Below are 140,795 nucleotides of genomic sequence, written 5' to 3' on the forward strand. Positions count from 1 at the left end.
GAGAGAACAGAATCCAACTATTCTCATGATTCACATATCTTCAATTTACAAAAATAAACTGGTTAGCCAAATGAAGTGAACAGAGCTTTCAATGAATTCAGTACTGATTAGTTTTCTCATGATTCAGGCTTACTTAACTTAGTGGCCAAGGTTAATTTGCTAATTTTGGGGAACCCCATCCTTGATTTTGGTTTTGGCACCATGAGCTAAAATGGGCAGCCAGACAACACCACAACACTACAGCGGCGTAGCCGCCTTGGCCTCTAGTTTGTCAATCAATATGTGGATGGATGTGACTCTTGCCAACGGGTTAAATCCTCAACACAATGTTCTTTTGGGACACTGGAGCCGCTCCCAATTCCAGCGGGGCCGTGGACAGACATGAGCTATGATTTAATCACAGACCTCCCTGAATCCCGCTCCTGCAATAGCACACTGACCTTTATTGACCGCCTGACAAAAATGGCACACTTTATTCCCTGCAGAAGTCCATGAATGTGGAGCAACTAGCAGACCTGATGGCGGAGCATGTTTGGAAACTAAATGGCACTCCAAAGACTATTGTCTCTGACCAAGGAAGTTTTTTTATTTCCCAAATCACCCACGAGTTAAACAACCGACTTGACATCCGCCTCCACCAGTTGGACTGGGCCAAGTGCCTAGACAAGCTTGATCTTACATAAGTGACATCTCTAATGGATTCAGGTACTATGTTCCTAACTAATTATCTATCTAGACACTTAAATAATTGACCATCTATGTCAAATCCCTTTTTAAGAAGTATATGAAACTTTCCAATATTTGTTGAACTGCATATCCCTCTATCTATTGGACATTACAAGATTCTTGTGGTTGTGCACACTTTTTCTCTTTGTTTGAATCAGGAATTCATGGCTTCACTTGTAGTGCAAAACATAACAGTTTGGCAACAGATAGTTTTGAGCTGCCCCTCACTGTCCAACATGCTTCACAGAGGAACTTGACCAGGTAAATTTTCAATACAGATTTAATCCATCATTGAAATGTCTGCCAGTTCAGACTTATTTTAGCTTTGAGTGTAGAATGATAGAATTTAGATTCAAAAATAGAAATATCCTAGCTGCAATATGTTGGAAGATGTAATAGAGTCAAGTGGGGTAAAAGAATGAATGAGTACAAATTGAAGAAGGGATAATAGCTGAGATGAGAGATAAGAAAAATAATGGCTAATAGGTCATGCAATGAACTGAGGCTGACTTGAGGGAGAATGGAGCTGTGTTTGTCTAGATTAATTATGGGGATCAAAGTTGATTTATGCATGCATAAATCATGAAATTATAAACACTTTTTTAGGAGATCTTGTGAGTATGATTATATAATCTTACTGTAAAGGTTTTATGAATTTATGATTTATGTGTGCATAAATGAACTTTGAACACCATAAATGGCTAGGCATATCCATGAGTGAGTATGGGAATTGTTTTCATGGCCCATGATCAGTTAAACCCTATGGGTCTTTCCCCCTTGATTCCTGAGTGTGTTTGAGCAGCAGGTCAAGAAGTGTATTGGGATTGTGTTCCTCTTTGATTTTACCTTGAAGAAAAATTATGAATGTATCACATTCATACAATGTTGAGGTGAAAATATCTTCTAAGATTTTAGAATTGTTAGACTTTTTCTTCTGCTCAATAAGATCAGCCCATGATCTATATCCATTGGATACAATCTCATTCTTGAGGTTTATTTCTTTGGGAATTTTATTGGTGACTCCGTTTGAAAAACGTGTGCAATAACCCATAGCAAAATACCGTTTGAAGCGTCCCATTGCCTCAATAAGAGGAGAGAATGGGCCAAGAATTGTAGTTTTTGGATCTTTTCCATGTCTGAATCCTTCAAATAATAAATCCATCAATGCCGCTGTAAAAATGCCCCTGTCTAAAATTATGGATGCAAAAATAGGGTTTCAGAATTGGATCAAACAAATCATAGGTTTCTGTGCAGTTGACTCAATCTGATGCCACACATACATGGTGGGATTTCTGCTTCCTGAACTTTTATCTGCCAAAAATTTTCTAAATGTTTTTCTGGAAATACAAAGAAGAAGAAATAATCAGGAAGTTTCTAATTTTCATTTTGTACTGGCTGTATTCTAAGACTTACCAAGCTCATCTGCCCCAGCATCCATTTCGTCTTTTCCATGATTTGGATGATGAGATTGGACTTTTTCAGGGTTGGGGTTATCAGTCTCAGGTTGGCCATTTTCAGGGCCAGTGTCAGTTTCAGTTTCAGTTTTAGGATTCGTAGTGTCAGGCTTGACCTTTCTGGGGTTAGGGTTTCTGGCGTCAGGTTGGACTTCAGGGTTAGGGGTAGTTGCCTCAGGTTGGGATTTTGAAGAATCATCTTGGGCTTGGGTGGGACCACCCAAAAGACTCTGAGCGTCCAAATCTTCTGGATTGTGACCTGTTTTATCTGGATCTTTTCAAGTTATAAATAAAATTTTAATATATCCATGATCTAATGATCCTAAGAATGTTTGGTACGACAACTCCTATTTAAAATTGATTCAAAGAAGATCACAAAAGTATTTACCTGATGTTGCCTCTTTGAGCAGTGGTTCAGTCTTGGGTGCTAACTCTTTGGTTCCTCCTTGTTTCTGAGTAGACTTGGGAAAGAAACTGCGGAACCAATTCCAAATACGTTTAAGACCATTCCAGATGACGATGAATACTTGCTTTGCTGGTTTGTTTGTTTCATTATCTGGTCTTGTGTTTTCGAGTTCAGCCTCTGGTTTGCGAAAACTTCCATAAATTGATTCCTTGTCTCTTTCTTTTGCTTTGTCTTTATCTTTTTCATTTTCATTTTCAATTTCAGCTTCTGATTTTCGGAAACTATTATCAGCAATTGTTTCCTCTTCTCTTTCTAGGCTTTCGTGTTTAGCGTTGGAATCTAAGGAATTTGGTTCTTTCAGGATATTGCAGCCATCGGGTGATAATGTTTCTGGTTGTTTTTTGTTTACAGCTGATATCCCGTCAAATAGTTCTTGAGGCTCTTTTGCCTCGTTGAGCTTTGGCCACAGGCAACAGGAAAGTATCACAACATGAAGAAAAATAAAACATTTGGACAAATGCGGTATTTTCATAGACGCTGTGATCCAACGAAGCAATGCTATGATTAAATAGATATTATCCGGGTAGATGGAATGCCAAAATTGTCCTAAATGAGCCTTTCTATCTGCCGAATCCAAGGCAGTGATTGAGCTTGGTGGTCTATGAAATATATTCGAGTTTGACAAGTAAGGGTTCACAGGAGTGCGTGTAAAGTAAAAGAGTGTGTTCGAGGGGTGGTGGAATTCACTCAAGCAAGGAGCAGCAATCAACTAGTCCAATATAGGGCTTGGATGCAAAATTTGGAGAAGCGTTCAAGTTCAACGCTCCGAAACTCAAAGCTAATACAGGTTTGAATGCTTTGCCGTCCCGAGTCGTTCCTCGAGTTGAAGCTTTGCTGTACCGAGGCTCAAGTTTTGGCCTCTCGGGTTTGTCTTGTCTCAGTAGATTTCCTCGTCATGACGGCTGGCCCAGTGGGAACGGGGCGGCCGGAGTAGTGCAACTCGCAAAAGCTCAAGTTTGATCAGGGCCAGCACGTTTCCAGTAGAGGCTGCTTGAATCATGTCCCATTGAAGGCCTTTTTTCATCGCAATGACGGCATCACTGGTCATAGCTGCGCGAAGATTGTAACCAAGACATTGTAAAAATACATTTCTCCTTTCTTAGATGTAATATTACAATGCATTGAGAAAAAAGTTCCCAATGGCCTGACAAAGAAGGCAGATCAGCATACATCACAAGGGAGAGATAATGGTGCAAAACAAACAGGAAAAGGGGAAAGACGGTCTAAGCAAGAAAACAACAAGAGAAAAAGGGCCAGGAAGGTCATCCTGTTTCTTCATCCGGATCACAGATTCTATCCCACCCATCTTCACCTCTCCTACCAATCCTGTTCTTTGTCGTTGCCTTGAACAACAAGGATGGTGAGTGGGAAAGGAATAAAAATGGTGGACAATCCAGCCGGCCCAAGGCTGCCCTCCTTGGCCAGCGTGCAAACCTTGATCTTATAGAGCACATATTCCTGCCCACTCAGCCCGCCGGAGCTTTTCTTTTTCTCCGGGTCATCGCGAGCGGTTCATCCTTGGGAGATGGCTGAGGATGACGGTCTCCAAGGGCAGTGTTGATGATCAAAAGCTTCATCGTCAAAAAGGCCTTGCCGTTGCGAGGGCTTGGAGACCGGCGAGCTTGGGAAGGTTGAGCTTCTGGCGTCAGTCCCGAGTATCGAGGGACCATTATAAGTTGCTACCACCCTCTTCGCCCAGAAGGCTTGGCAACAAGGAGTGATGCCTAGCCAAGTGATGTGGTTTATTGTCACACTTGATGATCGCCAGTGCCATCGCCGCCTTGTTTCTGCTGAGGTCCACCTGCACCTGCATTGTTTTCTACACAAATGCACACAAAGATTCCCAATTAGCGTTTTACTCTCTTGCTCCAAGATTGAAGAGCCCATGAATGGACTAACCTCAACGGGATCGCTGATCCGGATATATGACGCCCATCGAGTGGCCTCCCCCTGGTCCTCGGGACTGTGATGTGACGTCAAGACTCTTTGTTGTAAATCTTTGACTTTATTTTCAACCAGTAGTAATAGAAAATGAATAGAGATAATATCCTAGACAAGACAACTGAACACGATGACGACAACAATGATAAGAACTCAAACTAAAGAACAATTAAGCGTTTTACTCCTAATGTGTTTACTTGAAGTTACTCCTCCTAAACCGACTTGATGTTTCCTTGACTTGAGCGAGCTGTATCGCTGATTCTCGAATCACTAGGGCTTTCGGAGTCTTGATCTTCTTGTACTTGATTCCAATCGACTCGAGTGGTTGTAAGCGAGAAAGCCGAGAGAAAAAGAAACTTCCAAGTTTGCGAGTTCAGGAACACCCAGCCTCCACGATTGCATTTACATAATGCATATCCAAAATGCATAAGTGCTCGAATTACCCTCAACAGGGACGCCAACTGCCACCGGGTCCAACACGGGGCATTTTTTACAACGGAGAGGAAGGCGGGGAGGCGGAAGGGTGGGGGCGGTGTTTGCGGGTATCTGGTAGGACCGGCTTGGTGCCAGTGAGCGTAGGCTGAAGGGCGAGGAGGGGGAAAGTGTTGAGGTGGAAGAGGGCGCTGGTGTGGGGCATGTCTCTGACCGAGGTGGTGATGCAGTTGGGCGGGGCACAGATAAGGTAGGGGGAAAGGGAGCGTTCAGAGAAAAGGCATCAGTCTTGGAGAGGACCTGTCGGCGCCCGCCTTGCTTGATGGTCTTCAATTAGACGAGGGAAGCGGGCAAACTGGAACCAGACGAAGTGGCGCTGGATGACGGCGAGCTGGCGGGAAACAATGCGGATGAGCAGACGGGCGAGCGAGGGCGAGCGTCGCGGGAAGCTGCTGCTCGTTGTACGGGAAGCTGCGCACCAGAATGCATCATCGCTCGATGCCGGCGTTGGTCCATCGTGCTCCGACGCGGGCGCAGAAGTTGCCGATCAAGCAATCAGGTCAATTTGGCCGACTATGCCTTGTAGTTGTACCAAAAACCTCCATCAAATCTCAGCTACTACAAATTACAGGATCATCCTCAGCAAAATGACACCTCTGAGAAAGATGCGACAAGGGAGTTGGACTGGCGAGTGTGCGCTGAAAGAGAGAAAGACGAGCTGAGCATTGACCGATTCAAAGACAGGAAGCGGGGCGGCATACTTGAGGCCCCAGGAATCGGCCTATGTGATCACTCAAAACTTGACTTTCTCGGGAGCGACTTCCTTCGCCAGCTGATTGGGAACCTGAAGGGCATCCCAACAACAAATAAAAAGAATTGTTTTTTTTTTTTTTTGGGGGGGGGGGGGGGGGGCAAGGAGAGAGTGGGGCAGCCAGAGGGAGGCACTTTGATCGAGCCATCAAGGATGTTCTGGCGCGAGATGACGAGCTTGGAGTTGACTTGATTCCGGAGGAGGAAGGATTTTGGGCGCAGACTGGGCTTCAAGTCTAACTTAACACAAGTCCCCCACTTCGGAGGGCGCTGGTACAGCCTGGGCTGGCGCGAAGCGCGACCTCCGAAGGAAGGACTTAGCGAACTTAGCTAAGTCCCTCGATCGGAGGCGCGCGAGCGCTGTCGCGAAGCGACCCTCCAAGGAGGGACTTACGCCCTACCTCGCAAAACAGTAGGCAGCAGAAATCCCATTTGGCTGGGGAAAATTTTCGAAATCTTCAACTCTTGATATATCGACTCAAGTAAAAGCCATTGAAAATCTGAGCAGACAGATTTGTCCGCCTACATCTGCCCTTTCACTTTCCACCTTCCTGAGGTCGGATCCCTTCAAAAACACTCTTGAATCCCAAATGAAACAAAAAGGAGTTCATGGGTTTTGGGAGGGCATTGTTCAAACAGGCCTCGGTCAAAGCCATACTTTTGACACCTGTCAAAACCTGGCAGCTCTTATTTATTTTTTTAAAAATCAAGCTCATGTGTTACAGGTAAAAGAAAGATACCAGCAGAGAGCCATGCTTCTTGGCTATCTCTTGAAGCAGCTGACTTGGCCCCAGCTGTCCTTGCATAGCCTCAACAGAGGGACAAGCAAAAAAGGCTGAAAACAGACATCTGCTGCCTACTCTTTTGCGAGGTAGGGCATAAGTCCCTCCTTCGGAGGGTCGCTTTGCAACAGCGCTTGCGTGCCTCCGATCAAGGGACTTAGCTAAGTTCAAGGACTTAGGACTAATGTCCACATTTTGGCCTGAGAGATTCTTATCTTCCAAATGTTTTTGCAGGCAATTTTGTGCCTTTCAATTTTTGACCCTGTTCCCAAAGGGCCCCAGGCATGCCCTTTGGATCATCAAACTCGTCTCCCTCTTCCCTATCTTTTGCCGCTACACATGTTCCTGGAAGTCCAACCATTGTTGCTCCATGACTCTTCAAAGTTATGTATTTTCAAGGTTCCTTGAGCTGTATGCTGTGCAGATTGAACTGACCACGGAAAACAGTATGGTTTCTCAATTCAATTACACAGGAACCAGGCTCTCCATGCTCTGGTCAAGAGGCCTTGGCCACTGCAGCCCCTGCATCCAATCCTCATCATGAGGACAGGGACACAAAGCCAATTAGATGTTCAGCTATCTTGACCCTTCAGGGCTCCAGCAGAGGCTGCCTAGTCTTTTCTGTGTGAAGGGAGAAAGGAAAAAATGGCATCAAAAGGCACAAAAGCCCCAATCTCTCAGGCAAGAAGTGTGACATCATAAGTCCCTCCTTTGGAGGTCGCTTCGCTCCCCCAAGGAGGGACTTAGTTAAGTTAGGATTCAAGTACCATTTTCCCCAAGCTTAACTAGGCCTCTGGGCGGGAGAGAACTTAACACAAGTCCCTCCCATGCTTGTGGCAACACTGGGTTGATACGATTCAATACAATATTCTGGGTTTTTTCATATTGTAACTTCGCTGTGTTACCTTTTTTGCCGTTACTGTTAACGGTAACGATTTTGTTCACGCCTTGCGCATATTGAAACAATTCAATGTTTGTAAGATCATTACCGGTATGGTAACGCAAGTAACGCAATAACGGTGTTTTTCCAGCCAAAAAAGGCTAAAAAAGCCAAAAAAAACCACGATACCACCGCAATATTGACATTATATCAGCAGCAATATTGTAACGGCGGCAAATAGAATTAATAATCTAAATCTACTATTGGTAACGCACTGCTGTTACTGGTAACGGTACCGGTAACGCGCCAAAAATCGATACAATATTGTTACGTTACCATTATTGGTATCATATCGACCCAGTGTTGCTTGCGGGGTACGAGCACCCTCCCACCAGGGAGGGACTTGCACGCAATGTCTGTTGTTCCAAAATATGGGTTTATTTTCTATTTCTATATTTTCTCATGATCTTACACATTTGTTCTCACACTATTTACATATACATAGTCTATTATGGTTTTATTATCTCATTCACCAAAGTATGTAATTACAATTACTATATATAATCTCTCTTCATGAAATACATGTCCCTTGGGGGAGTTTTCTTTGTCTTACTCAGATATTAGGATTCATAGCTCTACAATGTCGAGGTTCTTGCGTGAGCAATACCAGCCAAATGGCTGGAAAGACCATAAAACCCCCCAGATGAAACCCAACCTCTCCAAAATTTGAGAAGCCGATGGCACTTCTGAAATCCTGGTGGCTTTCTACATGCCGTCCAATGTTGAAAACCCAACAAAACCTCACCAGTTTCAAGAAACCCCAATGTAAATTGGGCCAGATACCCACAAACTGTTATCACAGAACCCAGGATCAGTCCGCGGATATATCTGGTCTCATGCCTCTTTGGCAGCTATGCACTTACCTTTTCAAGCGTGTTTCACACCAAAAAAATCAAAGTCCTCTGATTCACACTTCCCCATGCCAGCTATCACCACAGCCACCACTATGGAAGACTTTGATGAGCTCATAGATGAAGATATTGATTGCTGCAACTCCAACTCAGAAGAAAATCTTTGTCAACACACCGGAAACCTCAAAGGATCAAGCAAAGCAGAAAAAGTCATTTACATCTGCAAGCTGCTCGAACTTCTAAACCTAACACCAAAGAAATTTCTTAAAGCCTTTCTTGCAGCAACAGATTCAAAAATTGCCTTTCAAAGCCGCTACTGGATTAGTTGGACTGGATGGCCTTCAACTGTGGATGTACTTAGCACACTCAAACAATGGATGTTGCACACAAAGCCAGGGAAATCTCTCTGGATCAATTGGATTCAAGACAAAGTATGTTTCCATCTTTTTATGGTATATAATTGTTTCTGAAATAATCATATGTTCAAATTCTCTTCTTATAATTAGGCAATAGAAATCCTCAATGACCAGTTACCACCAAAGGGAAATTATCCCAATGTCTCCTTCTACAGCAGCAATTCAGTTGAGCCCTCCTTCTTCCTCCATGAATCTGCCACATCTTGTGAGTGTTCAATTGGTCCGGATCACATGCCATTTCTCTACACAATCTTGATCCAGACATTGGATAAAACCACACAAAATGTTGGTGATGACAAGGACAACACGCAAATCAATCCAATAGACACAGAAGAGCGTGAAATCCTAGGGCCAGAAGGTATTACTTATGAAGATTGTTCCCCAACAACTACCCGTTCAGAAAAGGTGCGCAACTAAATAATATTACACTACTTCTGTTCACATCTGAAAAATATCCTTTTCAAGGTTGCATCCACCATCTGTTCCACCGTTGCTTTTTCCAGGAAACGGCAAATAAACGGCCTCTAACTCTTCAATAGTGTTTGATTGATGGGTGGTGGAGTATCAGATTGAATAAATGATTATTTACACATACTTGGATTGACATCATCTCGACAAACGGCCCTATTGGCACTCCGTAAATTGTCCAATCACGCCGCAAGGGACTTAAGAGCTGCCATTAAAATCAAGGAGTCAATTCCGGTTGGACCATTGCTGTGCATTGACAATCTAGATATGGAAGAGCGTGTCCATAACCAGTCAGTGGGATATTGCTCAATGATGTTTCATGGGACTTGGGGCTATGTTCATCACCCCAATCCCAAACTGCTTGAAACACTTGATCCAAACTAATTTTCCTTAGAATCATATTACAAGGCACAGTGCTGGGGAAAGTGCTGTCAACTCAAATTGATCTCAGTATGCTACTTCCAACCGTCAAAGAAGAAGACCATTTTGAGGCTGTACTGAAGAGTCAAATTTCTTGTGTCATGGTTTGCTATGTTGCCAACTTGCCAAGCCCTCCAATAAAATTCACTCAATCCCATCTGACCCTCCTCCAGTCAAACTCATTGATCCCTCACCCCCAAAAATTCAGATGCTCAAGCTTATAGAAGCTTTGGACAACTCCACCAAGGGTGCCGGACAGGTCATAGAATCAATTATCAGACAGATTGGCCTAACACTGGAGGATTTCTGCTCCCGATTACAGATAATGCATGGGGATCTTGCAACTTGTCAGAACTTCAATTCACTCGGATCCCTTTGCAAACCCAGCCAATCTCCTGGACATCACCTTCACAACATCTGTTTTCTCCTTAGAGTGTCTCATAAAATGTGGAACATCTTGCACAACATTCTCAATAGCCATTTTGGTGATCCAAAAAATACACATGACCTCGGTGCTTGGCATTTCTTGCATGTGCTTGGTTTTCCATCAGAAAAGGTTGTTCCTAAGAAAGACTATACAAGCATGATGAATAATATTGAAAATGAGCAAAAAGCCACCATTTTATACTGTCTCATGTGGGTTACTTTGTATCTGCACTTTCCTAAACGTTTCATTGTTTAAGTACTGAAGTTTAGCATTTCTAGGCTTCTTTTGCATACTGAAAACAACCCCGTACCCAAACTGGACAATCTTCCAACTCTCCCCACCACGAAGTGCAACCAAGTAGTGGAGGAATGCTACACTAAATTCTTTTCACCCAATGCCCGCCGGAATGTTTCCAAAAAGAAATCACCTAAGCTGTAAAGTATCTTGATACGGCTGCATGACTTTGCAACAATTTTTGAGGCTAATTGGGCCACAAAGGAAGGCAACATTGGGAGGTTGATGAGTATGTGGAAGGTCTGGTCTTTAATGTCACAGGCTTTAACAGGTCTTGTGAATTATTGAACATATCTTCCTCAAATGGTTTTACTACTTGAGCAATTTCTTCCCCCACCATTGAGCAAGCTCATGTGACACGACATGCTTGTTTTACCAAGTGGCAGGAAAAATCATTTTGTTCCAAAGGATTGCTACTTGGAAACTCAGAATCACTGGCTTAAATTCTTGTACAATTGGTGTGGTATAGGGATACGAGTGGAGAGGCTTCAACAGATGCTTTCAATGAAAATGAACCTAGTATGTCAATATGTTTTCAATTTTCCATCTTTTCTGTGTTCTCATAAGCGGTCAGGTTTTTCTGAATTGAACTATGTAGCTGCGTTCCATGTTTCAAAGTCTACAGATGGAAAAAAACCGGCAGCTGATCCACCAGTTGCACAAAAACATTATCAATTCAGGCTTGTTAGCTTTATTTATTCAGATGGCAACCAAGTATTATATATTAGAACAGTTGACAGAAACAAAAAAAAAGTCATATACAATTCCAGATGTTCAAGACACTCTACACGCCGGGCTGACAAATCTGCAAGAGGAAATCATGGAAACTGATCCACATCTATCTCAATTCAAGTGCCACTTGTTTTTTGATCCCACTCACAACAAAATCAATACCAGCATGGTTCAAGAGGATCCTAATCAAATTGAAAACAATCAAAACAACACCCTCAATGAACCACAATCCCCACCTGAATTGTAAACTCACAAGTTCTGTCATTCATGCAGTAATCCTGCGCCGCTTGGCTTCTTGGCAGTTTTCAGCAGCCTTTGCTTTTTTTTCTTCCTTTTTCCGTGCATCCTCATTCTCATGTATTCTTTTCTGATTCTCCACGTGTTCTTTGTACAATTCATTGGCAGTAAAATTCTTGATGAAATTGAATAGACATTCAATCTGGCCGTCTATTACCTGGGTGCCTATAATCCTCTCAAGATTTTGATAGTTATCTATCTCTTCTAATTGCTTTGTAATGGCTGCCGCATGTTTGGTGATAAATAGATCAGCAGCTGAGAACCTTCCAGATTTTGGCCGTTTGGATTGATACAAATTGTTGAATGCGTCTATCAAATGTGATTCTAACGATTTCAATATTGTTTTATCTTCATTGTTCCTCACAGGGGATGGCACTCTGCGAGTGTATTTTTGCTTAAGTTTGTTTTGTAGTAAAGGAAAATTGAGTTGATCATTGACAGCATCATCCAAGTTGTTTTTGTTTGGTTTTTTGAGGTTGGAGATAAGCTTCTACCCATTTTCAATCAATCATTTTGAGTATCAACACTGAGAAAATTTGGTCTGGCGTTTGACTTCAGCATTATAAATTGGGTCGTTGATTGAGAGTGGGATCTATACCCCGCCCTACAAAACAGTATCAATCAACATCTAGAAAGGAATGTAACAGTTTAAGTGGATTGACTTACAGGTTTTCCACAGCAAAAGCTACCCAAAGGCAGCACAGGGTGACAGCCAGAGCATCCATACGATTGTTGTCTGTTTGTTCATAAGGAATAGTGAAAGCCAACACTTTATTCTTCCCATCTCTACAATTTCCTTTGACAAAAATGATTGCCAGGCCATCCTTCCTGTCCCTACCACATCTGTCCAGTGTGTATCAGATTTAAACCATCAGCCCCCCAAAAAGAAAAACAAATAGCAATAAGGCAGCAAAACATTACCTTCCAATAATTTGCGCTACGTTGGCTGGATCCCCTCTCCCCATATGAATCACGCATTGCACCTGCTTTCAATTTTTTCCTAAGCCAAGAGCCATTGTGGAAGAGATTAAGGGAAAGTCCTTGTTTGTAAAATCTTGCACAATAGCTAGCTTGTCCTTTTTGCCAATACAGGCGTGATAGCGCCTTGCAAATTTATTTTGAGGGTCCAAGCTATATTCCCAATTCCCACTAGCCATGTCCAACACCTCCAATACCGTGAGTGTCCTTGATAGCGTACCACTGTAGATCAGTGTAGGAACAATATCCTCATCGGCAGTCTCTTCTTTTGAATTGTACACATTAAGAAGGTCTAAGTTAGAAGCCAACGAGAAAGTCATTTTTATTCAGATGATCTGAATTTCTGGACGGCTCAACTCTCCTCGAAAGAAGTCGATTGTGTTTTCTGTAAGTTTCAAACATTTCAACACACCTTCTATTGCCACAGGCCGGCACGCAAGTATGTTTTGAAACTCCAAGCTGAATTACACTGCGTCCCATAGCTTATTGTTCATAAAGATTTCAGGACTGAGGTACACAAAGTTGTACTTTCCCTCCTTGATCTCTTCCGCAACAGTCTTGTGAAAGGTGAGCTTGGCAAGATTGATTGCAGAGAATCTTCCACTTTTCTCCTTGACTTGATTATTGCCCAACGCATCAAAAGGATTGAGCACCAATACGACACCGTTTCTCTTTTTTGGTAAAAGCTTACAATAGATTTCTGGTATCCTCAACTTGCCAAAACCGGTTCTGGCCAATAGAAAAGTATCACATCCTCTCGCAAGATTAGCCACTGCGTCAATCTGGAGCGGCTTGGCCTCTACACCATCATAGAATTCTTTTGCCAGGTTGGCTATCTTGCTTTTCAATTTTGAATTGTTCATCTGAAGAAATTTCTTGCACACCGTCATTTCAGTTCTGGCTTTGCATTTTTTTTCTTAGGTTTGCATTTGCTGCTCTTCTGTCTTACGTTTCCTTTCACCTTAGCATTTGAGTTTGGTGGTTGGGGAGTCGGCTTTGTGCTTGAGGCTGCTTTTGTTTGTTTCTTCACCATTTTCTAAAACTGTCCTTTGTAAGGAAGAATACTGAGGGACTCAATCATTGGCAAGGACTTGGCGCAATTTAATTCAAACTTGGATATCTGGAGAAAAATAAGTACATACTGTGGATCCGTGCATGCAGGTCCAATCCACTGATCTGAAGGCTATTTCAAAACAGAGATTTAACTCAATTTTGCCATTTTGGACTTGTTGGGACAAGGCTCCCTTGAAAAACACGTAGAGGGTGTGATAAAGGCACTACAATTTTTTTTCTTCTTGTACATGATAGGCAAGAGGCTAGGCTCCATTTCCACCTATTTTATTGCTGGTTAAGATGCTCAGGTGTAGGTGCTACAGGACGTTGAAGGCAAGAAACCACAAAATGTTGCGAAAATCCTGTTCTTGTCAGGCCACGACCCCGACTTGAGACGTAAGCCTCTCCTGCGGAGACGCTTCGCGCCTCCTCGGAGGGGCTTAGTTAAGCTTGAGAATCCAGATGGCAGGAGTTTACAATCACCCCAAATGATATGCGTCTGAGGTTTCCGGGGGCCGCGCAAATTTTTGGGGGGGGGGCGCGCGAGTTCTGCTGGAAAACCGCTGGGTGTGGCTGCGGAGAAAACCACACCTGCTTGCGGGTGGTGTTATGCTAAATTCATCATTCAAACAAAGAATTTTTTGAAAAATATTGAACAAAGATTTTCACCCCAAAAAAGTTATGTTATCCAAAACCCCCCCAAACTCAAAAATAAAAAAATTACTTTACATCACGTTACTCAAAAAAAATGTTATTTTACCCAAATGGCTAATTTGGATAACTAAAAAAAGTTATGGTATCCAATTAGCCCTCTGTAAGGTACTGTAACGTAACAGCCCACCCTTGATAGGAGGATCCATTCTTCAAACAAAAGATAGGTTTAGATTAACACCAGGAAAAATAAATTGTCACCAGAAATCAGGTGACATCAAGCAACAATGACTGTCACTTTGTTGCTGCTCTGGTGCTACCACAACTAGGCTACAATGGCCCATTTGTTTCCTATAGGGCGCTGTGCAACTGGTGGGTAGCTCATTGGACTTAGGCTGATGTCACCTGTAGTCTAGTGACATTTTGTTTTGCCTGGTGATTGTTGTTTTGGATTGGGGGAGGCTGAGAAGCAATGTGAGGCTTTAGCTGGGAATATAGAGGAAAGCAGCAGGTAAAAAGCCACTCAAGAGTGCTTGCCCCCAGTGAAGAAGAAGGCCCAAGAAGATTCCAAACATGGAAATGAATTGAGAGATCTATCCAACCTTTAAAGACAGAAGTGTTGAGTGTGATTTCCCAAAATGGTAATCAGTATCAACACTGGGTCGCTACGCTACGCTACGCTATTTCAGCGCTACGCGTTAGCGTAGCGGCAAAAAGCGCCCGGCTATTTTGCATAGCGTTAGCGCGCTGTTAGCGCCGCTACGCTACGCTAATTTTCAGCGGCGCTAACAGCGCGCCAATTATTTGTTAGCGTTAGCGCGCCGCTACAGTCGCTACGCTACGCTGCGCTGCGCTGCGCTACAGCGCTTTTAGCGGAAAAAAAGCCCTTTTTTCCCGCTAAAGGCGCTGTAGCGCAGCGTAGCGCGCGCTCTTTTGCGCCCTGCATGTTTAGCGTTAGCGCAATTGCGCGCATCTGCGCTAACGCTACGCTATCAGCTAAAATAGCTGCGCACCGCGTGCGCGTAGCGTTAGCGCATATGCGTGCAATTGCGCTAACACTACGCTAAAAAATAGCGCATTTGCGCTGCGCTACGCTACGCTAACCGCTATGGTTAGCGTAGCGACCCAGTGTTGTCAGTATCAGTATTTGATGTAGGTGAAATAAATTTTTGGGACCCTTTCAATCCCAGATAGTAGGCCATGAATGTCATATCCCCTTTAAAATTGTCTGATTTGTATGAGAAGGAGAAGTTGTGCACCTGGTAAGCTCATGTGGAAGAGAACATACTCCTAGACCTTAGAATCACCTTTGGCATATCTCATCCATGACACCTCCTTCAACCAAACTTGTGGGAACTTCTGTGTTCCTCATGTGAATTTTACCCAAATACCCAAATCAGTTCACATCACTATTAGGCACACCTATCTAGTTTTTTTTGCCTTCTCCACTGAGCGCCTCCTGCTGGATACCACAACAGCACATGCTGGAAAGCTGTAGCGTAGCCGGTCCATCCGGATGCTCTCAGTGACCCGGAGACCCCGGGTATAAAGCCCCTCAATAGGGGGCTCCGGGGCTGTGATAGATGTGAATGCAGAGGTGTCACAAGGACTGCATCCGATGACAGGGTGATCTTACACAGCAGTGTCCCGACCCCAATGACCCAACATGTACAGCTTGACGGACAAATATCATCATTACCCAAGTTAAACATCAATATCTACGCCTTTAAACAAGCACGCGTCATCAAACCATCCGATCTAGCCCGACGAGGAGAGCCAACCGGACGAGATGCAGCAGCCTCAAATACTCGGGCCCTGTCGACAGACGAGACAGTTTCCCCCCCATCAGCGAACAACCCCAGAAGAATTATCCTATAGGCAACCTCCAAAATTTAATTCTGAGACTTATCGACTGATTCAGTACAGCTATCGTTATACCCCTGAAGCTTCCGCTTGAGTGATTATACTTCTTCCGCCGCTTCTCCTCGTCCTCGTCCTTCCTCGCTTGAGAACCTAGTTGTGAATAAGAACTGAAGCAACGACTCTCGGTTTCACAGATTCGATCATCGCCCGTTTGTGTTTATCGTTGCAAGTCCGAGCGGTTTTCTTTTCAGCAACGTGAGTACCCACATCGTGAATGTTTGCAAGTCTCGACATCATATAGATCGGCTCCTGCCTTCCATCATCCAACCGCTATCTTTATCCATCGAGCTCCTCGTAAACAAAAATATACTCAATGCTCGTCGAGGATGATCAATATAAATGAATTAATAATGAAACGTTTATCTATACGTGTGGTCGTAAGATTCCAGAAAACCAATCACAGCCCTGAGCACATCTAGCTCGGCCGTCTGTTTATCCAAACAGTGGGACCGAGAAGTGATCTAGGCTGGTTAACTGTCGCAGGTCAATTCAGCGTTAAGTTTACTCCAATCGTTTGATTACCCGCCATATTTCTTGCTACCAACATGGTAATGATCATAGCCAAGGCCCGGTGCGGCTGAGCCGACTGTTTATCTTATAACCGGCAGACCAATCAGCTATCTGGATCGGCTGATCGTAGCAGCTGCCCAAAGCTGCACTAAGATTGCTCGACTCGTTTGATTTTCCCTGTTCCTCCTGCGACCAGCATGACATTGACCATCAACTGAGATACCGACCGCAGTACACATTCGGCTCAGCCGTCTGTTTATCGAGACCGATGGGCCGGCTCCCGGTATCTGCTCAAAACAGCATTAAGATGACGTCAATCGTCTGATTTTTCACCATATCTCTCGCAACGAGCATGGCCTTGATCGTCAGCCAAAGTTATGAAAATGCTGGGGTGAAGAATGATGACAATCAGCCTCGATCAGCCTGGCTCTGCTCCGTGCCAATGCCGTGATTCTTGAATGAGCATGGATGAGGTGAGAATGCGATGGTGGTGTGTGCTGTGATCGGTGTATTCAATTTGCCGTTGGCTGGTATTCAATATGTTCCTATCCCACCCTTGCTTGGCCCCCGAGCTTCCGCTGACCCCCTCTGCCGCCCAGTTGACCACCGCAGGAGCTGAAGCGACTGCCTGGTGCTGCACATCCTAGGAGCAACGATACCAAGTGAGTACTTTTATCCTGTCCTGTCGGCATGTTTCCATCGATGGCTGATACACTCTTCGACTCCAGAAAAGCCATCCCGGCCCGGGATCTCCTCGGTCGATTACTTCGGAACAAGACCTCCTCCTTATATGCATATTGGTATGTCCTGTTTCATGCGCTCGCTTGGTGAGACCAGCACTATGTAAACGATTGACTTGAATATCCTTCGCAAATCAAATTCAGTCTGTATAGATTCATAGCCCTTCGATTAATTCATACCGAACATTCTCATCATGCTCTTACCTAAATTTGCTACCCACATCTCACCTTTCAAGCTTTCCCATTTTGCTAACCGAGGACACCAGCACATACAATCAACCTTTCGGAACACCTTCAACTTCAATCTCAGTTCGACTGTCGGCCAGAACTCTCACAATCTCAGCAACTCCACCACTGCTACCGGACTCGGCAGTTCCACCTCCGGATCGAGTGCCTCTGGCGGAGCCGGTGGAGCGAAATGGAACGCAGGTAGTCGCACCAATTGGAACCAACAGGTATGCATATGCAAAAGCAAACACACTACCTATCAGCATTTCTAAATGGATTCCCTCTTCCTGACCACCGTCCTTCCTGCTCCTATCAACAGGCTCACAGCCGTCTCCTCACACAGACTAACGCCACTTCTCAAGACGGTCTTGGCTCGAGGTGGACTGAGGATGATGAAGACCGTGATGAACTTCGCCCTAAGTACCTCAGCACGATCGGCATCTACAACAAACGGAACCGCACCATCTCCTCAAGGTGGCAACACGAACAAAATGTGCTCAACTCAACTTCAAGCCTCGGATTGGAAGGTGTCAATCTACAGGTCACCTGTAAGACGGCATTTGTTGAACCGAACTCAGCCAACTCGACCGGAGATCCCTCGACCGAATCCCTCGATCAGATTCTCGCCTCATCTCATGAACTCCGTTCCTATTCAAACTCGTCGACTCGTCCCTACCGCCCGCTCTTTATCAACCGGAAACCCAGTCGCAGACATTCCATTCATTGCATTCCTGCCTCCGGGTCAATCGTCACGGATTCAACGACTCATGCCCGCAGGTTTTCCACTGGAAATCTCGCCCTGTCTGAATCTACGTGGCTGAGCAATCCGACCGACAGTGCACGAGCAGCTCGGCGAGACCACTCAACTGTAGCCCCTCAGTCCCAGCCTGGGCTCGGCGAGAATGGGCCTCTGATGACCAACCCATCCCCTCGATCGGATAAGCTGGATCCAAACCAACCACAGTCATTCGATCAACAATGGCTTCAAAGGGCGACCCACACCATTCTGACAACCGATCAGAATTACCATTCGACCTTTTACCAACTTCGCAGGATGTTGGATTCTTACATCAGCTCAACCACCCAACCGAGTTCTGATGTGATCGATCTGCTGTTCTGGGGAATGGTCGCCAACAAACCGAACCAGGAGCCGATCGACAACCTGTTGAAATGCCACCACTTCCTCCTCCAGAATACTGCTTTCCAGCCGACCCCTCAGACCTACAGCATCTTACTCAGTGCTCTATGTAGACGGGATCTCAACAACGCGAAAGAGGTACTCTATCGCAGGACCCGACTGGCCCACCTCGCTGTCAACCAACAGCTAAACCAAAGCCTGCCCAATCTCTCCCTTGTTCCTGTTGACGCGTCTGAGGACAACAAGGTGAGCATTCATTTGGATGCTGAGCCCAACTACCTCTACGCCACCCGGCTATTCGACTCCCTCGATCGGGAAATCATCAAGCAGCTTCAACCGGCAACTCTAGAGAACCTGATTCAAGCTTCTGCAAACATCAATCTCTTTGACCCCGATCGCTCTAAAGTCAACCCTGCCGCTCGACTCGAACTTGCAACCAAGGCATTCAAGATCTTGGAAGACCGCCAGGAACTGACCGCTGAATCGTATTCGAATCTGATTGTCCTCTTGGGTTTCACAAACAAACTGCCACAGGCCACGGCTCTGTTTGAAAGCTACAAGCAATCTCGATCTGATCCCGATAGCCAGAGCTCGACTCGGGTTCATCAGCATGCCCTCCAACCTCCATCTTCTTTGACTCGGGCGGCCCCTGATTCTTTAACTGTGCAGAGATGCCAAGCTGAGCCTGTGAGCGAAGATAGCGATTCGCGCGTATTACTGTCTCTGATGCGCGTCCACTTGGCTGCCGGAGATACATTTTCGGCTGTCACCTTGTTGGAAGAATCTTTGCGACCGACCGTCGATCCATTGTCGACTTTCAAGAGCAGCGCCGAGCACATCTTGGAAGTCATCCTCGGCTTTATCCGGTTGGGAGACTATTCCTCAGCCTCGACGTGGATCAAACGACTCTTCAGTAGTGATCCTGCCACTTACCATCTCAATGATCCCAACCGTCGCCGAGAGTTCATGGACCGAATCGTCAGTCAGGTCTGTGGGCCCACCCGTGGGTTTGAGGGGATCGGCGTGGCATACGATGCGGCGATGATCAGCATCGACCAGATCGACTTTCAGTTCGACAGTCGAGGCATGGCCGCTCTCATGGCCAGACTCCGGAACGTGTTGAATTCAGCTCTGGTCAACGCGCTCCATCAGTCAGCGTGTCTCAACTCATTGGCCCACCCGGACAACCCAGCGATGATCGTGAGGATCCAAGACTCGCTGGAGAAAGCATGCTCGATCGTCTGCTATCTGATAACGAAACGCGCGGCCTTGTTGAAGGCTGACAACGAGAAAGTCGAGGCGATCTCGGACTTGCAGACCTACGGGATGATCGAGAACTTCGCCAATCGGGTGATCCAGAGCTGTGCTGCGGTCAAGAACCAATGGATCGGCAACCGCTCCGAAGAGTTGATGGGCCTCGGTCGGTTCAGTGACGGCTTGCTGGTCCGGCTGATGTCACATTACTCAACGCTGCCAGACATACGGGATGTCCAGGCCGTCAGCTTGGAGCTCCGTCAGCAATCCTCGTATCTGACCGGCCTTCTGACGAGCTATCAGAGCCTTCTTCAACCAATCCCGGGATCCGACGATCACCCGACACTGCTCCAACACCAGTTCAAGTTCGGATTGCAAATCACCACGCCGATGATCCTCAACAACCTGTCTCTGACTCTTGCCTCGCAGTTCCACAAGTCCTACGCCTCAACTCCTGGCAATGATCTCCAGCTGACTTCGATCAATGATTGGGCTATATTATTGAGCATTGGTGCGATACTGGAGATCCAAGCGCGGGAGGGCAAGACTGCTGACAACAAGCAGAGCGTCCTTGAACCCTTGATGGCCCGGTTCGGGGCAGCGCTACGAAACCCGCATCTGCAAGTCGACCAGCTGGACCCGACCTTTGATCTCCAACTCCTGCTTCGAGTCATACACCATTACCGTCTCAAGACCACCCCCGCTGATCCTCGTCTTCAGGCTTTCTTCACTAAGCTTCAGCAAGACTTCCCCAGCTGGCAGTCCGAGTCCTCTGCCCGCTTCGAATATTATGCCAAACAGGCTGATACTCAATCGTCTAATCGGTTCGGAAAGCTACGGGAAGGCCAGACCCCCCTCGAAAGCTCTCCCGGCGGAGTCCCACCTGTGAGCCACAGTCAACCGCCCTCTCCCTGCCAGGCCGTGCCCAGCAGAGCTCCAGTAGCCTCCTCCCCACCAGCGACTGCTGAGTTCAGCCTACCGGCCGAGCGGCCGGCGTTCAAGACGTTCAACGAGCAGCTGAGCCAAGTCGCGCTGAGCATGTTCTGTTCGAAGGACGAGCACGAGCTGAACCGGCTCCATCGGGCGGTGCAAGAGTCGACGAACGCGGGGCATTATCTGAGTGCGGATGCGTTGTCGGCGCTGATCGAGACGTTCGGCCGGCTGGGCCAGCTCGACCGGCTCCGAGAGATGTATGTCAACGCGCACATGGCCCTCGCGTCCCTCGATAGCACCACCAATGAGGCCCGTGCCCTCCGCTCTATCAGCTGGACTCGCGTCGAGGATCGGATGATCATCGGCCTCGCCTATTGCGGCTTGCTCGACGAAGTCGCGATTCACAAGAGCCGCCTGCTCGATAACGGTTACTCTCCCTCTGCTGACGCCTATGCTGCTATGATCCAACACGCTCAAGAAACTACTGATGACGCAAGCATGGCCCTCAATGTAAGTTTGCTTCTCATCTGTTCTTTTTTTCTTCTCAGACTAACGTGGTTTTGTTTTGACAGTATTTCGACGAAGCCAACCGGAACAAAGTGAGCCCGAACACGTTCCTGTGCAACACGATAATCTCGAAGCTGTCGAAGGCGCGCCGGTCGAAGGAAGCCTTGCAGGTGTTCGAGCTGATGAAGTCGTTGAACGTGATGAGGAACTCGGTGACGTTCGGGGCGATCATCAATGCGGTGAGCAAGACGGGCGACGAGGCCAAGGCTGAGGAGCTCTTCCAGGAGATGCTCGTCTCGAAGAACTTCAAGCCCAGGATCCCGCCCTTCAATACGATGATCCAGCTGTTCACCCAGCACGCTAAACAGCCTAATCGGGAGAAAGTCTTGCATTACTATGGGTTGATGCAGAAGTATGAGTTGGCCCCGTCTGATCATAGTAAGTCGACCGGTCTTTTTTGTTTTTTTGAGGTTGGGGAGTGCATTATTGACTGACCGTTGATTTGTTGTTGGACAGCGTACAATCTACTGATGCAGGCGTATGGGATGATCGAGCCCTGTGAGCCGGCAGCTATGGAGAGGGTGTTCCGGCAAGCGTGTGCGGACCGGAAGGTGTCGATCACGGGTGCACATTGGTCGACGTTCCTGAATGTGAAGGGATGTGTGGAGAAGGACCTGGAGGGAGCGATGGCGCTTTTTGAGCGGATCAGCCGGGACCCGAGTGGGCAGCCGCGCTACCATCGCCGGGGCGGCGCGGTTGAGAATGTTGTCCGGCTGCCGGACGCGGTGTGTTACGAGGCGCTCTTCAACGTCTTCCTCGCCTTCAAGCGGGCCGACCTGGTGCCTGCTTACATGGCCCGGATGAAGCGGGACGGGGTGCACATGACGGCGTATGTGGTCAACACGCTCATGAAGGTCTATGCGGCCTCGAACGAGCTCGAGACTGCGAGGAGGCTCTTCGAGAGCCTCGTCGACCCGCCCCCGGGCCAGCCTGCGCTCTTCAACCATCCCCAAAACTCCCCCAAGCCTACGGCCCCCTCCCATCTCCTGCCTGTCAACGGCTCGGTGGGCTCGGTGGACGACCCCGTCTACCGCGAACCCTCCTGCTACGAAACTATGATCCGCATCGAGTTCGGCGCTGGCAACCTCGACCGCGTCCAGTCCCTCCTCGAGAGACTCGACCATCGCAACTACCCCGCGGCTATCGTCTCCAGGATCAAGAAAATCGTCTCTTCTTAATCTTCTTGGGCTTCTGTTAATTGTTTTTAGAGAGACATGTGATACACGATTGATTTTTGATTTTTTTGATGATATCCCCACTCTGCATCCTTATAATGAAAATGTAATTTTGTGTTAGCTTGCGCAGTGCTATGTGTGTTTGTGTTTGTGAGGATGAGGCTGCACGAGTCCAGCCCCGAACTACTTTTATTCTGAAGTTGTTCTTGGGATGGATCGCCTGCCGAGCGAACTCTGGGAACTCATCCTCCGCCAGATCCCCAACTCGCTCCTCCGCCAAACCTGCCTCAGCCTGCGCACCCTCACCCCACACATCCCGCTCAGCCACCAGTACCGGCACCTCGCCATCGCCTCCGACGCCGAGCTCAGCCGCCTCCGCACCGACACCGCCCCGCCGAATGCCCACCTCGCAGCGCTCATCCACTCCGTCTCCCTCAGCGCATGGCGCCTCAGAGACAACAACCTGCTCATCAACCTCATCAACTCCGCTCCGAACACCAGGCTCATCTTCCTCCACATCGGGCCCCTCTTCGCCCCCGAGCAGCTCGACGACCTTCTCCGCAAACACAAACCCTCGCTCGAGCTCCTCCTGCTCCGCTTCAACCAGAACGTGTCCATCCGATCATGTCCGTCTTTCTCTCTCTATACCAACAAGAAACACTCACTGAGACTGCATGTTTTTTGTTTGTTTGTAGATGAGCCCTTCCTGAAAGGCGCTTACTTCGACACCTGCCTGGAGCTGCTGGCCAAATGGCCTGAGACGCCATGCTTCCAGAGCCTGTCCTTTGTCCAGGACCCGCCGCCCCAGCCGGTGGAGAAGCAGATCCAGCACGAGGGCATCGCCCAGCCGATCATCCTGTTCCGGTTCTGGGCGATCACCGCGCTGGCCGTGTCTCCGCTGGGGCGCCATCTCCGGCGGCTTCGGCTGCGGATCCCGGGGCGCAACCTGGCGGGGGCGCTGACGAGCACGTCGACGAGGGTTGAGAGGGTGGATGTGGGCCCGGCCCTGCATGTCGACCTGCCCGTGCCGCCCTTCCCCAGCCTCGAATTCCTCGACATCTCCACCTCCGCCCTCCCCTCCGTCGTCACCGGCCTCGGCCCCATCCTGCGCCGCTTCCCCTGCCTCACCCATCTCGTAATCGACCGCGCCGGACTCATCGTCCCCGCCAGGTTCCCCGCCGACATGGACCGGGTAGACGAGACCCTCAGGGCCATCGGCTCGTCCGTCGCTACCGCCGGCTTGCCCCGCGCTCTCGAGGCTAAGAAACTCTGGTCCGAGGCCCATGCCGTCTTCCTCCAAGCCCTCGCCCTTCGTCACGTCTCCGATACATCCGCGTCGATTGCCGAAGACCGTCCGCCGCACCAGCCCACCGCTGGGCCGTCAACCACGACTACAGCCAAGACTCGGAGAGGACGGAGCGCATACGCCAGTGCCCCGCGCTGGAAACCAGCCACCCTAGCCCCGTCTTCCTCCACGCCCTCCACCACCATCCTCCCTTCCTCTTGCCCCTCTTCTCAGAAGACGCGACTTGAGGACGAAAGGATACCGGAGAAAGTGAGCTTCCTGCCCGACTACTCTCGCCTGCTCTCGCTCTGCTGCGGCACCGCGCTCTCCCCCGCCGCTCCCGAGGGGGAAGCCGGCGAGGATGGTGAGGAGGAGGAGGAGAAGACCCGGGAGGCGTGGGAGAGCACGTTCCGGGGCGGGTTCCGGACCGGCTTGGCCAAGGTCGACGCCGCCGTTCAAGAGGCCGTCGAGGGCCATCGGAGGGCGGTTAAGGTCTGGAAAGTCGGGCTGGATAGGTTGCGCAAACCACAGCTCGTCGGCGGCGGCGGGAGCAAGACCAAGGGCACGGCGGACGGAGCCGATCCGGACAACGACAAGCAGGCCGAGGAGCGGGCGGCCGAGGTTGCACGGAAGCTCAACAACCGCCCCGTCATCCTCGTTCTTTCTCCCTCCCCACCCCCATTCACCGGGCCGACGGGGCCGGAAGAGGGGCTATTTGGGCGGTTCAAACGGGCCCTCAACCTCGTCGAGCTGCCCTCCTCGGGGGAGGAGGAGGAGGAGGAGGAAGAGGGGGCGCTGGAGCGGGCGATCGCGGGGTACAGGAACAGCAGAAGACGCAGCGACGACGGGCCGGCGTTTTGTGTGCGCAACGGCTGCGCCAAGCACGGCGTTGTCGGCTGGATGCCGCCCGAGCATGAGCGCCCGGTCCGCCTCATCCAGTCGCGCCGCCCGCCTCCTCTTACCCCCGAACACCCGCCGGACGAGCACCAGCTCGTCGCTGGCTTGCAGGCACTCGCGCTTTCCCCGCCCCGCGAGAATGACGCGCTATTGGCGGATCTCGGTGGCGAGCTACGACATCCCGTCGGATGCGCTCATTTGGTCGCAAGGACGATGTGGGACGTCGATTCGTGGTAGCCTTCTACCTTTCTCTCTGGACGCCCTTTTCTTTCCACCCTTGTCTTTTGCTTCTCTTGTTATAGGCTCTGCTAAGGGTCGGTCTCAGCCCGCAAACACTTTTTCTGAAGGGTCTTAGCTGTTGCGCGTCTCCAAAGCGATGGGGATGGGGCTTGTGGCACGCTCTCAGTCGCGGCAAGGCTCGAGGCGCACCAAAGCCAGCGCAGTCCTTTTCCGCTGGGTGTTGCCTATCACAAATGAGTAGCACCGGAAAGAGGGCCAGGTCGGCCTGTCCAGATTTTTCCGAGCCGGGCCGGTGTTGCCCGGCCGAAAATGAGCGCTGAGCTTCCTGGGCTAACCCAGCCTTCCGGGCAGGTCTGCCCTCAATCAAACACCGCCATCACCTCGCAAGCAACCTTGTGAACTCTTCAGGAGAAAGCAGCGGGTGTAACACGTACGGTACTCAGGGTGTTGCCCATCACAAATACGGTGCTCGGACCCCGCGAGCACGTGAGGGACTTAGTTTATGCGCAAAATGAGCCGGTCAAACTGCCAACGCTGTTTTCAATGGTGCAGAGGTGTTGCCCATCACGAACGAAAGCTCGCTGGGCTTAGCTTGTGATTCCAGCTTCGGGCAACACGAGTTGGCACGAAGAAAACTAAAGGTCGGTGTGTAGGCCCGGAAAACTGAGAAGGGGAGATCTGACTCGACAAAAGATTAGCGGACGAAATCCGAAGTATAGACTGGGAAAGATGGTATATCAGCCAGGATATGAGGGCGGGTATGCGGACCGACAGAGCTCGAGACTGGCGGAAGAGACCAAGATGAGTTTGCTTGTGGACTGGGGAAGCCAGGCAGAGTGAAGTGAGCCACACGGGGACAGACGAGAGCAAAAGGGAGAGGGACACGAGAGGACAAGCAGATTCAAGCCTGCTTAATGTGTATGTACATAGGACTGATGGTTGTTGCAGAGCTTTTTGGACGACAGTTGATATGTACCTCCTTACCAAGGAAGATTCATCCCGGTGCAGCATGGGTCCGCTGGCCGGATAACCCAAAGAAGCTGGTTTATACACACATGATAGTTTTTTACATTGTTATGGCTTTGATACCCTCAACAAATGATATTTCAGGTTTACAAAAGAAATCAACCTAAGTGATGCGAACAGGCTTGATCCGCGGAAAGTTTTGTTGGGTTAAGATGATCGTTTTGCTGAGAATGAGTTAATGTACTTCATGATCTCGTCAGCGTCCGCCATACCGCGCAGCTTGTCCAACATGAGTTGTTGGCCCTCTTGTCGACCCTCCTCCTTGGCTTCCTCGATGGCAAAGGTTGTAGCATTGGCAACTACCTGCAACTGCTCCAGTTCCTTCCTATAGGCGACCGACTCCTCGCGCGAGAGGCCCGCAATGCGTACTGTCTCTAGCAGGTGCTTGAGGTCTTCACTGTCTTGGACCCACTTCGGAATCGTATTGTTAGTCGAGCCAAGATGTCGGAGTAGCCAGACAAGCTGCTCCCGGGGTGTTTTGCAAGCATCGGCAGGCACATGAAATGACGGAAGCGATATCAGAATGTAGTGTGCAACATCATTGAATGGTAAGAATCCTGGTCGAGGTGCTTCATCAGGATATACCAGAGATTGCTTGCCATCGAAGAAAGTGGAGGCTGGGCACAACCACGCATCCTGGAGCTCAGTTGGGACTCCTCGGAGACGTTGAAAGGAGAAGTCGCAGATCGCAATCACGTAGACCGGAGACAGCTTAAAGTTCCACGTAGACTGAGTTCGCTCCCATCAATTCTTCTTGAATTTGACTCCAAGATTGTTTTCAACATTTTCTTGAAACAGGTTGGGAGGAACTTGACTGCCAGACCAGCCTTGTTTGTCGACAATCAGTCTTGACGAATGGTAGACCAGTCGATTGAGAAAATGCGGTTCCGGGGCAACTTGCATCTCCACATTCACCAATTTGTTGTCGTCTGTGACACAGAGAATGTCGTACCGTAGTAGTCAAATTCCGGCAAAAGAACCCACAGATTCGGTTGGCTCATACCCCACATTTCGAACAGTGGAGGAGATAGGGCGCTTTGGAGTATTTTTGTTTGACGTGGAACGTGACAAGGATGGCGTGGAAGGCTGGGAGTATACAGGCTTGAGTGTTGTTACCTGGTGCAGCCGAACGTCCGGTAATATTGACCTCAGGAGAAAAATGAGGGCATCTCTGTGTGAGTGTTTTTTTTTGAAAAATTCAGAAGAAAGTGTATTAGTTTTTTTTAAATAAATATTCAAAAAAGTACATGCTCAGCTTACGCATCACCAAATAGCCGCTTGAAGGCTGCATCCGTAGTAACACGCATAAAGTTGTCAGTGTTCATGGCCTTGGGGTGGGGTGTCTAGTGCGGCTGGGTGGTGTGGCTGAGTGGTTGCGGCTGGGTGGTGCGGCTGGGTGGTGCGGCTGAGTGGTGCGGCTGAGTGGTTGCGGATGGTTGTGCTTGAGCTTGTTCATATGTATGTACATGGACCCAGCTAAGCTAAACGTGATCCCGTCGTTTCAGGGGTCGGGGGGCCGGGGACCCGGAGCGCCCACACCTATTGCAGGCTTGCTTCGCAAGACCAGACGCCCGCAGCAGCGAGGGACAAATTTCGGTTTCGAGTGGACATCGGCATCAACAAGCATCAACACCACTCAGCATGGCACCACGACCCAGGAAACGTGTCCGACGGAGAAGAGTTACAGAAAACTTCGACGACTCAAGCGACTCATCAGCATCTTCATCCTCTTCAGCCTCGAGTCAATCAAACGATCCAACAGCGAAAATCGTACGTCCATATATGTGTCTCGAAGTATTTATATTTGTTTCTGACAGAAAGATTTTCATCAAACCTATTATCTCACAGACCAGCAAGTCTTCGTCTGATAGCAGCGAAAGCTCAAGTGAGAGCGAGTCGACAGATAGCAGCTCGTCTTCTTCATCAAGCTCCGCCTCTTCGTCGGCCCGACCGACAGCAAAGCGAGGTCGATTGGCCAAAAAACAAACACGCGTCGGCCAACAACAGCCCAAACAAGACGCAGAACCGGGGTTAACAGAAACAACTTGCAGATCACCGTCACCCGTTGCACAGTCACCACCAGCTCCTTTACCAAGCTCCTTCTTCGACCCAGACCTTGCACTTCCCTATCTAGATTCGCCGCCCGACTTCAGTCTTCCGGCAGGTTTCGAAACCCGGCCGGCCACCCGGCAAGTCGATGGCCTCCAATCCGCCCGTCAGACACTGGCGCAAGATGAGGACAGATTTCGCGCCTGGTACATGACGACGATCGTCGACCGATTTCCGAACGAGTTGGACCAGCTTCGGACGTCTTGCAATTCCCAGAAGGCGCATTCTAATCTCGACTTGCTGGTTGCTGCACTGGGCTCCGGCGTCGACATCTTTGATGATAGTGTTGCCCTCTCTTCTTCCTCTGATACTGCGACAAAGGTCTCACATCAAAACCCGTCTTCTTCCAAGATGGCCTTGGACGACCATCATCTTGTTTTAGAGTCTCTCGACTTGGCTGATGCAAAATTATAAAAACCCCCCGTAACTAGCACGGAAAGTCTCTCCATAACCCGTAACCAAATGCAAAAAAAAAAGACACAGAATCCGTTACGAAAAATGAAATGACAATCTGTTACGAAAAATGAAATGACAATTGTGTTCGCAACAAGTACGTGAGATGAGCCGTCACAGTGAGAGAAACCGTTGCCGTCGCGACAAGGATGCGACGAAAGGCAAAGCTCAAGTTCCCGCTCCCCCTGGAGGCATCATTGGTATAAGAAACCGACGGTGTCCTCAAAAAAATACATTCTTATTATTTACTTGCTTCCATTGCTGCTCACTTCGACGCCCTCCCCATCGTGCAAGCGCTTCCAAATTTTTGCTGTCTTCTTTTGATCTCTACTCACCGGTCAGGTGTCTCGATATCCCGGCTATATCAACCTTGTAAAGCTGTATCACCCCTTATGTATGCCGCGACTTCTTGTCCGGGCAGTCCGCGCAAACAGCTTCCCCTGGCCGACCTCCGTGCCCCAGCCCGCACTTGTGTCCCCCACATCCCTACTCCTTACCTCACCTTCCCCACCGCCAGGCGCCCAAGTTGTTTGCGGGCCTCTTAATTGTAACTACTGTCGAAGCCTTCCCTCGCCACATCTTTACACTCCAAAATTCGTCGTTACTTATATTTCATCGCTCATAGTCATTGCTCATTCATCATCATACAATACAAAGACTCAGTCAAACCACACCAGCACACCTCTTTCCAACTCCTTCAAACAGTCCAGCCATGGAGGTAGAGTGGGGACGACACAAGTACTACAACGTTAGAAGCGAAATAAAGGAAATAAGGTAGTGACGGTAGTAAGTAAATCCCCGATGAGCCAGAGAGGTTAGCGGATCTGTCTGCTGCTGGAACCGGTGGCCTCCTGAACCATGTTGAGTAATTACAGCGCACCCTCCTGGAACCTCACCATGATGTCAATGGTGGCCACTGACAGCTCTGTTTATGAAGCTTGGGGCAAAAACCCGTCAAAAATAAGGGTTTTTGGCCCTGTCACTATAACTGTGCTGATATAAACACTGGTAATTTAAATTACCAAACTTGTTACGTGGCAAATATGGCCACTAAAAGGGTTTTAACACTCTGTAACAGAGGAAGGATTAATTATGTAATTAATAATGGGAATTATTTTTGGTGTAATACTAAAAGTAGGTGGTAAGCGCTTAAACTGATTGGCTGCTTGACAGAGGCGGTGGTCTTACGGCAACTACTTATAAGGATAAAGCTTTAAATATGCTAATAAGGGATTTTGGATGATTTAACCTGAGGGCCAAATAGGCCTCTATTTATAGAGGGGACTTCAGTGGGCGCAACCACTAAGTCCTTTTCTCCTTATGGGTGTATCCTGAGGTGTACACGTGAACAAGGCTTGGCTGTGGGCAATTTATTTGTATTATAATAGACTAATTTCCCTGACTCTGTCACATGACATATTTATAACCAATTGTCATGTGAAAGAGCTTCTGTAGAAGTCTACATAATACTTTCACAGGGTATTTTTACACAAGTAATATTACTCTTTAATGTACAATAGTTTATTTTTATTTACTTTGTTTGTTTTACTAATTTTTTGTATGTAATACTATTTTTTGGGTGCTTTCTGGGGCCAATTCTTATTTATACAATTAGTACATGAAGGAATAGGAATAAGGGGTTACTTTGAGTGGGCGACTCCCCTTAATTTATGATGAGGAATCAGATTCTGCAATAATAATTTAATAATTATTATTATTTACTAAGTTATTGCAGTCTTCTGGATACTTGATGTATCTCTAAGGCTGACAGCCGCTGCCGCGAAAAGTTTGCGGTTAATTGGTGCCCGCATTGCCTTGTTGACCCTCTTCAGGGCTCTCAGGCCCGAGCTCTGAAGACTTTGGATCCTCTGTGAGTGCTCCTTGGAGGTCATACTGTTGTCTTGAGCTGTGGGCGGGGCAAGGCTTGTCCTTCTGTTTGCTAGTGGCTGAATTCCAACTGATTGGTTCTCCAACGCAGGCCGTTTGACTGGTGCAGAACCAGATCCATTGGACAAAATCACCTTGATTTCCAAGTCTCCATTGTACAAGAGGTCAGCCGGACAGAGTGATAGTAGCCGCAAGGGTTGGTTGGATGGGTTTGGGCTGCCCAAGCCAACCGGAACGAAGGCTGGTGCGGGGTCAAGCTTGTTTAAGGCTCCGTCTTCGTACAAGTTGTTGAGTAACGCTTCGATGTCCATTGGCGGCGCTTCGGGAACGCATCCTGCCTCGACGACCAGATATTTGTACTGTTTCGCGATGCAGAACATATGTTTGCACGCACTATTGTGTTGCTGGAAGTGCGGGCACGTGCACCTGAGGATTCGCGGCTTCGCGTGCCGCTTGCTTGGCACCTCGTAATCCACCCAGTAAGCCACGGCGAGCGGAGAAGTGAAGGAATTGCTGACAAACTGTGTAGATGATATAGATGTTGTTAGCAAAAATATTATGGGGATGGGTGGAACAAAGAAGCTTACATGGTCCGCCCATTGCGTAATAAGTATGCCAAGGGTGCACATAATGTCAGGGGTGTAGCTATCACCGTCCAGGCGGGCTTTGAGCTGGAATTTATTGACGCGCTGTTTCTGGATGCCCAACTGGACACGGGCCGACTGATGCTGGTAGTAGCCTACCACGTCGTATTTGAGAATTTGGATGAGTTCGTCCATTTGGTGTTTTTCAGGTGGGGGGATGAACTTTGTCTTCAACGTCCTATGCCACGACTCTACATAATTGTTGGTATGAATGCCCTGAATGGCATTCTGCAAGCAAGGCAAGTAATCAGTACATGACATGTCCATTGAAGAAAAAAAGCCAAACAAAAACTTACCGTGCGATAATTTAATGCCCAATGTTTGCGATTGCTGTCCCATTGCTGTTGGACATAATGAGCAAACGGGCCACTGATCTGGCTCCATTTAGCATTGAAAGCGTTCTGCATTGACTCCGGATTGCCTCCACCATACACAAGCCATTGAAAGTCAGCGAGGGCTTCCTCAGACTGGGCACCCAGGTGGGCCAACGCATTGGCTTTGAAAGCCTTGAACTTAAGGCATGGAACAGGCACCAGAAATGGGGGGGCGGGTCGTCGAGGTCAGAGTAGGTGTTGGCAACAGCATTTTGGATGGCCAGAGCACAATCGCTCATGACTGCACCAGGTACGTATCCGGTGGTCTGTTGGATCCACCTGAGGACGCTAAGGAGGGGCTCCCTGTGGGTGAGATGGGTGTAAAAATGACAAAAAATGTTAGCTCATCATGATTTGGGGTAAGTCGGCAGTTGGAGTGAGGCAAACTTACTTTGCCAAAGAGACGATAAACGCCCAGCAGATGGGCAAACCCTTGCCTGTCACTGGGTCCCGAATCACAAAGGTGTACAAGCTTACTTTGCGGTTATCGCCAAACAAAAAGTTGCTGACGCTGTTGTGGGTCGCGTCAAGCATGAGTAGGTTGCCTCCATGTCTCAACATCATGTCAGTCTGCCACGGTGATTGGAAGGCAAAGATGAATGCCGGGTCGTTGTCCGCAATCGGAAGAAAAGTGTTGTACCCTTTGGCGTCAAGCTGGTCTTTCCATAACGCCACAGAAGTAAAGACGTCCTTGTCCTTCTTTGACAGGACCTTGATCCGCTTCTGGATCAGATACCGTACGTGGTAGAACTCCACGTAATGCGCCTCAGGAACGGAACCATTGGACAACTGCAAATGAAAGGGAATTAAATTTCTATGCTACTAAGTGTGCTGAGATGTTGCATGTCAGCCTTAGAGTCATCACAGCTGACCTAAAAGCTGCCTGTTCTACCTTTGTTACATATAAATTACTTTATATCTTTTTCATCTTAAGAGATATCCCTGTTTTGACTTCATATTCTGTTTCCTCATGCAATTTTAACCCTAGTTACAACTTACCAATTCATTGTAACTATACTCCTTCCCTGAGTTACTGAGTTGTAGCGCCCTTGCGCAGTTGTGACGTGTCAGCGCTACTAGGTGCGCCAAACCACATGTACATATGTAAATTACATAAGCAAACTGTGAAAATTTTCGTAGTCAGGATCCCCCTTGCCTGAGGCGGATCCACAGACTTCAGCACACCAGAACCACCACCCAGATAACCCCAGGATCACCACCAAAGAGCCTACTCTACTCCCAGTATACCTACCGTCACAGGCGCCTAGGATATTGACAGTAAGTAACCTCTTTCACTGAACCTTGATTATCTCAGAGGTACAACTCTGTGTCTTGCTTGATCTGCCTTTTCTTCTTGCTTTGCCTCCTCCTTGATCACAGGGCTGTCCCTCCAATTCTACAGGCCTTTGCCTCTATCTTGATCACAGGGCTGTCCCTTCAATTCTACAGGCCTTTGCCTCTATCTTGATCACAGGGCTGTCCCTTATAATCACTTGGCCTTTGCCTCAAAATCTAGGTTGCAGGGCTGTCCCTCAGGTTTCCCATTAAGAACCTTGACTGTCCAGAGAGAAGTCTAAAAAACTGTGGCTGGATTAAACTTATCTAATCCAGATACCCTCCTGAGAGGAAGCTGTAGCACTTCTAGCACAGATTAGCAGCACTCTTCTGAAGAGTAGCATTGCCAGTGGACGTGCATTCCCACTAGAATAACCTAGTACTTCTCTTCTATCTTATCCTGCTTGGTTTCTTTCTCTCTCTTTCTCTTTTTCTCTTACAGTTGTATTTTCTTTATCCCAAGAAATCAAACTGTTGTCCCCCATTTCTTGTGTCCTGCTGTCACTATAGAGACTCAGGCTCACATTGCAAGATATAAGGGGATGATTGAAGCTTACAGAAAAAAGGTCCAGGCAGGACAGAAGTTTCTCAATAGAAGGCCATTGAAGCCCACGTATAACCTGTTTGGTTAACCACTTCATGACAAGCTTTGGAAGACGGCACTTCTTCATTTCAGTGTTGGAGTCGGGCTGGTGGTTGTGCTGCCATTGCCAGCACACGCGCAAGGAATCGGTGGCAACATCGTGGCTGATCCAAAACCCTGCAAGGCAGCCGCATTTCTGAGATGGTTCAGATCTCCTCAAATTTGGGCAAACAATATGTGTTCCTTTCTGGGGGCATTTGAACTCCAGCTTGAAATGGTGTTGTTGGGGGCGGCCGCCTCTGTTTGGAGCGTTGGCGAGGCGAGGGACTGGCGAGTTGGTCTTGGTCTTGTGAACGGCCCAGTACACCGTAGCCTGCATGGCCTTGACAAAGATGTCCGCAATTGCACGTGTATTGCCCGGGATGGTGAAGTGGTGGCAATGGTGAGGGAACACAGGCATGGCGCCACTGGCCTTACGAACCAACCGGAGCGAGTTTGGGTGAGTCGATTGATCTGCCGGCGAAGGGACCTCCTGTGTCCAGGGCAGCGGGACAACTTCGTACATATCTTTGACAAGGGGGAAATACGGCTGGGTGGTGGATCTTAATGTGGGCATTGCAGGGTATGAGCGGGAAGCGAGAAGGGGCTGGGAACTGGGAGCAAGAATGGAAAGGGAGCAGTGCTGGGAGCAGGGGATTGGGCTGGGTGTCACGAAGTAGAAGAGGATTGACCAATACACAAGGAACAATGCCCGTGGTGGATGCAGAGAGAGAGGAACTAAGTTAGAAATGTGGGTTTGCTGGATGATTGTGATCTTGGTTGGTGGGAGAGAGACGGTAGAGTTTATAAAGGATGATGCAAGCGGTGGCAGCAGGAATGATAAAGGCCAATAACAGGAAGGGTTGTAGAAGGTTAAGGCTATTTCTGACACAGCAGACAATAAATATTAAGCTAGGGAGCGGTGGTGGGGAGGTAAAAGTGGAGGCCGGTGGAGAAGCGTTCTCTGGGAGAAATATCAAGCTCAAGCAAGGGAGCGGTGGTGAGAAAGGGAAAGTGGAGGCCTGTGGAAAAAGCAAAGGAAAGATAAAGTTGACAAAGGGAGTCTGTCACAGCAGACAAGAGATATGTAATAAAACAAAATTAGAGGTGAATGAAGCGGAAGCAGTTGAGTATTGGGCGCAAATGATGTCTGAGGGGTAAACAAGTCCAAGGGACGGACAAGGGTCCCGTTATTTATGGTACTGGAGAGCCCGGTTAAACATGCGACTTAGAATTTCTCAGTCCCCCCAATGTTTTGCCAACAGAAAACCTTGCACAGCCTTGCACCTTGCATCCCCGCGGTGACAGTCTTCCGCATTGGGGTATCCCAGGAAACTTAATGCTCTGGGTTTGTCACCTGGCTCATCTCCCAAAGGAGGTTTTGGGAGCCACCCAAGGTTATGGGTTTCGGGGAGTTTTTAGAAACCTCAACTTGGCTGATCAATGTAATACTCATCTCAATCCTTCACTCTCTCAACCCAACCACTCCCAGGCTCCTCAATCTGTAGATGTTGAAATGGGTTCATAACTTTTTGCTTTCTTTACAATCTTTAAAATATGAAGATGTGATAGCAAGAATGCTTTATGTGCACATAACATAATGCAATACAGGCAAGAAGAGACACCAAGATGCATGACATCTAGATAGGCTCAGACTTGATACATATACATGGCATCTAAAGGGGTCTAAGAGAGACCCTACGGAAACCCAATCCGGGGTTACAACAAAGTTAGTCGTTGGTCCATACGTGTATTGGCGGCGTCCACCTTTTCCTAAGCCCCACCGAGATGCATCTCAAGGGTCATAACAACGCGGCGGATAATGAATCCCCTGGCGCATTGTTCCCCTTCTTGCAGACATACTGTATGATGTGGTACATGAAACCTTGGTTAGGCTGGACAGATTCCAAATCAGGTGTTTGTGCGTGATTAACACACAGAAATACTGTTGCAAATGGAGTCAGTTTGGATTTAGATTAATTTACTCCCTAAATTTAGATTTCTGACTCTCAAAAGTAGTGGACATTAGGAGGACTAGATTTTGACATCTGCTTCTGGTCCCCAGGACCAAAGGTTGGTCCGTCCTGGGTTTTTTTGGGTGCCAGAAGTCAAATTCCATCAAATAAAATGGAATCAGGGCTCCTCTTCTGCAAAAAATGACAAAAACAATCATGACTCTTGACTGGGGGCCCAAAAGTATACCAGAATTTAACAGGAGGCAGAAAGCCCTCTGAAGAGCACATGTGGATCTTCATGGTGTGATTCAATGCCATGAAGATCAACATGTGCTCTTCAGAGATCTTTCTGTCTGCTGTTAAGTTCTGGTATACTTTGGGTCCTCCAGTCAAGAAGTATGGGGTCTTTTGTCATTTTTTGGAAAACTGGAGCTCTGTCGCTCAAATGGGTTTTTGGAATATGACTTCTGACTCAAAAAATTCCCCAGACCAATTTGTGGTCCTTGGCACCAGAGGAAGACATCAAAATCTGGCCCTCCCAATATACTTTAGGGAGTTGAAATTTTATTTTCCAGGAGTTGATTAATCAAGCCCCTTGATTTGTTCACCAAATGAATAATTCAAGTACAGTGGGTGCGCTATAATTTTTGGTGCACCATTTTTTAAGGGGGTTAGTAAACATACCCAGGTATTTCTGCGTTCATACCCGGTTTTTGTGTACCCCCTTTTCTGCATTCATATCCCTTTTTTTTCTACTCATTTCTACGCAACGCAAATGATATCAAAATTCATCAAATTCATGAAAATAATTATCATCCATTCAGAATTGAAAAAAACAACTGTTAATTAATTAATTATTTTTGCACACCCCCTTTTCTGGGGTAATTCAAAAGGGAATAACTTTTTGGTTACATGTCCCAGCCCCAAAAAAATTTCAGGGAACTTATAAATGTGCATATTCTGCTTTTCCTGAGTTTTTTGGGATATATGTGGTGTGCGTGGCGGGCTTAGTAGGAAAATTCCTACTAGCTGTATAACTTTTTTGTTACATCTTCAAACATTCTAAAAATTCCAGGGATTCTTAATCTTTGTATAATATTTTTTCCCTGAAATTCTTATCCATGGAATTGCATCAAAACATGAGATATAAGGGGTGCGCGGAAGTCTTAATGAGGAAAATCTGGCTAACTGTATAACTTTTGTGTTACATTTTCAAACAGTCTAAAAATTACAGGGATTATTAAACTTTGTATATTATCAGTTCCCTGAAATTTTTAGCAATGGGAAGGTATCAAACCATGAGATATGGGTGATGTACACTAGTCACAACACCTCCTAGTGTACACCTCATATATCTCATGTTCTGATTCCAAATAGTTGCAAGAAATTTCAGTTATGGAGTCCTAGCTTTGTAAGCAGCAACCTCAAAGATTGATGACCCTGCCTGAAACAAATATATTTAAAATATTTTGATGAGTTGGACTGGTTATCTCAGACTCTATGTGGGTGATGTAAACTATATTTTTAATTAGTAAGTCTGCCCAATCATTTAATTGTTTCTCTTTTCATTCTTAAAGGGCGGCCAAGGTGTTCTTTGACCAGACACACAACAGCTGGTTGCTGTGTTTTCCCCCCACCGGTGGCGACCCCAACCTCCGTCAAAACCATAGCAACAGTCCCAGAGACAATCTCTGCCACCTCCATGCTATGCATATGATTCTGTTACACACTTTTCTTGCTTTTGGCCTGCCTTCATTTGGTGCTCTGATCTTGTCTTCCTAGAGTCTCACTTGTCTCTACCTCCATTAATGTTTATACATTCAGAGATGCAGACATGAAGTTTTTTTATGTCATTTGTGTTGCATTGGCAAGAAAATGATCCATCATAGAGAAGACTTCTTTTATTTACTCTTACTGAAAAAATAGAGATTTGATATCGGATGTACTTCGCGCACTGCGAAAAACTTGTCGCGCACTGCAGGGGGCGTCCACTCGACGTCCCGGCCACAGTGCGCAGAAGCTCAAAACGCTTCGCGCACTGCAGAAAATAAACCATGAAATTCTCATTTTTTTTTTCTGCCAGCCGGCAGAGGGGATCTTTCTTGCCCCTCCTCCATTTTCTTGGGGTATTTGGACCCCCCAGCATGACATAAAAAAAGGATGATAAAAAAATACAAAAAATAAGCGGAGCGCCTCCCCGGGTCGCACCCCCCAGGCATTTTTAACCTGCTAAAAAGCCATGGATCGGGTACCCAGCCCCTCGAAAACAGAGTTCAAGGGGCAGAAGTACATACCCCATGACTTCGCCGTGCGGATGGCCGGCACAGGCTGGTCCCGGAGCGGAGTACATGCACACTCCCCCAATGACCGGCCAGCACGCACGTGGAGTGCAAATCACCGGTCATCGAGGGGATTACGTACTCCTCTCGATGACCGGAACGGTCCTGCTTATTGAGAGGAGTAAACACACCTCTCGATGACCGGAACGGTCCCGGTTATTGAGAGGATTAAATACACCACTCGATGACCGGAACAAACCCGGGCATCGAGAAAATAATCATCTTGATGACCGAGTCTGCTGCGGTCACCGAGTAGAGAAACACTCCCTCAATGACCGGACCGAACTGTTCAAGGAGAGGATTGATGAACGGTTCGCTCCGGTCATCGAGAGGAGCACTTAATCCCCTCAATGAATGGAACGGACCCGGCCATCGAGAGGAGGAACACTCTCGATGACCGGGTCTGTTTCAGTCGTTGAGAGGAGCAGTGTTTACTCCTCTCGATGACCGTGACCAGGTCTGTTCCAGTCGTCGAGAGGAGCAGTGTTTACTCCTCTCGATGACCGTGACCGGGTCTGTTCCAGTCGTTGAGAGGAGTAAACACTCCCCTTGACGACTGGAACAGACCCGGTCATCAAGAGTGTTCCTCCTCTCGATGTCCGGGTCCGTTCCGTTCATTGAGGGGATCAATTGCTCTCGATGACCGGGACTGTTCCGGTCATCGAGCGGAATGCTTAGTCTCTCGATGACCGGGACTGTTCCGGTCATCGAGAGGTGTGTTTACTCCTCTCAATAAGCGGGACCATTCCGGTCATCGAGAGGAGTACGTAATCCCCTCGATGACCGGTGATTTGCACTCCATGTGCGTGCTGGCCGGTCATCGGGGGCGTGTGCATGTACTCCGCTCCGGGACCAGCCTGTGCCGGCCATCTGCACGGCGAAGTCATGGGGTATGTACTTCTGCCCCTCGAACTCTGTTTTCGAGGGGCTGGGTACCCGATCCATGGCTTTTTAGCAGGTTAAGAATCCCCGGGGGGTGCGCCCCGGGGAGGCGCTCCGCTTATTTTTTGTATTTTTTTATCATCCTTTTTTTATGTCATGCTGGGGGGTCCAAATACCCCAAGAAAATGGAGGAGGGGAAAGAAAAATCCCCTCTGCCGGCTGGCAGAAAAAAAAATGAGAATTTCAAGCTTTTCATTTGCAGTGCGCGAAGCATTTTGAGCTTCCGCGCACTGTGGCCGGGACGTCGAGTGGACGCCCCCTGCAGTGCGCGACGAGTTTTTCGCAGTGCGCGAAGTACATCCGTTTGATATTTATTAAAGGAGAAGAGGAAAAACTGAAATGGTATTTGTGATGCTTTTTGATACTCCCTTTTTTGCTAAGAAAAGATAAAAAATATTTGTATATAATACTATTCACTAAAAATTGTTCTTTGTTTCATGTTGATGAGGGAACAAATACCCTTCAAAGAAGTTGACTTACATAATTTATCAGAGAAGGGACAGACATCAGCTAGGCATTACATCCATGGAAAAACAAAACAAAACATGCTACTGCACCCATGATTCATTGGGCTAAGGTTAAGAAGAATTGATGGTGGAGGTGAGGACATTCAGCAAGAAAGGGGCATGCGGGGACCAGGGAGCTTAGACCTGCTTAGACCCTGCAGCGGCATAGCCGCTTTGGCCTCTAGTACTAACAATTTGTCATATTTTTGAATCAGATGTTTCAAAACAGAAAAAGAAAAATAAATGAGTGGTAAGCCTTTGCTGAGTCTTAAATCTAAATCTTGACAACAGTAACAATTTGGCTTATTTTTTCTTGGGATGCAGAAAAAAGCCAAAGTATTATGGATTTTTGCAATGAGAACTTTGAGAGTATCAAAGGTTGCAGATTGCATTATTTGGAACTAAACTTTCCTGAAGAAATAAATAAAGAGGTTGGCATGACCTTAAAGCAAACAACTGATTCATTGAGAAATATTGCATACAACTAGAGAATACATGAAATTGAAGATGAATCCTACAAAGATGTGTTCCAAGTGGATCAGCAAGCTGCAGAAGACATATTCAAAAAAGTGATAAAGAATGGCTGATATCTGTACTCTCAGACGGTGCTACCATCAAAATTGCTCACTCCAGACCACAATACAGAGGTACTGTTAACATGTTTCTGACAAAGATTGGGTTAGGATATTCCAGTCCAACAAGATACACGCAAGGAGGTAAGAGGTAAGCAATTGTATGATAAGACTAAGAGAGAGACTGCTAAAACAATTTTAACGATTCAAGAGTGTTCTTGGTTCGAAGAGGGGAAGGAGGTATGTCAGAATTAAAACAAAAGAGCTTAAAGATCATGAAAAACCGATTGGATGGTGAAGTAAGCTAGAAAAAGGAGCGTGCACCTATGTTGGCAATCGACCGTGGATGGCCCGGAATTCGGTGTGCCTGAGACGGTCGATAAAGTGAAGAACCCAGGCCAAGCTACACGCCGCGTCGGATTGTTCGATCTCCCGCAAAGAAGACTTGACCCTTGCCGCCAACATGAGACGGATCCTGTCGTCGACGATATTGGCTACCCACATTGGTCTTCTACTGCCGTCGGATGGACTGGGCCGACTGGGCAGAGAACCGGCGGCGGTATTACTTGAGCGTGCAGCGATTTGACCTCCGCACGCACATCCTACCCAGTCGGTCCAGTCCGTCCGACGGCAGTAGACGACTTATGTGGGTAGCCAATGTAGAGGACGACAGGATCCGTCTCATGCTGGCGGCAAGGGTCAATTCTTCTTTGCGGGCGATCGAACAATCCGACGCAGCGTGTAGCTTGGCCTGGGTTCTTCACTTTATCGACGGTCTCGGGCACACCGGCCATCCAGGGTCGCTTGCGAATGTTGAGGCGCACGCTCCTTTTTCTAGCTTACTTCACCATCCAATCTGAAAGAATTGGAGTAACTAAAGGTTTTATTTCCAGTTAGGTACAGTTTACTTTATTTGTAATTACAAGTAGATTGTGTTTCTATGTACCTAAAGGCAGGACTCGAGATCCTGATGGCTGGTCTGGGGTAGGAGATGACAGGGAGGAGAGGAATGGTCTGAGCGTGCGCTGCTTTCGGTGGTTGATTATGAGTTTGTTGAGACGGCGGATTATTGGAATAATCTCGCTTTGTCCTGGCGAAAAGGTTCCGCTGTGGATCTGTCTGTTTTCACGAGCGTCGTAACAACTTAGCTCGGTTTCTGGTTTATGTCTGGTCTGGGGAGCTACTCTGGAACTTACGGTGATCGGTGTCTTCCGTGATTCTGCTGAGTAGCTCTTGCCTGGTCTTTGTGCCGAGTCGTTCCGCGAGGGTTCTAGGTATGAACGAGATTCAGTCAGCTATCTGTTTGAATCCGTTGATCTCTATCCTCCGGAACGTACAAGGTTCTGTGGTTTGCTTGGGCTTGTTTGTTCTGGGCCGGTAAGTTTCTAACTTCGGCTGGGACTGTTTGTGTTCGACGTGGCAATACGCATCAGCTGTCTGGCCTGTTAGGGCTGTGGGTCTGGGCTCGGGAAAAGGGCTTACCTTTATCTCCGGCTGGGTCCATTTCTGGGTTGAGCCGCGCTAGCTTCCTGGCTGGTTGCTGCGGGCCTGGGCCTGTATTCCAACAGCCTCGCGTGCTTCTAGTCGTGAGATTAGAAGTAATGTTGGAGATTTGGATGACTCCGATCTTCGCAAGGGATCGGCGGATTACCGAACGTCCGAGTGCTTTGGTGAGGAAGTCGGCCACGTTGGAGTTGGTTTTGACGTATCGAAGCTTGATGAGGCGGAAAAGAATCAACTCGCGTACGAAGTGAAGCCTGATGTTCATGTGCTTCGTGCGGAAGCTGTTTTGGGAAGTTTCGCTGTTGGCGAGATCTATAGCACCTTTGTTGTCGACAGAAACTTCAACGTCTTCTACTGATTGTTTGAGTTTGATTTCCTCTATGATATTCGCGAACCACGCGATGTCCCTCCCCAAGTCTGATAAGGCTTTATACTCCGCTTCGGCTGTAGACAAGGACACAGTTGGTTGTTTGCTGGACTTCCAGTTGACTAGGTGAGCTCCGACTGCGACCACATAACCTGTGGTTGATCGACGAGTATCAGGGCAATTGCCCCAGTCGGCGTCGGAGAAGGCTCGTAAATTCGAGACGTCTGATTTCTTGAATGTTAAGCCGACGTGTCTTGTGCCGGAGAGATACTTGAAGACTTGTACTGCCGCTTGGTAGTGCTTGATGCCGGGGCTCTCCAAGTATTGGGACAGTTGGCTGACCGCGAATGAAATGTCCGGTCTTGTGAGGATGCTTAGGTAGTTGAGTGATCCCACGAGCGCTCGGTAATTGACATTTAGCTTCCTGAAGGTCTCAACTTCATGGGCCGTCGCTTTGGCGAGGCGCTCCTTTGGGTTCAGGGGGCAGGTTGAAGGGTGCTCTTTTTCAAGACCGAATTCGGCTAGTTTTCGCTCTACATATTGCGTTTGATTGATTTGTAGGCCGCCTTCAAACCTCTCGATGTTCATTCCAAGGAGAAACTCCGCTTCACCGGGGTATTTGATCTCGAACTCCCGCTCCATCTCAGCTTTGAAGACCTCTGGTTGCCTACTGATTATTACAATGTCGTCCACGTGGGCGAACAACCAGGTTGCCGGCCTGCCTTTTTCCTCCTGCCTCCAGAATACACAGGGGTCGGAGACAGCGATGTTGAATCCGAGAGTCTTGAGGTATGCCGTTAGGCGCTTATACCATACGAGCGGCGCTTGACGCAGTCCGTAAATTGCTTTCTTCAACTCAAGAACCGAGTTGGGAGGGCAGTCATATCCTTGAGGTGGAAGTAAGGTTACCGTTTCATCGAGGGGGCATGTGAGGAATGCGCTTCAGATGTCCAGTTGATGTATTTTGAGACCGTGGTTGACCGCAAAGGAAATCAGCAGTCGAAGTGACGCCGCTTTACCCGTTGGGGCGTAAATTACATTGAAATGTCGCCCGTAGACCTGTATGAATCCTTGAGCGCACACCCGCGCTTTGAATTCAATGACTTTGTTCAGTGGGCCTAGCTTTCTTCTATAAGCCCAGGTTGATGGTATCAGCTCGTCATTCTGGAGGCGGCGGCGAACAATCCAAACTTGGTGCTTTATCATGTTTGCGATTTCTTTCTTCTCTGCTTCTCGCCATTGACCGCTTTCCTTGCTAGCCATGGCCTGCTTGTGGGTCTTGGGGTCGATTTCTATCTCAATGAGGAAAGCTTGCCTAGTTCGCTTCCCGGAAACGATGTTATTGGGGTCTATTCCACTACAGATCTCCTTGGGCGGGGGAGCGGTCGTCCACACGTATCGCCGCCCGCCGGGGAGGCCTGGGTCTTGTGGTGGGGGTCCTGGCCGACGGGGTTCGTCGGCAGCTCCAGGACTAGAAGGGCTGTTCGATCTGAGATCTTCAAGGATTGTAGAGATGTCCCGCTCCTCCTCCGCAAGCTCCTTGGCTGCGGATGACTCTGATGCTTCCTTGGGTAATTTTTCTTCATCGCTGAAGGGAAGGGGATCGTCCGACTTGAAACTTGGAATCTTGTTTGGTCCGAGCGGAGTGTAGCTTTTGCTCAAGGCCGGGCATTCTGGGAAGTTAAGCTCATCGAAGTGTACGTGTTTCGCGGTAACGACGGATTTGTCTTGCTGACGATATATCTTATATGACGAATAGTCGTTGTCATAACCGAGTAACACACCTTCCCACAATAGAGCCGAGAATTTTGTTTCTCTCTTGGGTTTTGGCTTAACCACCCAAACGCGGCAGCCGAAGGGTCAAAAGAAGGCGATGTTTGGCTTTAGTTTGAACATCTGCTCGAGCGGTGACACTTTCCCTTTTGAGAGGGAGGGGAGGCAGTTCGTGGTTGCTGTGGCCGCCTGCACTGCCTCTGCCCACCATTCTGGGGCCATGTTGGCCTGCATCAAGAGACACCTAGTCATGTCGATAATTGTGCGATTGGCTCTCTCGGCGAGTCCGTTGTTTTGGGGATTGTAGGTGGGAGCAATGTTATGTTGTATGCCTTTGCCTTTGAGATATTTGCCGAGCGTACCGTTGACAAATTCGCCTCCGCCGTCTGAAATGAGCTTTTTCAGCGAGTGACCGGTTTGCTTCTCGAGAAAAGTTTTAAAGTCGAGGATGGCTTGTGTAGCTTGGCTTTTCTCCTTGAGGATGACGGTGTGTATGTAGCCTGTGAATTGATCTACAAGGGTGAGGAAATATCGCGCGCCTCCGTTGGTTGCGGGGGAGATCGGGCCGACGAGGTCAGCGTGAACTACCGCAAGAGGGGCGTCAACAACCTTGAAAGTACCGTTGCACGGCAAGCGGGTCAACTTTCCTTGCATGCAGGCTTCGCATGCGTGAGTCTTGGTCAAGTCAATTTTGTCTGGTACTACTTGTGCGATCCTTCCGGAGCTTGCGTGGCCGAGACGGTTGTGCCACTTCTGGTACTCCGAGAGCATTGGCGATACGGTGGTGTTTAGGTTGATTGAGTTGATCGGCGAGGGGGTGACTCCGATGATCTCGAGCAAGTCGTTCAAGAGATTGACTTTAAATGGCTTTTGGTCGTCGATCGCCACCTCAGAGAATCCGCTCCTTTCTGTGATGGCTACGCGGTGATTCATGAGTTGAACCAAGGAGACCAAATTCCTGGTCAATCGAGGCACATAAAGGGCGTCTGGGAGCGTGATCTTCTGTCCGGTGGGTAGATGAAGCTGGGCCGTTCCGCGAGCGACCGCGGCTAGCTCCGACCTGCCGCTGCCGGTCACAATATTGATGTGGACCGGGGTTGAATCGAGGAAGTATTGAAGGGAATTCAGCATATGGTTGCTGGCCCCTGAGTCCAATATGGTAGAGAGAGGGGATTCCGGCGTCGTCATGTTGTAGGTGAACGACGGCTTGACGATACCGCTATGGTAGGCTTCCTCTTCTTCTTCCTCGACGGTGGTGTTATAGGACGTTTGTTGTTTCTTTTTGGGGCGTCCTTGGTCTTGCAAAGGTTGTTCAGGAGGCCTGGTGGACGGGTGGATTGTCCAGCAGTTGTCTTCCGTGTGGGTGGTTGCTTTGGGGTTATGTTTGCCGCCGCTACATCTGATGATGTTGCCACCAGAAGAGCCACCGCCTCTTTTCGGCCGTTGAGTTTGTTTGCGACTCGTTCCGGTGGCTAGAGCTGTGGTGGAGTTGTCTGAGTCTTCGACGAATTTCCTTTTTGTGGCTATCTCGTGGCGACCAATGTCTCTGAGCTTGGCTATGATTTCTTTCGGCTTAGCCAGTGCTTTGAGGTCAGCGAACAAGGCTTGCATTAGCATAGGTCGCCTTTTAGTTATCTTGCCGACGATGCCGCAGCCAACTAGAACATCCAGAACTTTCAGGCCGAGCGAACTAAATTCGGCCAAGCTCTCCTCCATCTCGGTAATGTATGTATTCATGTCTCGGTTGTACTGAATGTCCAACCACTTATTCCATACCTGGAATACCGAGAGTAGGGAGTCGGAAGCATAAATCGTTTTTATGTCCGTCCAGATGGCGTGCGGGTCCTGCTCGTTATCATCGTTGATAACGCTGGTGAAGATCGCGTTGGATATGGCTTCGCTTAAGATGCTACAGGTCCTCAGCGCGCCTTGAAGCTCGTTATCATCTGGGTCTTCTGACATTGGTTCCTCAAGATATTCCTCAAGATGTCGGGGTCTGAGGTGCATCTTTATTTTTCTCTCCCACAGCGGGAAGTTGGATCCGTCGAACTTGGGGACGTTGACGTGATCTTTGTCCGGGCTGTAGGCGTCACTCCTGGCGACCGGTTGCGTGGATTTATCCGTGCTGCTAGAACTCTGAGTTCTCGTGTTCGCCATCTCGGCCTGCCTTTAGTTGCCTATTGAGGTAGTCCTGTCGAGCGATTCGAGACTGTAAATCTGAAAGAATTGGAGTAACTAAAGGTTTTATTTCCAGTTAGGTACAGTTTACTTTATTTGTAATTACAAGTAGATTGTGTTTCTATGTACCTAAAGGCAGGACTCGAGATCCTGATGGCTGGTCTGGGGTAGGAGATGACAGGGAGGAGAGGAATGGTCTGAGCGTGCGCTGCTTTCGGTGGTTGATTATGAGTTTGTTGAGACAGCGGATTATTGGAATAATCTCGCTTTGTCCTGGCGAAAAGGTTCCGCTGTGGATCTGTCTGTTTTCACGAGCGTCGTAACAACTTAGCTCGGTTTCTGGTTTATGTCTGGTCTGGGGAGCTACTCTGGAACTTACGGTGATCGGTGTCTTCCGTGATTCTGCTGAGTAGCTCTTGCCTGGTCTTCGTGCCAAGTCGTTCCGCGAGGGTTCTAGGTATGAACGAGATTCAGTCAGCTATCTGTTTGAATCCGTTGATCTCTATCCTCCGGAACGTACAAGGTTCTGTGGTTTGCTTGGGCTTGTTTGTTCTGGGCCGGTAAGTTTCTAACTTCGGCTGGGACTGTTTGTGTTCGACGTGGCGATACGCATCAGCTGTCTGGCCTGTTAGGGCTGTGGGTCTGGGCTCGGGAAAAGGGCTTACCTTTATCTCCGGCTGGGTCCATTTCTGGGTTGAGCCGCGCTAGCTTCCTGGCTGGTTGCTGCGGGCCTGGGCCTGTATTCCAACACAATCGGCTTTTCATGATCTTTAAGCTCTTTTGTTTTAATTCTGACACACCTCCTTCCCCTCTTTGAACCAAGAACACTCTTGAATTGTTAAAATTGTTTTCGAAGTCTCTCTCTTAGTCTTAACATACACTTGCTTACCTCTTACCTTCTTGTATGTATCTTGTTAGACTCGAATATCCTAATTTAATCATCATAAGAAACACGTTAAGAGTACCTCTGTGTCGAGTTCTGGAGTGAGCAATTTGGATGGTAGCATCGTCTGAGAGTATGAAATTCTGCATAAAATATATCAATGAGTGTAAGACCTGGTCCAAGTGTGGGTACTATGTGTTCCCGATCCGGGAAATCGTTGACTCACCTGATGGTTTCTTCAAGGAGCGTAGTCGGCAAGTGCAAGCTATATGTTTGCATTGACGACCACTGAGCGCGTTGGCCTTGAGGCGGGGGCAAAAAAGGTGAATATCAGCGGGTTGTATGGGCTTCCAGGACCAAGAGCCGTCTGGGAGCCGAGCAGGAAGCTCTAGTGGACTGGAAGGTGTTGAGTGAGGATGCGGGGAGAAACTGCAAGGGGGCAGAATAAGAGGCCCTTATATACTGATCATAAGCAGCAGAGCTCAGCAGCTGCTGGTCAGAAGCAGCAGAGCTCAGCAGCTGCTGGTCAGAAGCAGCAGAACTCAGCACCTCCATCGATGGCAGGCTAGGAATGTGCTCAGCACCTAAGCTGCTCCCAGGTTGCTGCACTCCAAATCTATCTGCAAGGTCTCCTTGGCTCAGCCTTGCTTGTTCCCCAAGCTTCCCCAAGACAAACTAGCCGTCTCATGCTGCCCGAGGCACACCGAAGGCAGCTCCATAGGGCTCAGCTGGAGCTTTTACCCTCCATCATAAGCCTCCAATGGCAGAGGTAACCTTCCTAGTACGGCGCGTTTACCACTGGGGCGAGCTCTTGAGAGCTTTCAACTATCCTTAGACCATTGTCTGATTTTATCAGCGCCGAAGCGCTGCACTTGACTTCATCCAACGTGCCTCAGGCATGTAATGGAAAACATCACAGAAATTTGAAATATAGTTCTTCCTCTGCAAGCAACCATCTCAAATATTGAGGAAGGGAATGAGAGAGGGGTAACACAAGGAAATATGTGCATTGCATCTTTTGCAGATTCTGGGTACCTTCATCTGAGACCTTCATCTAAGATTTGTGTAATAAAAGAAATGAAAAACAGCCCCAAAAAATCTAAGATACCTTCAAGCGGGCTTTGCTATCTAATCAATAAGACTTGCAACCACTTCGTGCATTACTCTTGCCAGCCTGCGCTTGCCAAGACTTTTTGAGCTTGCCCAACGTGTGATTGCTGAATGATCTGGAAAGTGTTGGCCAAGTTAAGGGGAGACCAAGTAACACTCTGTTTCATGATTATTGATAATTAGATTCAACATTTTTTGACTGGAATTTATATTTTCTTGCGGATTTGCCAATTGAAAGGTCTTGCCTAGTGAGGAAATCTGAGATGGTCTCCCCTGTCTTTGTTTTTGTTAAAAAGTTAGACATGCTTTCTTCAGATACAATTGAAAGTTTTTTTAACATCAAAACTAAATCTATCACAAGCTCTTTCCACTCCTGTATGCGGTTCAGTGTGGACGATGTCCTCCTTGTAAACCATGCTGCAGGAACTAATGTAGATTCTAAAATGGTCTCAATCTTCCCAAAATCTGCAACAGATATGAGCCATTCTTTGTCTGTTTTTTTGAATATGTCTTCTGCAGCTTGCTGATCCACTTGGAACACATCTTTGTAGGATTCATCTTCAATTTCATGTATTCTCTAGTTGTATGCAATATTTCTCAATGAATCAGTTGTTTGCTTTAAGGTCATGCCAACCTCCTTATTTATTTCTTCAGGAAAGTGTAGTTCCAAATAACGCAATCTCCAATTTTTGATACTCTCAAAGTTCTCATTGTAAAAATCCATAACAATTTGGCTTTGTTCTGCATCCCAAGGAAAAATAAGCCAAATTGTTGCTGTCATCAAAATTTAGATGTAAGACTCAGCAAAGGCTTGCCACTCATTTTTTTCTTTTTCTGTTTTGAGACATCTGATTCAAAATTTGACAAATGGTTAGTATTCCAAACCTTTATGGAAAATCTCATGTCAGGATCTCCCATACATTTTTCCGGTAATCCAGAGCTTGGATCATTTTTTAGTACAATTTCTTCTGGGCTGTCTTTTGTTACTTTGTTCTTTTCTGTCGTCATTTCATTGGAAGCACCTTCATGGAGGTGATTGACTTCAAATAAAATAAAATCAAAGCATTCAATTTGAGTGGATACTGGAAGCAAAAGCCGAGAGGTCTTCTACTCATTACTCACATTCTTGGGTGATCTCATGAGAACCTTGGTCTTGTGAAGGGAAATGAAAAACAGTGCTTTTGAGTATGAGTAGAGGATCACATTTTCACTTTGGTAATAAAACTGCATAAATACCTGTGTTGTTGGCAATCCCTTCATCCAACAAACTTGCAGCCTTGACCAATAATCCTCAAGTCAACATTTGGATAGCTGTAGGTATCCACTTGACATGCATCTTGGCCTCAGCGGAATTTTATGTCGTGACTGAGCAGATGAGTAGATTAATCAGCACTTTGCAGTAGCTTGAAATTTTTCAGAGAAGGCTCTTCAAGCTACCAGCTATTGAAACAGTGCTTACTGCTACCAGTGAAAACTTTTCCCTATGCATGTTGATATGTTTGTCGCGTTTGAAGCTCAGTATACATAAATATATCACCAAACTGTTTTGAGTGCTTTCGATAAAAAAAGCAAAGCCGGGTGCATGCAGGCATTTGGTCGGACAAGATGGTTCACTGAATTCCCGTTGGACTGTAACATCAAAGTACTTCAGTGAAATCAGGTGTTGTTTGGTCGCAAGTGCATACATTGAGCTTGCCCTTGCCGACTACGCTCCCTGAAGAAAGCATGAGGTGGGTGAACGATTTCACGGATCGGGAAGACATAACTTGTACCCGGTCATGCTCTCATTGAGCTATTTTATCCAGAATTTCACACTCTCAGACGGTGCTACCATCCAATTTGCTCACTCCAGAACACGACACAGAGCTACTCTTAACATGTTTCTGACAAAGATTGAATTAGGATATTCGAGTCCAACAAGATACATACAAGAATTTAAGAGGTAAGCAAATGTATGGTAAGACTACTGGTAAAACAACTTTAACGATTCAAGAGTGTTCTTGGTTCGAAGAGGGGAAGGAGGTATGTCAGAATTGAAACAAAAGAGCTTAAAGATCATGCAAAGCCGATTGGATGATGAAGTAAGCTAGAAGAAGGAGCGTGCGCCTCAACGTCCGCAAGCGGCCCTGGATGGCCCGGAATTCGGTGTGCCTGAGACCGTCGATAAAGTGAAGAACCCAGGCCAAGCTACACGCCGCGTCGGATTGTTCGATCGCCCGCAAAGAAGACTCGACCCTTGCCGCCAGCATGAGACGGATCCTGTCGTCGTCGATATCGGCTACCCACATAGGTCGTCTACTGCCGTCGGACGGACTGGGCCGACTGGGCAGGATGTGCGTGCGCAGATCGAATCGCTGCACGCTCAAGTAATACCGCCGCCGGTTCTCGGCGATCCGGTAAACCATCGACTGGCCGTTGCGCAGCGGGATCACGATCGCTAACTCCGGGTGGTTCCCGTGTTCTCGGCACCGTCGCAAAGTCGGAATAATGAACACCCGTCGGATGAACTGGTTCACCTCAGCATCGTGTGCGAAATTAGCAGTCATGATCCAATAAAAACTCGTTTCTTGTTTCAAGTTGTCGCAAGAAAGTTTTCGACGCGTGTCGTATGAAAGCTGGCTACAGTGACCGCGATTGGGTAACGGTAATGTGGACAGACGGCCGAGGGCGAGTGAAGAAAGTAACACTACAAATATTACGGGAGACCGGCCCGGAGAAATAGAGAAGCAAGAAAGAAAAACTTGGAGTAAAGGGGTTGATTTCTGATAACCACAGAGGATGATATTCGAGGGCAGGTGAAGGCTTGTGGATATGGAGGAAAATTTAATTATCGAGCATGCAAGGGCCACATTTATACCATCCTTGATCTCAGAGAGACCGGGGAGTGGTCTTCGTTTTTTCCTTCAGAAAGCGCAAAGGGTGGGTCCGGACAAAGGGGATGCAAGACCGGCCTCATCAGGTTTGCTGATCCGCCCTTTGTGGAGCAAGCCTTGCTGGGGAGTTCATTCTCTGCAACGGCCTGAGGAAAAACACCACGGGCTTTCCCCAACAATCGCCATTCAAACTTTGCGTGTCCATTCATTCAAGGACATGACGATTCAGCGGTCCGCTGAGCCGTGTCTGCATCAATGGCCATCGGCTCCACATCCCCAATTGAAGGGTTTCCTTTTGTCGAACCTTATCAATTACCAAATTCCCAACGGGCATTGAAAACCTTTCTTCCAACACGTCTCTTTCGTGTACCGTACAGGGTGGGTCTCAGACATTACAGAACCGAACATCGGTCCTTTCTGTCTTCTATGTATTACCTGAGAGCGCAGTGAAAAAACAGAAACGTTTGGTGCCCGTTGACGGTGGAACCGTTCCGCGAAAAGAAGCTCAGAAACGACAGCGGACAAAGGCCTGCGATTGGATGGTAAACGGACGTTGCCCAATCGACAGACGACAAACATTCCACACAGGCGTATTGGGTGCTCGTTCCTGAGCCGAGAGTGGCGGTCTAAGGATCAAACGATGAGTCTACGGCTCTCTGAGACCTTTCTTCGCGATCCCGCTGGCGGTTGTTTGTATACTCCTGCCTTGCGACCATCTCATAACGTGAAGGACTTGGGTTTCTTGTCCAATTCACTGAAATTGAGCTCCTGATAAATAACCACAACGGGGCCAACCCTATCCCTTTTGACAGCCGGGCATGTCTACTTTGTTTCGGGATCTGTGTCAAGTAGACTGCGACTCCAATTTTTCTTTGCGTAGCATTGTGTTACAAAAAGAGAACAAAGAACACGCGCACGCTAACTTTGCTAATTCCCTCCTCGGGGGAGCCAAGCGACCTCCGTCCCCCCTCCAATAGAGGGACTTAGTTAAGTTAGACGCGCACGCGTCTAAATTACTGAACCAAAAAACCCAGTGTCCATGTGACGTTATAGGCAAGTCCATAAAATCATGGAGGAACATATCACGACCAGACATATACAAATAGCGTTTACGATACATAGGCAGCGCAAAGTGTGGAGTTATGAAAACAGGTGGAGACCGAGGGCCCAGGACTAAAAGGTAAGAAATACAACATGGCGAAAAAGGAATAGAGGAGGGGACGGATATACGTGTTTCACAAACCGATTTTTTATTTATTTCTTAGAGTTTTCGATAAAAAAGCTTGGTGTGATACACACAACAAATGTCAAAATCAGAAAAAAAGGGTTGCTGGCCGCCTCCTCCCCCAAAAAATAAAACGTAAGAGAGAAGAGCTTTTCGAATGCGAGTGGATTTCTGAGTAAGCCGTAAAGATTACCAGTACAGCGGGTCTCGAGGTTTGACAAGTAGTGCAGGAGGAGGAGGAGTTGGCAAAAGAGGGAGAGAGGCGGACGGGATTCCGGCCGGCGAGGGCTGAGGAATCGCAGGCTCTTCGGCCCCGGGACCGGGCTGGAGGGCCGGGACGGACGGAGGGGCGGATTTGAGGAGCCGAAGACGCTCGAGCTTCCAGCGGTCGATCCACGCTTTCATCTTGGCCCTATACCCCCCCAGAAAAAGCAGATACATTGATCAGTCAATCTCTGTGAGGTGGGCAGGATGGAGAAGCGACGGACGCACCGGGAGGCCGGGCTTCCGCAATTCACCGTCGGGATAATCCGGACCCAATCGAAGGAGATGCAAAAACAGCTCAGCTCGAAAAACGACTACCCAAGCAAAGGACCCACGTCAACAAAGCATAAAACAATCGAAAAAAAAAGGGGGGGGGGGGGGGGAAGCTCAACGGAGTGTTCGGAGTACGGCACGCCGTAGATCTCGACGATGTGGGCGAGATCTGGCTTGACTTTCTCCGGGAAAATAAGCCGTCCGACCCGGTTGGATGGGCTACCATCCAGGTATTGTTCTTGTTGTTGGAAGGCGTCGATGAACGTGTGGAGGTCGAGCGAGTTGACAGGGATGGATGTGCGGGGTTTGTAGCACCACCCAGTGGGCTTGATTCCAATAACTACAAAAGCAAAAATCCCAATAAATCACTCGAAGTCTTGCCCAAATCGACTAAATCGACTGGAAAGACGAAGGAGACAGAGGGAGACTGAACTGTGATTGAAGTGGGGTCTAAACTTGGCCAAATGGGACTCCAAGAGCCCAGGTTTATTGAGCGCGAACAGGTTGACGAGATGGATCTGGGCATCGTACGGGTTCGTAGTCAGGAGCCCTTTCAGCTCGGCCTCCTCGTCCGCCTCGTCGATGCATCCGATAATCGCCCGCTTCCTGTGGTCCGAACAGAACACTTTGGTCGACAACCGTCGTGCCAACTCGATCACTATCCGTTCCTTTCCGATACTGTATGTCCCCACTAGGATCAAGCTCCTCTTTTCCGAGGCCGCCGTGCTCCCTTCTTTAACTTTCGTTCTGGGCTCAAACTGTTTGGGGGGGTAAGTCTGAATTGGTTTCCTTCTTTGGGGGAAGGGTGGATGGATAAACTTACGATACTCGCAAGTTTGGGTTGATTTGGAACAGGCGTTTCAGCGGCAGGCGGACAAACAAGCTGCTCGGGCTTCGCCTCTTTCTGAGGAGGGGGATCGACGGCAGGGGTGGTGGAAGAGGTATCTAACCAAGACTTGAAGACTGCTCTAGATTTATCGATCTCTTGAAGATTTTTGAGGTCCTTGGAAGACATTGTAGCCGTCCGATCGGCCTCGAGTACCCTGGCACTCATACTTCGACAACAGCCTTCGATCACCTGCTCTTGAGCTGGGAAACAGTACTTCGGATCTTAACCGTTTGATCGCCATGTTAGTTCATGTGCCTTTGCTTTCATCGCCGAGCGGGAAAGCTCAGGAAGCTCACCTAAATAGGTCGTGTCCAAGTAGCATATATCAATCACCTTGTTGTGGATCTCCGGGTGTCGCAGATGACTAGGTGCGGCCCTGAAGTCTCCGCAATGTAAGTACCGGAACGGCTTTTGCTCGGGTTTGGTCATCCCTTCGAACAAGAACATCGCCGATCCAGGACAACTATCGACCAAAAAAAAAAGGAGCGCCATTAATAAAAGAGAAAGAGCAGAAGAAGAGGAGCAGGTGGGACTAACTGATTAGCGTCGATCAGGACGACACGAACGTCGTCGATAGTGTAGGGCCGGTTGAAGTCGAGCGGGACGACCCACTGAGGATCGACCCTGAGCTTGAGCTTGACGAGGTTGGCCGTCGTCTTGGAGCAGTAGATCTTGCCGTGCTTCCAGCTCGAGCTCAGCTTGGTATAATGGTCCGAATGGGCGTGCGAGAGGAAGTAGCCGGTCACGCCTGGCACGGCCCCGTGGCTGAAGCAGTCCACCGACAGCGTCGTGCCCGGCATCAGCTTGTAGAACGGGACCGCCTGGCCTGCTCGGACTTTCTTCCCTCCCGCTTTCCCATCCGCTAGCTTTCCTACCGTCTTCTTCCCCTTCTTCTTGGCTTTTGCGGCTCGAGGCTTGGTGGATAAGGATGCTGATGGCTTGACGATTTTCGTTTCACTTAACAGAGACTTGACACTCCCTTCGTCTTCCTTTCCTTCGAAATCATTCGTCTCTTCTTCTTCTTCTCCATCCGTTGGGATATTGCTAAGCTGGTCCTCATCAGCAGGGCATTCGGGGCGTTCAGGCTTGGGTGTCGGTTTCGGTGGTGAGGATGTGGATGAGATAGGTCGATCGAGACAGAGATTGATATGTCTTTCGGCTAGAGCTAAGTTCCCATCGTCTAAAACTTTCGAGCAGACTGGACACGTGATAGTTTCGACAGTTTGTAAACCGCGACTAGCTTGGGGTTGCTGATTTTGGACGGGCGATGATGGGCCATCATCGTCGTCTTCTATGAGGATCGGCGTGGATTGATCTGGTGGTGATGATGGCAAGCTGATGACGACCGACTTCCTGTTCTTCTTCTTTGCTGAGCTCGACGATGGCTGTTCGGCTGGAGTACGTTTCCTGGATTGAGTAGGCTTCTTCTCGTCGGATACAGTTCGGCTCTTTCCTTCTCCTGGCTGGGTGCTCGCTGGGCTGAAGAATGAGTCGATGGATGTCTGAGTGGGCCCTGGTTTCTTCTGCTTGGCCGGCGTCTTGTTCTTCTTCTTCATCTCGTAAAGATGTAAATAGTTGATTCCTTGGGAGGTCAAGAGGCGGTTCTCCCACTCCTTTTGTCTTTCTCCTCCAACCCGCATACACCCAGCAACACTCCACCCCGGGCTCATCCACAGCCCAACAACAACACCCATCCCCATTCAGCCAAAACCCTTCAAATCCCCGACACGTACCAGCCAACCCATCTCAGAAAGACAACTAAAAATAAGTACCATTCGGAGGTACACATATGACATTGCATAGGGCGGAGGGCAGGCATAGGGTGTAATGAAAATGCAAGCAAAACAGGCGGGGATAACTGTCCGATGGAACACTACAACAAGGATCTTCAAACAGTGAAAAGAAAATACAAGCTCGGCGATTTTTTTAACTTCTTTTGTCGATAATGGGAAGCGTGTGTGTGTGAACGCCTATGCGGGATCCGATCCGATTTCAGAGTACTTGGGTGTGCAGGGTCTGGTGACGGGAAGCGGGGCGGATCCAGCTGGTATCAGACATACGGTGGAGAGCTTACATATGTTGGAGGTACACTACTTCTATTGGCATAGTTTTCACATGTACTTTTTTGTTTAGATGTTTTTTTTGCGACTGTGATATGAAAATTGTGGTCAAGAAAAAAACGCGTTCTCTGAGATATCCACCTGTAATTTTTTCTTGATCGTGTATTAAGCGGGGCCAGAAAGCCGATTGATATGTGAGCAATATAACTGGAAGAACGGAGCCATGGATCGGTTGATGTCTCGTTTCTGGGTGACGTGTATAGATGATGAGGCAAGCCAAGAGAAGGGGCACGGGGGCGAGGAATCAAGCATCGGGCGAAGGACGCATGGGTGTGTCGAGCATGATTTTGCGATGAGGCAAGCCACTGGAGCTGTCGGGTTCGAAGACCCTGCAGAAGGAGACGGTGCCCTTTCCGAAGTTAGGATGGATGCACACCTGCTCCGGCGGCGAGGGGATCTCATCGAAGCGTTTAAGCTGCGAGCCCGAGGCCTGGGGCCCTGGGACGAGCTGGCTGTTCGAAGGAGGATCCGGGCCCGGGACGAGTTGGCCGTTGGGAGGAGGAGGAGGACAGGAGCCGGAGGCCTGTGGGGTCGGGACTATTTGGCTGTTCGGTGGTCGCGAGGTGTCGGAGATGTGCTCGAGCAAGGCCTCCGACAAAAAGTCCACATTCTTCGTTGTCATCAGGTCGTAACAGAGCAAAAAGTAGCCTGCGTGCACTTTGGCTGCCATCTCCGGCCCCTTTGTACTCCTGATCTCTTCCATATTTTGCCGGGCATGCTGCACGTACTCCCACTCGGCCGTGTTCGGCTCGTGCATCCGCTTGATCCCGTCCTTCACCGATCCTCCCATGCGTTGGGCGTCTGACTGTTGCTGTCCTGTTGATTGTAAGCAGGAAAAGCAGAAGGTCCGGTCAGCTCTCGATCTGCAATCCTGCGGCCAGACCATTTTGTAAGTTGCGAGGGAGGCATAGTTACCTGTGGATGCGCTGTAGACCGAGTACCTTGATTCATCGGGCGTCGGTTCGAAATGCGCTACCTCCGCGGCCAAGCTTTGAGCACGCGTTTCGCCCGAAGCGCGTCGGGGGTACGGTGCTGCGCGGACGGCGCCCTTGGCGGTCCGCACGACGCCCGATCTCTCCTCCTCGCAGAGGCCAGACGTCTCTCTGGCCTTCCCCTTGTTCGGAACGATCTGTGCACGGCGGTGGAGGTTGGCCTCCGTGAGGGGTTGGGAGAAGATCAGGGGACGGGATGGCCTGGCGGCCATCGGGGCCTGCGCTTGTTGGTGGTTGAGGAACTCGTTTCGGGAGTCCTCGCGCTCGTCGCGGCTCGGACCGGCCATCGCAGGCGGAGTCAGATCGAGGGGTTCGGCCATATGAGGCGTGGGGATGGGTGTTTCGTATGGCGACGGACTGGGTCGGTTGCGGGACTTACGTGCCCGACGCTCTCGACGAGCATTCTTGTTGGTCATCATGATCCGGGCCGTCACATCGGTGGCCCGTTTGGTAGCATGGATAAACCTCTCGATAAGGCCGCCGTTGTAGAGCGTCGGCCGCTCGCCCTGGGCCGCCGCATCGTACTGCTCGACTAGCACCGGCGGGAGTCGCGTGCGCATCTCTGGATCCACTAACATGCCTTCCAAGATGTCAACGTAGTCCGACCGCGAGACGTCTTGCCCATTCATATGCGCCATCACCGCCGTCGCCGCCTTCGTAATCATCTGCTGTCTTTGCGCTGTGTAAGTCGAGTCCCTGGGCGGTAGACCAGCCAGCCCGGGGAATGCGTTCAGCTCAGGTACTTGACCGCCAGCCTGTTGTGAGGAGTAAACCATGTGAGCACTCATGATAGGGACATTCTGTCAAATTGTAAGTGTCTCTGGGTCGGCTTACCTCTAATGGCTTACTTTCCGGCTTGGTGGTCGGTACGCCAGAAGCAAACTGAAACTGGGGAGCCAAGAATGTCAATCTTGTGGTCCGGGAAGGGGATCGGATAGATGCGCTTACAAGGCTTTCGGTCGGCTTGGAGATGGATGCGGGGGAATTGGGTACGGGGGCGTTACGGATAGGACCCCACCATGGTCTCTGAGGAGTCAGGAGAGCCAGCCGAGGGTCAAAAATCGAGAGCTTGCTTATGTGCATGCGTGGGAGAGGATGAAAGACTGACTTGGGACTGCGGCCGAGGGGCATGATCGACTGCTTGAGGCTGGTCATTCGAGTGGGCCGGGCGGACGGTGGCATGGCTGGCGGCGCTCGAGACGGAGGCCTGTAGAAAGTAGCACGAAGTATCAGAGACCGACGGTGGATGGACGATTTAGCGGGAAGGAAAACACGACCTGTGGGGCAGGCGGAGGTTGCATCTCGACGACGGTGTTGTCCTGTTGACCGGGGTCTTGGTGCATCTGTTCGTGTTCCTCGGCCGGTGCGGGCACAGGAGGCTCGGTAGCTTTTGCCGAGGTGGACCTGCGTTGGCGTCTGTTCGGCTTTGGGGGGCCGGCGCGGGGCAGCCCCAGGATTTCCTCCTCGGCGGTGCGAGCGCGCCGTTGCTGTCGAAGTGCCCGGGCGGCGACGATGCTGGTGGCTGCCGTGTAGGCTGCATTTCGCGTGGTCACCATGGCTTCTCTCCTGTGCTGGTACGATACTGAGATTTGCTTCGGAGGTTACTATTGGAAAGGAAACAAGAAAGGGTGAGGATGGGGGGCGCCCGCGATGGAAATTCAAAGGGTGCGTGTTTAACTATCTCCTCTGCTCTATGTCCTCGTTCCCATGCCCACTGAGGCTGTTTATATAGCTGTTGAGGGGCGACAGACAGAGTTGGGCTGAGGACATCCTTTGAGCTTCCAAGCTGATCAGCTGGAGTGAGTAGTTTTGGGCCTGGTTGTACATAATGACAACTGGACAAAATGCAAACAAAACGTGGCATATACTTGTCTCCGGTGCTCTGGACGTATGTACAAATAAATATGGAATACGTCTTTTGTGCTTCCTTGATCCCCTTCACCCTGCAAGAGCCGCAAGCTGCACCGGCAGGCCGGCTGCCCTTCGTCATTCAGGATGGCCGGCTCTGGCTTTGGCCACATCTGCTTCCACTAGTTACACAACCGCCGCACTACAAAAAGTCCATACCCGAACTCACTTGTTGGGCAGGCAGGTCCGATGAGACCTCGAGTCCGAGCCGCCTGTCAGACCTCTTGTCGGACATGGCAATCCACCAGCAGGTAGGACCGAGCTTCGGAGGTAGGACTCGCCTGTCCGAGCAGTTGCACCGCCTATTGGCTGCTCAGATATGGCCGACATCCCTTCGGGCAACCATGTCCGGCAGGGAGTCGGGCGGGCAGGGACGCGATCCCATCAAACATCAGGCTGCGCCGGTAACTTGCTTTTATATGCAAGATACAACCTGACAAGTTACATAAAACAGTTGTTGCCAGGAGCACTGATTGAACAAACAAACTTTAATCGAGTTCCTACCATCCAACTGGGCCCTCCTCCGACCAGGGACTGATAAGTTCTGCCCTTTGTTTATTTTTACAAACGAAAACTCGAGGCGCATTTATAATCACGGAGGAGGTGATACATAATTGCAAAGGCAAACCTGCCGACATGAGTCGCAGGTCTCTCCTCTACCCGGCCTCCGGTGACGGTTGCTTTGTCGCCTCTACAGATGTTCTCCACTAGCATTGTTGTTTCAATCATTCACCAGTTGCCGCCAGCTCTTCAAGGCGAGCGACGGGCAAAATTCTTCTTGAGACACACGGGTGAGTGGCACTTCCAAGGATACTCACCTATAGCATCATCACTACGAGTCAGGGGTGGGCGTGCTGCTCTGCGGAATATACATACATGCATGGCTAAGATACAGATCTTTAGGGTCCAAAGTGGAGAGAAAACTCGTTGGAGCTTCCACTTCATCTGTATTTCTTGGATTAGGCAAGCGTTGGACCCTCATCAGATCTGTATGAACCCGACGCTCCTCATCTTGACAACAAGAACGGAAACTCAGGTTGGACTTTGTCGTCCATGGGGGGACTGGTACATACTTTCCAGAATCACACCTTCTCCCTTCCAATCATTTTCAGCGGGATTCTCGCCAGACCGTCTTTCTACTCTGCCTTTTGGCCGCGCACATCCTACCATGCGACCATCAACACTACCCCGGGCTCTGGTGCCGATTCTCATTTTTATCTGTTCAATAATTTCAACTTCTCGCTCCATATCTGTCTACCGCCTTCAGCGCCGAATGGAGTTCTTGGCGGGTGGGAAGGCAATTGTAGAAGGCACTGGGTCTGCCTTGACATCAGTAGAACTTGGGAAAATGGCAAGCAGCTTAGTCAAGACAGGCGACGCAGGAGTTGACGGTGCTAAGTCGTCCGCACTCGCTGCCGGTGCCCACCTCGAGCTCCCGGGCAATCCAAAGTTGGAGCTATCTCCGCTTACGAAGGAGCAATCACTGCCCAAGGGCTCGTCCACGGATCTCTCCCTCAACTCTGAAACCGGTACCGCCCAGGATAAGCTGCTAGCGAATCAAAAACTCCGGACAGCGGATCACGAAGAAAGCAAAGACATCATTCCATTTCAACCCCCCGGCACCGAATCTCCCAACGTCAAGACAGATCTCCCCAAGACTCAACCCCCCGAGACTAAAGGACCGCCCCCATCGTCCACTCCTTCCAAAGATGCTTTCACGCCCAAAGACCCAACAACTCCAACTTTTTCCCACGCTTTCCCTGAGACGAAGTCGGCAAAAATTGTAAGAAATCTTCATACTATCAAAGTCTTTTGCTTTTTGAGCAACACAAACCGTTCAACCCCCGGGGTTCCAAATTAAACTGACAACATCCGTTTGCAGATGCAAGACGATATAGCCTTGTACCGAAAATGGAAGGAATACGTGAGTTTCGGAATCGCCATGGCGCGTTACTTTTGAAGCATGATCTAACACGATGCTTTTCAGGCACCAACTATAGACAAATACGAAAATATGGTGAAATCAACTCTAAGGTAAGTGTCCCATGGAACTTTCTTCAACCACGTAGGGCCAAGTGCACCGCATGCAATCAACTAATTGTCTCATGGGCGTTTGTTCAGGGAATGGGGAAATGCATTCAAAAACCGTTTCGTAAGTGCTGATTCTACATGGATGCGTTTCTTCCTGTTGAACCGATGATTGATCTTTGTTTCTGTTTAATGTAGACAAAGTTGGTGGGTACCATTCAACTTTGGAATATTTGGCTTTTCAAAAAAAAAGACATGCTAACCACAGCCCCGAACCAATCATGATACCATAGACTTCGACATCCGAACAAGCGAAAGAAACATTGTCGAGCACGCAAGGGAGTAAACTGCTTGAGGCGTCAGAACAAGATGCCAAAGTGGGCATTTCCGGAGACGCTGAAAATGCTCTCGCCCTTACATCCCAACGTCCGCCTAAGAATGTCGTGCTTACATCCCAAAGTCCGCCTAAAGATTTATTCAACCATTACTTTGAGACGTTCAAGGGACTCCCTGTAAGAAATGTTCACACCATCAGCGTCTCTTTCTAGTGGAGTAACACAAACTGTTCCAAATTGAGCTGACAACATGGGTTTGCAGTCGCAAGCACAGAATGATTTGTTGGCATACTTCAAGCAAATTGTGAGTTCCGAAATTGTTGTAGTGCATTACTTGTGAAGGATGTTCTGACATGATGGTCTTCAGAGGACATCAATAAATGAATATGCAGAAAGCTTTCCCGAGGGCGTAATGTATGTATTCCATGGAATATTTTTTTCACCGCGTAGAACCAGATGCCCCGCATGAAGTCAACTGATTACACCATGGGCGCTTAATTCAGCAAATTGAAAACTAAAATGAAGGAAAGTGGCGTAAGTGCACATTCTACTCGGATATGTTTTGTGCTAGTAAACTGACAAAAACAACGTGTGCAACCCCAAACCATTTGTGTTACCAAAGGATCCGAAATTCAAACTATTGGAAGGACCTCCCTCAAGCACGCGACAGGCTGAAGCACTTGCGGCGTCAGAGCAAGATGCCAAAGTGGCCATTTCCGGAGACGCTGAAAACGCTCTCGCCCTTACAACCCAACGTCCGCCTAAAAATCTTGCACTTTCATCTCAACGTCCGCCTAAAGATTTATTCAACCACTACTTTGAGATGTTCAAGGAACTCCCGGTAAGAAATACTCACACTATCAGCGTCTCTTTCTAGCGGAGCAACACAAGCTGTTCCAAATTGAACTGACAACGTGGGTTTGCAGCCGCAAGCAAAGGAAAGTGTGTTGGAACACTTGAAGCAAATTGTGAGTTCCGAAATTGTTGTAGTGCATTACTTGTGAAGGATGTTCTGACATGATGGTCTTCAGAGGAAAGCAATAGATGATTTTGTAGAAAACTTTCAGGCGAGCACAATGTATGTATCCCATGGAACATTTTTTCCCCACGTAGGACCAGATGCCCCGCATATAGTCAACTGATTACACCATGGGCGCTCAATTCAGTAACTCGAGAAATAAAATGATGGAACGTGGCGTAAGTGCACATTCCACTCGGACATGTTCCGTGCTAGTAAACTGACAACAACAATTTGCGCAACCCCAAACCAATCGTGTTACCAAAGGGTCCGAAATACAAACAATTGAAAGGACCATCCTCAAGCACTCGACAGACTGAAGCACTTGCGGCGTCAGAGCAAGATGCCAAAGTGGCCATTTCCGGAGACGCAGAAAATGCTCTCGCACTTACATCCCAAAGTCGTCCTAAAAGTTTCTTCAGCAATAACCTTGAGAGGTTCAAGGGACTCTCTGTAAGAAATATTCACACTATCAGTGTCTCTTTCTAGCGGAGCAACACAAACTGTTCCAAATTGAACTGACAACGTGGGTTTGCAGTCGCAAGCAAAGAAAAGTGTGTTGGAACACTTGAAGCAAATTGTGAGTTCCGAAATTGTTGTAGTGCATTACTTGTGAAGGATGTTCTGACATGATGGTCTTCAGAGGAAAACAATAAATGAATATGTAAAAGACTTTCAGGCGAGCGCAATGTATGTATCCCATGTAATATTTTTTCACCACGTAGGACCAGATGCCCCGCATATAGTCAACTGATTACAATTACACCATGGGCACTTAATTCAGTAAATTGAAAAATAAAATGAAGGAAAGTGTCGTAAGTGCATATTCCACTCGGATATGTTTTGTGCTGATAAACTGACAAAAACAACGTGTGCAACCACAAAACAATTCAAAACAATTGTGTGAACAAAGGGTCGGAAATTCAAACAATTGAAAGGACCATCCTCAAGCACCCGACAGACTGAAGCACTTGTGGCGTCAGAGCAAGATGCTAAAGTGGCCATTTCCAGAGACGCTGAAAATGCTCTTGTGCTTAAATCCCAACGTTCGCCTAGAAAATTATTTGACGATTACCGTCAGAGGTTGAAGGGACTCCCTGTAAGAAATATTCATACTATCAGCGTCTCTTTCTAGCGGAGCAACATAAACTGTTCCAAATTGAACTGACAACATGGGTTTGCAGTCGCAAGTGCAAACAAACCTTATGAATACCTTCCAGAAAGTTGTGAGTTCTAAAATTATTGTGGCGCGCTGCTGTTGAATAATGTTCTGACATGATGGTCTTCAGAGGACAAAAATCATAGAACTTGTACACAACTTTCAGGCGGCGGTAATGTATGTATCCCACAGAGTTTTCTTTTGCCACATAGGACCAGTTTCCCCGCATACAACCAACTGATTTCACCATGGGCGCTTAATTCAGGAAATTGGCAAACAAAAGTAAACAGCTTAGCGTAAGTGCATTCCACCCGCACATGTTTCTTGTTAGTAAACTGACAAAAACAACGTGCACGACCCCAAACCAATTGCGTTACCAAAGGGCCAAGCATTGGAACAATTGAAAGGAAAATTATCGAGAACGCGACAGGCTAAAACACTTGAGGCGTCAGAGCTAGAGGCCAAAGTACCCAAGCGTCCGCTGTAAGCTACCAAAACTAGATCTTGAACTGAACCAATCTCTCCCCCGCTCATTGAATCTGTTTGCTTTGACATAGATCATCTCAATTAAAAGAACAGTTCCAAATCCGCGTCGTAAGTGAAATGGACAGCTTCTCTTCGCATGTTGACTTCGCCATTGACCAAGTCTTGCTTTCAAGAAAAATCCTCGTCGTCCTCCGACCTCTGAAGAGAAGGCAGATTTTGGTGGGTTATCACGTTTTTTGTTCTCTTATGACTGATAGCTTATCAGCAACCCCGCATCTTTTTATGTTCTGGCTCACCCCTTGCGCCATTCTCTGCTTTCCTTAGATCAATTCAAGTTCGATATTGCCAGAGCCTTTGATGATGAAAAGTACGGGTACAGGTTGGGCGATGGCGAGGAGTTTACTCCAAAAAACCTTGGCAAGCTTATTGATAACGAAATGCACGCGAAGACAATTGGTCATACTCCGGATGGAACGCCGATCATCACCAAACAATCGTACGGCGGGTATCTCGAAGATCTAAGGGTGTTCACGAAAAGTGATGACGCGCTTACAAACGCTAAGACAGTTTTCACCAGTTTGGAAAGCCTTGAAGAAGCCCCAAACAAAGCCCAAATTGTGGAAGACGTGACCAAAGTCATCAAACAACTAGACGAACAGAAGTTGTCCCAGTTCGCGCACGAATCAGAGGCAGCCCTCGAGAGTCTTCGAAATATTGATTATGAAATTGGGCTCAGGAAACCTCTGACAGAATACTTCAAGGCCCAAGCTATTGACGTCCAGAAGTTTGCTACAGCTCGAGCAATCCAGATGAACCCAGAGAGATCGTTGGACCTTGCGAAGCCGCTTTTCACAACAGCTGAAGAAGTAATGCATACATTGCCTGCGGAACTCGACTTGACCACCGAGCTATACTCCTACTCTCTGATTCGAGGAATTGAAGAAGTCTTGAGTGAGGCGCGACTAGCTACTCAGCCGGCGGTCGAAAGATTAGCGAATATTCACATGGCTGATGCCTTCAAGGATAATAATGCCGCAACCCAACTAGTAGCAGATTACATCAACAAGATGGGAGAAACCGACTTCCAACGACTGACAGGCGAAAATCCATCAAAAATCTTTCAAGAACTTCAAAAGACCAATCGTCCTGATATCCAGCAGCGATACGTCCAGCACTTATATGAAAAAAAATTGATTGATCAACCAAATCGAGACAGATTGATAACCAATCTAAAAGGTCTTGAAGCCGGAGACATGAACAGTGAAAGGTATCTGGAAATACTCGGAACCCAAGAGGAGTTGACACATGAGTTGATTTCCACACTCAAGCAGGAGGCGTCCGTCCGCATACTAAACCCGTTCCACGATCCACCCGAGAGTGTCAACAAGCAAGCCGTATCTCTTCTTACCGAATCATATCTCGAGACAATTGACAACCATGCCAAGTCCCTTTATCTCACAAAGAACTCATTCGAACATCCCGCCTCGATAAGATTCGATGAAGCCGCCAAAACCTACAGGCCCAAACAATGGAAACCCCTGCTTGACTCGAATGATAGGCAGGGACTCACGCAAAAAGCCTACGTGGAGGCTCATTTTGGCCTAGTTCCTCAGGTCCAGGAGAAAGTTGCCCATCAATCACAACTTGATAAATTCTTCAGTGAAACCAAAATAGCATCCTCCGCACCCAGAAGTATGTAAACGTGATTTTGCTCTACCAATAACACCACCTGAAATGCATTCACTGATGATTGACCCAATCTTTCCTTACAATAATTGTGATTAATTCTTTGAATTTGCAAAGAGCTCACCGTTGGAGACAAGTTCCCCCCCATTGATGAACGCTTAGCTGCATTGCAGAAAAAGCCTTTGGTGAAGGGCGATGAACGCCTGAAGGGCACCCCCTGGGAAAACATGCCAGTCAAAGATCAGGCCAAGCTGAACGAAGCCGCTCAACTCGCTTTTCCAAATGTCGATCGTTTGAGAGATCGAGTAACAGCAGATCAATTGCTTGGAGAAAAAATCAAAGCATTCGAACAAGCCAACCATGACGACATTCCTGGGATGCTCGACGTACTCAAAGGCGTCCGTCAACACGCCGAACCCCCACCGCTACCACCCGTGGGATTCGAGTCCGACGAAGCTGCACTATTGGCAGCAGCTGACAAAATAATTGGCAAGCAATCACAATCACCCTCGTTCATGACGAGATTGTTTAATCGCATCAAAAAGCCATCAAGCCTCTTCTCGCGAGAGAAAGGCTTGTAACATGCACTCTAACATGTGAAATTCGACTGGAAAAGCGGGCATTTCTTTCAATCAATTCCCTCTCAGCATGTAAATAATAGTTTGAATCATGTCCCAAATTTATGTACATCGATTAACTCCCGCACACGTCCCAAGGACCATAGTCCATTTTCCTTCGTTTTTGTATCTTTTTCTCTCGTCCGTCGCTTTAAACCAACTTTGTTCACGCCTTCCAATTTTCAATGTACGTGTCTTGTCGAGGCTTCCGTGTAAAGCTGGTGTAAAGATGTAATGTAACGGACAAGGTTTATAGACACGGGTTGCTGAAATGATTATTTCCGCGAGACCTTTCTTCCTTTAATTGAGCAATATACAACTACTGCCGGTGTCGGCGATTGATAAGGAGAAATGATTTTTGGGATGAAATTCGAGGGCGTTTAAGCCCGTCCCGCGGCGACCATGGGACCATTGGTCCAGGCTATTTTGGAGGTTTTCTCAGGGGATATGAGCTGTCCAATGAAACTGGAAAAACAAAAAATTTCGACCAGAAAGTCGGCCCTCGCGACCGTCTGAAGACACAAACGGTCGAGGGCGCATCGACCAATCTTGGGAGCCGTTTCTGCCACTCTTGAAGGTTGTATTAACGAAATAGTCCAGATGTCACATTTTGTTCTGCCAAATGATTGTTTCATTGATAATTGGTGTCAAAGGAAGCCGCAGGCGTAAAAATGCTGACCAACAGGCCCGTTCCGAGCCTCCATCGTGGTGCTGTATCTCTCCGGAAGCCATGAACAACGGCCCGGGATCGGGGGAAGGAACTCATACCGGGAGTGGACGAAAGCTGCAACTGGGTTGGATATTTCGGTTCTCATGGACTCATCTCGCTTGTTCAACGTTTCAAAAGATTATCATCGCCATGAATCAGGGTGCTAGCGTCTCTGCTTTTTTCGCAAGTCAGCAGTACATGGACTGCCCTATTAGGCTGGCTGACAACGCCCAGTTCCAGGGCTGCTTTACTCCTGATCCTGTTTAAGCCTATCACGTTTTCTGGAGACGGCTTCGAATGCGACAGCCCCTTCTCTTGAGGATTATTGTAGATTGAAAACCAAGATTGCCGCCTTCAAAAAGCTGATGCACTTGAGAAAGGCCGGCATTAAACGCAAGGACACTTCGGCACTTCGAATGCCGGCTTACGAAGGTGGATCCGACTTGAACGATGAATATATCTACGCCTTACCGAAAACGAAAGCTGCCTCGGATTTTGCATCAAGTTTATGGGACTGCAACACTCCAGACCTTAAACGACTGCTCGCATGAGGCTGCCCGACCGGCTGGGCTGGGCTACATCCCTCGAGGCAACTTCATTGACAAACCATGATGCCGGGTTGAACCTGTGCAATCAGGCCCCTTTGAGGCTTTGTTACTCATCAGCTCTGTATGAACCCCGCGTTGCATATCTTGGCGACAAGACCGGAACCTCAGCCTCAGGTTAGACCTTCTGTATGCGGACTTGATACGCACATCGTCCGCTCCAGATGATTTCCAATGGGGTTCTTTATCATCAGGCCGTTGCTCTCTGCCTTTTGCACTCGCACATCCAACTCCTACCATGCGACCATCAACACCACCCCAGGCCCTGGTGCCGATTCTCGTATTTCTCTGTTCAATAATTTCAAGTTGTGGCTCCCTTCCTGTCTACCGTCTTCAACGCCGAATGCTGGCCAGTACCAGTCATGCTGTTGACGCTCTCAAGGCGGTAGAAGGTACATCGTCTGCCATCAAATCAGGAGACTCTATAGAAGTCGTAAGCAGCTTGGTCCACACAGGCAACGCAGCGGGTGACAGTCTCAAGCCGTCTGCACTCGGTGCCAATAACTTTGACCTTCCGGGCAATGCGAACTCGAAGCTAACTCCGATTACCAAGGATCAATCACTGCTTACCAAGGACCAATCACTACTTACTAAGGATCAATCACTGCTCACCTCTGAAACCGACACTGCCAAGGAGAACTTCGATCCTTTAAAACACTCGGCTCTACCCGAGGACCACCTTCCCCCGAAAGGTTCGTCCCGCACAACTCTGCAAGAACTTCTCAGACAGAAGTCCAACCCAGAAACAACTCTCGATCCTCACGTCCAAGCAGAAGGCACCTCTCCATTTGTAGCTCCCAAGACATCTGATCAAGTAGCGCACCCATCCTCCACTCCTTCCGCAGAAGCTGAAAATGCTTTCGCGCCCAAAGCCCAATCGCCGTCCGAAAATGAATTACTGAACCAGCCAAACGGGAGACCAAATGTAAGAAATCAGCGTCTATTGCTCGTCAAGCGAGAAAACCCGCTCCAGCCTCTGTTTTCGGAATGCAACTGACGTGGGTTTGCATTGCCATCTGATGTTGCAGTTTTTCAGATACAACTTCAATCGAGCTGTGAGTTTTTGCATTTTTTATGGCACGTTGCCATCGGGTCATGTTCTGACATGATCCTCTTCAGGCAACAACTGTGAAAGAATTCGCATCAAGCTTTCCGGCGCGTTTAACGTATGTGTCCCATGTAATTTCCTTTAACCACGTGGCAAGTGCTCCGCATACAATCAACTGATTTCCCCATGGGCCATTAATTCAGGAAAATGGTAGAAAGGTTGAAGCAGCGTTGGGGAGCTAAATGGGTAAGCGCTCATTCCACCTGGACGCTTTTCGTGCTAGTGAACCGACGATTGATCGTTGTTTCTCTTCTTAGAACGAAGCGGTGGGTCCAATCCAACTGTGGAATATTTAGCTTTTCCGACAAGAATCATGCTAAGTACAACCTCAAACCAATCTTGCTCCAAAGGTTGCGAGATTGAAACGAAAATTCGGAAGGGGACCGCCCGAGCTGCCTCTAGGCGCAGATGCCCAACTGGCCAAGCTTGACACGTGAGCAACCAAAACAGATTTACTCATTATGCTTGTTCCATCGCTTGAGCTGAACCAACCTCCACTCATTAAACCTCTTTGCTTTGACATAGAGCTGCGCCATGGGAACGAAAGTTTGAAATTCATGTGGTAAGCAAAAATGGACATCTGACCTTCGAAAAAGTGTTGATTTCGTCGCTGACCAGGTCCTCCGCAGACTGCCGAGCGTGGTGTTCCTACGGATGGTGAGAAAACAAGATTCAGTAAGTTATTTGACTTTCTATTCTCTTTGGACCGATAGCCGATCACCAAATCGCCATCCTTTTAACTTTGCTTGCTTGCCCCTCGCGTGACTTCACATGGTTTCCCTAGATTTCGTCAAAATGGATATCGGCACAGCCTTTGATCGTAGTAAGATGGGGTACGAGTTGGGTAATGGCAAAACGTATACTCCGAAAAACCTTGCCGAGCTGCTTCAAGAGAAAATGCCGAAGAAAAGTTTCACTGCGGAAGGAAAGGAAGCAGGCACCCAGGAGGCAGTCACCCAGGAGGCAGTCACCCAGGAGGCACTCGCCCTGGAGGCACTCGCCCGGAAGGCACTCGCCGAGAAGGAAGTCACCCAGTTACACAACTATTTGAATGCTTTAAAGAAGTTCGCGAAAAATCGTGAAATATTTAATGAAGCTTACATGGCTTTGATGGGATTGAACAGGATTAAAGCAACTCCATATGAAGCCCTAGCCGAGAAAGACGTAGAAGAAGCTATGGAAGCGCTAACCCCAGCCAAGCAGGCAAACTTCGAACCAGAATTTCAAGCAGCCGCCAAGCGTATAAAACGCTCAGGGTTCCAGTTCAGGGCATCTCCGAAGGATTACTTCCCAGATTTGGTGATCGAAGGAAGCAGAGCTATCGACTTCAAGAAGTTTACTGCAGCTCGAGCGATCCAGATGAACCCAAAGAAACCCGTGATTGCGAATCAGGTTTTCTCGACAGCCGAAGAAGTCATGCACACATTGCCTGAGGACTTCGACTTGACCACAGAGCTATACCGCTACTCTTTGATTCAAGGATTTGAAAAGTTGTTAGTTGACGTGCGGAAAACTGTCCAGGAGCCCCTCCAGGCCACAGCCGAGGAACACATGGCGGATGTCTTCGCAAATCCTTCCCTACTCAAGACAGATATAAACCTCTACGTGAGCAGGATAAGAGAAACCGACTTCGAACAATTGACTGGCGAAAGTCCGTCAGCAATCTTTCAAGATTTGAAACAAGGTTACCAACGGCAGAAAATAGTTGATTCATTACGCGAAAAACTTCTGAACTCGAAGGAATTCAACGATCTCAAAGCGGCCAGTCGCAATCGAGAAACGTTTCAGGATACACTCCTGCCTATCTTGCGAGAAGCTTCGGACGCAGCCGACAATCAAGGAAAGGTTAAGTATCTGAAGGAACTACAAGATCTGAGCAAAAATGATGCAGCCAATCACCCCTTCGTCGAGGAGTTATTCCAGCGGAAATTGATCGGTGAATCTACTCGAGAAAAATTGAATCCGAAGACGGGGATGAACCATAAAGAATTTCTGGAAGCTCTGGGGACACAAGAAGAATTTACCAAAACGTTAATGTCCGACTTTAAACAGGACATTCTCGCCCGTACACGTATAACAGACCGAATTTACAAGAATGACGAAGCCGGTCATGATGTCGAAAGAGCAGCTATAAGTCGTCTGGCCAAATCATATGGCGAGGAACTCGACAAAAAAGCCAAGCCCTTCTATCTCACAAGGGAAGCATTCGAAGACTCTGGAGCGATAAAATTCAAAGAAGCCATAGATGTCTACCAGCCTCACGTTGTCTTCGAAACCTTTTCGAAGCCGGATCGTTTGGCCCTCACAAAATCCTACATCAGGGCCCATTATGGCACAGATGACTGGGGAATAGTTACCCGTCAATCGCAAATTGAAAAATTCTTCAATGAAATCAATATACCGAGCGTAGCAAGTATGTAAACATAATGTTGCTCTACAAATAACACCACTTGGCATTCATTCACTGATCAATGTCCCAAACTTTCTTTTCAATCATCGTGGTTTCATCCTTGATTTTCCAAAGCTGTCAGTATCAAAGGCTTCCCCGACATTGATGGGCGATTATATTCTCTCGTCAATAACCCTTTAGTGGAGGGTGATGTACGTCTGAAGGGTACCCCATGGGAACAAATGCCAGCGAGATCTCGAGAAAAGGTGAACGAGGCAGCTACGCTCGTTTTTAAAGATTTTGATGGGTTGAAATCGAAAACAGAAGAACTTCATGGTATACTTGAACTCAAGCTTGAAAAATTGGAAAGACAACTGGACGACAAAATTCCTGTGATGCTTCAAGTAATGGAGCAGATCGCTAAGAACGCCATTCCCAAAGGACCAAGGATTCTGTCAGAAGCCGAGGAAGCCGCACGAGCCGCCAAGGTCAAATTAGTCAATGCGGCGTACGCTGGTCGACTTCCCGAACTACAGAAATCTGAACTACCGCGCGCAACACCCGGCTTGGCAGTTGGTCCAGCCGACTCTGGCTTGGGGACTGAGGTTGGTTCGACCACGCACTCTGGCTTGCTGACCAACGTTGGTCCACGGTAACAATGGCAAGGTGCACGGTTGGTGGAAGATTGGCACAACCGAATGCCCCCCCCTCCATCCAACCACTTTTCAACCAACACCCAACCAACACCAATTGCATGATGTGGCCGGCCGTGTAAATGTCCATCGAAATATGCAGACTTCGCGTGGAAAACTGGACATTTTTGTATATAAATCAATAAACATTCTTCCTAGCTCCTCTCAGCAACATCATGTACAGTCCCTTGACAGCTATTTTCAAACCCCCAAACAGTCATTTTTCGGAGTAAATTTCATTAGTTTTGCAAGTGATTTTTGGTGGAGGCTGGACAAAAGGGGTTGGACAGATGGTGGTGGGGTCTACAAGACTTCATTGCAGCAACCCCTCGATATTGGGTGACTTCCCTTTGATATCTGAGGGCCTCCCAGAAGTGATCTGAAGCTCAAAAAGCTAGATTTCTCTGCAAAAATCTAAACTTTTTGGGTCTATATCATCAGGTGGGGGGGTCCCAGATATGACGGGAAGTCGTCCATTGATATGAAAAATTTGCAGTCAACAGGAGGGATGGTTGGGTGGTTGGAAGGAATGATCACAAAGGAGAAAGAGGAAAAAATGAGTTGAAAAACCTTGTTATATGTCTTAAATTCTAACATTTGACGCATACTGCATTATTGATATCTATATCAAGATACATATGTATCTTGTGCAATCTAGCACTCAAATATGAGATTTATACACCTTTAGAACACATAAGAAGGTGTCCACACCCAGCCAAAGAGATAATGTGGCCTGTGGGTGTGTCAACCGTTGGTTTAAATTGTGATGGGAGTTGACACACACTTGGCGGTCCCGGACCCTGACATGTGCTTAGCTAAGAGTATTGCAGTTCAATGAGGTCTTTTTGATTTCAAACTCTTGAAAACCAGTAGTAGTAAAATCTTAACAGAAAAACAAAGTGTTAATGCAATGAGAATATTGAGAAATAAAGTGCTTGATGATAAGATCTACATACCTAGGTTGATAAAGTGGTTGATTCAACAGACTACATGAGATGTAAGACATGTTGAGATAGATGAGATAAGAAAAAAAAAAATAACACCACAACTTGAACCATAAGCGAACTTGGATCAACATTCAGGGGTGGTAGATGGTTATGTACCAATCCTACTCCCCCTGACCTGAGACACTCTATGTGGTTTGATGTTTGAATTGATGGGTGACTGAGCTGCAAACCAAAGATTGAGATGAGTTGACAGCTGTTTGATTGTTTGAGTGGGTCGATGTTACCTTTAGCAGATGGTTTTGGTGGTTGGTGATTTCTTGATTTGTGTTCTTGATCCGGTGAGGACATTGATGGTTGAGTTTCAGTTTGAGAGTTCACAACTGGCTAGCAGCGCACATATGAGAGAAAGTTCTAGAAAAACCCTGTGACACATCATGTACATGACAATTCCATTTTACCCAGCAATTGTTGAGTGTGCAAGTTTTCCTTTGGAGATGTTGGGTTTTTGCAGGGCAGTGTTGGTGAAAAAGACAATGGCTAAAAGATGTCCATTGTCAATCCATGATTTAGAGGGCACTGTGTACTGTACCAAAAGAGTCAACCAATCTGGTTTTATGAGTTTTTTTTTTGCTGTCAGAAGCCAGCACAGCTGAAATTCTGTTAAACAGCTGCTAAGGCTACTTAGTGCCTGTGGTGGCATTTTGTACTGTGCCACTGACAGTCTGAAAGTACGTACTGTTGGTGTCACATTTGCATTAAAACTTTGCAGCTTTTCTTAAACCAGTCAAATTCACGTGAAACCACAAACTTTGAAGAAGGAAGAATTTGTCATAAAATGTGATAAAAATAGCATCAAGGTTATCCTTGTGAACTGGGATGTGTGAAGCAAAAGCATTCTGCCAACATTCTGGCTTTATTAGGGGGCTTTGCGGTGGGAAAAAAGTAAAGTTTTATAGTCAATTTTAAGGCCTTTATCAACAAATTTTTAAAAATCTGGCAAGATGTACAGCTGAGAATCAGAGCAAGTTCTTCATTTTCTACAAAATTGTTCATAAAGGCCTTAAAATTAGCTCTAAGGCCGTGTTTGGCAGCATCTTATTACACAGTGTAATGTTTAAAACATGCTACCCTTACATATTGTAAAACATGTTTTTTTAGGATAATCTTTTGTCAGGAAGCTGTAATAAAGCTTGACAGTTTACTTCCAAATTATCAGGCCAAAAAATGATGTTTTACATGATGTAGAGGGACATGTCACAATTAATGATTCTGTAATAATGAGGCTGCCAAACACTGCCTAAAGTTTTATTTTTATCCTATTGTGAACCCCCCTATTGCAATCTCAGTAGGTCCTTCTAGCTGGCCGTCTCCTGACAACACCAGTAGATTGTGTGATTTCATAAGAGCTGGTGAGAGTTTGTGCTTCAGCAGGCTTCAGCATTGGCTACTGCGTAGAAAATGATTAGAAGGTTCAAGGGACATGCGTCGCACGGATGCAAGGCACAAGGAGAAACAGGTTGGGTGGATTTTCTTGGAGCAGTAAGAAAGGACCCAGGAAAGCCCCTATGGAACACAGTAACCTAAATTCCCATATTTTTGAAAAATTCATACATTTTTGGAGCTCATTCATACACGTTTTGTGTGTAGGTTCAGAGCTTGGTCTAAAAATTCATACAAATTTTGTGCCTACGTTTTTTGTTTTTTTGGGCAGCATTGATGCTGCTGCCAAGGGGGGGGGGGGGGGGGGGGGAGAGGGGTGGCAAGAAAAGAAAAAAACTGGGAACCAGACTGCTGTAACTGTTGAGGGGGGGGGGGAATGGGGTCACTTGGGCAGGGTTAATAAGAAGGACAGAAAGTGGGATGCAACCTGTGGATGGATTGGGTGGCACAGGGGGAGGTGGATTGATATACTTTGTATATACTTGTGGCGGTGTTACTGGAGCCGCAGCCAGAGGGTAGGTGAGTGTGGCACCGCTCCAGCCTAGAACTATAGACTTGATGATTCAGACTGAAAAATAATTACAGACAAGGCTTTCAACCTTAGCTTGAGCCCCTGATTCTCATACATTTTTGGTTACTACCCCCCTTGCCCTCAGAAAAAATTCATACAATTGAGGTGAGTACCTTTACCAGCCAAAATGACCATTCATACATCTGGGGTGCGTAGGTTTTTTGGTTTTTGACAAAAAAATCATACATTTTGGTTACTGCGTTCCATAGGGGCTTTCCTGGGTCCTAGTAAGAACAACTTGATCGTCCAAGGTGCATAAGTATACATATTCGAACCAGAATGTGTGAATGGCAGAAACATCAGCTATGTAACTAGAAAGCAGAACCATAGCAGATATATGTTTGGCCGATGCTTGAAGGCAGCTGACTTGTGTGAAGAGAAGTGTTTGCTGCTGATTACATAAGCCCGGGCACCCCTTTAAGATCAGAAGCTTAACAGTCTCTCCAGTTTCCCCTCCGTCATCTTCTACCACTTTCCCGCCGAAAATGTCTCAGCCATCCATCCTGACGCCCGCCCATGACCTCGAACGGGTAATCGAGCTGTTCAGAGCACCCAAGTTCTATCACGAGGGTCAGCAATCTCAAGCCGCAAACCACCCGTCTGACAATACGTACTGATCCCGCGTTTCCCTCCAGGCTTCATCTTCAGACGGACCCTCCTCCTTGCCGACGGCTCTCCCCCCAAGCGAACCGATCAGAATGCAGTCTGGGCCAAGTACTACGTACAGATCGCTGGAACGACCATGTCTTGCTGGGATGCCGCCGAGATCGAGATGGCCGCCCAACAGGGCCGACAGGTAGCACCCACCTACACCAACATCACCGATGCCCGGGTCGATCTACCCGAGCCACATACGAGCGCCCATTCACTCGACCAGCTCAACTCCCCGAGTCCACACCTCTTCTTCCTCAACAACGCAGGCCGGAATAAGTTCGGCTTCGCCTGTTCCGATCCCCACTCCCTACTCGCCTGGGTCTGCGCCATCAGACTGTCCTGCTGGGAACGCTCGCGCCTCTTCGAGATCTATACCGGTACTTTGCTAGGCCTTCGCTTCTTCAACCAGCTCGACTCTCCACCCCCCAACGAGAAAACTGAAGGATATCTCACCATCCGCTTTCCCAAGGATACCGAATGGACCAGGGTCTGGGCCGTCCTCGTGCGTGATAAATCCCTCCTCAGCGGGGTCAGTCCGCAGAACTACCACAAGGAGAACAAATGGAATCGTCGGGGCAGTCTCTTCAACCTGGCCGGCTTGGTCAACAAGACCCAGCACAGCCCTTCCTCATCTGGCACACTGGTCGACGCCGAAGCAACATGCGCAGAACCTGGATTAATCTTCTATCCCAAGAAAGGTGCTAAGAAACATCTGGGCATGCTCACCCAGATTAGCTTTGCAGCCGCCGTCTATCCTGAGTCGAGGGCCTTGATCGAGTCCTCGACTATGTTCAAACTCGAAGGTCGCTTTGAGGGTATCGCTGCCAGCCACGACGGCCGGCCTTCGGAATCACAACCCGCCTCTGCCGATCAAGAAGGCTTCATTCTTGCCACTCCTGACGAGGGAACCGAATGCGATATGTTGGGCTGGCTGTTAGGCGTCATGTCAGCTTTCAGATTGTACGGCAAACCGGCCAAGTTCAACTACGATCCTACCGACCCAAACAGCTTCTATTTTGCTTACCCACTCGTAAGTTCCGGTCCATCTTGAGGATTGAAGGATTTTTTATTTATTTTAGTGTCGAGAAGCTGAAGCGGAATAAAATGCTTGCTTGGGCTCGGATGATCAGGGGCCTGAACGGGAGCGACTGTTCTTAGATTGCCAGACCGTGGCTGAAAGTCTGGACGTTAATGAACACAGCCTGGCCCAACATCGACAAAAATTGAACTCGCTTGTCGCTGCTCGTCTGCACGTGCCGAGGAAATCCGTGGCCCATTTACCCGAGTCTGTGCAGGAGCCATACGAATCCATCGTGACCACACCCCAATCGATCGAAGAACCTCTAAACTATCTCTCCGATTATCCCCCCTCTCAACCTGCCCCGAAATCCGTCCATCAATCTTCCAGCCCTCCTCCAGTCACCCACCATGCTAACACAGCCGCCCCCGAGAGTCCTGCTTCCGATGCTAATTCATCCTACTCTGATCCAGCCTTAACCTCGGAGATTCCTGAAAACGTGAGCCGTCTATTATTAACCCTGCTGCAAACAGATCAACCCCTCGTTGATTCGTCTTTGTTTTACCACTGCTTCTTATGATCTGATCGGGAACTTTCCCAGGATTTACGAAAACCAACCTCCGAGCCCCCATCCTCCGATCACCACTCCCGCTCCCCGGTCACTCCCCTCGGGCAATCCGATCAGCTCCAGGTCAGCAAACCCGCCCGACCACTTTCGACGTTCGATGATGAACTGGAGTCATATGCTGCCTATGTCACTTATGACGATCCTGTGGACACGCCCGACATGCCTTCATCACTCCTCGTCTCAAGCCCTGGCCGTGCCTCTTCTCCGAGCAAGTCTCCCACCGCCAAAGTGACACCAACTAAACCACACTCAAATAACCCTTCCCAGCCTGTCTCTCCTTCTCCTCAAGTCCCTTCCCAAACAGCCACACACGAGCTCGCATCCGAAGGATTCGAGGATATGCTTTATGCGCTGAGCTTGGCCGATCAAAATTCACCCGCCGTCCCACCGCTACAAGACTCAACTGAACCACCTAACCCTGCGCGAGCTCCCAGCACCCGCTCTGCATCCCCGCAGCTCGAGTTCCTCTCCAAGCCGCCCAATGACCCTACATCTCCTCAACCTAACTCGGCGCCAATCAGCCCAGAGCCCCAAGCCGGCAAGTCCAGCTTTCCTTCCTCGTTTGCTGCTGGCAAGAAGAGCGCCGCCCGGCTTGCCGCCGCCCAAGCTGCTCAAGCTGCAGGCAAATCCTCCGGCTTCCGTCCCGGTAAACCCGGCCGCACCGCCCCTGCTGGCCAGAAGAAACCACCCTCTTCTTGGAATAATAGTGATAGTGACGACGACGACGACGATGATGATGAGAACCCCAACGACGACGATGAGGAAGATGACGAGGATGAAGAGGATGAAGAGGACGATCGGCTCAAGAAGCATCGGCTGACCAATGTCCTTCCGTCATCCACTTCTCAAGTAGTTTCCGATAGAGGTTCGTAGTATTTTTGATCATCTTTTAATTCCGATGAATTGATCTGACTTTTCCTCGCCATGCAGGATTTCAACCCAACCAAGAGCGAAAAAACATGCTCCATCCGCAAGCAGCAGCAGGACGAGAAGGAACATACTCGATGTATAGCACTTCAGGCCCTGCTCAAGACGGACGACCGATGTCTCAAGTAGTGCCGCCCGGGGGAGGAGAGATGGGGCAGTTTCCAAATGCGGCGACACGACGGGAAGTACCAGCGGTATTGCGAGACCAGCCCGCGGAATCGGGAGTGGATACCAACGGGATGCGGCCTGCGTTCAGTCAACACGGGTTACTACATCGGGTGATGCAAGAGCGCCAGGAGAAGTCGGCCAAGTCGATCCAGGAGGCGGCCCATTGGACGGGCGAGCCACTGGTGCAGGTCAACCACAAGGCCCCGCCGATCCAGAGCGGCCTTCTCGGGGCGATTGCCTCGCATGAACGGGACCGTAAACGGGACGGCGGGATGGGCGCGGTGCTGACCGAACGAGCCCGCGAACGGGCCCTCCGGCAACGCGAGACCGACGAGCTCCAGCGCCAGTCCATGTACATGATGGCCGGTGGCCCAATGGGATATCCCCAGGCGGGATACAACCAACAGGCGATGATGCAGATGATGTACAACCCTCAGATGGTCGCCGCCGGTGGAATGATGCCGGGGGGACAGATGACGTACGAACAAATGATGTTCCAACAGCACCAGCTCCAACTGCAACAACAAGCCATGATCAATGCCCAAGTCCGTCTCCTCTCCCTCTCCTCCCAGAAAACATCAGCGATCCTCGCACTGATCTTTCTGCGTCTCTCTTTCTAAACCAATAAACAGTATATGGTTGCGGCGCCGTATGGATATCCGGCCGTTGGCCAAGGAGGCCCCGGAGCTCCCCTCATGCAGCCGCAACAACAAGTGCAAGCCGGCCCTGGGCAAGGCATGATGTCGGCCCACGCGTCGATGTACGGCTTCCCGGGCCACCAAATGGGCTTCCATCAGGGCCCGCCAAGCCTGCTCAACCCGCTCCAAGTCCCGCTCAACCATCCCCACCTCCATCAACCCCAACCTCCCCTGTCTCCCCCCAATAATGCCGCCTTCAGTCACCAGCCTCACAGTCCTTTGCAGAGAAACTCCGCCGCTCCTAATGGCCCGCCCAATTCTAAATGAGCCGTAGTATTCTACTCTTTGTCATCATCCTTGGAACCGCCGAGAAACTCACTGTTTCCTCAACTCGTCCTTCGTCCTCATCATTCATAGAGTTTTGACTTCTCCTTATTTATTTATTTATGGTTTGTTTGGTTTGTTGTGTATTTGTTTTGTACTGCATTATCTTTTCTTCTTGTAATTGGATCTCATCTCTTTTCCTTCTATCCTATCCTATCTTTTCATTATCATCATCATCGTCACTCCAAACAAAACCAACAAAGATATATATTAGTAGAGTAATTCTAATCATGTTCCTTTCTCTTTCCTTTATGTTTCGGAGTTGTGCATCGTTCAATTGTTATTATTGTTTTGGATGATTATTGCATCAACCCAAATTCAACAACAGCACCAGCAATAATACTCTTGCAAAGTTTTTGCTGTCGGTAAAGCTGCTAGCCAACTGGTAACATTCATATCAAAGATAATACAGTGTTTCTCCTGCGGTACTCGCGAAGCAGGAGGTATGAATACATGCGTATACTTGTGCAATGTTATGGTACTTGTGAGACTGGTCAGTTCAGTTGGGCTCATTTGACCGGTCAGGCGAAGGTCTCCACTTCCTTTCGCAAGTCAAGAAGGAAGACGAGGAGGAACTTGACCTCAAAAAGAGAGTGGCGGACCAGCATGATCTCATAGTCAAAAATTCTGAAACGTCGAGGGATAAATGTTTTCATACTCCCCCCCCCATTTTTTGAAAAAAAGTAGAATATAACAGATAAGTGAGAACAACGGATTATTATTGCAAACGATCCCTTCCGGTCCATGGCTGGCCATCATTGAAGTGCTCTTCCCATTGCCGAAGCAAGTCCAAGTCGACCAATTTCCCATCCTTAGTAGACGAATGAGTCGGACGAGAGATAGCCGGAGGATGATCTCCGAGTTTGCTCTCATGATGATTCTGGGCAGGGTTGATTGGATGAAGAGAGTCGGCTGTATCTGTGGGATGATCTTGATGATGTTGATGGTTGGAAGAGGCGCAGTCGGATGGAGACGATGCTTGTTGATCGATTCGCTGGGATCGTGGGACCAGAAAAGGATAGTTGCGGTCCACTTCACTCGCTCCGTTTCTCGTTGATCGATCCAAGACTTCAGAAGGTAAGAATTCTTGGTAGATCGGATGGGCATAGTCGGGTTCATATTTATATTCGGCCCCATAACCAAGCTATCAACAACAAAAAGTCGCCATAATTAATACGTCAGACCCGGGGATGAATATCGGAGGGTCATAATCCGACAAATCAAGCTCTCCAGCTCTGTCGTCCTTAAGTTCTCTACTCACTTCGCTCATCATCTTAGTCGGCGCATTACGTAAATGGATCGGGACAGGATAAGAGGGAAGAGAATTGACGAGAGCTTTGGCCCGCTTATACCTACACGAACATCACAAACAAAATCTCTCAAGGATAAACAGAGACCGATCACAGACATCAAAATGATCAACAGAAAAAGGAACTTACCCCTTATAAGTCCGCACACTTTTCGGTGACTCGGCCAACATAACGACTATTTGGGCTAAAATGCAGTCGCATTCCGGCATACCTAGAATCAACCAATACGCGCAAAAATAAATAGGTCACATCAATTACGAGAGCTGCAAGAGAAATAAGGACTGCACCGAGTAGCTGTGTGGCTTGATAGGCACTGACGGCTTGCGTCAAGGCCATCGGATTAGACTGTCCTATATCCTCAGACGCCATCCGTATCAACCTTCTGGCTTCGATATTTCAAACACGTAGGACAAACAAGCATATATGTATTAGTTCTACAGATTCTCGGTCTACCACAGCGAGTGTTCTCTTGGTTTCTTCTTTTTCTCTACACGGTTGAGGTCGAGTCCAACACACCCACATAGAGAGGATCTTCGCCGCCTTCTGTTCGAGTGATAAGATTAACAAAAACCAAGTTCATCTCAAGTACAGATTTTAGTCAAGCTTCTCCCACTGTAAAAAAAAAAACTGACCTAGCATCCTTGCCAGCCAATAAAGTCCCGCATCAGCATCGCCTCCGCGAATGCTCTTGTGAAGAGCAGAAATTAGTTCATAATGATTATCGCCATTACTGTGCCAAGATATTTTTTGCACATGAAAGATGAAATGAAGGTCAGTTTTTTTGTTGCTCGCAAGAGATGGAGGAGCAAGGAGTGGGGGGTGGAACATGGATGATATGGACAGACCGATCATAAAGCAAGAATTTGTTTCCGATGAGTTCTTTGAGCGCATGATGATCCAAGAGGGGGTCACGTTTAAGAGCATTGATGACGATTTCGAGGTGAGATAAGGCGACTCTAGCGTCCCCATCTGCGACATTAGACAAGAGATCAATCATCTGAGCATCCACCTCAACAGCAGCAGCTGGTGGACATGACGCTTTTTCGATCGCTAGCGCCCTCTCAAGAATCAGCTTGAGGTCCTCAGAACTGTGTTGGGTCAGCTTCAATAGTCGACATCGTGATAGTAGCGGCGTCGTTAATCGGAAAGATGGGTTTTCCGTCGTCGCAAAAATCATCACTATTCGTCCACTCTCTATGAACGGTAAAAATACTAAAAGATTTTTTTTTACAATCCAGAGTACGGAATTCATTGGATTAATCCCATGCCTCGGGAAAAGAGAGTCTTGACAAACAGGAAAAAAAACACTCAACAATCTTGTTGAACCTTATTTAATCGTTGAACTTCGTCAATAAAGATGAGAGGAATCACCGGTAGCCGAGCGGCAGCGGGTTTATAAAAGCTGGAGATTTTCTGATTGGAGCCGGTTGTGGGGATAGAGGAAGAGGAAGAAGACGAGAGATGATGAAGATCGATGATTTTCTTCCATTCGGATGTCGAGAAGTCGGTGGCCGAGAGTTCGAAGTACTCGTACTTTTGTTGCCTGCCGATCTTCTCCTCCTCGCGGCCGTTGGTCAGTAACTCTTTCACACATCTTGCTAGGGTCGTCTTTCCTGAGCCTGGTGGCCCCCACAAGATTAACGAACTCCCACTGCCGACAATCGTTTGTAATGCTGCTCTTAAATGTTTTTGTCCTGTTTCACCCAAAAAGCAAAAGTTAGAGATATATATTCAATCCGGATATCCTTGTAGGAGCATTATTTATATTATTTTTTAAAAAATACCTTGAAATTCCTCAATTGTTTTCGGTCTCACTCTCTCAGCCAAGGGTTTGTTGGACATTGAGGGCGCAGAGCTGGAGGAGGGTGTGGGGAGAGGGGATTTAAGCAAAGGGACGTGATCGACGCGGGCTTTTTTCCTGGGATCGGAGGGTGTTGTTGAAGCCAGCACATCGGGAGGGGGGGACGAAGAAAGGGTGAGGTGATCGGTCGAGGTCTGCGTTTTCGCATCATGAGGACGCTTGATTGATCCTGATCGGCCCGTCTTGTTTTGCGCGTCTGATGGGCCGGTCCGATGGAAATTCAGGGTAGATTGGACGCCGGTCGTCGTTGTGGCCTGGCGTGCTGAGTTATTAGGCGGTTTGGGTCCCGTCAAGTGGGAGGATGACTCGAAATGATCGCTATCCAGATGTCGATTGATGTCCGCTGAAGGTATAGGTTTCGCGCAGATTGGACTGTCAGGTAAAAATAATCAAGAAAGCAGATTTCAGCTGATCTGGAAACTGGGGTATTTTGCTGGATGGCATTGATGACGTACCATTCGACTGTGTATGTATCATCATGGTCATTCCGGAGAGCAGATGGGGCAGTCAGTAAATGGTGTTCGATAGACAGCCGGATACAAGGAAGAGGGGCTTGCCCATCTTGGCAGGCTTGATGGTGGTTCGTCCCAGTTTCCTGTGAGCCGATGGTCCCGGTTGGCGGTTGGACTCACGCCTATGTTTGGTGTTAACTTTCAGCCAGACAGCCTTCTCTAATTTGTCCCTTTCAGCTATCTCTGACTTGCCAACCTCAAGCACTGCACAGGCTTGGTGTCTTGGCGAAGCTCACTTGAAAGGTTGAAAAGGCTCTTTTGAATACATGGTTGTATATCCCTAAACCGCTTAATGTGTCTCCACAATTGTTCTATTTTTTGCAGAATGTTAATATTTAAAACAAAAGGACCAAAAAAGGGTAAATGGGGAATGGCCAAAAGCATGATATGTATTATAGCATTCTTTTGTTTTGGGGGCAGGGACAACAAGTATAAACGGGATCAGTTTTAATGACCATCACGTTTCCTAGGTGTAGAGCGAAGGATATCGTCGACTCTGAGGATCATTTCGGCGGCTTCGCTGGCCGATAAAACCACTTGACGTTTAAGTTTGTAAGATTCGTAGACGCCCAAGTCTTCCATAGAGGCAATCTTTCCTTCTTGCATATCTAATCAAACACAAATAATAATAAAATGATGAGGATACCAACACATCAAATGGATTGTTTTTTGGGGTTGAAAGGTGGAGGGTTTGACGCACCAAGACCCATGGTTGATTGGCCAGCGTAATGGGCAGCCCGAAGTTGAGCGACCAAGTCACTAGAGTCGTATCCCGCGTTATCGGCCAAGATGGTAGGCAGCTGACGAAGGGCGTGCGCGAAGCTTTCGACCGCGATGGCCTTCTTACCATTCGTCACCTTCGCCTCGTCGTCCACCGCATTAGCCATGAACATCTCCACACATCCTCCCCCGTAAGTCACCCGGGGCTCCTTGACCGTCTGCGATATCACCGCCAGTGCATCGTGTAGTGAGCGCTCCGCTTCGTCTATCATTTGGGCTGTCGCTCCCCGGATGACTACTGTGCATGCTTCACCGGCTGCAACTCCTGAGAACTTAATGAGCTACAATTTCAAATCATTACATCCGATAAGCAACTTCACTTCATGCAAGAAAATCCTTCCAGAGACACTCACCACATCCTCTCCAACCATCACTTCCTCGATCAAATCACAGTGCCCTAACTTAACCATCTCAGGTTGATCGAATGTGCTAGTGATTTCTCCTCCAGTAACCAATGCCAATCGCTCGACACCTTCAAAGTCTGCATGCTCGATGCACATGATACCCGCTTCAGCAAAAAGAGATTCGGGGTAATTGTAAACCAGTTGCCGGTTGACGAAGCAGTTGATTCCATGAGCTTGGATCTTGGCCACCTTGGCTTTCATTTTTTCCTGTACACAATCAATGGAAACCCCTGCATGTGAGCAAGAAGAAGAAGAAAAAAAGGATCTTTCTGAGTTTTGTCTATGCATACCTTCTCAGCTCGTTCGAGTTCGGCCAATGCAGCCGTACCCCCTACACGGATTCGTGCACCAAAAACTTTAACCTTATCGGTATCCATAGCTGTTGGACACGCAAACGATTGTTCCTTTCAGTCATCATTTCAACGCAGACGGGTGGACTAGGAAGACGACTCTGACAGACAAGTGTTGGAGATTAGGATTTTGGCATTCTTCAGAGACTTGTTGCCGTTAGTGCTGATCTTTTTATCCAAAATAAAACCTTCATCGAGGTAAGAATCAGTGAGTTGACCGCCCGGTTTCTTGATGATCTGAATATGATCTAGATCGGTTGAGCCCTGATACCGAGACATGTCAATTTTCAGATTGAATCAGAACGAATGAACAAGACATCTTGATGTTTTTCGGGACCGAGGAGAGAAAGAGTGCACTGGGTATTCACTTTTAGCCTGAGGACTGCATCCACCGCAAGATTTGCAAAGTAGTCCTTATCGGCTGCTAGTACTTTTGATGACAACGTTGTCCTGGCGATGTTGACCAAATCTTTTCGGAAAGCCTCTGGATTGGATCTGTGAGATTGACGAGGAATCAAAAAAGCTTCAACTTGATTGATTGATTGATACACGGTAAATCTTGCAGAATCGTTGTTCGTACGAGTTATTTCGGGCATTCTTGTCAAGAACATCCAATGCCACTCGGCTAGCAATCCGGTATCCTTCAATGACTGTTTGAGGGTGAATCTTGGATGGCATAGAGAACCGATTATCAGGACTGCTGATACAGGTACATATGCAAGTTTCTTCTGACCCACTCACGCGATTAGTCGTCACTAGTTTCTCGGCCTCCCTCAGCAGTTCCGCGGCTAGAACGCAACAACTTGTTGTTCCTATATAGATTACCATCAATGAGAGAGAAAAGACGTTTACAGTTGTTCAGACACGTGAGCACAGAAAAAAAAAACAGGGAAGGCGCTGCAGACTTACCGTCACCAACTTCATCGTCCTGTACTTTACTAATGTTGACGAGGATTTTGGCGGCTGCATTGTCCAAGGGGACGCTTTTGAGGATAGTCGCTCCGTCGTTAGTGACAGTAATATCACCGGTAGTGGTTGAATGCAGAATTTTGTTCATTCCTTTCAGAGATCAGGAAAGTAACATAGCCGATTGTTGTGAGTCTCAGGACCAAACCCCGATATCATTTTTATGGTTTCCAACCTTTTGGTCCAAGGGTACTTTTGACCAGGTCTCCAAGCGCCAAAGCCCCGACAAAAGACGACAGTCTAGCATTCTCAGCTCGTTCCTGGGTTGCTTCACCCGCGAAGATACTGGAGGAGATAGATCGTATCAGTCCGAATTTCAAGATATACATCTGCATCTGATAGGATTCGAACTGACTTCATGATTCCGGGAGACTCGTGACTTGGCTGGTTGCTGGGCTTGGTAGAGCTGTTTGTGTGGGTGAGGTGCGTCTTTCTGCTCCGATCGATCGATGTGTGTAGCCCAAAGTCGCTGCTAACCCCCAAATTGAATTGAATACAGACCCCTTCATTATGTAATCCCACCTGGGGAGGTCGGGGGAATGGCGAGGGCCTTCGGGCTGCTCGGAGCTTCCCCCGAACAGCACGCAGAGTTGCGCATCTGGACGCTGCTTCCAATCTTCCACCCTGAGAACCACTCCATCAGCCTCAAGCATGTCACTCCTAGCAGTCGCCAAGCCCATCGCCAAACCCGTCGTAGGTGTCGTTATCCAATCAGGAATCCAACCGAAGACTGTCAAGGTACTCAGGACGACTCAAGTTCTCCATCGGGTTGTGCCAAAGGTGAGAAGAGCCCACTTGAATCATCAAATCCCGATCATCAAGCGGCTTTCTCCGTTCTCGCAATCACGCTCGTGCTGATAAAAAAACAATGATCCCAATCAGGCTATCAAGAAGTCAGTCGTCTACACGGTCCATGACGAAAAGAACAGTGCGAGGAGAGGAGACAAAGTCGAAATAATACCGGCTGGTCGAAGGATTTCCACAAACAAAACATATGCCCTATCGCAGATCCTCCGGTGAAACCTACTACATACATACATAAAACACCCACACATGCACTTCAACCAAATTTAACCAAGTCCCTCTCTCGCCTGAGGCTTTGCCGGAGGGACTTATGGCTCATCAGGAATCTTGGCATGAAGCTTCTGGTGGATGCTACCCCTACATGTTGCCTTCCTTCTGATATAATTTCAGACCCCCTTTCCTCCATCTTCATCTCTCTTTTATTTTTTGAAAAGTCTCATTTTTGAAGAAATGGACCGGATCACACAGAAAAGGTCCGAGCGCGCTCAGCCAATCCACTTATGGTGTTCAAAGTTGATTTGCATAATTTTATGCATGCATAAGTCATAAAATCATAAAAATATTTTGGTGAGGAAATTTTGTATTACATAATCAGACAGTCATATCCCCTGCAAGAAAAAATTTATGATTTTATGATTTATGCATGCATAAAATTATGCAAACCAACTTTGAACACCATAACTGTAGTTTTATTGAATTATTATTTTCTCAATAAAATGTTTAAAAATTTTGAGTTAAGAAAAAGAGAAGCTGAAAAATGTGTAAAATATGAGAAAACTTATGTGATGTATAAAAAGTAGGTCTTGTGAATGATGGTTGAGAATTACATGAGATACAGTGAATGTAACAAAATGAGGACTGAATTATTGGGTTCTCTCATGCAAGAATTCCTGATAAGCCATAAGTCCCTCTGGCAGAGCCACAGGCAGGGACTTATTCAAGTTCACACTTCAACCCTTAGCCAGTATCCCATGCAGGATATCTGGTAGACAATCCAGATATCTGGTAAAGCACCCCACATGACACCTGATATATGTATGAGATCCCAGGTTCCCAAACCTGCGGAAATGGACAGATATCTCAATATTGTTGGATATTTCTGGATCCCACATTCTTATAACATTGGCACACTCCTAAAGGGATGGCAATTGGGTGGGCCTGCCCAAACCTGGCTGGGTTCAGGCCAGTTTTGTGTTGGCTGTTGGGGGGAATTTGCAATATTGGCTCAACCCAACAGACCCACAAACTTGAGCTCAGCTAGGCCTGCTGTCAGCCGTTGGCTAGTCCAGACAGCGCCAACACTGACGCAGACACGCGCAAATAAACAGGATTCAATTGCATGATAATTCCTGTTATTGGTTGTCAGACTTGGCTGGGGGTTTTTCTCCGGTTGTCGTAATCAACTGAGCACAATCCACACAAATACTCACGTGTGGATTGTTCTCAAACAGGAACACCTGCGTTCCCAGACTCCTAGGCTATAAAAGCTCAGGAACCTCCGTGCAAGTGGAGGTCCCCTAGATCATTATTAGAATACAATGCCCGTCTATCTTGTTTGATACAAACAACCGGGGCTTGACTTCTATTTCCATCTCATATCCTTTTATATCTTTTCTCTTTTACTACGCTTATCCACCACTGCTTCGCATCCTCCTCCTCCTCCACTTCTGTACCAACCTCCAACCTTGCCTCCTCATCCTCATCCAGTTTTCCTTCACTTGCTACCTTTAAGGTAAGCTAGAGTTTTACTAACCACCTTAAGGGTTCAGGTACAACTAAGCTCTACCAGCCCCTACATTGGAGGTGCGGCTTCCTCCTCCTGCCCCGCGTTTGAGGCAAGAGTGTTTTCCTATTTAGGAACTCACAACTTGATCTTTGCTATTCAATGTGTTGTCACTTTAGAGACACACCATAACACCTGCACATGTGGGAAGTGGAAGCAAGCAGCCAAGCTGTCCAGGCCAGTGGAGGACTATGCCTTATGTCAATTCCCACATGATGAGTTTTTTGATTTGGACTGAAACTCGTCTTTTTTGCCTTACCCACCCTCTGACCAAGGGTGAAAATCTTTGCTTTTCTGCAAAAAGCGGCCTTTTCAGTGCAGCAAAGCGGTGTTGAAATTCCAGTGTTGCCAGTGCTCACCCATGGATACATCCTTGGGGGAGCCCCCAAAAGAAACCCCACAAAGGTGCTCAGGCCAATCTGCTCTAGAAGTGGGATGCACCCCCCATTTTTTTTCAAATTTGCATGGGTGCAAGGCACCTGCACATTGGGGCACACCTAGGGGTGGTGATGTCAACCCTACTGGATAAGATTGCTACGCCAAGGGGTTCAAGTAGTGTGTGGAAGTGGGGGCCTGGTATGCTGACACTGCTTTCTCACCAGCTGTGTGGCACAGCATCATCCTGCTGCTGATTTGCTGCACTTTTCACAGTGGGGAAGCGGGGAAAAGTGTCTCACCCGCTGTGCTGTGCTTTTTGGCAGAAAAAGTGGTGCTTTGTCAGCTGTGCTACTGCTTTTTGCTCTAGGGAAAAAGTGAGGGCCCACTGCAAAAAGCGGCAGCAAAGCGGGTTGGCCACTGTGCTGCCACTTTCTGGTGTAGATAAGAAGCGGGAGCTGCTTGTTGAAGCTAGGACCGGAGGTCAAGGAGATGAGGAAGGACCCGAAGAAAAAACAACCCAGAGAGACTCTGAGGGAAATAAAAAAGGGGGCCAAGGAAGGCCTCAAGGAGGGAAAAAAGCTGCTAGCTTGCGTAGTGGAAAAGCGCTCACGCTACAAGAGGTTGTATGCTGTAGGGACCTCAGGGAAATGCGCGCAGAAAGCAGATGAAGTTTTATTTCTTGCCTAAGCTGGGGATCTTTAAGCTATTAAAATATTGGGGCTGGATTGTGGGACAGAAGGTGAACATTGTATATGCATCTGGAGGGAGTGAAGGAGTGACAGGGAGAGAAAAAGTGTGACAGGGAGAGAAAAAGTGTGACAGGGAGAGAAAAAGTGTGACAGGGAAGGTAAAGATGAGGAAAGAGATACCACCTATACAGACCATCAGCTGTGGTGGTCAGAATTGATCTCATAAATTGAGATCCCAATGAACAGTTGCGCGCGGCAAATTGCTGTACACAATTTTGAGATGTCCGGATGGTTGAGGCCCAGAATTTTTTTGAAAATTCCCCCAGAGTAAGGGGATCCCCACCGGTATCCTGAGTTGTATTTATATACCTGGTGGCGTGTTACTTCGGGAATCCGCAAGGATTTGATCAATCAATCGCAGCGTTTGATACGGCAAGCCGAAGCAAGTGGCTACTTCATGTCTCAAGAACAATCAATTGAAGAAGTCCTTGCATCCAGTCCGCCCCCTCCAGATTCCCACATTGACTGCTTGCAACTAGCCAATCCAGTTGTTGATGATTCAAACAAACAACAGCCTTGTTGCTGGTCCAAGATTCTATTGCTCCAATCAGACTTTCTCAACAAGCGCCTGCTGCTGCAATCAATCATCAAAGACGCAGGGTACATTTGCCTATTTCTGCCAAAGTTTCACTGCAAGCTTAATCCAATTGAGCTGTTCTGGTCTTATATCAAAACAGGTGTGTCCTCAGCTTCTCGAGGTTAGAATTGATTGCCAAAGTCTTATTGACATTCTTCCATCTACCAAAGCATATCACAAGGAAGCCCACCAACACAAAACCTTTGCCAATTGCAAAACTCATTTCAACAGAGTTCGGCAGGCTTGTTCAATCACAACTATCCCAAAATACTTCCGTGAGACTGATTGAAAAATCTCAGTTTATCAGCAAAACTATAATGGTCCTCAGAGTGTTATATTAATGAAGAAGTACATATAGGTCTCATCGCTGTATCCCTCAACAGGCCGGAATGAGAATTGATATGATTGTAGACTATTAAATGTGTTCTTCCTCACAGCTCTCTTTGGTCTCTTTTTTCCTCCTTAGATTGGCCTTGGTTATCTGTTCCTTTCTCGCTACATATCTCCTGCTTCCTACATATACATGCTTAGTTTGTCATTGGAGCCCATAGGTATGGGCTTGGAGTACATGGCTGTGTGCTTATCCCATGATTATGGGTTTATATTACTCCTAAGGCCATAATTATGCGGCCTAAAGCCATATGTCCGGATGATGGAGTACAAAAAAAAAAACTACTGGGCGGATTGCTTTGCCGCGATATTTCTGAAGAGCCCTCACCCCAGGCACACCAAAAATGTGGTTGTTGGGTTTTGGGGACCTCAGTCGGGGGTCTCTTGTCAGCCCACACAAGCAGTCCAACTTTTGCGGGGGACCATGTACAGCAATTTGCCACGCGCAACTGTAAACCCCCACCCCTTGTGGTGTTTCACAAGTCCTGTCACCGGCTTACATCATCCCTGACTTGCCACAAGTACTTAGACTTTTCTCCTCCCCCTCCTTCCTAGTCCGGCAGAGAGCTCTCCCTCTCTCCAGTCTAGGTAAGCCAGTCACCCTTTCCCCTTTTCTTTCCTCCTTCCTAGTTGTACATACAGAGAGAGCTCTCCCTCTCTCTGGTCTAGATACATGCAACGAAGCCCCCCGACGTTGGAACTAGAACTTTTCATGGCCCTTGTGCCACTCCCCGTGCCCCTTTGACAACGCTCAGTGAAGGAATTGACAGAGTCCTTACACCCAATCAGCTGCGGAAAAGGTAAGCAAAGCAAAACTTTTCTGCAGTCCAAGCTGTGACACCAGTTTGAAAAAACTGATCACATCTTAGTGGTGCATGCAGGTACAACCTCTGCAATCAGAAAGCTTATATCAGAGGGTACCCCTGATTGACTGTTGCTCAGAGATAAAATATCAGGTAGCACCAAAGGTGAGTCATCTGCGGGAAAGTGAGCTGCGGAGTCATCTGCGGCCAGCACCTGCGGGTAAGTGAGGGATGGCAAAAGGGTACCTGTTTTTGGTTATGCCAAGAGTGCAGGGCCTTTTAGTATTATCAAAGAGAACCCACACTATCTCTAAAGAGCGCCAGCACTGTATTTGAAAGGTGCAGGCGCTCACACTTTTAAACAACAGCATACTGAATATGAATAATGATAACAACCAAGTCTATTAAAATCACAGGTTTGTGGAAAAAGGAAATCAATGGTTACCCCTACAATAGACAAAATTTACAAAAAATGACAGGATTTTCCCCACAAGGCAATAAAATACAAAAAAATAGAAATTTTTTGCCCACTAAGTAAATACAGGAATTACAAATAATGTGACAGGCTAAATCACATTTGAAATGGGCAAAATCTCAACCATAAAATTAGCCCAACACCAACCAAAGCTGCTGCACCCAGGCCCCTATACTGTGGGCCAACTCACCAGATGAGTCAAAAAGTATGTTTTGAAGGCTCCCTGCAGTGCCAATTGCAGAATGCATAATGGGGGGCCAGCTCTTTAACCCCCCAGACTGCGCAAATGCATATGCAACAGCGGGGAAGAGTGAGATGCACTGCCAGCTGGAATTACAGCAAAAACAGATGCGCCTGGGAGGCAAACAGACCAGACAGAGCTCAGATTATGTATCCAAGTCCCACCCGTGGGACTTGAGCTTTCACAACCCCAAAGACCACAACACTCACCAGTGTTCTGGCCTGTATGTTGCCTGTCTTTCCTCCTCTTTGCAGCCATCCCCCATCTCCACTGAAACTTCTTCCCCCTCACTGCCACAAACCACAATCACCCCTACAAAAGCAGAAGCATGAAACTAATCAAAACAACCCACTCTTCTGTGAGGAACTCAATACCTCCCGGATTGGCCGGAAATAAGCTCCTCAAGACAGGCCATGGCCCTGGCTGCTGCTGGGGATGGATGCATACAGAGTGGCTCCAGGTGGCTCTCAGGCCGGGTCTTCTTTAGTTGGCATGGCAAGCGCGGTAGCGTTGAGGGACCATTTTGATTGGTCACTGGTGAGACTTAATTTTGGCTCAACAATCAAGACAAAGAGTTAAGGTTTTTGTTTGCCTTTCTATGTTCTTGTTGACTACAGCTTTTGGGGTGAGGAAGCACATGGCGCAGGTTTATACAAAAAAATTCATCATCCCCTCAACCAACTACCTGCTAATGGACACCAAAGTGGGGGACCTGGAGGACTATAACAGCGACGATGCTGTGTGAGTGACACGACGAACAGAGACAGCGGAGATGGTGGAGGCACACCTAAGGGACAATCAAGTGGAGTGTGGTGAGAAACAAGTGAGGAAAGACAATGAGAGGAATATATGAGGCATACCTGGAGGACCGCAGAGTGAGAATGGAATGAGTTACGAGGATGATAATATGAGTAATGAGATGAATAGAGAAAACAACGTGGGGGCGGAAGTGTTTGAACTATATACATCTAACCCTAACCTAGATGATCCAGGTCCGCAGCTCCGAGCTGTGCCTCAATACCTGCAACCTATGAATTAATCTGCCCCCTGCCACGCTGGTACTGGCAGATGTTCCATTGGCAAAAAAAAGCAAGGGAGATGTTTTTAATACCTCCAGTGTCCGCATAGATGGACAGTTCATGCGCAGTGCATCATCTTGTATCTCAGTATCTCAATCAAAATATCTTGGCAATAATGTTGGCATCCGGATTAAACATCTTCAAGTTTCCTTTTCCTCTTTTATTGGGGACATGTTAGTCCTACTTTGTACAACAATTCTGGTAAGCAAATATGCCTTTTGTTGAGATGTTCCAATCAAAATCAGCTGGGTTGGGTGGAATCATCTCCTCTACCGTCTAACTGACTGATAAGCCTCGCACTTTCTCTCTTGGATCCACTCCGGCGGTCTCCAATATCTCTGGGATATACTCCGGCGGTTTCCAATGCCCAGCACTCCATGCTGGCGGAGAGCAGCACTCAGCATGCTCAGCAACACCACCCCAGGCAGCACCAAAGCCCTTCTCCTCCACGCCCTCAGCCACAACAACCACAGGCACGCCTTCACTCATCTCACGCGGCTCAACCAGCCAACCCACGACTTCTACCCGGGCCTCTTGGCGGTCCAAACGGTTATTATCTTTCAGGTGTGTGGTCAGATTGAACATGCAAGTAGATCATTCACAGGAAAGAAGATCAATTCTTTACACATCAGAATTTACTTAAGTTGAGGGGTAGTTTAATTCAATGCACAGCTACCAAATGGCCAGCAAATTTTCTACCAGTAACTGAGCAAGATTTGGATACCATCTTTAGCCTGTACAGATAGTCAAACATAAAATTATCTCAACTTGAAGGCATTGAAGCTTTTCAATCAACTGGTTAACCAGTAATTCAGATATGCAGGTGATTTTGAAAAAGAAATCAAATAGCAAAAAGAAATCCTACAGTCTCAGAAAAAAAATCTATGTGAACCTCAACAGTGCAAGTTGTACACAAGTCACAATATTGTCACAAAACTACAATCACTACAGTCACTCATTTTTTAGTTGAAGTAAATTATCCCGTCTTTCCTTGAGACAACAAAATTAAAGTCTGTTTCCTCAGGATCCCTTACTCAGGTGCCGGAGAGAATATGGTCTTGGAAACACCCTTTCCACCGGCCTGAGCACGACTTGGATCATCTGGATCAACTGAGGCAAATGCTGCACTTCCTGCTGAAGCAAGAGGTTTTCCCCCAGCAGCTGCAAGTACATTCTTCACGTATTCGCCGCCAATATTCCCTTTGCTATTTTGGGAAAGGAAAATGCAACAGGTTAATTGTTAAACAGACTAGGAAATTGAATAAAATATCACAACATCACTCACGGATGGTATTCGCAAGCCCAGAGCTTTACTGGTGATTGGGGCAAGTTCGAGCCTTCAATGTTCTCACACGATTTGAAAGCACATCCAATCTGCTCTGTATCTTTCCATACCACCTCTGAGCAACCAAAGGTTGGAAAAATGTTAGTAAGTAAAATTGTGCGGGCCATTGGTGGCATTACAGTTAAAGAAATTGGATTTTCTTACGTGTAAAGTGTGTAGGAGTAGCAGAGCTAGGATTCCACATTTCACGTTCGTTTGGTCCTTCAACCCAAGCAACAACAACTTCTGACGCGCTGTTTTGACCAGCAGCAATATTCTAAATTTCAATGGGGGTGATAAGGAATTAGGACACTTGAGTGCGGCTATTGTTAGAATTCTGCAATACATACTGACCTCTCCATACTCGTTATGTTTGGTATGCTTCCAAACACATTTCTCTACTTGGCTTCTGGCGCTTTCCACAAGGTCCTCACTCCAAGTTAGACTTTTAACACCGTATTGTGATCGATAATTGTTATGAGAATCCAGCCAACTGGTTATGTATGGACAACAGCAGGTCAGCTCTGGGTTGATGTTATTACATGCTCAGGAAGACACATCAACTAACTCTTGATGTGCCCCTGCCGATGAGGGGGTAGGTCTTTCTTTGCCTTTAGTTTTCTCTGAAATTCCCTTGTCCTCATTCTCGCTATCCGGTAAAGGCGGTGGGTGGGAAGAGTCGCCTTTGTCGTCAGAAATTTCTGAGACTTCCTGGTTTGTAGTGTCTGAAAAAGGCGAGCTGTTTGAATATCTTGGATTTCTTGGGGCAGTCCAATCATCTCTAGATGTAGTATCACTTGATCCAGACAAACCGGGGGATTTAGTATTGATATATTTAGGCTCGGGGGGTGGAAAAAGGTCTTTCTGCTTGCTAGGAGACTCCATAACTGGTTTGGGCGGAGAGGGTGTATGACCTTGTTGAAATGGCTTTGACACCGGGCTTGTGTTAGAGCTTCCAAGACCTGGCTCGTATTTGCCACTCAAACTTGAGTCAGATCCAGGGGCGGCCGAAGATGATGTGCCTGAAAAGCCTCCGCTATTTTGGCTATCATCAGAGCTACTGGAATAGCTATACTGGTAAGTCCATGTACTTGTAGCCCCATGGTTAAAACCAGTGTTTGGTGGAATAGTTCCTGAAGTTGATGTGGTGATAGTTGTAATTTGATTGTTGGTTTGAGAGTTCCAAGATTGTTCCCAGCTATAAACGGGCAAATCTTGCCTCTTGTCATGAAGAGATTTATGCTGAGGAGCACCTGGAATTGACCCACTGGCCACTTCGTACGGTGCATAGAGGATGCATGTGAGAAACAGTATAGTAATCATATTGGAGATCCCCAAGTTCAAGAGGAAATACCGGCTTGGAAGTTGGAGATAAGATCTGAGGGGGTGGAATGAATTGTCCTTGTCTGGCCGCTACTACGAAGGTCACTTAAATATGGTGGTAAAAGAAGTATCAAGTGTTAATGAATGACATGTGTGGGTGTCTCCGTTAAGCACAAGAATAAAAATTAAGTCGAGGTCAAGAAAATCAAAACGTATGAGAAGGGGATGACGAAGGTATCAATCAGGCGTGGCTTCGTTAGATAAAGAGGAGGCGAGAAGGATACCGTTGCTTCAGAGAGAAGCTGAGGGTCGTCAAATCTATCGTTGGAAGGTGTTGGAAAGGATGATACTTAGCCAGAAGTCAGGGTAAGGTGTCTGGCAGGAGTAGCTCAAACAACTCCCGATGAAAAGGCGTATGGAACAACGTCGGCAGAATGCACGACCGAGGAAACTCTGCTTCTGCTCGGACATCTTGGCGAGGAAAGACGCCTATCCCACCCGTATGAGCAACCTGCGATTGACTCAGCGAGGCTACGTTGGCTGCTACATGTTTTGTGAGCCGTTGCGAGGTTCCGGAGCTTCTCGCCAGTCTGGGGGCAAAAACTCGGGCTTCGTCAGGACCGATGGTCTAACCGAGACCATCGGTCCTGGACTCCTGACGAAGGCCTGCGCGGCCGAGGAAACTCTGCTTCTGCTCGGACATCTTGGGAAGGAAAGACGCCTATGCCACCCGTATGAGCAACCTGCGATTGACTCAGCGGGGCTTCGTTGGCTGCTACATGTTTTGTGAGCCGGTGCGAGGTTCCGGAGCTTCTAGCCAGTCTGGGGGCAAAAACTCGGTCTTCGCCAGCGGTTGTCACAGAAACAACCCAACCTGCTCCGGCAGGAAATGCAATGCATACAAGCATATATAAAGGCATTCTGATCCGGTCTCAACGGATTCCTTCTCTGTTTCCTCATCGAAGTGACGAGGAAACCACATCATTACGGTTATCATCGGCTCTACACGAATGCCCAGAACAGCTGTGAATTCCCCGTCTGTCTGTCTCTCCATCTGGATTGACGGGGAGATCACAGGGGGGTGGAGACGACTGGGTATCCCGTTATCTCCACCCATTTCTGACGGGGTGGTGGTAGCGAAGGGGGGCACAGCTAATTGCACGCGGGTTTCATCAAGCCAGTATCACCCGTCGTATCCCCAATCCCACTCGCCAGGAAGTATCCCTGGCGGGTAGTTGGAGGGGGAGAATCATAATGCATTTCTCTAATCTTTCTTGGATACAGTTCCGCGCAATAAACCAGTACGACGAGCAGCAAGGAGACCACATTTCTGTCCAGAAACGCAATCCCGACGTACGGTCGAAGCGTGACCAATGTGCTGGTGGTTACCACCACCGTCTGATTGAGGACGAAAGTGACTAATGAGCGTCTGTGACCACATCAAGAGGGAATATTCAAGTATATGTGACTTACGAGGATGATCGACGGGGTTCATAGCCACACCACGAGTTTTAGGCCAGCAGTTACGTTTGACCTTGAATTTGTGGTAAGCGCGTCCGGCCTTGAGCATTGGTTTGTCTAATTAGATAAATGGACAAATGTCAATGAACTGTGTTGGGTTGATATAAAAGCGATGTGGAATCCTACCAATTCGACCACCACCGGCGACGATTCCAACGGTGGCACGGGCACTGGAGATGACGGTTTTCTTGGTGCCACTGGGGAGTCTGATTCGTGACCTTCCGGTTTCGGGGTCGTGACCGATAACAGTGGCGTAGTTTCCACTGGTTCGGGCCAAGCTTCCACGGTCTCCTGGCTTCTCCTCAACGTTGCAGACGATCGTTCCTTCGGGAAGAGCGGCGAGAGGCAAGACGTTGCCGACTGTCAAGCTGGCCTTCTTTCCGCAGTAGATGAAGGATCCGGTGGAGAGGCCCTCAGTGGCAATGAAGGTCTCGGTGCGCATCTTGTACCTGTAGGGGTCCCGGAAAACGACTCGGGCAAGAGGGGCTCCACTGGATATTTGACATCGGGATTTGAGGGTTGAGCGAATGGACATCGTAAGCTCATAGTTTTGATGGGTTGCGCTTACCGTCCAGGTTCGTGAAGGATCTCCTTTACCAAACCACGGATGTAACCATTTCGCTCGGCAAAGTCGAGAGGTCGAAAGGCAGCGGGTGCGATCCTGTGCTTTTGGTGAGCCTTGAAGATACCACCGCTCTTACGTTGGTTGCGGATGACTGATATTTTGAAGGGGGAGGGGGTCAATATATTATGGGCTTGTCGAGGCGCGTGCTCGATGTTGCTTACCTCTGCCCATGGTGGTCGATGGTGATGATGGGTGGAAGGCTGTCTGGGAGGGCGAGCTTGCAAGACAGACGTGGGTGGTCGCATCAGCCGTGCTACGGGGTGCTGCGGAGGGGTCACGGTGGAGCTACTGCTTCTCCGGTCTCATCCAGTTAGGTCATGGCGAAGCCGAGGGCCGGGCATTGAAGGAGCTGTGCCGCAGCAAATCATCTGGCCGGCTGAAATCCGATCCGACTATCGCCAATCCAAGGCCCGGCACAATTGTTTGTTGCCGCGTATCCCTCTGATCTTAACTCCTTTGTCTGTTAACATCTTGCCTCCTTTTTACTTGTATGTAGTCAGCCACATAAGATTCATAGTGTACAATGCTAAGGGCGAAATTACACTTAAAAAAAAAAAAAAAAAAAAAAGGCCCGGCACATGACGTCGGCGATGACCGATTACAGCCTGTATCTCGTCACCTCCTCGGAAGATCTTCCGCCTGGCGCGACGGTGGAATCGACGGTCCGAGAGGCCGTCCGGGCCGGCGTGAAGATCGTCCAGCTAAGGGAGAAGAATCTGTCCACTAAGCTCTTCCTGGAGCGTGCCCGGGCACTTCGCGAGATCTGCCAACCACCAGTCAAGCTCATAATCAACGATCGCATCGACATTGCGCACGCGTGCGGTGCCGATGGAGTTCATTTGGGGCAGGATGACATGCCTCTGTTGGACGCACAGAAGCTCTTTCAAGCCACACAGATTATCGGAATCAGTGTCAACACGATTGAAGAGGCCATAACCGCTGTGAGAAACGGTGCTGCCTACCTTGGCGTGGGAACCTGCTGGCCAACAGGCACCAAATCGATTCCGGAACATAAAATCATTGGTTTGATATTTTTGTAACTCGCTGATATCAACCACTTCGAAATCATCCTGACTTGGGATCAACATTTCTGTGTCTTAGGTCCCAGGGGAGTCAAAGCCATTCGTGACGAACTGGATCGTCTGGGTTTGTCAGCCCCCCTTGTCGTGATCGGTGAGTGTAATATCCAGGCTAGGCAAACACGACCAAGAATAAATAGTAGTGCTCTTTGGATAGGGGGAATCAATTCGACAAATTTAGTTCGGACGTTGCGCGGTTGCACGTCTAATCGGCTTTACACCAATAGAAATGCCGAATTTCCTATCGGCGTGGCGGTCGTCTCGGCCATCATGAAATCTCCAGATCCCTACCAATCCACCCAAGGCCTCAAAAAATTAATTGCAGCCTTCGAAGGTTGGCTCAGAAATCCCAAAGAGCCTCCAAAAGTATACGCCATAGGCAAGTGATTACCATTCCATTCAAAGTAGGTATGAGGACCAGCCACCTAACTGATCAGCCCTGCTGCTGCTTTTTTCCGCGATACGACACAGAGCATATGGAGCCGGACGAAGAGACGTCCTCGAAGCCGCTACCTGACTGGGTCCTCTTGGAGTATTTCCACATGCTCCAACAGGTGGGAATCGTTGGAGGCAAGGAGGACGCGAAGCTGCTGACTAGACAGCAAGAGCTGGACTTAACCTCTCCGAGCTTAGACACTCCCACAGGTCACACGGAAAGCAGAGTTGTCTTCTCCCATCTATCACTGGCAACCGGCGAAGCCCTAATTAGTGAACTAAACAGTCGAGCGAGCTCGGTCAATCCTTGGGGCAGCTCGATTGCGCGTGCACTACCGGAGCCCTTATCTGCCCCAATCAGCGAAATTGAACTCCCGCCGTGTGTATGCACCCGACAGCCAATCCTAGACCTCATCAAGAATCTCAAAGTTGCAGTAGAGGACGTATGTTTACTGGACCCGAAAGCAGAACAAGAGCTAAAGCCCGAGGATGGCCACCGGTTCCGATGGTTTCTATTCGGAGGGATCCTCGGTGACGATCCTCCACGGGACCGGACCGCACAGCTCCGGGTCTGCGGCTTTCCGTCCCGCCACCTCGGTGCGATTCAGATGACCACCGATACTGCCGTGGCCGTCACTAAGAGAATCGTTGAGGACAACCGCACCCTTGAAGACCTCAATTGGGTAGTCAAACCCGAACTCGTCTTCAGTCCAAAGGAGAGAGTCGAAATGCCTTTTAGGTATCTTGCCCTCCCCAACGGTCAACCTATCATGCCCGATGGAATGAAGGAGCTAATCCGTAAAGACCTAGATCGGGCATTTGAATTTTAGATATATGCTTGGAGTCTCAACCCTTCCTATCTCTAATATAGTGCCCTGACCCTCTTCAGTGTGCGAAACATTTTTTGAACTTGGCCCGCTAAGATAGTCGGCTCAAGGTTGAACAGTCCCCCGACGGCCGGGGGCAATCTCCCGTCAGGGAGGAACTTGCATGCAATCCCCGATTTCTGGCATGAGAGCCCCACGGGCCACATACGTTTCCTGTTTTGTGCAGGTGGCCAACTTTGTGCCCCCAAATCCCCCACTTCCCAAAGGACATGATTCCTGCCCCGGAACCATTGAAAGGCCTGCTTCCCCTCTTCAATTCGGTCGCAATCATAACTATGGCATCTGGTTTATGACCTGGAGAGCATTTCAAGAAAGGGTTCTTTTGGAGATGCAGGCCCACCAGGGGAGACATGTTCCCACTCTCCAGAGAGTGCCAGAGCTGAATTTTATGTGAGTTTTGGTTGGATGTCAGTCACATGTGCATTAGGAAATGATTTTGAATGTGTGTCAGAAACAAATCAAAAGCTTTTGGTAATAGTGTTGAAATTGATTTAGGTGTTTTATAAAAACTTCTCATGATTTAAGGGGAACTCTTTTCCAAACTTTCAATGAAATCAGATTTTGTTAAATGCAAACTCAACAATAAATCATGTTGAATTTATGTTGAAGTGTAGCAAAACAGGCTAATAATTTCCAAATTCAATTTTTCTGTACAAAATATATTTCCACAATTTCCTAATATTTTCCCTGAGGCTCAAAAATACTAGCAAAAAACATTAGAAACAAGCTTTATTTCCTCTGCAGAGCTTTTGATATGAAATGCAGAAAATTGTGCATCCCAATATTATCAAGTAGAATATATCAATGCAGGCTTGAGCCAATTTATTGATAGGTAGCCACCAAAGGGTGTTGGGTACTAGAGCTGGCCACTTTGCACCCGTGTACCCACGCAGGTGCAGGTACCCGCCACCTCTTTTGGCTGAAGTTCTGAATCCCAACATCCGCACCCGCACCCGCACCCGCACCCGCACCCGCACCCGTTGGCGGGTACCTGGCTGCCTAGGAAGGTAACTGTGCAGATACCCGTGTCTTGTCCTTCAACTCAACAACCAAAAATAATCCCTTCCGGTTGGTGTGGCTTTATAATCTCTTTGAACAGAAGGGTTTCTTCTGGTCAGAGAGTAAATAATAGCCTCTTTGACCAGAAGGTATTCCCTCTGGCTGGGAAGGATAAATGTCCTCAACAACCTGGAGGGCTTCCTTCTTGTGGCCAAGGTTTTTTAACCCCTGAGAACAAGAGGGTATCCTTCTGGTTGACAAGGTTTTACAGCCCAGAGGACCAGAATGAATCTCTTCTGGTCGCAGAGGTGATATAACCGCGGCAAACAGAAGGAATCCCATCTGGTTGCAGAGGTGATACAACCTTGGCAACCAGAAGAAACCCTTCAGTTTGCAGATTCTATACAGCCTCTGAAACCAAAAGGGTTCCCTTCTGGTCGCCAAGGTTGGCTGGAGTTGCACAACCTTGACAATCAGAAGGAATCTGGGGGCAGGTGTGGGCATGTGTGGGTTCAAACTCTGAATACCTGGTATCTGTTAGATTTTACCCAGAATCCCAGAACCTGGACCCGCACCTGCTTGTCACCCAGATGTACGCGCGTACATGGTAATATCAGTGTAGAGTTGGCAAATGGATACCCGCTGGATCTGGGCAAAACAAAGTTACAAACCTGTCATGGGTCCCCGCTATCTGCTGGTGGTTAAGAGTGCTGGCCGGCAGGTACATGCTAGCATATGGGTGATGATTGAACTGGTAGATTCAATCCATAAGTGGTTCCTTCTTTCCCGGTGTGAATTCATCCTGGTCCCAGAGATGGTACAGTATCAATGGCCAAGAAGATTGATTCCTCCCGGTGGTCAAGACTTTATTGTCTCAATGACTGAGAGGAATCTTCTCATTCACCAAGAATGCAAAGTCTAAACAGCTGAGATGAATCCTCTCAGCCGTCAAAACCTCACCTTCTCAATGGCTGGAGGGATTTCTTCTGTTAATCAAGATGGCACAGCCCCAATGGCTGAGAGGAATACTCTCAGTGATTGAGACTATAAAGAAACAGCTGGGAGGATTCCTTCTGGAGAACAAGATGCACAGTCTTGACAAGCAGAGGTATTCCTCTTGGCCTTCAAGACTGCACAGTCTTAATGTCTGAGAGTATTCCTCTCAGTCATGCAGACAGTACAGTCTTGACCTCTGGGAGGAATCCTCTTTGCCATCAAGAATGTACCTTCTTGAGGGCCAGGAGTATTCCTTCTGGAAATTAAGGCTGCAAATTCTTGAGGACCAGAGGGAATCCGCTCCAAAATTTATACTGCACAGTCTTGAGGATAGAAGATATTCCCAAGTCATCCAGAAAATGAAGTCTTGACACTTGGTAGGAATACTCCCACCCATTTACATATACTTGCACCATCTCAAGCTTCATATTTATTCCTCTCAGCAGGAGAGACTGTACCGTCTGATTGAATGAGAGCCTGAGCTCAGATGAATGCCATGGCGGTGTACATAGCACATAAGGACACCCCAATCCTCAAGTGTACAGATGCCTTGAGCCTGTGTGTCTGTAGACTATGTTAGACAGATGGAAGGGATGGAGAAAAACATGTAAGCCCCATCCTGGATGCCTGATATGGTCAACCAGGGGTTCTGAGCTGAACACTCCTCAAATGAAGGCACACAAAGGCATTCACACCTCAAACCAATGGATGCAAAACCATGAATACCTCTACTCAGGAATACATGGAGTGCGTACGACAAAATGAGGTGTGCATGCTGGTGTGAGGGGCGCACAAATTATTTTATGGGGGTGTATCTATAAGCCCATGCCAATTTATTTTCAATTATCAAATTTGGAATTAGGAGTCAACAACAGTCGTGTTTAATTTTGATTTAAAGATTTCAGAGTCATTTTGGAATAATGTATCATATAATACTCCATTTTAAACAGATTAATCTTTGCTGAAACCCAATAAATGATATAAATTGCAAAAAATTGAAATTAACTTATACTTTGATTGCAGAAATTGCATCTTTACAGTTCCAACTGAGTTCCAGTTGATTTCCAGTTGTTCAGTTCCAACCAATTTCCACATGAGTGTTAGATGAGTTCCAGATCAGTTCCAAATGATTTCCGGAATTGATCATTGTTTCCAAACACTATTTTCACCAAAGGCTGCCAGCACAGTTATAGAAAACAATTCATGTGTGGCACTCCCTGGAGAGTGGGAACAGATCTCCCCTGGTGAGGCTAGCTGATGTAAGCCAATTCATGAAATATCCCTCTCAATAAAGTTGACTTTTCTCTGTTATTAGTGGTCTTGCAATTGAATCATAACTGCATAAACATAAATTCAGAAATGGCTTTTGGCTGGGATTATGTAAGCATGTCCCTGCCAAGGTCACTTATGATTTTACAAGGGCATAGCCCCCAAATTTGAGGCTACAGGGGGTGTGAAAGTCACAGGATGTGAAAGGCCCCAAAGGGAATGGGACAGATCAAAGGAAATGACATAAAGTTTTCAAACCTTTGATGATGCAATTTCAGGGTGAATATGCATTCAGTCAAAGGAGAAACCAAATTTCAACTGAAAAATGGATGAAAAAACAACATTTCAAGTGAAAACTGGGTTAACTAAGGGCAATTTCTTTTTGGGAAAAGACACAAAATTTGTTACTAAAAAGTAATTTTTTGGAAAAATGGTGATGATAGAGAATCAAAAACTCTGAAAATGTGAGAGAACTTTTAATATGAAGGCTTGCCAATTTCAGGCTGTGGAATCACTACCTTGATAGTTTGGCTTGACTTGCTTCTTGACAATGCAAAACACAGGTTCATGAAGTACAATACCAAAATTGCCAATTGTTTGACCTTGAGATTTATTGATTGTGAGGGAGGAGGCCAGATTGACAGTAAATTGCTTGTGTATGAGCTTGAAACACAGTCCAGAATCATCTGGGTCAGATATGAAAGGAATGTGACTCTGAGGGATGGGAACAGAATCATTAACTCTGTTACCTAATACAACTCTTGCATAAATCACATTTGGGCCCAAGTTTTCCACAATCAACCTGGTTCCATTACAAAGTCCCATTGTCTAATCAAGGTTCCTGAGCATTATTATTAAGCAATTTGGTCACCTGTTGGGAGTTTTTAAGCTCTTTGATCCACATTTGTGGCATTATCAGTGAGCCTTATTGAGTGATTTAGATTTATTTCAGATGGAACAAATTCAAACTGGTGCATGAGAGGATATTAATGGGGAAGTATTGTTTAGATTCTTTGCATAAGTCTTGGAATTAGATCTTGACCACGAACTCTGCAGTTTTCAAACTCATTTCCTGTGTCATATAAGGACAGCTGTAAGAATTCGGGGAATTCCTGTGAAAGTGGGAGCAAACTTCCAATCTTATGGTGAATTGTACCCTTCACCTTGAATGTATGGATACCTTCACCTTGATTGTTGAGCGCATCTCTGGTTGAGGCATTGACATCAAGAGATTTAAATCTGAAGTTGCTATTTATCAAGCGGATGGATAGAATGAGTTGATTTCCCTCAGGTATATTGTGTTGATATGTAATTTTCATAATCTGAAGCAATTCAGGGGGTGGGGGTGGTTTTTATAAAGTGATCCTGCCTTGGCGGTAGCAAAGTTAGGTTGTTTATCCTGTGAAGATTATGGCTTGACACTTCACACAACTTCTCACTGCCCTCAAAGTTTATGGAATGAATCCAGGAAGTCCAACACCATGCATTTGGTCTGTTTACATGATTATTTGAGTATTTCCAAAGGAATGGTGACCTGTGAAATCACGATTTCAATTTGGTTGAACATGATCATGTTCAACCAAATTTCCAGCAGGAGGATCATTTAAAAATCCTTCTCTTGAGATAACCTTTAATCAATCTGTTCCTGAATAAGGCCCAAATCAATTTCAGGTAGGTCATTCCAGTTTGTGGGTATTTCCACAGGGGGTAGATTTGAAGAATTTTCATAATTTTGAAATGGATTCTGCATATTTCTTGGTCTTCCACTTTGGGTGTAGAGCAAGTTAAAAATAGAAAACCTGGAGGTGTGGTTGCCATGATTGTTATTTCCATGCTGGGGTGAAGGTTTGCGTGAGCTGCATCGCCAAAATAAAATTCAAGACATAAACCGTCACCCACCTGACTGACGACCAGTCTGCTATGTAGTTTTCACAAAAATCGCAGAGGGCATGGCTTGTTTGGTGGTGATTTAGTTAGACTTGTGAGTGCGCCTTGGGGAAGATGTTTTGGCTTGAGTGTGGGACTGGTCGGGGTGGGAGTTGACTTGTGTCAAGTTAGGATTCGGAGCGTACCGGAAGAAATGAAAATATCGGAGTGACTGCGAACCTGCGATCAACCACGAGTGGATACATCCTTTACAGATCGATCAGGCCGGAAACGTTTGCGAAGGACGTGGCATTGATCACAGCGGTGGACCCGAAGTTCATAAACACTGCAATGACCGATTACAGCCTGTATCTCGTCACCTCCTCGGAAGATCTTCCGCCTGGCGCGACGGTGGAATCGACGGTCCGAGAGGCCGTCCGGGCCGGCGTGAAGATCGTCCAGCTAAGGGAGAAGAATCTGTCCACCAAGCTCTTCCTGGAGCGTGCCCGGGCACTTCGCGAGATCTGCCAACCACCAGTCAAGCTCATAATCAACGATCGCATCGACATTGCGCACGCGTGTGGTGCCGATGGAGTTCATTTGGGGCAGGATGACATGCCTCTGTTGGACGCACAGAAGCTCTTTCAAGCCACACATATTATCGGAATCAGTGTCAACACGATTGAAGAGGCCATAACCGCTGTGAGAAACGGTGCTACCTACCTTGGCGTGGGAACCTGCTGGCCAACAGGCACCAAATTGATTCCGGAACATAAAATCATTGGTTTGATATTTTTGTAACTCGCTGATATCAACCACTTCGAAATCATCCTGACTTGGGATCAACATTTCTGTGTCTTAGGTCCCAGGGGAGTCAAAGCCATTCGTGACGAACTGGATCGTCTGGGTTTGTCAGTCCCCCTTGTCGTGATCGGTGAGTGTAATATCCAAGCAGGCTAGGCAAACACCACCAAGAATAAATAGTAGTGCTCTTTGGACAGGGGGAATCAATTCGACGAATTTGATTCGAACGTTGTACGGCTGCACATCTAATCGGTTCTACGCCAACAGAGATGCCGAATCTCCAATTGGTGTGGCGGTCGTCTCGGCCATCATGAAATCTCCAGATCCATACCAGTCCACTCAATACCTCAAAAAATTGATCGAAGCCTGTGAAGGTTGGCTCAGGACTCCGGAAGAGAACATCGATAACCCTCATGTCAGAATACAACTCAAGCTGGTGATCGCAATGCTCAAGTTCCAGACCAAGACTTCAACTCCGCTGATCCACCATATCACCAACACCGTCGTCCAGAACGATTGTGCAAATTTAGTGTTGGCTTATGGCTGCTCGCCAATAATGTCATCAAACCCGAGTGAAATGGAAGACTTGATCAAAGTCAAAGGCGGCTCTTTAGTCCTCAATCTTGGTACTTTCGATGATCACCAAGTACATGCGATGAGAGTAGCAGGCTGGCAAGCAAACCTCACAGGAAAGCCGGTCATCTTTGATCCCGTTGGCGTCGGTGCTAGTCAAGAAAGGAAAAAGAAGGCGAGGGGTACGTTATTTGCTCGGGTTTCTCATGCACTTTTTTCCTCCTTCTTGAGTTCAATGTCCCTTTTGCCTGTGGTTGGCTTGTGATGCTTGTATCAGTACGTAAATAATTTGCCCGGACATTTTTGTAGAACTTTTAAACACCGTCCAAATGTCTGTCATCAAGGGGAACCAAGCCGAAATTGCCACCTTGGCAAGATTCAGTAGCAGTGGCGTTAGCTCCTGTGGGGTGGATTCAAATGGCGAAGTAGAAGCACCAGACCTGCTGGTTAAACACCTGGCGCGACAAGAACGTTAGTAAGAAAATCCTCAGAAACACTTACCTTTTGAGTCTCATGATAATAACACCAGTCTTGCTGTTAGTTTGTGTTGTTGTGATGACTGGTAAGACAGATTGGATCTCGGATGGAAAACATGTATTCCGCCTTGATAATGGTGTCAGCGATCTTTCCGGTATCACAGGGAGTGGGTGTATGATAGGTGAGGCTCTAACATGGATCATTGGTGCATTCTGGATAGATTTGAGATCAATCAAGAATGACATAACCTGTCATATCTAGGAACTTCAATTGGTTGTTTTGCATCCATGACCCAACCAGACGTCGACAGAGACACCCGCTCAGGCTTGCTTTCCAATTTGACAGATATACACCACGATTTGGGCGACATATTAATTGCATCCATTCTGGGAATCTCTATGATCAATGTTGAGCTTCTTTTTTTTGTAATTCAAAAAGGATCACGACTGATCACTTGACTCCCTCCGGTATTTCTTTAAAAAACAGGTGGTAGCTGAAATGATACATGAAACGGAAAAAGAAAATTCAGAGTATGGCCCACTCAGCTTAGTGAGTAATGCAATTTTTATTTGGAAAATCTCAAAAAATGAATTCTATTTCTTGCTGACACAAACGCCTTGCTAATCAATTTATCTTCCTGGGTTTCTCAGAAAACAAAAATTATGGATCACATAACCAAAGGCAGAAAAAACGAGCACTTCTGGCGAGCAGTTCATGGAGACTTCAAAATGCGCTCAGAATTTTTTCATGATGATGAAATCAGACAGATTCTGGAATGAAACAGGATTGTAAATATATATACCAGGTAGGGGTGACAGTACAGGAACCAAATACTTGTTCATGGCTCAATCAATTGTCAAACCTTAGCCTTGCCATTTACGTGTCCGAGCATATTTTTCCAACTTTCACTTCTGTGTGCAAACAATTATTCTAGCTACACAAAATTTAGCGCACAGAATGGTGGTCAATTGATCCAGAAATCAGCCACAGGAAATTTCACTTTCAACTACCCTTTTTCCTCAAATGAAACCAGGTTTTATTGATGTCAAGAAACCAACTACTTCCACAGCAATAAAAACTAGTTCAGTTGACATGCAGAATTCTCCAACCAAGCTGTGATTGTAGCTTCAACTGTTTACATAATGATTATTTTTGGCACAATCACTGCACACTGCATCTACAGTTGAGTCCCTATTAACACATATGCCTATAAACCCATAATCCCTATTAACCCCTGAGAAAGTCTTCCACCAAAATTGTAAAATGGATGGTAAACACAACACATTAACCCATAGTCCATTGTAGCCCATTCTTAACCCTTCCACCAAGGGCTAATAGAAACTCAACTGTACTTTGCATTTGAGCAACACCACAACCAATCTGATACATGGATTGTTATTTATTGATATCAGATTGGCTTTGCATTCAATTATGGTGTTCAAAATTGGCTTTATGACTTTATTTAAACAGTGACATATGCAATTTTGAGCACCATAGATAGATTGTGTAAGTAATGGATCTGAAAACTGATACAATCCCAATGTATTAAAATATCAGAATTGGGTCCCCAATCCTATCCAACCTTTGATATATTGCCAAGATTGGCCATTGGATTTTGTCCATATGGCCTAAGTAATGTCCAAAAATTCAATGCAATACCAATGTATCATATTTGTTGGTTGATACAAGGTTCAATATTTAATTCTTGAGTATCATACTATACACTGGATCACCAATACTTTCAACCTTAGGACGGATAAGGAGATTGGGAGATAAGAGTGGTCAGGTGTGGCAATTGGGTGGTTTTGGGCCCCAGAATAAATGTGCAGGTTGGGCCAGGTGAATTTGTCTCAAATCACCGCCTGCCTCAAACCTGTTTAGCTTGTGTGCTCCCATAGGTAGCTTGCAGGCCTCAGCCAAATAACCAAAAAAGTTGAATAATTTGCATTTCTGCCATTTGAGGATTAATGTTCATGTCAATATCCCCAGTGTTGGGAATTTCCCTGAAGAAGGCTGGTATCATCTAGAATTGACCCAAAAAAGGATGAAAGTAGGGTGCAAATATGAATCAAGTCAAGCTTGGAGGTGCATGGTCCCAGATTTCAGCTAGACATCCTGGCTTCTTAACATATATAAGGTTTTGGGTTGTTTTTGTGTTTGTTTGTTTTCCAATGTCTCCATGCACATGCATGTGAGTTTTTTTCACTTTGCCAATGTCACCTTTGTGTAGGTGCGTACATTAGGGTAACAGATCACTGAAGGGGCCTTTCACAGCTCCATTACAAGTAAAAACTGGTCAGAAAGCCAGGAAAGCCCCCACGAGTCACATTTATGTTGTGTGGAAGCCCTTTGACATAGAGAAATTGATCAACAGAAATTTGCCATAAATGATTAATAATTGGGAATTGATTAACTAAAACTTCATCACAGGTTGTAATTAAGTTATCCTTAGAAAATTAAATAGTTCTTTACATCATTGCACAAGGTCCTGTGACAATTCCGCATCACTTCTGACACACTTCCCATTGACTTCTGAAGAAATTATCAATCATTTCCTAATCCACATCTGACTCACATAAGACCCTGAAAAACATAAAATTAGACTCTGGCACTCTCTGGAGAGTGCATCAAAGTCTCCCCTGGTGTGTTGAATTCAAATTGTGGATGAAATATGGTACCACTGGGTCAAAAATTCAGCCCTTCATGACCAACCCCTGAAAAGGGGGCTGCTGGGGCAGACTGTGGGATGGGCCAATGGACGCCTGGAAGGCTGCCCAAACCCACCCGTTTTCAGTTTCTGGTCTGTTGTGTTGGGCTGACTTTACAAATTTCCCCAAAAAGCTGACTCAAACACGGCCAGTTTTGGGAGGCCTGCCAGTCTACCCAACCAATTGCCATGCCTGGTGATGTGTAAGAGAATCTCCACCGTGGTACCTAGACAAGTTTATTAAAGCCTCTGAATCATGAAACAAAAATTCAAGGGTTTCCCCTACAATTTTTTTTTAAAAAAAGCACAAAAAAAACATCAAGGGTTTCCCCTTCAAATGACACAATTTACAAAAAGGGTTTTCCACACAAATTTACAAATACCACAAAGAGATTACAGAGAGCTCCCTTTCAAATTCCAAAACCCACACCCAGCCACCTAACATCAGCAAGTTCTTAGTTGATGCACCGTGGCCGGTCAAAAAGCAGTGAGAAGATAGCCCTCAGCGCGCCGCATTGAAGGCATTATGCAAAAGGGGGGCTAACAAGTATTGCCCCCTCAGACTGCACAAATGCAACAGCGGAGGGGGAGGAGAACAACCCTTCAGCTGGAATTACAGCTGGTAAAGTTGTCTGAGGCTACAGCGGATTACCCAGGCCCACTATTTATAGGCTCCAATTCCTCCAGCTTGCCACTTGCCTTGTTGCCTTCCTCACAACTGTTGCCAAGAAAAGGGCAGCACCTCTCCCATCAACCTCCATGTCTTACGCTACCAACAAAGACCAGCCAACACCACACCGTTTGCTTGCCAACCATTGCCCCAACCATCCTCAGTGCCGCTTTGCCTTGGCAGCTTCAAGCATCCACTGTTTTTTTTTTTGTTTCAGCTAAGCACAAACTTTGCCTTGCCCCTTGACCTTTTTACTGAAGATACAGCATTCTGAGCCAGATATCCACACGCAAGAAATTCACACTGACTCCAGCAATGGTGTATTGGCCAGCAATGGGTGACCAGACGTTCAAACTGTGGCGCTCCTTGCTTTATGCTCTAGCAGCCAGTGCGCCCGCGCATTGGACTGGTTTCTCATGGAAGACAGCATCAACACCATGGTTCCCGGTAATCCAGACACCCTATTAGTCTTTAGGATGTTGATATCCAGCTTGAACCCGGCCAAAATTGCTCCTGTCAGCCCTTCCCTCTTGCTTCTCTTCATCTGTTTCAAGACCGTCCCCTACTTATCTAATTTAAAAAATATTTTTCAAAACACAACACCAGCTCCAATCCACACCAGAACATTATCAACTCGGAATGCTCTCTCCATCACTACCTCCTCAGCTTCAAGGGAGAGCTACCAGCACCCCACCGCCATCTCAGCCTTGACCAGCCTGCTGCCCTGCGACCATTATCCATCAAACTGATCCGGGTGAATGATTGTTAAGAATGCCTATCTTTCTGCTACTATGTTGACTGAAAAAACCGGTACATCAGTGCTTTTTGTCCTCCTCAGAGTCAGACACGCTTTGTAAACTCACATTCACCTGACTCAAATTTTGCTTGTTTTTACTTAGGCCTTATTGCTGAGAAATTTGAAAGCTTGCTTGGAAGATGCTTGCTAATAGAGCATGACCAGATGCACAAGTGGGCTGCCAGAAGTTTGTCAGCTCATCAAATCAATTTTGGCACAAATATCCTGACAGAATTAAAAACCAGTTATCTGACCTCACTGCAACCTATCCCAGGACACGGTCACAGCTTCATGGAATTGGTTAACGTTCTTTTCCAAGAAATTGGAGAGGCCCAGGGAAACATCATATCCCTGGGTACAGTCCCCTATCCTGGAATTGACAAACACAATCTTGGTAAAGATATTGGTACACCTATTCCGGGACACTGTCTCAGCTTCCCAGAATTGGCAAACATCTTCTTCTGGAAATTGCCAGGGCCCAGAGAGACATTGTATCCCAGGACACGGCCTCAGGATCCCAGAATTGGTAATATTCTGGGAATGTGTAGGCCTTGGATTTGTTATTTGGAAGATGTGTAATGGTGAGGAATAGCATCCCAACCCGGGAAAAATCTCAGTTTGCCGGAATTGGAAGACACCATCAGCTTCACATTCTTGTAAGGTACACATACAAAGGAGGAGAAAATAGCAATTTGATGTCAAGAAACATATTAGGGTTGGAAAAGGAATAAGGGGAGGCTGAAGTTGTGGTCAGTTGAGGTTGGGGGAAAAGGTATAAAAGGATACGCCATGTGGAGTAGTGGAGGTCACCGCTTGGCTCTTGCTCGGCGCCAATTGCTCAAAGAGCCAAGTGGTCCAGGACATAATTTACCTGTAATTTCATTGTCCAACTGGGGGAAATGCTGCCAAAATTTTTTGCGGTGTTCCTGTCAGTCCGCTTAATGTGAAACCACTAATTTGAGGCCCTGTTCAAGCTATATAGGGCCCCAAACATAGGGCCCGCGGTGGAGATGCTCTAATGAGCCATCTAGTGAAAAACGGGTGCTGGCAGGGCCTAAAGGGCCGTCAGGATTCACACCAAATTTTGATGCAAACCCTGGGGGCCCTCCCCCAGAAAGGCTTTTGTAAGCTCGAGGCCGGCCCCGGTGTCAAACGGGTTTGGGCCTTGGCCGCGGCGACATGGATATGGATATTAGATATTAGATATTGGATATTGGATATTGGATATTCAGTATGGTGTTTTACCTGTTGCCCTGCTCGTCAGCCCCAATCCTACCAGCTCAACTTTTTCTTGCGCCCACCGGATATAACCCATATCCACCCGGCCTCCCCTCCTCTCACCTCCCCATCGAATCTGTCCACCTGATATCCATCACGTACCTTCCTCCTCTCATCTAACGACATCCATATATCTGACCGTAAAACCCACGATTACGATTCTCTCAGCACTTGTCGCCCAGTTCACCCAGTTCTTCCATCCTTACCCATTCTTCACCATGAGCAACACCAAGAAGAAATCCACTTCCAGTGAGAAGAAGGCTAGCCAGAAGCCCACCTCATCCTCCCAGCCAGCCACCAAAACCAAACCGGCTGCCCCTCAAACACTGCCTCCTGGAATCAAAGAGAAGATCGACAAGAAGTCTGGCGAGAAGGAGAAGAAGGATAAAAATTCAACCGACAAGAAATCTAGCGAAAAGAAGAAAACCGACAAGAAATCTGACGACAAGAAGACCACCGACGCCAAGCCTTCTCCTGCCAAGGAGAAAGTTGAAAAGAGCTCCAAGAAGACCAAGGATGACAAACCAAAAACCGCCGCCGCCACGACCACTCCCAAGAAGTCAACTCCCAAGAAGCCTGATTCGAAGGCCAAGGCCAAACCCACCGAGTCAAAGAAGACTGCCCCTATTCCACCCAAGCCTAAATCTGATTCTGGTTCGGACTCTTCGAGCGACGAGGAGGACGCCAAGCCCGCCAAAGAGGAATCCAAAGCTTCTGCCGTCAAGACAGCCAAACCGACCTCCAAGCCTACCGAGTCGTCGAGCGATTCTGGTTCGGACTCTCCAAGCGACGAGGATGACGCCAAACCCACCAAAGAGGAATCCAAAGCTTCCGCCGTCAAGACAGCCAAACCGACCACCAAGCCTGCCGAGTCCTCGAGCGATGAATCCGAAAGTGACAGTGACGTTCCTAAGCCCGTGAGTCGTAACCTCTAATCTGCACCATCCCGACCCGCTTGACATATGAGCTAACATCCATCATTAAAATCATTTCTCTATCTCCTGCACCAACGAAGCCCGCCACAATCACTCCTGCGAACGCCAAAGCCGCTGAGTCATCGTCTGAGGACTCCTCCGAAGAATCTTCTGATGATGATGAGCCAGCCAAGCCCGTGACCGCCAAGGTTGGTGCCCCGATCACAATCTCACTGAGAACACTCCCCTTGCAGCCATACTAATAGCGGATGACGTGTTCGTTTCTACTAACTCCAGTCCCCAGCGGCCAAAGCGACGCCCGCAAAAGCTACTCCCGCCAAAGCTACTCCCGCCAAAGCTACTCCCGCAAAAGCCGCCCCAAAGCCTCAGGCTAATGGCAAAGCAGCTGCACCAGTCGCCTCTTCCTCTGAAGACAGCTCAGAGGACGGAGATGATTCCTCAGACTCGTCGGAATCTGATGAGGACGAGGTTCCTACGCCCCCAACAACCGATGCTCTGCCCGCTTCTAACGACAAGAAGCGTAAGAACGAAGGCCCTGACCCAACTCCAAAGAAAGCCAAAGCTGAGGAAGAGGGGATCAAGAGCGTCTTCGTCGGGGGACTATCGTGGAACGTTGACAATGAATGGCTCAAGAGCGAGTTTGAATCTTGTGGGACAGTCCTCGCTGCGCGTGTGATCTATGACCGAATGACTGAAAAGAGTAAAGGGTCAGTCTCACCTCCGAACTCGATCTGACAGTCCCCTCTTTGCTAAATAGTCGCTTTCCCGCTCTTCTTGATCAATGACAGGTTTGGCTACGTCGACTTTGAAACCAGTGAAGCTGCAAAGAAGGCAGTGGAAACCAAGAGCGGGTCTGAGCTTGATGGCCGAACACTAAAGGTGGACCTATCAACACCCAAACCGGAGCGTGCTCCGGCAGAAAAGCGAGACTTCTCCAAGGAACAGCTCTCGGAACCCTCGACGACTCTTTTCATTGGCAATGTGCCTTTCTCGGCTACCCAAGATGCGGTCTGGGAGATCTTTGCCGAATTTGGGGACGTGAACTCTGTCCGACTACCGACTGACCCGGAAACCCAACGGATCAAAGGATTCGGATACGTCGAATATGCAACTCTGGATTCGGCCAAAGCTGCTGTGGAGAAAGGTCGTGGCGAGGGACTTCAAATTGATGGCCGTCAAGTGCGACTTGACTTCAGTCAACCGCGATCCAACAATGACCGAGGAGGCGGTGGCCGAGGAGGCGGTGGCGGGTTTGGTGGCCGAGATGGAGGCCGCGGTGGCCGAGGCGGGTTTGGTGATCGTGGTGGCCGAGGCGGGTTTGGAGACCGTGGACGCGGCGGAGGCCGGGGGTTTGGAGGAGACCGTGGTGGAGGCAGAGGCCGTGGTGGCGGTGGAAGGGGTCGTGGTGGCGGCGACGCCGGCTGGGGTGCTCGGGCTAAAGTCAACGGTAGTGTGGTTGAATCAGCCGGAACTAAGAAAACGTTCGACTAGCTCTCTTTCCCTCTTTGTCTCTGTTGAATTTTCAGCTCTTCCAGTCTTCCTTCTGCCTCATTCCTCCACACATCTCACCTCAAGACTTCCCTGACTCCTTTATTTCTCACTCTTAAGCTTGCTACACACGGGGGTTGTCTTTTACATGAGGCCACGCTTCTTTTCTTACTAATCTTATTGACATCGATCTCTGCTTAGAATAGACTGAAAGCTTTCCTTGATACTGCCTTCCTCGTGTGTGCGCGCTCTGCCTGTGAGAGATACTGATGTTATGTGATATCTTTCTTGAGATTTATATGGGGTCTATTCATTTCCTTTTCATATTCATTATGCTCCCACACACATGTTTGCAAGTGTACCTGGTCTACTCAAACATAGCCTAGCTCAAAGCAATAACACCATTGGTTCTCACCTGACTTATCCCAAGTCCCTCGCTTCGCGGGCCCTGGGCTGGCGCAAAGCTTGACCTCCGAAGGAGGGACTTGCAGGTAATCACAAGATTTTGGCGTGAGGGCTTTGACCATTTGGTGGGACTTTTTTCCGGCCCCATGTCTCCCCCCTACAACTACTTCACGCCTGTGGTACCAGATTAAAGGCCTGAATTTTCTCTTCCTTTTGGTGCCAATCAGATCTTTTCCCCCTCGCACTGTTATCCCTTCCCCATTTGTGAGTATTTGGTAAGTGATGTGACCAAAGAATATATTTATTGTGGAAAGTGGAGAATAAGCTCTGCAGCTTGTACTCCAAGGACATTAGTATGGCCTTTAGGTAGGCAAGTTTCACTAATTGTAAGAGCATCTCTAACGGAGCCGCGACTGGGCGTTCGGGGGCGAACTTTGGCCGCCCGGGTTCCTTTCTTGCGCGCTAACGGACCCGCAGAACGACCCTGGGAACATTGCCGGGGGCAGTCAAACCCGCGATCACCTGCTGACTTCTGCGGGTCGCCTCCCAGCCGCAATTGACCAGACACACCTCCATCCACTCGACTTCATCAGCAAAGATGGTCCACAACACACCCCAACTCCTACTCGAAGCTCGCCAAGACAGAAAAAAACATGTCTGCATTGGATTAAGTCAAGAGTCCTCTTGATAACCGGGTCTGTTCCGGTCACTGAGAGGATCAAATATGTACTCCTCTCAATTACTGGTTCTCTTGGCCAGTCATCAAGAGGAGTAAACAATTACCTTGATGACTGGCTCTCTCCGTTCATCGAGAGGAGTAACCACTCGTACATCCTTGATGACCGGGCCCGTTCCTGTCATCGAGAAGAGTACAATGTAAGATAACTCCCCTCAATGACTGGTCCACTCGGGTCATCAAGAGGATTGTTTCCTCCTCTTGATGACCGGGTTTGCTCCGGTCATCGAGATACGTGCGTGGTCTTCTCCAGTCATTGAGAGGAGTAAACAACTCTGCTTGATGACTGGACGGTTCTCTCCGGTCATTGAGAGGAGTAAACAACTCCGCTCAATGACTGGACGGTTCTCTCCGGTCATCGAGAGGAGTATAAAATATCATGACCCCTCTCAATGACTGATCCGCTTGGGTCATTGAGAGGAGTTTTTCCGTCGTTTGCTCAGGTCATCAAGATACATGCGTCCTGATGACCAGAACGTTCTGGTCATTGATGTCCATGCCTCCCAATGACCAGAACGTTGCGGTCATCGAGGGGAGTATGCTATACTCCCATTGATGACTGGAACAAGGGTGGTGGGTGGTGCTGGAGGAGTGAGATCCGTCTGTCGGATTGCGGCTTGAACAGCCATTCCATAATTGGAGCTGAGCCGCGACTGCTGTGACATGTGCTCGCGGGCCGGGGAACGCAGGCCAACTGCCCCCCAGACCGTTGGAGATGCTCTAACCTAAGTGGTTAGGTTAAAAAAGCCACCCCCTAGCCGTGAGACCCTCTACCTACAAAAGGAGACTGAAAAGAAAAAGAAAAGAGAGAGAGAAAAATAGAAAACCAATTTTCACGGATAGAGAGATAGGCATAGGAGTAAAAATGGGAAGGAAACAACTGAATTATCCCGCTCCAAGAGGAAAACTTTGCATCAACAATTCCTGCAGAAACCTTTTAGTAAAGATTTCAGCTTTTTGCTCACTAGTGGGGATCCAAGTCAAAGTTGTCAGCTTACAAGAGCACCTCATTGACAATGTAAAAGTCTCTGTCAGTGTGTCTGGATGCTTATTTGCGGCGTCATCAGTACCAAATTTCACACTGACTGATTGTTGCAGTGAATGTGACCTACAAAATTAAGTGTGTCTTTCAGCAAATACCACACCCACAGAGTTTGTTGTGTGGCAGCTCCTAGTGCCATGGCCCATGTATTCTCCATGGCACATCAACACCGCCACCAATGCCTGTCATCAAGCCACCCAAAGGACTGGGAACCCAATGAATTCAACCAGTACACCAAAAGAAGAGCGCAAGAACTTGCCACCCCAGGAAGCGTTGCAAAAAGTCCTTAATGCCTTGGGATCTCTTTTAGGGAAAAGGCAGAGGGGTTGTTCAGTAGATCCTGCCAGATAATTCACCAGATGCCCACTCCCTGCCAATGAGCAGTGCTTGGCTTGGCGGAGAAATGCGCCAAGTAGTTGAATGCAAAAGTAATATCTGGCCTTGTCCAGACTAGAGATGGCACTTTGCACCCGGGTACCCGCACGGGTGCGGGTACTTTCAGCCCTCGACTACCCACACGGGTGTGCAAGGGGCTAACACCCACTATTAAGTAACCCAAATAGCACAGTCAACACGCGCTCCAAAGATAAGAGAGCACACCCAATACAATGTAGAAAGGTAAATTAACATATAGTGACCTGGTATATACAAACATCCATACAATGTTAGTCCAATTGAGGTTCCCTTTATAGCATAGCTTGAGAAATCCAGACCTGTCATCCGCGGAGTTTATACAACCCACGGAGGGTTAAACCGTTCATATATAATCCTAGAATCCAAGTGTTGAGAAGACCTTTTCCCCCTCAGATTTCCTGATACCAAGCCCACCAACATTGTAGTCAACTTACTTCATAAGTAGTCTACAATTGGGGCTTATCTGTACTGAGATCCTTAGTTTTTTTCCACTTCTATCAACCTTCTTCCCTTCCAACCTCGACTCCTTGTTCCCCTTCCATCAGCTCTATCCCACCTCTCCTCCATCTTATCTGTACCCCTCGCCAACTACGTTAAGAAATAGTAAGTAGTTCCTCTTCAGATCAGTAATCAAATACCCCAGAGAACCCCTTTCCCAGTGGTCTGCCAGACCTGGTAGTATTTGCTCTACCAGCCTCCCATGCTACGGGGCGGTTTTTGTCTCTCTATATCCTTGCCTTTGGTACTTGTAAAAGTACTTTTCTATTTGGCGGACTACCACAGAAGAGGTACCCGCCGACAGGTACCTGGTCAGATTTTCACAAAAATCAGACACCTGTACTCGTGGAGCGGGTACCTGGGTGAAAGAGGCAATTACCCGCGGCCCGCAGGTACGATTGGGTCCCAAGACCCATTAATTGGGTCCCAAGACCCATTGATTGGGTCCAAATACCCATTGATTGGGTCCAAATACCCATTGATTGGGCCCAAAGACCCAACAATTGGGTCCCCAGACCCATTTATTGGGTTGCAACTGTTTACAAAACAGTCAGGCAGGTGGGTACCCGCCCTTTTTCTAGCAAAACTGAACACCCGCACTCGGCACCCACCTGCAGATACCAGGTATCCGTGGCCATCTCTAGTCCAGAACGCCAAATAGCTGAACATGCCTACAACATCTAGGTACTTGGAATAGGAAAACAGGTTGCCATCCTCTGTAGGTGCATTAAAATTTGGCGGCAAGGGAGTATTTGCAACCTGTGTACCATCCCATTCTTCCTCTAGGATAGTCTTGGTGAGTTTAGGTTGAGTAAGGATAAAACTGTTGGAAGCCCTCTCAACAATTGGTCCCAAAATAGAATCAAGTTGTGGGATCCATTTGATCTTGAGCACATCCTTGAGATCCACTTCAAGCTTCTTGATCAAAGTCTCACTGGATGCCGTTACACCGCCATTGTCAAATTGAATTCAGATCACGCCAGACTCTTTCTTGTGCCACAATATGTACAGACTATTGTCATACTGTGATGGCAAATAACCCAGTTTGTCCAGGATTGCACGCAGGTGCAGCCACAAACAGCATGCCATCTGTTGTGTGCCATACAGGGCCTTTTTAATCAGAAAACTGTGCCCTTCCAGGACTTCAAAACTGTCAGGTGGTTTAACCCAGGCTTACTTGTCTATTGGCAAGTTAAGATATGCAGCCACAAAATCAAAGCTATGTACAGGCCAATTGGAGCGCGCCACAATGGTAAGCAGGAGGTATAATGACACAAATGTAACCGTAGGAGCAAAAGTGGCATTGAAATCCTTGCTTGCTATCTGTCTGAAGCCTTTAGCTACATAGCCGGCTTTGAAACATCAAGAGTTGCCGTCAGCCCCTGTCTTCTTTGCCAAAATCCAGCGGCCTTCAAGTGGCTTGGTCCCGGTGTGGAGCTCTCACGCAATGGTAATTAGAGCTTGGAGGGGAAATTTAAAGATGTCACGGAAAATGACACACTACAAAGGTGCTTGAAAGGCTGCCCTGCTGTAACAAGCTTTGGGAGTACACTAAAATTTAAGTGTGGCACAATCTTCTGAAGATTTTTAGTCTAAATCTTTTCTACTTAATAAACCTTATAAGTATTTGAGAATTGAGACAATTTTTGAATGGGAAATTTTAGAAGTTTTCAATTTTAGAGGAGTTCAATTTTTGAAGACAATATTTGAAGTGATGAATGCTATATATTCTAAAATATAAACTAATGCAGACATGGGGAAAAGAAACAAGAAGGGGCAAGGAAGGCCTCCTTTTATAGAGGAAAACTCATCTGAGAGTGGTTTTTAGATGTGTGAAATAATGAGTAGTGTGAAATAATAATAAGAAGGTGTGAAAGAAGAATTTAATATAGTGTGAAAAGAAACTACTACTTTGGGAAAGCTGTACTGTGTGTAGTGAAAAATATAGCACATTGGGAAAGTCTTGTGAAATAAAATACTCCTGGCTTTCACCCTAATTACTTAGACTAGCTTTAAGCTTTAAATTATAACTGGAATGGGAATTTAATATGTAGAGATGATCATATATGTGATGTGTGAAGACAAAACCTAGTGCTTATGAATATATGAAAAACCAGCTATTGTGGGTGCTTTTGGATGAAGAAGTTTCACAGAAAAATGTATGTAACATCCTTGAACATTTTTAAATTATATTATCCACACTTTTTGTGTATGTATCTTTCTGTAAGTTATATGTAATATGTAATTTAAGGATATTTAAAGGGAGTACCATGTTGATTGATCTTACCACACCGGCTGGCATTGGTTTAGAAACCCACATGTCCATCTGCTGCAGATTGGACAGTTCTTCCGCAATAGTGTTGGCCCAATTGGCTTTGTCATCCAATTTCATGGACTGCTTGTATGGCTTTGGCATGTTGACTCCATAGAAAGTGCAAGAGAAGGACAGCATCAACAAGAAAATCTTGATTCTTGAACTTGTTCTCATTTACAAAATTACCCAGGGCAATTTGTTGTGCAAGAAATTTTGCTGGAAGGAGGTACAAGTTTCATTGGTTCAGGTGACTTTGAGGATGTAATTGTAACCCTGGGTACGCTGTCCACAAAAGGAACCATGGCCGACAAGTCAAATTTGTTCTTGGCAGGCATATAGAAAAGACATCCTTTGCTTGCTTCCAGGTGGGGTACCACATGCACTTCATAAGCATGGTTGGCAAGTTTATCCCTTTTCTCCAATGGGACATGGATGAAAGCCTTGGATCCAAATATCCTGAATGTGGTGAAACAGGGCAGGTGTTTGAACATTGCCTTGTAGGGCGTCTTGCCCTTACTGGCCTTGTTGGGTACCCAATTGAGCACATGGTTAGCCCACAGGAAAGTGTAATTCCTGTTGAGATAGTATGCTTATATCCATATTCAGTATGATTCAACAACACAAATCAATCTTGTATGTAGTCTCTACAAGATTGCTTCTGGGGTTTCCTTCCTTTGTGAATCAGAACCATATCATTCTCACTCCTGAGTGTCACAAGACTTTTTGTCTGTGAACTTCAGTGTTCATCCTTTGTCCCCCTCAACAATTCCAAAAGGTTTGTGCCATTTGGCTGTCACTTAAGACCATCCTACCCATATCTGCCACGGTGTGGTTGAACCGCTCTACCACAAAATTCTGACAATGGTGGTATGGGAGGGAGTGTTCCGCTATGATACCCTTTTATTTTATGTTTGCAAACTCTCCACGATTGTTGCTGCTGAGGAGTTTTACCAAATCACCAGTCTGTTTCTCTAATTTGCGGATGATCTCAATCAGGACCTCATTTGCCTTCAGGAGGGCAATAAAAAAAAAGTACCGGGACCACATTGCCTGTGGTTCACTGGCTTCAACCAAGATCTAGTTGGGCAAGCTCGTAGGTAGTGAGAAAAATCTCCACAACTCTATACTTTTGGAGGGATCGTTGACAAGGACCTGAAGATTTGATGATTTGTCGGGTGTTTAAGTATGCCCGATGATGATGAAGATTTGGAGAATAAAAGAATCTGATAAGATTCAGTAGTAGTCGGAGTGAAGTGAGAAATGGCAGGACAAAAAATTTGAGTCAACAAGAACGGAAACAGTTTTCCTTTCTTTAGTTATTTTGATTTATTTGATTGATTGACTAAAGAAAGGAAAGAAATAAATGAAATAACAAAGGTATATTGACTCTAACCTGAAGATTTGATGATTTGTTGGGTGTTTAAGTATGCCCAACGATGATGAAGATTTGGAGAATAAAAGAATCTAATGAGATGAAAAGAAGTATTAGAAAAACAATAATAAGAAGTTGATATGTGAACGAGTTGATACCTGATAAGATTCAGTAGTAGTCGGAGTGAAGTGAGAAACGGCAAGACGACAAATTTGAGTCAACAAGAACGGAAACTAGGAGCAATAACATAAAAGAGAAAGAGATAAAGAATAAAGAAACCATAAGCTTCCTCCTACTTCGCCAAAAACCAGAAGAATTGATTCAAGAGACTTACCAGTTTTCCTTTCTTTAGTTATTTTGATTTATTTGATTGATTGACTAAAGAAAGGAAAACTGGCGCCGGGCTTGGTCCGAGTTTTATTTGAGGGGCTGACGCGGCATCTTATTTTGCATATGTTATTGAATAGTTGTGCGGATTGAATAAAATGATCAAAATTCAATAAACTCCAGCAGTGGTTCACCTTGACAAGGTAAAATTTGAGTGCCACCAACCACTCAAACTCAGGCACGTCAGCCAGAAATGTGGCTATGGTGCTCCTACGTGTCAGACCGTGGGAAGCGGGGTGAGGGAAAAGTGTTAGGAAGCTGCCCTTGTGGCAGGATCAAAAACTATGATAGTGGGGTTGGGGGTGGATTTATTTAGAGACAGAGGGAAAGGAGACCCTTGGCAGAGGTGTAGGAATGAGTTTCCAAGGAATAGGTCCAACAAATGGTGTCAGAGAGGCAGAGAAGGGATGCACAAGGTTCAAAACTATAAAGATTGTGGAGTCAGAGATGCGGAAAAGAATCAGGAAATGGGCTCAAAACTCCATGGAACTCAGAAAAGAATCAGGATCAATAATGATCAAAAAGTGATGGTATCCTTCTTGGATCAGGATGGAAATTGCATTGCAAACTTGCTCAAGCTCAGACAGAGCTTGAACTATAGTCTAGGATGATCAGTGTGCGCTTGACCCTTGTGTCTGACGCACACCCGCCGCTATGACTACAACAAGCATTGGAAAACAACCAACACAACAACCGGACTAACAACCAGAGAGCAGAGGTAGTCTGTAGGAAAGGAAAATGAGAAAACAAGAGTGGACTGAGGGAATAAGGGAAACATAACCGGAGAAAAGAACCAAAAGAAATGTAGCTAAAAGAAGGTAAGGAAAATGAACCAGAACTGGCAGAGGCGGAGTCTGAACCTTGAATATCCCGGTGGAGGTGGAGTTTTGAGATCCCAATCCTGAAACGTCTCGAGTGCAGGTCTGCTAGTCCTACACCAAATCCTTCAATCCGCCGCATGTACCACTTTGAACACCACAACACTCAAACACTCAAATTAGAGCAACATTTCTAAAATGGTGCATATAATTAAATCATCATTTGAAAATTTTATGATTTTATGTCATGAAAATTTTATGATTTCAAATTTGAACACCTGAATTGTGTGGGTGCACTGCACATGGTGTAACTGAGTGCTCCACCCACATGTACATATTTGATTATGTCAGCCAACCTTGAAACTTTTTGAATTCAGGATCCCCCATGCTGCTGGTCCAAGCCGTCTCCATTCGTCCGTCTCTGCACACTTTTCCGGGATGGCCTTTGCTGCGGCTGTCGCAGCACGTGGTCATCCCGTAGGCCCCCATGGTCCCTTCCTGTTGGTAGGTTTTCACTGGGGCCGGTGTCTGGGTCTCGGTGGAGAGCCTCGAGTGTACTGAGGCCTTACTACCTGCAGGGCGTCGCGACCTGTTCGGAAGGAGCCCCTGGGTTAGTAACTCAGCTCGACGGCCCTCCTCCTGAAGCAAAGAGGCAAGAGTGGGAGTGGCTACCCTTGGTCTAAGTGGAGAAGGGGTTCGGGCTATGCCCATAACTCAGGGAGAAGCCTGAGCCTGCCGAACCCCCACACTTCGACCCTCAATTCCCTGGGACGCCAGACACTTATGTATAGAAGATTTATCAAATTTGATTCCGCCAGGGTCATCTATGCTTGTCGAGAACCTCTAAAGCTGCGATAGTCTTAGCTAACTCGTCCACAGAGTACGGCCTAATTTAAAGCTTGTAACAAGCCGATTTCCATCGGCCAAGCGCGCGGATGGTCGCAATGTCAACGCCGAACGCGTTACGAATCGAAGCACCACCCACCCGGAAGGAGTGGCCTGAGACTCCAACACGCCCTAATTTCGCCCAGACCTGAGCCAGGCGCCTTACGGCTGCATTCTTAGTTAGGTTGATCCTGCCCGACGACGATTGGAAACCAAATAGGGAGTCGCCTTCCGAGCGGCAGGTGAGTAGTCGTCTCTTGACCGCCTCGAGTGGACAGAGTAGATTCCCCGTCGCCGTCAGACGTAAGTGCTGAACTCCAAGTGGTCCGGACGTCTTAGTGAAGTGCAGTGAAATGTTAATTGCCGAACCATCAGCTGCGAAGACGACGTCCGACTTCTTTACCCCTCCGTCGAGGGTTGGCTTCCCAAATTTTGAAGGGTAGGTGACTTCCCCTAGCCTCGCCAGACCCCAGAAGGCCACCAAGCACAGATCCAAAAGTGCTAGGTCGAAGTCATCCCCGCCTGAGAGTTCGTCTGTCAGCGCGATAAGGTCGTAAATCATAACGGCTTTCTTCTTCTTTTGCTTCGCGCGGAGTGCGTCCCGTTTGGCCAAGCTCTTCAGAATCAGCTTTAATCTTCTCTCGCAAACTGGTGGGTATGCTGCGTCGTGATAGAGGTGCCAAGCCTTCAAGCCGTGAAGGTATTTTTCGAGTGCCACGGAACAGATCTCTTGGGGAGCCGTGGCATCTAACTTCTTCCCTGCCCACAAGCAGAAATGGTAGATGTCTTCCGTAGTAGCTGGAAGATTAAAGGGTATGACGTTGGTTTCTCGTTTAAACGAGAGGAATTTTCTGACCCCCGAGTTATAGCTGCGAAGGGTATTTGATTCCCAACCTTGCAGCACCAGGATGTCCAGCTCGGAGGGTTCCTTAAGGGTGCGACCCGAGGAAGTGAAATCTTTAAAAATGAAAGAAGCTGATTTCATTGTGAGAGAGAAAACATGCGAGTGGGAAAGAACATGTAACTAGATGTGAGGGTAGTGGCGACAAGCTCAAATCAAAAAGATCACTTGTGATAACAAGTGTTTCAGGTCTGCTGGAACAGGGACAACCAGTTGGTGTTTCACCGCCTGGCCCGAACGCACCCCTCGCGATAAGGCATCCGCTTTATACGGTGGACCTGGGCCGACATTGGTTGTGCCACCCAAAACAAAAACAAAAAATGAATTCTGACACCCGTTTCAGATACATATGCCGAGTACAGGCCGCAGTACATAGATACTGCAGTCTGCACTACGTCCACAACCTTCTCGGGTTCAAAGGGCATGCCCCCGACCCTTCCGCCCAGAACAAGCCCATCCATTGTGCTTGCTGGGCATTCCTGTATCAAGTGACACGCGGCTTTGCCGCCAAAGTTGTCACAGTTACCCTGGGCTCTCAGCCCGGTAGTTTATTGTGTATCTTTGAGTAAACCTAGGAGCTAGTGCGGTAGCTCCCCGAGTTTACACGGTATGGGCTGAGGGGAGTTGGCCTCTTCTTTCTCTCTTCACTTCCTCTCTCTCATTTGTCCCAGGGACCCAAGAGTCAAGAGTCCCCAAGTTTTCTTTGAGGTAAGGGAGAGATGATCTGGGAGAGAGTTATGTTACTCTCTCCAGTGAGGCTCAACTCATTATTAGTTTCTGGCCACCTTGTCAGAAACTTCTGAAAGGTCGGAGCCCGCTCCCATAACTCAGGTGGTTGCCTGAGCCTGGCTCCGGGCTGGCCTATTCCCTCAGCAAATGTCCTCCTGTGTTGTAACTAGATTGCACAAAAGTAGAATATTATCAAAATTCTACTTGTACAATCAGCTCTTCTAAATCTCGTGGTACTGAGATGATCACTTGATCCCGGTCTCTGTGTTCGCCTCATATCCCTCTTGATAAAGCGTCCGCTCTGTTCTCCGCTGAAGTAACGCGCTTGGCCACAAGGTCTATCTGATGTTCTATTAACATCCTCTGGATTATCTTCCATTCCGCGTTAACAAACCTGTCTCCTGATTTCCTCTTCTTAATTACCAATTCGGTTGTTGAGTTGTCTGTCCATACAATGAAGGCTTTACTCTTCTTCGCGCCGATCTTGATTAGCATCATTAGGCCGAGTCGTACCGCTATTGTCTCTAAGCGGGATATTCTTTCTTTCTCCGTTTTCTCCGTCAATCCTTCTTCCAGTTTCTCTATTGACCGGAGGCGGAATTGGGCCCACTTGCGGCCTATCAGCACACCAATACCAAAGCTGGTAGACGCATCCCCCACCCACCCAATTTTGGTCGGGTTTGGGTTTGCTATCAGTCTAGTTGAGTTGAAGGTGAGTAGGGTTGATAGCCATTCATGTAGATCCTTGCTCACGTCGGCCGGGACCGGGCGGCTTTTTCTCCGGTTGTACCACTCCATGAGCAATTTATATAGGCTGCATAGGTAGCAACGGAGTTGGGGTAGGGCGTATGAAACGTGGGTGAGGCGGCCGACCAATATCTCAACTTTGCATTATTTGAATTGCGTACCAAGTTTGAGGAAGATCTTGATCTGCTCAATTCGCTTCTTGAGCTTTTCTTCCGGAAGGCGTACCGTCTTGTGAAAGCCATTCCACACAAATCCCACATATTTCTGTTCAGATAAGAATGGGGCAAACTTCTTACTGTTGGTCTTCACTCCTAATTGTTCTGACCGCGCCACTATGTCTTTCATTTCAACCGTTGATCTGACGTCTTTGACAAATAGGTTATTGTCAACCCAGCGGAAAATGGTAATGATGTTGAATTCCTTCATCATTATCTGTTTCCACACGTCAGCTGGTTGACCGAATGAACCGCAGCCCGCCACACCCCCAAAGGGAATGCGCGTGTCGAGTAGTATCTTATCATCGAATGTTTTCACCATCAGATAGGGCCATTGGTCTGGTGCTGTTGGGATTTGTCAATAAGCTTTCTCCCAGTCGAAAATAGCTAGTAGGACTGGGCTTGTAAGTTCTTGTATGAAGCTTGCCACTGTATTGAAGTCATCCCACGTTGTAGTGAAGTCTTCTGCACTTACAAAAGAGTTCACCAACGGTATTCCTTGTCTGCCGTGTGGGAATGATAAATCATTAATTGGCCTCAGTGATCCATCGCCGTTGACTACTGCTCCCAGCGGGCTGGTCCAGAAGAAGTCAAAATGCCTATTCACTTCTTCATGACTGAACGGCCCAAACATCCGTTTTGCTTGCAATTCTTTTGCAATGGAGTCTTTGATTTTGTCTCTTGCCTGTAGGGCGGAGTCGTGGTTGGGTGGGGTGTAGAAGGGAGTTTCCACATCAACTGTGTGATTAGGGATCCCTTGATCAAATCCCCATTGGAAGCCGTTCAAAACATCTTTGTATTGGGGGAGCAGGTTCCATTTCTCTAGCGCCGCAGCCCACTCATCTATGTTCATCTTGCAGCTTACTGCTTTTGGCCAGCATGGGTCTGGATCAGCGGTGGGCAAGCGAGGCCTCTTGATGCTCACAGGGGGGGGGCAAGTGCCTCATCGTCACAATCTGTATAGCTGTTGTTGCCAGGGCAACAGAAAGAGATAGCATATATTAAAAAAAAAAAAAACAAGAAACAAGCCTTGTTTGGTGTATGGGGTGCATAAACGAAAGAAGGAGGGGGGGTAGCCCAAACAAAAAGATAATGATGGTGTATCCGTGGTATGACAATGGATATAGTCTACCTCCCGGGTATTGGGATGGGGGGGGGGGGTTTGGGCATGTAGCCTACTAATTCCTCCCTCTTTGGTCCTTCCTGCCTCCATGGTCTCGGTCAGCTCTTCGATTGCCTCCTCAATCGTCGTACGCCGTGTTGTATCAATTGCCCTTGTAGCCTTGCGTGCGCGGGTAGCGACCTGAGCCTGACCCACGATTCTCCTGTGGCGACTGGGCTTGGTGCTGGTTGGTCTGGCCCCTTCCTGCTGACTTGTTTTGGCCACCGTTGCCTTTGGGATTTGGGCCGTTCGTTGTTGTTTGGTGGTCGGCTTTGCTTGGGTCGAGGCCGGTGACCGGGTCCCATTTTTGCCGGGCCCCCCCTTTTATGTACCCCCCTTTTATGTAGGGATTTTCAGTGAAGTCTGTTTCATCGAACTTTCTACACCTGGAGATGATCTTCTGAGCAATGACATTGTTGTAGACCAAGATGTTGGTGATTGATGTCGAACCGTTTGGCATCTCGATCCTGTGGGCGAATGCGTTTGTCCTTACATTGATGTCGTAACGCAGACCTGTCATGAACCCGTGTTGCGTGACTAGTTGGTCGCAGTGTTGCTTATGCACAAGAAGCCACCCGGCAAACTTCGGATAGTTCGCAATTTGTATGAGGGCCGCATAAAAACCTTGATGGTTTATGGACCATTCTGCGCACGTCTGTGTGTATTTGCAGGGGTACGGGTAACCCGTATAACGATCCTTATCAATGTTTGATTCATCCGCTTTACTCCGCTTTTTGTTGTAGTGGATGATTGCTTTGTCTTGCCAGACTTTGTTGAAGATGGTCAAGGGGAGGGGCCAGCGGAGCTCAAGGAGGTTTTTCTTGAAGAAAGGGGAGAACCCCACGTTATGGTTGGTTGGCCTCGCGTCATCGTCAAAGACCACTCCTCCAGGCGTGGCGTTGGTCTTGTTGCTTGGGGGCGGGGCTCCGACTGGGTCGAGTATGGGGGTGATGGTGGTCTTGGTGGACCCCGAAGTTTGGACGATGTAGGCTCAATTTCTGGGGCTGATAGTCCTTTGCAAATCTTGAAGTATCTTTCAGCTAGGGTAGTGTTCCCTGCTTCTTCTGCCGCAAAGGCCCGATCCGTGAGCCTATCGATCTTACGGCGGATACTCTCGTCGCTGCCTGAGCGCTCAGTGGTGGTGAGGGGCTCGGCTCAATCGGCGTCGACTGGATTGGAGGCTGTGTTGGGTAAACAACAGACCAAAAATCTCAGTTTCGCTTCCTTTGGGGATTGGTCGTCGTCGGTTACTTACCCGTACCTTCCGTGGGTCGGGTGCCAAGGAGGGTTTTAGGCATGGCTATTGGGCGGGCCGGCCAACAGGCCGCCCGAACCCGCCCGGGTTTGGGCCGGGCGCGGGCCGGCATTTGGGGGATTTTTTTAAAGTCGGCCCGGCCCGCCAGACCCGCGAGAGATTTCGGGCGGGTCCGGGCAGCCCGTCGGGCGCCCGTCGGGCTTCCCCCGGTGGGACCCAATCGTGACCATATCGTGGATATCATATGGGCCGGTTGGTAGTTAGTTGCAGTCTCGTTCAACTACCAACCGGCCCACCAGACCACGACTCCACCAGCGTTCAACCCGATCCTCCACCAACATCCTATCCAATTATCGATCACTCCGATACGGTTGTCATGCCAGGTTCAAACGGCGAGGAACCCAATATCGTTGTTTCCGACACTCCTGGTAGTCAGACTCCAGCAGTCACCACCGATGGCGTCGGCGATTCAGCAGATGAATCACAATTGAAGAAGAGAAAATTAACGAGTGGGGTTTGGGACCACTTCGCGAAGATCATTGGTTAGCTTATCCCTACTTCAGCCATTCATTCACTCACGGCTATCAGCTAACTTTTCGTCTTATTAACATATTTATTATTCATGAATCTTACCAGAAACGGATGGTAAGGAGAAGGCGCAGTGCAATTATTGCAATGCAAAACTCACAGGAGGCTCGTCCGCTGGAACTAACCACCTCCGAAGACACTCAACGAAATGCATCTCCGAGAAAGTTGCACTGCAAAAATAACTTGGTCAACTGCTTGCAGTTGACATGCAGGATACTCAAGCCAAGCTGCCATTGTAACTCCACATGAATGCAGAAGTGCCTTTGTTGGCACAGTCACTGTGCAAGGTGCACAGTGACTGTGCATTGAAGCTTAGGTTGAGTCAAACCTTGAGTAAGGCTGGTGTAACACCACAAGCTTCCTCAGAGTTGCCGCATGTCAACTGCTCACAGTTGACACAGTTTTTTTTGCAGTGTTGGCGTTGTAGGGACCCGACAAGGCCTGCTCAATTTCAACTCGTCAACTGGAGCTGCTAGCGGGGGTGGCGTATGGATTTTCAATCAAGGAAAGATCCGTGAACGTTTGGCCAAAATGATAATCGAACACAAGTATCCTTTCGCAATGGCTGAACACCAGGGGTTCATCAGATTGATGAAGGAAGCTCAGCCCCAGTTTGTGATGCCGGGACGAAAGACACTCCGAAGTGACTGTATAAAAATTTTCCATGAGCGCAAGGCAGCTCTTATTCGCCAGATCAACCAGCAAGCCAATCATATCGCCTTGACAACCGACATGTGGACAGCGTCTGATCTTACTGGCTACATGGTGGTCACGGGCCACTATGTTGACAAGAACTGGCACCTTGTTAAGGTGATACTCAGTTTCCAACCACTTCCACCTCCACACTCCGGCCCAGCAATCTCCGACCGCCTCAGCCAGATCATCGGAGATTGGAATGTAGTGGGCAAGCTGGAATTTATCACTGTCGACAATGCGACACAAAACACAGCGGCGATGGTTCGACTCAAGCGATTTGTGGACGATCGCAGAGCAACTGCAGGCTCTGCTACCTCGGCTTTCTTTCATTTGCGCTGCTTAGCGCACATAATCAACTTGGTCGTCAAGGACGGGATCAAGTTTGCTGGGACGGCCGTCGAACAACTTCGTTCTAGCGTCCACTGGATCCGTGCATCTCCTTCTTGCATGGACGCCTTTGAAAAGGCCCTAACGGCAGTTGAAATTGACCTCAAGATGAAACGTCCAGCAAAAGATGTTCCCACCCGGTGGAACTCGACTTATATTATGATCGAGTCCTCCTTGCCTTGTAAGTTGGCCTTCCAGGAGCTTGCGATTCAAGACGACAAGTTCGAAGAATGCCCATCGGAGCTTCAGTGGGAGGAACTCCGTGTCATGGAGAAATTCCTTGAACCTTTTTCCCAAGGTCAGTTGATGTTTCTGCTTATCCATGGCTTATTTTTCATTACACTGACTTTCTGAGTGTTTCTTGTAGCCACTGTTCTATTGAGTGGTACTCAATACCCAACTATCAACCAAGCTTACCGTTTGATGGTGGCAATTCAAAAGCAAATCAACGAGAGTGCAGAGGTGCCCCTCCTAGCCGACATGATTAAACCCATGAAGAGCAAATTCAAAAAATACTGGGAGCCTGCAAAAGAACTCCTTGCCATTGCCCTCGTCCTTGACCCCCGTTACAAGATGCGGTTCCTCCGCTACAGCCTCGAGCAGAACTCTGCAGCTGGTGAAGATCTCAGCGAGTTCTTAGGAAAGGTTCGCGTGACATTGTTGGATCTGTGGAACCAGTATGTTCCAGCGCCGGTGGCCAATCCAAATACCACCAGCAGCCAACCCGAGCTCATCTCTAAGAAGAAGTCGGTCAATCGCGACCTTTCGGCCTTCCATGAGTACATGGCTGGGAGTATGGACTCCTCACAACCCAACGCGCCGGCAGCTGAATTGGATCTTTACCTTGAGGAGCGCAACCTCATCCTCCCTGAAGATTCCGACTTCGATCTACTCGGCTGGTGGAAACTCAACGCTTCCCGATTTCCTTTGTTATCCGAGCTCGCCAGGACACTACTAATGATTCCCATCACCTCAGTGGCATCTGAGTCTGCCTTCTCTACCGGTGGTTGGGTTCTTGACGATTATCGGATGCGCCTCAGCAAAGAAGCAGTTGAGGCCTTGATATGCACCCAAGACTGGATGAAAGCCGGCAACCTAGCCGCCAAGTGAATATTTTTTCTTATCATTTCCTTTTATTTTGTCTATTATGCAGGGGCTACTCCCCTGAAAAAAATTCAAAGATGTTTGATAGGCTCACAAGAGCCTGCCGCAGGCTGAATTTTTGAAAATACAAAGTTTGCTTTTTTTTGGGGGGGGAGCCCGCGGGCCACCCGTGGCCCGCCCCGAGCTAAACGGGTTTGGGCCGGGCGGCATTTTGAGTCAAACTGGCCCGGCCCGACCCGCGAGCTAAACGGGTTTGGGCCGGGCGGCATTTTGAGGCAAATTGGCCCGGCCCGACCCGCCCAATTATTTTCCGGCCCGACGCGGGCTGGCCCGCGGGCGGCCCGACCCCGCCCGATAGCCATCCCTAGAGGGTTTGGTAGCGGCTCGCGATCGCGTTACCGCTACCCAAGCTGGGGTCTTCTCCATCCCTCGGCGGCGCTTCTGTCTGATTAGCTTGGCTCGATGGTGGTCCTTTGTCTCCTGGGGTCTTGGACGTCAATCTGGTCTCTCGGTCCGATGGGACTGCCGCCTTGCTTTTCTTTGGTTTGGGAGCTGTAGTCGGGGCTGGCGCTGGAGTCGCTGCTGGACCTGTGGTTGGAGGGATGTCCGAGGTGGTTTGTTGGGTTGAGGGTTCGTCGGGTCTTGGGTTTTTGGTTTCGCCCATATTTGCTAGTCGTTTTACTTGATCTGATATTGCTTTGAATCTATCGGACATGTCTTGGCGCAAGCGAAAAAATTTCCGTTATCGAGGTTCGTCGCTGCGAGTTTGTCGTGGTGAATTGTAAATCCTAACCGGCGAACCTGGGACCTGAGGAAACTTTGTTTCTTTCCCGGCCCGAGCTCACTGTCAGCGCTGACCGGCGAGTGAGCCGCAGCCGCACCTCTCCACGTGGCCCTCCTTGCAAGTCGCAGCCCCGGCGCAACCGCGCGGTGCTATGACAGCGGAGGGGAAGTGTCATTGGGCGCGTCACTCCATGGACTTAGCCCCCATCCGCTACGCTCCTGTAAACATCAATGAACTCCGGGTCAGGCCCGCTGATCAGGACTGCGCACACTCCGAACTTAGTCGGACCAGACCTCGGATCGGCCGCCGGAAGTGTGTTCTTTCGCCGGGGAGGCTCGGCCTATTTATGTCTGTTTGTCCGTCCCCCATCCTCCCACTCTGTTGGGAGGAGGGACGGCCAGGCCTGCTTGCATGACTTTGCCGGCATATTTTTGGGGCGCTTGCCTTGATTGTTTTTTTCAAGCGCAAACAAACGGACTGCTGCAGCTCGCGGATGTTCTCCAAAGAATTTTCACCTGACATACTAGCCAACAATGCCACTGAAATAGATCACCTTCCTGAATCACCCAGGCCCTTTATTTCCCTCAGCCAAGGGACAGCAAAGATTCCTACTCAAGATATCCTTAATAGTATCATTAGTGAGACCTCTGGCAGAAAAAAACTAATTATATATAAGGCCCCGTTTGGCACCAATATAATTATAGGTGATATAATCGCTGATTAATTCAATAAAAAATACAAAATTCAACATAAAGCCTCCAAATTCTTTTGTAGGCAACCTACAGTGCTGGTTTCTTCAACTGTGAACCCAGAATCAACTTATCCAGCCATCTTCAGCACCATAATACCATTATATCACTTCATATTGGTCAAAAGTGATATAATGGTATTATGGTGCTGAAGATAGCTGAATCAGTTGAATCTGATTTCACAGTTGAAGAGACCAGCACTGTAGGTTGCCTACAAAAAAAATTTGGAGGCTTTATGTTGAATTTTCTATTTCTTATTGAATTAATCAGCGATTATATCACCTATAATTATTTTGGTGCCAAACGGGGCCTAAGACTTGATGTACAACCATCCTGAAGGCACAGGTTCCAACTCAAGGTACAAATTATCTAAACAAATGCCTACCACTGTCAAGTCTTCCAAAAGGGCACTCCAACCCAAATCACCACCACCCATAACAAGAAGAAACACATCACCTGGAAAAATTGGGTCAAAGCTCACACCAGAATCATGGGCACTTGGTGGTAAATTTGCTTCCAAACCTGAAAAACTTCAAAGAACTAAGAGTTTTTTTTTCTTATCAGACTATGTGATGTAAGGTATGTACAATAGATTGATATATAAAGAAAAAGGAAAAAGTACCTAAGAGCAGGAACAGAGCCGCTCTCTACTTTTAAGTTGAGAGTGAGATAAAGTAAGAAAAGAATAGTGTTGGCTTTTGGCGGTCTGTCATGGTCAACAACCATCATTAGCTAAATTTCCTTTTCTGTTCTCTCCTGAAAGTTTGTTTGAGCCTTACTTGTATTTGTCTTTTGACCTGGGTGACTTTTCACTTTGTGTTGGCTATATGGCTAAGTAGCAATGCAACACAATCTCCAAGATGAACTTTGCCTCAGCTGCTGTCGTTTTATTCTAGCCTCTGCTGTCTTTGAACACAAATCACTTTCCAATATTGCTGCCTGCTCTTTGAGCGGTATTGGGGTGTTTGGTCTGTCTTTCTTTGACAGTTCTGTCTAAGATAAATGAATAGAGTGTTAGCATCTATCTAATCATCTCACCATGAGTCTCTGAAGCCGCTTACCTTTGGTGCTTGCTGATATTCTCTTGATCAGTGATCTTGGGCCGGGATTTTCTGTAAGCCTAATCTTGCTGCTCATGTGCGTCAGACCTGTTTACATCAGAAGATGATTTTAGTTTCACAACTCCTGCGGCGCTGATTTGGACTGTGGAAATGGTTTGCTTTTGCTTACCAGATTCCGCAGCTAATTTAGTTCCCAGCGTATTGCTCAATTTATGAGTTAGGCACCGTTCCCCTAAGCTGGTATTCTCACAAAACCAACTAACAATCCAAAACATCTGGCATCTCATCTTGGAGGCCTCATTACACGTGTACATAGCTCTTCCATTGGTGGGGAATCAGTCAACTGGGTTTCAGGACAGCGTTTATCTTTTTTCACAACCCACCCTCCATCCTGTTGTGACCTAAGTGGTTAGGTTACAGTTAGTGACACTTGCCTGTCGGAAGACCATGCTATGTCTTTGGGGACTAAGCTGCAGAGCTTATTCCCCACTTCTACGCAATTGATAGGCTTAACGCTTTTGGTCATATCACATCCAAATCCTCATCCACAGCAGGCACAAGATTTGAACTTTCCAATAGCATTCAAGGCATCACCAATTCCATTAACTACCGGGTCCACCTTAATAAAATAGTGGGAAGTGGGGGCATGAGGACAGCCTACATCAGCTCAGGTGAAAACAGAGCTTCAAGTTGGAATTAAGCACATCAACAACTGGGTAGCAAAAGTCAGGTTAAATGAATCACACCCATCAATTCACCAACATGAAACTGATGCACTGATGTATGAAGGCTTATCTTATCTACTCCCCCAATTCAAGAAAGAACTCAGTCACTGTGAACACTTGAGAGAAATGCTCAAGAGAAAGGGAAACTCCATTGAGGTAAGTGATTGTCCCTTGCACCTGAGGTGATATGTTTAATGCCATGCTAACTAAAATATTTTTGCTTCCAATTCATCATCTTCTCCGCCATTTTGTAGTAGCTGATGGCCCAATCAATTCACCAACAAATGTGCACTTCCTGGAATACTTCTTGCAAGGCCATTATGTCAAATATTCCAGCAAACATAACTTTTCTGTGCCTCAAAATCAGCCAGGAATGGACCCTGATTTATTCAAACTCATGAATTCATTCACACACTAGTCATACAATCAATCTAAAGGCAAGAACCTATTCAGTGACCTGCAGGGTGTGGGCCCAACCCTTACTGATCCCCAGATTGTTGATATGGATCCCAAGTGTGTTCAAAAATCATCTTTTTTTCAATCATCCTCTTATGACTTCCACCATTTCTTTTGCTGATGTGTTTCCTTTTAGATCTTGGTCTGATGTGAACACCAGCAGTGAAGGAATTGTAAATTTTTTGAAGGAGCATTCCTGCCGCACAGGAAATGAAGTTTGTGAATCACTACATCTGGGAAAAGCAGTGGACTTGAAATGGGTAAAGCCCTGGGGATCACTGGCCCACCCTCTAAAATCCAGAAATGAAGAGCTACCTGAAATCTCTTACTTCAAAGTTTGATTCACTACCCCCTCCACATCACCCATTCAATCCTGGATCAACACAGTTGTAGCATTTTCTTCCAATTTTCATTAACAATTCCTCTTGTCAATCCATTCATCTTCAACTTTTTTCTTGTCAATACTTATCAAATTGCCTTTTGGATTTCTTTACACATCTTACATTGTCTTTCAAAATTCTTTCAAAATTTGTATTATACATCCTTAGTCACATTCAACATTTTCTTGTGAATCCTCATCAAATTCCCTTTTGGCTTTCTTTCCATAACTTGCATCATCTCTCAAACCACTTTCTCATTTTGTATTATACATCCTCATTCACATTGTCAATCATATGTGATTTCCGTTGAATTTCCTTTCAAATGACCTTCTCATCTTGCATCATAGTCTAAAAAACAGATTTTTGCCCCCAACAGTCATGGTTGTTCAACCCCTTGTTGGACATGGTTGTCCCAGGATAGGTCGCGGGACAGCGGCCAATCCGAGGTCTTGTTTGACTTGAGTCTGACTGAGTGCCTGGCCCGGAGTTCATGGGCTGGTTCTGGGCGGAACGGTCGCGGGCATGCTTCAAACCAGGCATGCGGGCATGCTTCAAACGAGGCATGGTTGTTCAAAGTTAAAACTGTTGTCGGACATGGTTTTCCGAGGAGAGTTGGGACCGGCGGCCGATCCGAAGTCTGGCTGACTCAGTTTGGAGTGTCTGCTTGCATAAGCACACGGTACTGATCAGCGGGCCGAGCCCGGAGTTCATGCGCATGTTCTGGGCGGAAGCGTTGGGGGGAATGCCCTTCAAACCCAAGCAGGTTGTGGACGTATGTACAGACTGCAGTATCTATGTACTGCGGCCTGTACTTGGCTTATTTATCTGACACAAGTGTCAGAATTTGTTTTTTGTTTTTGTTTTGGGTGGCACAACCAATGTCAGGCCAGGTCCACCGTAGCTTTATTATCCTTGGACGACAACCTCCTTGCGACCAATTCCACTCCTTCTTTGATCAGGATCTCCTGAATCATGATCCACTCCGCGTTCGAGGGTCTGTCCCTCGACTTCTTATTATTGATTCCGTTTTTGGTCGTTGTATTATCGGTCCACACTACCAGAGATTTACCTCTTTGACTGCACAGCTGTAGGACCATCAGCAGCCCAAGGCGTATTGCAACCGTTTCCAGATAGGATATCCGAGTTACTTCGTCGCCAGGGTTGTGGAGCTTGAACTGCGCCCAATGCTTCCCCACCAGCACACCAATCCCAAAAGACGTTGACGCATCGCCTACCCACCCGATGTTGATGGGGGGTCCATAATTTATTATCCTAGTGTGCTCAAAGTCCTCTAAGGTTGATTTCCACACTTCCAGGTCGGCGCGGACGTCCGGCGGCGTATCGCGCAACGCCCTACAGTATTGCCAAGACATGAGCCACCTGTATAGAGAGTTCAGGTGATAGCGTAAATGGGGTAATATGTATGACACGTGATTGAGCCTTCTCACCAGAACCTCCACGTCGCTGTAGTCGAAACGTGCTCCTTTTTCTAAATATGGCTTAATCTGGCCCAGGCGTTTTTCAACCTTCCCATCTGGCAGGCGTACAGTTTTCTCAACCCCATTCCAGACAAAACCGATGAATTTCTGTTCATTGCCAAACGGCAAATATTTCTTTTCATTTGTCAAGACGCCTAGTTTAGAAGACTTCTCGACAACTTCTTCCATTGTTACAGCGCCTCTGTGCACTTTGACAAAGAGATTATCATCCACCCAGCGGAATATGGTGACTAATTTGAAATGATTCATCATCACGTTCTTCCAAGCGTCCGCTGGCCAACCAAAGGACCCACAACCTGCTACTCCCCCAAACGTGATCCGCGTGTCAACTAGAAAGTTCCCGTCAAAGTCTTTCACCGTCAAATACTTCCATTGGCGTATCTTTTAGGAATTTGCCTGTAGGCTTTTTCCCAATCAAATAGAGCTAATTGTAGCGGGCGAGTATCTTCTGCGAAGAATTTTGAAACACGGTTGAAATCATCCCATGTTGTCTCGAGATCTGTCTTATCCACAAAAGAGTTCACGGAAGGAACTAGTGGATTGTTCCTAGGGTAAGATAAATCGTTAATTGGACAAATAGCACCATCACTGTTAACCACGGCACCCAAAGGGTTAGACCTGAAAAACCCAAAAGCGTCTGTCATCTGTTGTTTGGTGAAAGGACCAAACATCCGCTTTGCTCGCAATTATTTTGCAATGGACTCTTCAATTTTTGGTTCTGCTTTTTCAGACGATGTGTGGTTATCCGGGGTAAAGCAATCTAGAGCCCCTAAGTTGTGATCCGGTATCCCTTGGTCAAAACCAAACGCAAAGCCTTGGAGTACGTCTTTGTACTCTGGGAGCAAGTTGTTTTCTCTCAGCGCAACTTCCCACTTGTGTAAGTTCATCTCACACTTAATCACGGTTGGTAAGCCCTCCATGTCCATATAATTACAGGTTGTGTCTGTATTTGCCTCTAGAGTGATTGCCAAGGCTTGTAGCTGTGACGAGTTGAGTTTATTACTGTGTATAAGAAAATTCAATTCATAAAACAATGAGAATGAAGTGGAAACACAAAGGTCAGGACCTGATGGTGTACAACACAACATCAATTCACTTCCAAGGAATGAAAAACAAAAGAATCAGGACAAAAAATATCTTTAAAAAGACAAACGGTCCTAGACCGCCATAAAGAACAAAGTCTAGACCGGAAGAAAAACACAGAGAAAAAGCCCACTAAGTATCTTTGTCTTTAGCTGAAGAAGCGTTGTCTTTCTTCTTGAAACTTCTCAATGGGCCTTGGTCTCCTCTATATCCGCCGCACTCTTGATTATAACCGCCCTGGTGACCGCCATAGTCATTGCCTCTGTGGTACTGATTGTCATTATATCCGTGATCCCTAGGTCTCTTATTGAATGATTCTTCATGATGATAGTCGCCATAGCCGCCATAATCGGAGTTTTGCTTATCTTGTCCCCATATGTCGCCTCTTCCTTTATAGCCGCCCCTACCGCGACTAGAAGAAGATTCTGGTTTTGTGTGATCTTCTACTGCCTTGCTAGATTTCACACGTTGTTTACCGGTATTCGGATCGTATCCGAACTTCTCTCCTCCAATAGCATAAGGGTTATTGGGTAAATCATTTTTGCCTAAAGTTAAAGTGATCCTCCAAGCTTCACAACTGACTTCTTCCCTAAAGATTGAAATTTCTACCGCCAAGATTTCGCCTGAGGAAGTCGTCACTTGATAAGAAAAGGCATTTTGAAAAATTATCATGTCGTGTTGAAAAGCCGTCATAAAGCCTTCCTCCCCAATGATTTTGTCGGCATTTTCCTTATGTAGCAAAATCCAATTGGCAAACTCAGTATAACCATACATGTCTTTGAAGGTTATATAGAAGTTTCAGTGGTTTGTTTTCCATTTGCTAAAAGTCTGCGTCCATTCATTGGGATACTCAAAACCAATGTAATTGCCGTCATTCTCATCTCCTTTAGATCTTCTGTTTGTGTAGTAATGAATTGCGTCTTGTTACCAGTTCTTGTCAAAAATGGTTAACAGAATCGGCCCTCTGAATTCTCTGATGTTACGATTGAAGTACGGAGTAAACCCGACATCAAAATGATTGGGTAGAGAGCCTTTGATGAACACGATTGTCCTTTTATCAGCAGGTCTCTTAGCTACGTTGACTGCAGGATTTATTGCGTCACTTGATGAAGAGCAAAGGATGTCTGGCTTGTCTGGAGCGGTTAAAGACGTCGGATTATCCATCTTCCCGTAGAGACGTGAAAAGAAGTCAGTTTATTTCTTGTTGCCTTTTGCAAAGGCTTCCGTCGCTCTCTCCCAAATCTCTTGACAATCCGTCTTCTCTTGCATAGCCTTATCTGCGATTATGCTCGTGACTTCAGGGGTAACAGAAGAAGCTACGACAGCAGCGGCCATTGCACCAACCGCACTTGAATCTTTGGGTGGTTCTGTTACCAAAACTGCTCCTGGTTTGACTATCAACGGCAAGTTCAACAGAATGGATTTGTATCTGGACGCCGTGTCCCGCTCTTGACCATCTTTCAACGGATTAGGGATCTCTAGATGCGGTCAAGCAAATTACGATCCATCAAAATTATGATTCATCATCAACATCTCATTGAGCTAATTACAATTGATGTATCTATGCCAATCACAACTCAGCAACTTTGAGAGGGATGCACTAACCCTTGAAGCTGTCCTCACTGTCTGTATTGTGGGCTAAAGCAATTTCTTTCCCTGGAGCTTCTCCTACAAGGATGCAACGGATGACAAACATGCATCAGCGCTAACCAGCCACTTTGGTTGCTTGAATTTCTGGCAGAGGAGAACTAACGACTTAAGTTCTCCTGCATTGCTACAATGGTTGTGTCAAGTGTTGGTTCATTGGTAGAAATTGGTAAGCTCTGACTTTTGTCAATTGGTGCTTCAACTTGGATTTTGGGTGTTCTGTTAAGTATTTTGTTTGCTTGTTTGACCATCTCTTTGACCATGTTTGACCATCTCTTTGACCATGTCTTCAGTAACCGGAAAATGTGGTGTAAGGAGCTCAAATTTGGCAGCAAATTTGGTAGTGTAACTGATGAATAGTGTAACTCGTGAAAAAAGGAAACTAGTCGGTGCAGAGCCAATGGGTTTCAGAGAGATGGAGGAGAGAGAGCTTGGGAATTTGACACTTCAAGGATAATTAAATTTCCCAAAAAAAATACTCAAAGTTTGAGGTTAGGAAAATCATGGAAAAAAAATCACTCCGTACTGAAAAAAAATGCAAACTGAGCGTGCTCAGCCAAAAAAATAAAAATGTGTCAGACTGAGTAAAAAACAATGGGGCACATTTTTGGGGTGATTTTTTGGACGGGCCTGCACAAGGCCCGTTGGGCCCATTGAAAAAGTAGTATTTGTTTGGAATTCCAATGCTCTGCTAAAATGTGAAATGGGCCAAACTGAATAAAAAACATGGGGGTAAATTTTTGGGGAGATTTTTTGGACGGGCCTGAATGAGGCCCACATGGCCCCCACAAAGCCCACTGGGCCCATTGAAAGAGTAGCCTTGGTCAAGAATGCCTATGCTCAGCTAAGAAGCAAAAATGTGTCAACCTGAGTAAAAAACATGGGGTCACACTTTTGGGGAGGGCTTATTGACAGACCTGCATCAGGCCCGTCAGGGCCCACCCAAAGCTGGTTTGGCCAACCCAGAAGTAGCCTTGGTTAAGAATGCCCATACAATGTTTCAGAACAGCGCCAATTGACCACTAATCAACAGAAAATATTGAAGGGCTTCTGACCTCTGTATGACATTTGTGCACTCACAGAATGTATGTCCAGGCCCTTTCCTTTTCCTTGGAACCCTGTTGGCCCATACCGGCCTGATGCAGGCCCGTCCAAAAAGCCTCCCCAACAATGTGCCCTAAGGGTTTTTACTCAGTCTGACACATTTTATTTCTTAGCTGAGCATATGCTTTCTTAACCAAGGCTACTCTTTCAATGGGCCCAGTGGGCTTTGTGGGGGCCATGTGGGCCTCATTCAGGCCCGTCCAAAAAATCTCCCCAAAAATGTACCCCCATGTTTTTTATTCAGTTTGACCCATTTCACATTTTAGCAGAGCATTGGAATTCCAAACAAATACTACTTTTTCAATGGGCCCAACGGGCCTGTTAGGGGCCCATGCGGGCCTTGTGCAGGCCCGTCCAAAAAATCACCCCAAAAATGTGCCCCATTGTTTTTTACTCAGTCTGACACATTTTTATTTTTTTGGCTGAGCACGCTCAGTTTGCATTTTTTTTCAGCACAGAGTGATTTTTTTTCAATGATTTTCCCAACCTCAAACTTTGAGTATTTTTTTTGGGAAATTTAATTATCCTTGAAGTGTGAGATCCCAATCCTGAAACATCTTGAGTGCGGGTCTGCTAGTCGTACACCAAATCCTTCAATCCACCGCATGTACCACTTTGAACACCACAACACTCAAACACTCAAATTAGAGCAACATTTCTAAAATGGTGCATATAATTAAATCATCATTTGAAAATTTTATGATTTTATGTCATGAAAATTTTATGATTTCAAATTTGAACACCTGAATTGTGTGGGTGCACTGCACATGGTGTAACTGAG

At 47.4% G+C, this 140,795-nt stretch overlaps 18 protein-coding genes across 18 annotated transcripts; 8 read left to right on the forward strand and 10 right to left on the reverse strand.

Annotated features, from left to right (window-relative positions):
* Nucleotides 1-5,077: 5,077 nt before the first annotated feature.
* On the reverse strand, nt 5,078-7,381 carry PtA15_15A236 (uncharacterized protein; the record flags this gene model as incomplete). The annotated part of the gene is made up of 3 exons (XM_053163422.1): nt 5,078-5,228; nt 5,376-5,539; nt 7,379-7,381. 3 exons carry the CDS (start codon nt 7,379-7,381, stop codon nt 5,078-5,080), a joined length of 318 nt encoding a protein of 105 aa, XP_053027399.1.
* A 10,124-nt stretch (nt 7,382-17,505) lies between these two features.
* Nucleotides 17,506-22,609, forward strand: PtA15_15A237 (uncharacterized protein; the record flags this gene model as incomplete). Its single annotated transcript, XM_053163423.1, has 4 exons — nt 17,506-17,766; nt 17,859-21,374; nt 21,437-21,809; nt 21,888-22,609. 4 exons carry the CDS (start codon nt 17,506-17,508, stop codon nt 22,607-22,609), a joined length of 4,872 nt encoding a protein of 1,623 aa, XP_053027400.1.
* Nucleotides 22,610-22,817: 208 nt separating this feature from the next.
* On the forward strand, nt 22,818-25,025 carry PtA15_15A238 (uncharacterized protein; the record flags this gene model as incomplete). Its single annotated transcript, XM_053163424.1, has 5 exons — nt 22,818-23,232; nt 23,302-24,032; nt 24,129-24,242; nt 24,333-24,643; nt 24,713-25,025. 5 exons carry the CDS (start codon nt 22,818-22,820, stop codon nt 25,023-25,025), a joined length of 1,884 nt encoding a protein of 627 aa, XP_053027401.1.
* A 1,176-nt stretch (nt 25,026-26,201) lies between these two features.
* On the reverse strand, nt 26,202-27,379 carry PtA15_15A239 (uncharacterized protein; the record flags this gene model as incomplete). Its single annotated transcript, XM_053163425.1, has 4 exons — nt 26,202-26,783; nt 26,878-26,983; nt 27,058-27,225; nt 27,315-27,379. The coding sequence occupies 4 exons, from the start codon at nt 27,377-27,379 to the stop codon at nt 26,202-26,204; spliced, it is 921 nt and encodes a 306-aa protein (XP_053027402.1).
* A 316-nt stretch (nt 27,380-27,695) lies between these two features.
* On the forward strand, nt 27,696-28,577 carry PtA15_15A240 (uncharacterized protein; the record flags this gene model as incomplete). Its single annotated transcript, XM_053163427.1, has 2 exons — nt 27,696-27,824; nt 27,903-28,577. The coding sequence occupies 2 exons, from the start codon at nt 27,696-27,698 to the stop codon at nt 28,575-28,577; spliced, it is 804 nt and encodes a 267-aa protein (XP_053027403.1).
* A 1,833-nt stretch (nt 28,578-30,410) lies between these two features.
* Nucleotides 30,411-34,055, reverse strand: PtA15_15A241 (uncharacterized protein; the record flags this gene model as incomplete). The annotated part of the gene is made up of 3 exons (XM_053163428.1): nt 30,411-30,522; nt 30,591-31,024; nt 33,672-34,055. 3 exons carry the CDS (start codon nt 34,053-34,055, stop codon nt 30,411-30,413), a joined length of 930 nt encoding a protein of 309 aa, XP_053027404.1.
* Nucleotides 34,056-49,654: 15,599 nt separating this feature from the next.
* Nucleotides 49,655-50,152, reverse strand: PtA15_15A242 (uncharacterized protein; the record flags this gene model as incomplete). Its single annotated transcript, XM_053163429.1, has 1 exon — nt 49,655-50,152. The coding sequence occupies one exon, from the start codon at nt 50,150-50,152 to the stop codon at nt 49,655-49,657; it is 498 nt and encodes a 165-aa protein (XP_053027405.1).
* Nucleotides 50,153-51,893: 1,741 nt separating this feature from the next.
* Nucleotides 51,894-55,188, reverse strand: PtA15_15A243 (uncharacterized protein; the record flags this gene model as incomplete). The annotated part of the gene is made up of 9 exons (XM_053163430.1): nt 51,894-52,116; nt 52,197-52,282; nt 52,361-52,581; nt 52,675-52,999; nt 53,065-53,351; nt 53,427-53,593; nt 53,668-54,087; nt 54,181-54,632; nt 55,132-55,188. The coding sequence occupies 9 exons, from the start codon at nt 55,186-55,188 to the stop codon at nt 51,894-51,896; spliced, it is 2,238 nt and encodes a 745-aa protein (XP_053027406.1).
* A 306-nt stretch (nt 55,189-55,494) lies between these two features.
* Nucleotides 55,495-57,798, reverse strand: PtA15_15A244 (uncharacterized protein; the record flags this gene model as incomplete). The annotated part of the gene is made up of 6 exons (XM_053163431.1): nt 55,495-56,066; nt 56,166-56,997; nt 57,077-57,130; nt 57,191-57,268; nt 57,351-57,449; nt 57,520-57,798. 6 exons carry the CDS (start codon nt 57,796-57,798, stop codon nt 55,495-55,497), a joined length of 1,914 nt encoding a protein of 637 aa, XP_053027407.1.
* An 8,102-nt stretch (nt 57,799-65,900) lies between these two features.
* Nucleotides 65,901-66,183, reverse strand: PtA15_15A245 (uncharacterized protein; the record flags this gene model as incomplete). Its single annotated transcript, XM_053163432.1, has 2 exons — nt 65,901-66,049; nt 66,159-66,183. 2 exons carry the CDS (start codon nt 66,181-66,183, stop codon nt 65,901-65,903), a joined length of 174 nt encoding a protein of 57 aa, XP_053027408.1.
* Nucleotides 66,184-74,425: 8,242 nt separating this feature from the next.
* PtA15_15A246 (uncharacterized protein) lies at nt 74,426-78,300 on the forward strand (the record flags this gene model as incomplete). Its single annotated transcript, XM_053163433.1, has 6 exons — nt 74,426-74,510; nt 74,576-75,624; nt 75,725-76,111; nt 76,214-77,105; nt 77,171-77,880; nt 77,968-78,300. 6 exons carry the CDS (start codon nt 74,426-74,428, stop codon nt 78,298-78,300), a joined length of 3,456 nt encoding a protein of 1,151 aa, XP_053027409.1.
* Nucleotides 78,301-79,075: 775 nt separating this feature from the next.
* PtA15_15A247 (uncharacterized protein) lies at nt 79,076-84,875 on the reverse strand (the record flags this gene model as incomplete). Its single annotated transcript, XM_053163434.1, has 20 exons — nt 79,076-79,501; nt 79,619-79,709; nt 79,797-79,878; nt 79,955-80,053; nt 80,184-80,210; nt 80,300-80,397; nt 80,513-80,879; nt 80,981-81,361; nt 81,452-81,900; nt 81,984-82,155; nt 82,496-82,648; nt 82,741-83,101; nt 83,174-83,431; nt 83,515-83,603; nt 83,685-83,838; nt 83,943-84,069; nt 84,155-84,240; nt 84,316-84,386; nt 84,484-84,633; nt 84,716-84,875. 20 exons carry the CDS (start codon nt 84,873-84,875, stop codon nt 79,076-79,078), a joined length of 3,801 nt encoding a protein of 1,266 aa, XP_053027410.1.
* A 316-nt stretch (nt 84,876-85,191) lies between these two features.
* PtA15_15A248 (uncharacterized protein) lies at nt 85,192-85,560 on the forward strand (the record flags this gene model as incomplete). Its single annotated transcript, XM_053163435.1, has 2 exons — nt 85,192-85,320; nt 85,423-85,560. The coding sequence occupies 2 exons, from the start codon at nt 85,192-85,194 to the stop codon at nt 85,558-85,560; spliced, it is 267 nt and encodes an 88-aa protein (XP_053027411.1).
* Nucleotides 85,561-92,849: 7,289 nt separating this feature from the next.
* Nucleotides 92,850-94,466, reverse strand: PtA15_15A249 (uncharacterized protein; the record flags this gene model as incomplete). The annotated part of the gene is made up of 6 exons (XM_053163436.1): nt 92,850-93,024; nt 93,105-93,219; nt 93,309-93,420; nt 93,498-93,636; nt 93,712-93,868; nt 94,058-94,466. The coding sequence occupies 6 exons, from the start codon at nt 94,464-94,466 to the stop codon at nt 92,850-92,852; spliced, it is 1,107 nt and encodes a 368-aa protein (XP_053027412.1).
* A 1,264-nt stretch (nt 94,467-95,730) lies between these two features.
* On the reverse strand, nt 95,731-96,783 carry PtA15_15A250 (uncharacterized protein; the record flags this gene model as incomplete). Its single annotated transcript, XM_053163438.1, has 5 exons — nt 95,731-95,864; nt 95,940-96,044; nt 96,114-96,478; nt 96,556-96,703; nt 96,774-96,783. 5 exons carry the CDS (start codon nt 96,781-96,783, stop codon nt 95,731-95,733), a joined length of 762 nt encoding a protein of 253 aa, XP_053027413.1.
* A 419-nt stretch (nt 96,784-97,202) lies between these two features.
* On the forward strand, nt 97,203-98,956 carry PtA15_15A251 (uncharacterized protein; the record flags this gene model as incomplete). Its single annotated transcript, XM_053163439.1, has 4 exons — nt 97,203-97,635; nt 97,714-97,785; nt 97,873-98,025; nt 98,163-98,956. 4 exons carry the CDS (start codon nt 97,203-97,205, stop codon nt 98,954-98,956), a joined length of 1,452 nt encoding a protein of 483 aa, XP_053027414.1.
* A 6,301-nt stretch (nt 98,957-105,257) lies between these two features.
* Nucleotides 105,258-106,776, forward strand: PtA15_15A252 (uncharacterized protein; the record flags this gene model as incomplete). The annotated part of the gene is made up of 6 exons (XM_053163440.1): nt 105,258-105,702; nt 105,830-105,991; nt 106,062-106,178; nt 106,259-106,404; nt 106,484-106,546; nt 106,648-106,776. 6 exons carry the CDS (start codon nt 105,258-105,260, stop codon nt 106,774-106,776), a joined length of 1,062 nt encoding a protein of 353 aa, XP_053027415.1.
* A 4,890-nt stretch (nt 106,777-111,666) lies between these two features.
* PtA15_15A253 (uncharacterized protein) lies at nt 111,667-113,874 on the forward strand (the record flags this gene model as incomplete). The annotated part of the gene is made up of 4 exons (XM_053163441.1): nt 111,667-112,365; nt 112,464-112,571; nt 112,660-113,090; nt 113,172-113,874. 4 exons carry the CDS (start codon nt 111,667-111,669, stop codon nt 113,872-113,874), a joined length of 1,941 nt encoding a protein of 646 aa, XP_053027416.1.
* Nucleotides 113,875-140,795: the final 26,921 nt, after the last annotated feature.

The sequence above is a fragment of the Puccinia triticina genome, chromosome 15A (genome assembly GCF_026914185.1).
Source record: "Puccinia triticina chromosome 15A, complete sequence".
Lineage (NCBI taxonomy): Eukaryota > Fungi > Basidiomycota > Pucciniomycetes > Pucciniales > Pucciniaceae > Puccinia > Puccinia triticina.